Raw genomic sequence first — 113,469 nt, forward strand, 5'->3', positions numbered from 1 at the left:
CTGTTGAGTTTTTCCAGCATTTTCTGTTCTTAATTAGAAGAAATATATAATTTATTGCAAAGCTGCATCACTGCAGTTGGTCAGAGGAATGTGTGGTTAGAGTGGTTGTCATCATTTGCTGGCAACCAAATGAGTCACAGCTGCCTTTTCATGGTTATATGCTCGAGAGGAAAAGTAAAGTATTTATGGCTGGAATTTTACCGCCCTGCCTGCCATAGGAATTGGAGCGGGCGAGGGGCAGACTATAGGAAGGTCTGTTGACTTCAGGCAGGATTTTAGGACTAGCAGGGCCATAAAACCCCACCCTATGTCTTTCACAACCTCAGGACATGTGAACATACATTTGAAGTTTTGGCTGTAGGAAACACAGCAGCCAATTTACACACAGCAAATCTCAACAGTGAATGAGTTACATGAATTGCTCTTTTTTTTAGTAATGTTAACTGAACAATACATATTGTCGAGGACATCAAGGACAACTCCTTTGCTTTGAATAATGCTGTGGGATCTTTTACATCCACCTGAGGAGACAGAAATGGAGCAGCTAGCAAGATTTATTTTCTCACCTTAAGTACGGCATCACCTACAAGCCAGTAATCCCTCAGCACCACAATGAAAGGTTAGCCCACATCATGTGCTCAGGTTTCTATTTTAGTAATTATCCATGCACATGTTGCATAATTGTAAGGCATTAATGTAATAGTTTCCAGAAATAATCAACTGAAACCACTTCACAACTGCGACATAAGCAGTCGTTTAGCCTGAGAATTTTCTTCCAAAAGGCCTGTCATTCTATCAAAATATAAGCACCTGTGGTGCAGAACAAGCAGATTACATCCCAAATATTGTGTTAACAATGTGTTATTTCAATCACGCAGTGATAATTGCAGTAGCAAAAGGAATAGTGTTCAAGTTCGGTCAGTACTGGGCACGATATTAGGCAGTCTTTCAGAATGTTAGCACTATTCTCCACACATTGTCAGTACTGCTGAGATTTTGCAGCATTTTCTGTTTCTGCTTCAGATTCCTATCAGCAGTCATTTGCTTTTGTAACAAAGATACTGGTTTACCATTTAGTTTTTGGGATCCAGGAAGTTCTTTATTTAGGAAAACATAGCATAACAATCTATATTTCTTTACTTATATTTTAGTTTTTGAAAGCACACAAACACAAGGTGATGATTAAACGTATAGAATGCCATTTACACACACACTCAGGTGAGTGGTTGGGAAATCCATAAACTACCAACTGAATGTCTGTTTCCAAAGTATTACTGAGTGAGAATTTTTCTTCTCACTGTTGAAGACAATGGGGATAATCGTACCATGTTTATTTTGCCCAGAAGTGTAAACTTCCCATCACTGGGAACCATCAGAAAATACGATTTGAATCACATACTTAAGACGGTTCCAACTGTGTTATACAAATAGCTACCCAGAAAACATAAGAATTAAAACCTCTTCTAACTCTAGGTAACCGTTGAAAAAAACCCATACTGAACCCCCCACTCCCCCAACCTCAGGAATGCTCAGAAAGCCCTAACCACCCAGGATACTCCCACAACCCCTCCCCTAGCTAACCACACACTAGCTAACCCCTTGGGATCCCCTGTCACCCTACACCACCTACATTGGACTACCTCTCACCACCCAAGGTCTGACTTCCCCACCCAAGGTGCAAATCTCCACCCACCATTGAGGTCTGACCCCCTTCTTTAGTCTCTGACCTCCTATCCTTCCACACCCCAAATCCTATCCACATACCTTGGAGAGTTACTTTCGCCCTGGCCTGTTAATTTTAACTTTAACTTACCTGGATTACTGCAGCTGTTGCCATATTGGATAATTTCTGTGCAAACACTAATCGGTGAAGTTCCACGAGGAATTCTGCAGCACATCTTTAGGACATCCACTCCAATCCAACGCTGGGGAGCACAGAATTTACAGTCTGATATATTTCTTGATTAGTAAAAAAATTTCATGATCTCAGGATGTTAGACTTCTTCACACCAGCAGAGGTTACAGAAATTGGACAGGATTAAAATTTCCAAGATATTTCTTAACTGGAAGCCAATCGGTGAGCAGGGAGTGATGGGTGAATGGGTCTATGTACAAGTCTGCACATTGCCAGAAGTTTGGACAATCTAGCAGACGATCAAGGGAGAAAAGGCAGGAGTGCACTGAAACAGTCAAGTCTAAAAGGTTAACAATGGCTTTGATGAAGGGTTCAATAGGTGAGCTGAGGGCGGGTGGAGTTATGCCTTGTTAGTTATAGAGATAGTTGGCAATGGCCTTACAGAGAACAACATCTGATTGTAAATACTATGTCGCAAATAGACTGGCTCAGCTTCAGATGGTTCCAGAAGAGGAATGGAGTAGCAAAGACAATGATTTTGGTTTTCTCTTTTTCAGTATTCGGTTGCAGGAATTTTCTGCTGTCATTTCAGAGAAGCAGTTTGTCAATTTAGAAATAACATAGAGGTCAAGACAGGGTGGTGCTGAGGTAGAATTGGTTGTTATCAATGCACACGTGGAGTTAGATAATTGTTTTAGATGATGCAGTGGAGGGACAGAATATAAATGTGATAGGAAGAGACTGTAGACAGATTATGTGGGGACACTAGACATAGTAGTGGGAATATTAAGAGAAACCATTGCAGAGGTTTCTCTGGCTATGATGGATAGATAAAGAATGAAACCAGGTTGAGTACAATTCCACTCAGCTGGAGAGGCTTTGGAGGAGAATTGCGTGGTCAATCATGTCAAAGACCGCCAACAGGTCATGGATGAGGAGAAGTAGTTTATCACAGTTAGTGGCACATTTCCTAAAGAGCAAATTTGTTACTGTGGCTGAAACAAAAACCTGACTGGAGGGATTCAAACAGGGAATTTTAGAACGAACAGAAACAGGTGTAGGAGTTTGTTGAGACATAGGAACAAACACTGGCCAGAACACATTGCAGAACTCAGCTGCTCCTTCAAATTCCACCATGAAAACTTATGTTCACCTGAGAAAACAGTCAGGGTTACAGTTTTGATATCTCATTGAAAGATGGCACCTTTGACTGTGCAGCACTTCTTTAGTGATGCATTGAAGTGCCAACCTAGATTGTGCGCTCAAATTAGTACCATATATGTGATATTCACAATCATTTTCCTCTGTTTCATGCTGGGAGCAATAGTTTGAAGTGTAATACGCTGGTATTTAGGCTACAATCAATGCATGGCCCAGCTAGTTCAGAAAGGCCAGTGACATTCAGTATCTCTGTCCCTTTGTAAACAGCCCTTTTTTTTTAGAAAATTGTGCCTTTGTCTCCATTGTGTTTAGTTTATTCCATGCCTACAAAAGTAGTAGATCAACTTGTTTAAGTTAAACATATCTGCAGTATCAGGTTCAGGTTTTACATTTAATTTTTTAAAAAAGTGAATAAAGGTTCATTCTATCTTTCAAAAGCAAGTTGGTTCAAGGTACTTAGGCAATGAAGTAGTATGATGTAACTATATTATGAGTTTTCTGCAATAATTATTGTGTAAAATAATTAAACATATTGACAGGGACTGTATTACTTAAAGGGATGTATCATCCTTAGAAACAGGATATATAGAAAATGCAGTTTCCATTTGATCCAATTTACCAGTTTATCGGAACTTCTGAAAGCAATCAGCTACTAACTTAAAAGGGCGCAATACCTAGACAAGCATTGTCTGCATTAACTACAGTGTGAATATAAATTACTTCAGTCAAAACAACTTAATCAATCCAAAGCAATCAGTAAAGCACATCAAGAGAAAAGATTGTCAATGGCTTTGCAAATTGGTTAAAATGGGACATTTTACCCATGTCACAGTAATAGCTACATTGGAATCTTGCTCACAACCTTTATCCAAAAGGTCATGGTTACACTGGGGAAGATCCAGAGGAGAACACAAAGGACAATTTCTGGATCATTACCAGGTTATGAAGAGAGATGCACAGAATTATTTTTTATTAAATTTCAACTGCATTGGAAAAAATGTTGGCCAGGAGGGAAAATGATCAAGATCTTGAAAAATCTTGGTTTATATAAATGGATGACGAGTTGTCTCCAGTACAAAAAGCACACCAGGGACTTCTAGAAAAAAACACAATGCTTTATAAATTGATTAGCTCCACATGCTGAATCAATAGTGGTTAACCATAATACCAAAGGAAGTAGGGATTCTAATGACTTATTGGTAATCAATAATAAATGGAACAAAATAGTTCGATGTTAACAGGAACAAGGAAGTGCCAATTAGGAAATAAAACTGTTCAGATGGAATAACAAATTGTAAAGTTAGAATAGTATTCTGAAATCCTTTCTCTGTAAGTGCAAATGATTAGGGAAAACAAGAGTGCTTTAACTTCTTGGAACTTTCTTTTAATTCTCATGATTAAATAAACTGGGGAAAGTATGAGAGACTAGTATAAATTGCGCACAGCTTTTGCGACTAAGTTTTTTTCATTTTGTAACTTCAAAAAAAGTCTGGAAGAAACAATTTTTCAATGTTATCCATTAATCTAAGGACCACAAGTGAATTGCAATATTGATTGCCAATAGATCAGTGATTTCAATGAGTTGATTTACTGGAATTTTACCTTGAAGTTAAAGGAGAAAAAACTTCACTGAGACCATTTGGCCTGAAATACCTATTTTCTTACTTTAATAGAGTATATGAGTGCTTCCTTTTTTAAAAAAAAGGATTTAATGATAGTAAATAACTTTTTATTTTCACAGTTCAGTACAGCTTTCAAAGGAATCAAACATTCAAATCACGTTATATTGCAACACAAATTATAAAAATAAACAGGCAATAAAATGATTTAATATTTTACCTGAAAATTAGATCAATACTCAGTAGTTTCCCTCATGGCCCAGAGCATGCTGTCAAATTATCCTTGCATTCACCCAGACATATTATACATAATAAGTGAAGGGTGATCTGCAATCATAGTGACTAAAAAATACTATTGCATTAAAATACACAGTTACAACACAAAACAAAATTTGACACTTCAAGCTCTGTAAATATTCAAGTCTTTTTACAATGCGTCTTAAGAGGGTTTTGGTTTCTTCACTATTGCCACCACACCACTGGGGACCACAGAGCGAAAGGCTCATGTCAGTCCCTGTCAGGATTTGCATAATCTCCGAATCCTTCTGCAATGCTATTCAAATTTCTGCCACCCAGATTACTGGGGCCTGCATGGAATAGCAGCGAGGGAATGTATAGCACCAAGACGACTACATCACTTCTGGTTAACAGTAAAAGGTACAAAACAAAATCTTGGGCCCTGATAATTCCATGGGTACATCAACAGCCTGCACTGTAGATTTTATAAAAGTTTAAAGTTTATTTATTAATCACAAGTAGGCTTACATTAACACTACAATGAAGTTCCTGTGAAAATCTCCTAGTCACCACACACTGATGTCTATCCGGATATGCTGAGGGAGAATTTAGCACATCCAATGCACCTAACCAGCACGTGAGTTCTCACTGTGATCCAGACAACTGCCAATTCTAAGTGGACAGGAAGTTGAGGCAATAGGGATGGCAGTACAGTAAAGGAGGAAAATCATTGTACAACTATGATCCAAGCCAAATAACAGACTAATGTACGAAATGGCACTAGCAAAGACCTGCGAATATGACCCCTATCGATTCATGTATTGAGGGTGAAAGGAATGAGCTGGAGGGAGAAGGCTGTACAAACATAGAGATGTAGATATGTTGCAGACATTTGGCTGAAGATTCAAATACTGTACAAGGGGGAAAAGTAATCATGTTTAGAATTGCTCGTTACATGGCTAATTTTAATTGGGTCAATATTGAATTCCAAAGGGTACACATTAAACTGCATTGTGAAAAAGGAGTTACCCTTGATTAGGATTACGAATGAAACCCATTTCAGTTTGGATTTTCTTTAGGTCAATGGTTATTTCAACAGGACTTGAACAGATCTGCAGACCATCAATCAATGACTGTGGGGAGAAAGAGAGAAAAACTATTTAAATACTAAATTTCTTATAATGTGCTCCATCACAACCTTTTGAAGCTTGTCGATTAAAACTGACAATGGAGTAACTAACAGAAATAAATTGCTTGTGTGCTCTTTTTCCTTCTTTATTAAATATTTCATAAAGGCTTTATACAGAGTCCAATACATTAAATTCCAGCTAACTTTACAGCATGAAGCAGAAATGTGTATTCAATTGAAATGTAAAATTACAAAAAGGCAAGATTCTTTTCAAGAAAAAAAATCTACTGTTTTGCAAATGATAGCACATCAATAACCCCAATCCCTCTTTTACAAATATTAAATATATACATTATTTTAAAGGCCAGCATTGTCAGCTCATTATTTGTCCAAGGCATAATTAATGCATAGGGCATGCTCTGTACTCAAGTCTGCTGTAGGTAGAGAACTGTTCGCTTCCCAGTCTGCTTCATAGGCATCATGGATCAAATGTTCATCACAGATAAATAAAACATTTCTACACTAAAGTGGATGACACTATAGAGTTAGAATTTTCACTTTTCTGGGTGCTCCTACCCACTTTGTTCAGGGACATCTCCTGATCATTCTTGACATTATTATAATAGTTGATACAGATGCTGCTAAAATGTTAAACCCTTAATTACATTGAGTGCTATAATTTTCCAGCACTTGTGATCTGCTCAAGCTGGTTTGTACTGACCACTCTTTGATGCTGATCATTTGTTCAGTCAGGATTCAGTTATCACAAGATGATCATGCTGAACTAATCCATTCTTCTGTTGATCCCCATGAAAGTTCAACAAAATCAGGAACATTTCTCAAGAGGTGGATTGGTAAAGGACTAAAACTGGGTACATGAAGAGACTCATCAACACTGCTATCAGCAACCATGGATGTAAATCAAGAGTCTCTTGTCTTGCAAGGCACCTTTCAAGTGCAGCCTTGAAATAACTTCCAGTGGGAAGCATGGCTTCCTTCTTTCTGAAATTGACAGAAGTGCCATCATGTTTGCAGATTGACACTATAATGCTTCTAAACAATTACTAGGTACAAAATTAAAATGGAGAACATGTTTCTTTTTAAAAGAACCAGCTCTTCCACAACTCTCCAGTGCTATCACTGAGTTGGTCTTCAATCAAAATGAATGGGGCCATGGGGGATTGCACTACATTTAAATGACTATTTGTCTGATCAGTGTGTGTGCATGCCATTTTACACTAATCATATACTGCTATGTTATTTTGCACTATATAATAGTCACGCAAAATCTCGTCTTAAATGGCAACTTGTTTAAATAACTATATCTCTGATCACCATCCAACTGTCCCTGAAATTAGTGACCATCACGTTCTGCTCAACCTTCCCAAAAGTAAAAAGTTTTAAATTGTTAAAAGTGCACTTGAAACATAAAGTGCGTAATCATTTTCTCAAACTGTGCTGAACTGTATTCAGTTTGACTGCTGCTTTAGCAGACAAACAAACCTCTCATTCATAAATTACATTTCTAAGCATTCAATGGAAATGTCTACTGTTTCACAATCTTGTATTTTACTTGGCTACTCTCCAGAATGCGTGGTTTTCTTCATTGCAAACTTGTAAAACTCCTGTGTTCTCCCAAATTTTACACTTCTTTTGACCCAAGTATGAAGACCTTGCAATGCCTCAACCATGTATTCAGTTCAGCTTGGAAATTAAGGCAGCAAAAAATACTCTGGACTGTTCATCTGTATTATAAGTCTGACCAACAGGCATTACAATTAAATGAAGAAAAATCCATTAAGTCCAAGCTACTTAAAAAGAAAACTATTGCTGAAATCACACAAAGTTTGAATCAGGCAAATCTTGTGCCACGAGTCATCATGTGGCTGGTCTGGGATCTGCAGCATTTTTATTACTTGCCACCCTATCTACACCATGAAGGCCAACGGTTTAAACAGCCAAACTCAAGATAGTGCACCTATTTACAAATTGCAGAGATCAATTTATTCACGGTTGTAAATTCATCTAAGTTTCAGGCACCGGATCAATGACTGACTCTCTTAGATTTTTTAAAAATAATTTTGCAACTGACCTGGGGGTGTGACAAACTGCAACAGATGCAACACAGTTTTCCTTTGCATGCTTAACTTAATAAGATCCTCACGGACTTCAAAATGTTACACACACACACCTTTAAAAGATGACAGCTAAGCCAAGAAATAATGAAGAATTGAGTATTTTATCTTTTTAAAACAGCAGTCTCAATAAGCATGTAACTGGATGTAGTGCAGCATTTTACATCCCAATGCAATGCACCCAGCAACACTGCATGTGGAGCATTTTTCAGTCATGGTTATGTTTTCTAGTTATGCCCTCTCAAACCCAGAGACAGCAGAATTCTCTTTAGGTGCATTCAGTTGGTTTAGTTTGCCAATGCTAATGTCAAAATTGAATCAACTATTTTCTAGTATTGGAAATTTAAAAACAGAACTGCAGATTGTCAGAGCACTTTTATAATGTTAGCTTTATATGATCTTAAAGTTCAATTTACACAGATGTAGTTACATTGCAACTGATCTATGGCACGGACTGTGCGAGAATGCTTGTTACCGGTAATTTTACTCATGATATCAAAAGCAAAAAAAAAGTCCCGCCAAATTGGGCTGTAAGTGAAGCTAGTCACGAAACCCTGTGCAAGTGGCAACCTGGCTGACCTGTCAGGCATTGACCATAATTTTCTGATCGTGCCCTCGGCTGGGATTCTCTGGTCCCATGCAGTGAATGAAGCTTTGGGCTGAGTGCTAAACTCTAAGTTCTCATTAGCAGCAGTGGCGAGGCACGAGATCGGAGAATTCTGGCCATTGTGTCTTTTAAATGAAAAACGAATTGCAAAATTTTTGAGCGTAAAGACAGGTTTTAAATAACATATCGAATAAAAGAGCACACAAAGTAAAACACAACAGTTTGACAATCAGAAAATGGTTGCATATAATTTATTACAGGCTAGTCCATATAATCTCTTAATAGATATAGTCTATGACAAAATAGATTCTGCTCAGAAATAGGGAACTACTGGAAAACAATTGATCCTTTTTTCAGTGTAGAATCCACTCAATCCTCATTTAGTTCATTATATACTTTAATTGCTTCTCTAAGAAGTTTAGTGGATTATTGTACCTCCTGGTTTAGTACTGAACCACCCAAACCAAGGGAGGTTCCAGGTTCAACCCAGGATGACATTAGGTTAGTCAGAATAGCAGATTGGACACAACAAGCAGTAGTCCCCACTGAGCTCTGGAGCAGGGAAAAGAAACTAGCCAGGATTCCCACTCGTTCCCTCCTGCTGGAAGAATCATAATGTGCTCAGGTTTTGGCTTTGTTGTGATGTAACAATGCTTATTTACTGATTTGACTCACACACAAAGACTTGAGGAAGGGACAAAACGAGGGTCTGCATCTGTGGAACCATACTCCAAATGTGAACCAGTGTCCTCGAGAGAAAATTGGGGGGCGGGAGTTGTTGACGGCACATTTAGATACAAGGTCTCACAGTAATAGCGAGGAGCAAAAAAATCTTTCATGGCTATTTTGCAATGCATCCTAAAGGAAATAGTCTATCTTCCAGTAGACAGCAGTTTATACTATATTGGTCCCCTATTCCAGAAGGGTGCTCACTGCAACGAGTACCAACAAAAAGTTTTCTTCTGTGAACGACTGACAGAAACATACTTCTTATTTACAATAACAAATATTTTGTACAAATCTCTTGTAGTTTCTAGAGATTGAGGCAGTAACTTTCCTGCGTTAATGCTAGACACGTCTTGTCATCAGGAGCGATTCTTCAAAATTACTGGTACTGCAAGGAGATGGAAAATAATTTAAGAAAAATATTTTTATTTGTTTGGAAAAGCTTGCATAACACCACATAAATATTATCATCTTAGAGACACTTGTTGACAAGTATCCTATTCCCCAAGGCAAAAATTAACTACCAGTAAAGAACAGTGGCTCCTTACAATTATTAATTAAGAATGAGACAAACAGAATTTAAAATAATCCGTTCTGCATTCTATTAATTTTGATATCCTTGAAAACAAATTGAAATAGATTAATAGATTTAATTAATTCTCTCACATAATTAATTTTATCTTCCCTATTTAACTTTTTCCTCACACTGACTTCCTCAATAGCCAATGGATATATGAATTGTGGACTTAAGTCATTGTTAGATGTTTCTTATTCTTAAGTGTTTTTTTAAAAATAGATACATGTATTGTGATAAAGGGTCACGTCCATATAGTCATTGGAAGAAGCAACAAATGATGCACACTGCACTGAAAGCTGTTTATTACCTTTCTAGCAGAATATTGGGAAATAAATAATATGATCTTTCTTGACATATACATGTCAGAATAATCTGGCTGAAGAGGAATTCCAACTTGAACATAATATAGTCAGTACAGAATTGAAGGGCTTGTACTTACTTTAAAATTATAAGGATACTTACTGATGATGACCAACAAAACAACTACAACGACCACTGATATGATGACTTTCATCTGAAAGGAAAACATTAACACAGTCAAAAAAGTAGTACACTGCAATCTTTCAGAACCATTGCTAAATAATATTAATTTGTAAATACAGATTTTTGTGTAATTTAGGAAATGTGTACTGAACTATGGTCTTAAGTGTATTTTCCATTGTTGCTTCTTCTGAACAAAGTTTTAATGTGTGCTCATAATGTTTTAATTATATTGAGGATTTAAGAAACACTTTTATAAGTAACCCAGTCATGTGAAACTGGGCACCGATGCATTTGGCATGCCTTTGAACAGATACATCTACCTATATACTAGGAGAAGTATCCTTCTAACATAAATAACAACATAAGTAGGTGCCCTTCTTTACTGAGCCCGTTACATCTCTTTTGCATTCCTATTTTGCTACGTTTGTCAATAAAAGAACTACAGTTAAATAGTGTATCTCATCGCCTCAGGATGTCCAAATGTGCTTTAAATCTATCAAGTACTTTTAAAATGTAGCCACCCTTGTAATATACAAAATATGGCAAGAATTTGTGCATAGCAAGCTCCCACAACCACAATTGTGATTGTGAGCTTAGTGAAAAAAGGAGGCATACTTAAACATAAATTTCAGGAAATTGAGAATGGATAAGACTCTTGAGAATTACAAAGATAGCACAGAAGAGTTTAAACAGGGACCAAGAAATGTCCTTGGCAGGCAGGATTAAGGAGAATCCCATGGCTTTTTATGCGTTTAAGGTGGAATCTTAGGAATCTAAGAAAAGGATAAATCCACTCAAGGGCAGTAGAGGGCATTTGTGTGCGGATCCAGATGAAGTGAGTGAGGTCCATAACAAGTACTTTGCATCAGATTCACAAAGGAAAAGGATATGGCGGATAGCAAATGTAGAAAGGAGGATGTTAACATTCTAGGACATATTGAGATAAAAAGGGAGGTGGTATTGGAGGCTTTGAAAAACATTAAGGTGGACAAGTCCCCAGGTCAGATAAAGCCTATTCCAGAATACTCAGAGAAGCGAGGGAAGAGATTGCTGAGACCTTGGCCAAAATCTATCTATCCTCTTCAGCCACAGGCGAGGTACCAGAGGATTGGAAAGTAGCTAACATTTTTCCTCTGATAAAGAAAAGCAGAAGAAACAATCTGGGAAATTACAGGCCTGTGAGCCTTACATCAGTCGTGCAGAAATTATTGGAGAAGATTCTTAGGGACAGGATGTACTCACATTTGGAACAGAATATGCTTATGAGCGATAGGCAGTATGTTTTTGTGAAGGGGAAGGCATGTCTCACAAACTTGATTGAGATCTTTAAGTATCAAAAAAAATTAACCAGGACAGGACAGTGGATGTTGTATACATAGATTTCAGTAAAGCCTTTGATAAACTTCCTCATGGCACTCTGATACAGAAGGTGAAGTCATATGGGATCCGAGGTAAGCTGATAAGATGGATACAAAACTGGTTTGGGCATAGAAAGCAGGGAGTAGCAGTGGAAGGGTATTTTTCTAACTGGAGGTCTGTGACGAGCGGTGTTCTACAAGGACCAGTGCTAGTTTGTAATATGTCTATATATAGGAGGAAAATGCAGGCAGTCTGAATAGTAAATTTGCAGATGATACAAACACTGGGGGAGTAGCAGATACTGAGGAGGACTGTCATATATAAATCGGCTGGCGACCTGGGCCGAAAGATGGCAAATGGAATTTAACCCAGATGAATGTGAGGTGATGCAATTTGGAAGGTCTACTGCAGAAGGAAAGTTTTCAGTAAATGGTAGAGCCCTTAGAAATATTAGCATAGAGAGATCTAGGTGTGCAGATCCACAATTCCCTGAAGATAAAACTCAGCTAGACAAGGTGGTCAAGAAGGCGTAGGGCATGTGGGCCTTCATCAGTTGGAGCGTCGAGTATAGGATTTGCAAAATCATGTTGCAGCTGTAGAAGACTTTGGTTAGGCTGCATTTGGCAAAGTCTGATCGCCACACTGCCGGAAGGATATTAATGCATTGGAAAGAGTTTTAACAGAATGTTACCTGGTTTGGAGGATATGAACTATGAAGAAAGGTTGAACAAACTTGGATCATCGGAGGGTGAGGGGGGACCCAAGTGGATAGTCAGCTTTCCCCCCAGGGTCAAAGGGTCAATTACTTGGGAACATAGGTTGAAAGTGAGAGGGGAAAATTTGAAAGAGATGTAAGGGGTAACATTTTCACACAGAGGGTGGTGAATGCCTAGAACATGCTATCAGAGGTGGTGGTGGAAGCTGTTTCTATAACAACGTTCAAGAGGCATCCGGGATAGACACATGAATAGGCAGGGAATAGAGGGATATGGACTACTTAGATGCAAGAAAGTATTAGATTTGAGAGACATCTGCGTCGGCACAGACTTGGTGGGCCGAAGGCCTATTCCCGTGCTGTACTGTTCTTTATTCAATGTGACAATGGTCGCAATCTATTTTTTTATTGATGTTACTCTTTTTTGAAAAAGTACTTTGGGGTTTTTAACATCAAAACGTAAGGGCTAATGCAGCCTCAGTTTAATGTCTCATCTAAAGGAGAGGAACTCTGACAGTGCTGCACTACCTCGATAATAACCTAGACTGACAATCCAGTGTATGTGTTCATGTTCCTGGTGTGTAATACTGGCTCCACCTGTGTAGCAATGTACGTGCAGGACCTTCAAATTTTAATAAAGACCATACATCTCAAATCAAATAAAATAATTCTTAAAATAATAAACTGAACCAAAAAATTATGCATCTGATATGAAGCTTCGCTGTGAACTCTGGTGTTGCACATACTGGAATGGAGCAATAACGAATCAAGGAATTTCTTAGATAAACCTACACCACAGACATCACTGTTTTTAGATGATAATGAATGAAATCTGTAACTACTTAAATATAAAGTTCACATTTAAATAAAAATCTAATGCATGAAGACAGCACATTCTAAGTGAAAAATTACAAAGCTTTAAATGCAGTTTAATTAAAAGCGAAGTATCTACACAAATCAGAAATATCCTTGCATGAATCTTTAAGAACTCTTTTACCTCCCAAAACACATTTTGTTATTTACACACCCATTCAATTGAGCTCTGTTACATATCCATGGCTGTAATACCATACATAACTCTCAAATAACTAATGTTTCAAAGCACTCCAACACAAACTTCCAAGAAGCGAGGATACCATGATCTTAACTTAAATGAAAGAACAGAAACAAGGGGTTGAATAGTTTGGGGGCACGGACAGCAGATCCCCCAGAAACCACGCTGGTGTGAAGCTAACCGTTTCCACGCTGAGCAACCCTATGATAATAAAGTGCTGCTGGGCTTATTAACCAGGGCTGAACGGGACATCCGACCCTCTTGGCGCAGAAATCCCATCCTGCAGAGCTATCAGCCAGTGCCAATAGTGCCAGGAGAACATCAATAGCAGTTGCCAGGACTGCAACTAAGGAGGGGAGTCTAAAACCTAGGACCCCAGGTATGTCTGGGGTCTTCGTCCAGTAGGATTTAAGAGCATTAGGGAGAGAGGCAGGGGAGGGAGAATAGAGTGGATTTAAGAAAAGGAGTGGGTAGGAACAAGGAGGGTACAACCTAAGCAGGGTCAACCTGCTACCAGCAAAAAGCAGCCTCTGAAAAATGATCTTCCCCCCAACTTTCCTTCCCACCCTTTAATTATTTAAGGTTAAAAATCAGGATTCCTAATTCCACCCTGCTGCCCACTCCAAGCGTATCATGCCATGGGCAGCATATCATTAAGGTCAAAAGCTGGTAACAAGCTGAATTTTCCTTTAATTGTCAGCCTGCTCTATATTATGATGATGAGCTCCAGGGTGGATAGAAAGGTGGTGGGATGGATGTCCACTATTTCATGTGCACCTCCTACCCCACGCAACCACAGAAACACGCCCACCAAGGGCATGTAAAATTCAGCCCGGGGGAAATAGGATAAATTACAACTATTTTAGAACCAAATACAAGTGTCAAAAAGAAGTCACCATTATGAATTTTTAAACAGTTGTTTCAAGACTGTTAAATAAACCCTTTTGTGATCGTCATGATTTATTGATTCTGGTGCAGAATGCTGAACAAAATAATGACAGGTATCTCCCTAAAGGTGAAGGAAGGGTCAGTTAACTACCAGAGAAATGCCATAGGCAATAGTTTTACACATTCCACAAATTTCTGTAATCCAGAGGGTGGGTGAACAACAATTACAAATAGGACAAAAATCTTTTCCATTCAATCATATTCCGAAGTGTGATTTTATATTGGACTATTGAGTTTTTGTGACAAACTATTAGAAATTCCATGTCACAAAGCATAGGCATGATTAGATCACAGGAACTAACAATACCTCTCTCCCTTGGTAGCTAGAAGAAAGATGATCAAAGACTTAGGTGGTCATGCCATAGAATCATAGAACCCTGCAGTGCAGAAAGAGGCCATTCGGCCCATCGAGTCTGTACCAACTACAATCCTCCCTAGGCCCTACCCCCATATCCCTACATATTTTACCCACTAATCCCTCTAACCCACGCATCTCAGGACACTAAGGGGCAATTTTAGCATAGCCAATCAACCTAACCTGCACATCTTTGGACACAGACACAACAAAACCATCCTTCAGAATTTTAGACCACTATTAACTGCAAGAAAAAAGTTGATTCCGTTCAGATTTGGTTTTTGGCTAACTCCAGTTAGTTTGATATGATTGTTACCTGCAAAATAGCTATTGTACCCGGAAATGGACAAAAGGGGATAAAAAGGAATAAAACACATTGGTGGGATCAAACAGAAATATGGAACAAGTTAAAATAAATGGGGTGGGGGGCATAAGAGGGAATGGGAATAGTTAGATAAGACAAACCAAGAGTTAAAATTTTTGTCTCGATTTAACAGGTATGTATCAAGCTGGTCAGACAGTAATAAAACTACTTCTGCCACTTAAGTAGCTTAACATTGTTCTCATGTTAATATTTGTTGTCAGCATATTTGACACCAAGATTGGGGGAACGGCAAATTGTGCGGAGGGTGTGGAGAGTCTGCAGAAGGATCTAGATAGGCTGGGCGAATGGGCCAGGAACTGGCAAATGGAATTTAATGTTGGCAAGTGTGAGGTGGTCCACTTTGGTAGGAAGAACTATTACTTACGGGGCGAAAAACTGCAGCAGGCGACGGTGCAGAGGGACCTCGGGGTCCTTGTGCATGAGTCGCAAAAACCCAGCTTGCAGGTGCAACAGGTGGTCAGGAAGGCGAATGGGATGCTGGCCTTCATAGCGAGGGGGATTGAATATAAAAGTAGGGAGGTCTTGCTGCAGCTGTATAGGGCATTGGTGAGGCCACAACTGGAGTACTGTGCGCATTTTTGGGCGCCGCACCTGCGCAAAGATATTTTGGCCTTGGAGGGAGTGCAGAAGAGGTTTACTAGGCTGATACCGGAGTTGAGGGGGTTGAGCTATGAGGAGAGGCTGAATAAACTGGGCTTGTACTCGTTAGAGTTTAGAAGAATGAGGGGAGATCTCATTGAGACGTATAAGATGATGAATGGGATGGATAGGATAGAGGTGGAAAGACTCTTCCCGCTCAAAAAAGACAGTAGGACTAGGGGGCACAGCCTCAAGATAAAAGGGGGGCGGTTTAGAACGGAGTTGAGGAGGAACTTCTTCACTCAAAGGGTGGTGAATCTCTGGAATTCTCTGCCCGTTGAAGTGGTGGAGGCTGCCTCGCTAAATATTTTTAAGACGCGGGTTGATGGGTTTTTGATAGGAGAGGGGATTAAGGGTTATGGGGAGAGGGCGGGAAAGTGGAACTGAGCAGCGACAGATCAGCCATGATCTTATTGAATGGCGGGGCAGGCTCGAAGGGCTGGATGGCCTACTCCTGCTCCTATTTCTTATGTTCTTATAAGGTAATGGCTCTTAAAATGGCTGACTCAGAAGGATTACATTTTCGATTAATTTTCCAGGATTCCACTTAAAAGGCATTGCATTTTTGTTCAGCAATATTATGCACGCACTTCAAGTATCAACTGATTTTGTATGCTAATTGTGGTTTTGTGCACCACTGTCCACTATTTGATTTGATTTATTGTCACATGTATTAGCATACAGTGAAAAGTATGGTTTCTTGCACGCTTTAAGAGAGCATACCGCTCATAGAGAAGGAAACGATAAAGTGCAGAATGTAATGTTATAGTCATAGCTAGGGTGTAGAAAAAGATCAACTTAATGGAAGGTAGGTCTATTCAAAAGTCTGATGGCAGCAAGGAAGAAGCTGTTCTTGAGTCGGCTGGTACGTGACCTCAGACTCAGAACGAGAAGCAGCACCAAGTTATAAATGGGAAATCTAGGGTTTGAACTACAAAGCTGTATCCACATGGACACTTCTGTTCAGAAGACTGTAGAGAAATGAATGGAAGAAACTATTGTTTTAAAATAAGCTGTACAGTATTTCACTAGAATCACAATGAATAATTTGCATTTATTTATCTCCTTTAGTATAGAAGGACAACACGAGGGAAGGTAGGATACAGTGTGAGAAATCTGTAAAGAAAGTTGAAATATGATTTAGAATTTAACATTTAAGCTCCTGAACCAATGGAAACCAGAGAGGTAAGCAGTGATGAGCAAGCAGGACTTGGTGCAGGATTTAGAATTGAAATAGGTGCAGGGTGAAATTTTGGTTGGATCACAGCAAGGAGATCTGAATAATAGTCGGAAGGATAAGATACTTACTTATTCAGTGGAAAATAATGCAATGAATTGGGCAGCGAACAACAGTCACTCTCATTTTTTGTATGGTTTGCAGCCTGTGCTTCCCTTAAATTCTTTGTGTACCCAAACGTACATGGTTTCTTAAATGCAATGACAGCCTGCACACGAACTTCCAGGTTACAACTTAAAGAGGATATTAATGAGAGGTAAAGAAATCTGGGAATCCAAATACATAAATCATTAAAAGTAGGAAAAGAGGCTGATACGACCATAAAACATACCAAAGCATTGTGGTTTATTTCTATAGGAATAGAATAACAAGACAGGAAAGTCATGTTTAATTTATAAAGAACCATAACAGAGCACTGCTTTTCATGGTTCAAAACAGGTGCTGAAGCACTGGAGACATTACAGAGAAGAGTTACAGTAATTAAGATAGATTATAAGGAAAGATTGAACAGGTTGGAACTATTTTCTCTGGAAAAAAGCCTGAGAAGACATCGGTTACAGGCCTTTAAAAATCATGGCATGGTTCCTTAGGGTGGATTTAGATGAAGCGTTTCCATCTTGGTTGAGTCCAGAACAAGGGAACATAAATAAATGATAGCCACTACCAGATCGTAAAAGGAATTTAGGAGCAATTTGTTCACACAGACTGATGAAAGTGTGGAACTCACTAAGAAGTGGCGTGGTTGAAACAAATTGCATTGATGCATTTAACAGGAAGTTTGATACATGCATGATGGAGAAGGAAATAGAAGGATAAACAGGCTGGGTGACAAATGCTAATTAAAAGGGGAAGAAGCCCATATCAAAAAGTAAAAAAGCTTATATTTGTATAACATCTTCTGTCCAAAGATTGGCCATGCTAAATTGCCCCGCAGTGTCAGGGAGATTAGCAAGATAAATATGTGGAGTTACAGGAATAGGGCCTGAATGGGAATGTTGTTGGTGCAGGCTTGATGGGCCAAATGGCCTCTTTCTGCACAGTAGCAATTCTATGATTTTGTCACCTCAGGACATTCTGAAGTGTTTTATAGCCTATTATGTACTTCCGAAGTGCAGTCATTGTTGTAATGTTGAAAATATGGCAGCCAATTTGTACACAGCAAACTCCCACAAACAGCAACGTGATGATCACCAGACTGTTTTTAGTCATATGGATTAAATAAATAAGTATTGGCCAAGAGACCAGGAATTCCACCCCTGCTCTTTTTCAAAACAGTGCCATGGGATATTTTATGTGTACTTGAGGGCATATGGAAACTGGGCTCTCAGTTCAATGTCCCACCTGAAAGATGGCACTCCCTCAATGCTACACTGAACTTTCAGCCTAGAGTTTCATACTAAAGTCTGTAAAATGGGACATGAAGTTACAAACATTTGACTTAGACGACAGTAATGACAACTTACAGAAAAGTCTAAACATTGATATTGATCTGTTAAGTTGAATGGCCCATTTCTGTAGTGTAGATTTTACACAATTCAACCCATGGAGTTGTTCAGAGTACAACTTTGAGGTAATGGGCAAGAATAGCCACATTCTAAACATACACAATACTTTCACAAGGAGACCTGCATCACACCTAGAGTCTAAACACGATCTGGAAAATAGATTACATTAATATTCCTATCATTTTCTACATCTGAGGGGGAATTATTTGATTCTCACAAAATGTCAAAGATGATGATTCTTTCAGCAGCTATAGAAAGTTGACAATATTACAGTTCCCTTACATTTAATTAACAGAAAATGTTTAGCCCTAATAAGTAACAAAAGGGTACTGCAGTATTTTTACATTTTGCCTTTGTATTACTGTCCTCTGCAAATTAAACACAAAGATCAAATTCTTCTATGGCCACTGATATCGTGTAACCCAGCTGAATATCGGACAGGTCACTGACAACTATTTGATTGTTCCATTTGTTATCTTGCCCACAGTAAAATTATTCTGTTTATTTCTTTCTGAATTAACATCAAACCTTCAAAACTTTACATCATCCTCCAAACAGGCTTAATTGACATATTTTTAGAAGCACATTTTTAAAAAAGTCCAGAAACACCATCATTCACGTGGCATCACAAATGTCAGTCAAAATCTATAAATTCTTCACAGGGTAAACTAGACATATTATTACAGTGACAGCTGTAGATTATAGCCCTTTAGCTATGCTGCTCAAATAATCAATTCTGGGCATTCAAATTTGTTATATGTGCACAATGCAAGTAGGTGTTGTTCTCCACCATCCATACTTAGTTCCAGGGTCTTTAATTAAAGGCTATTTATGATGGGTCAATAAAGATAAAAAACAGCAGGGTTAGTTTTAGGTTATGGGCTGCTTAATAGTCCTCTTCAGAAAGAATACATTTATCAGATTAACTCAGTTCTAAAGCAAACCTCATATATAAACTCTATTTCAGAAAAGTTATTCTGCCACCTGTTTTACCACAAACATTTACCATAATTCAATACTTCATCATCTTATTTCCTGTAAGCATATGTATGTGGCACTACTGAGAAATGCATTTCATGGTAACCTCAGCTCTTACAAACACAACCTGAAAATATATCTCGCTACCGGCTGATGCAAAGACAATTTATTCCAGGAATTTTCACTCAACTTTTTTGTGATGCATTGACGAAGGGGCCATTCTTCATACAAGAGGTCCATCAGCTAATGCTGACAGGCAATGCAACTGCAATGAGTGTCAAACCTATGCTTTAACCTCTCCTAACCCAGCCCAATAGCCAGGAATGCACCATGAGCAAAGGTTACTGGATAGTGATTAGAAATGGGAAACTTTCTGAACTGTATATTCCCCGTCTAACCTGTAACCATCTTTGGTGTGACAAAATAGTATCTACTTATACAAGTTTTTATATCCTCGGGACGCCTCAAAGTACTTTACAGCCAAGTATTTTGAAGTGTAGTTGCTGCTGTAATGTGAGATTCAATTCACAAAAGGCAAACAGCAAAGTGATAACTGAGCAGATACTCTATTTTAGTGACATTGGGGTGGGAAAATGTCCGGCAAACTAGGGAGAATTCCCCTGCTTTGTTCAAAGAACGCTGTAGCATCTTTTACATCCATTTGTGAGGGCAGATGGGCCCTTGTCTTGATGTCTTAACTGAAAAGCTTCACCACAGATAGTGTGGTACGAAGGGAGTGTTGCAATAAATTCTGCCCTAAATTATGAGCTCAGGTTGCAGGAATCCAATTTAAACTTATAACCCACTGATTCAAAGGTGAATGTGCTATCCATTGAGCCAAGATTAAACCACAAAAATGCTTAAAACTGATCACCGTAAAATGGACTTATATTATTTTCATTTCTTGTAAAGGCAAACATGTTGTTACTAAGAAGGTTCCACATCAGAGAAACTTCAATTATTTTTTCCTTATAGGTACAATCTGAATGGTAATTTGATAGTTACATATGCTGGTACTTAGTTATCCTGAGCTGTTTCAACCTGAATCATTATCCGAGAGATATGGACAGGTTGAAACAGCTCGGAATTAATGGCTAAGGAAAAGGACAGAGTGTACTGACAGCATTGTGCCAATAGCAACAGGACTTCATTTTAAATCAAGTCAGCACTGAGGTGGTTTAATTAGTAAAATGACATTACATTCTGCAACATTGTTTTAAATTTAAAGACTGCCTTCTTCAGCTACTGTGGCTGTACTCTTTCACTTAGAATCATATTCATTTAAACATTTATCAACACACTTGGGCATGCAACTACAGGACCCTTGGGTCAATGGGCTCTAATAATTATCGGAAGAGACAAAGTCCTTTCAAGTAAGCCCTGTGGCTCAGGAGTCATTATCCTGGCCTTCTTGACATTTGTACTTAGCAATTATCTCCAACCCAGTCACTTTCAAACATCTGCGCGCTTTCTGCATCACTCACTTTACACTCTTTCCACCACATCTGGCGTCGTAACTGCTTTGCTCTGTTGCTGAAAACCGTGGCATTGTCGGATAAACTTTCTGCAAAAAGAAATGAATCAGGTCCAAAACAAAATGTTGAAACACAGCTTAAAAAAGTGTAAAAGCTTGCAAATCCACCAAATTACTGCATGTCACTATGACACACAGTACTCCAAAAAAGCCCTTGCAGTGAAATTGGAGACTAGGTTGTGCGTGGCTTAGGTACCACTTTGCAGTAAGTTGCAAGTGCCTTTTTCCTGCATTGTTCAAAATTGAAATGCACTTATTTTGAAGTGTAGTGCCGTTAGTTAAAATTATATACAAGGACTAAAGGTGAAAACCATTAGGAAATCACTGTCTGGTATACCAGTTGCAATAGCCAGGTAAGAAGGACCTAGTCTCACCAGATTGATTATTTATCTGAGTTCCTTGATGTCCCCTAAGGCTCCTTCACCTGCAGCTGTCTACAACAGAACCTTGGTTATCCACAGGAATCTGTGTAGAACTTTGGGGCTTCATGTTACAAAAAATGAGTAAAAAGATAACAAATTGTGTGTGTCATGGATAAAACGTATTTTCTCTCTTACGGCCTGTGATCAGTGTGTTTTATATGGAAAGGGGTGTTACCCTTTTTGTTACCCTTATATCCCAAATTGTATAATTCAGCAGTAAGCTTTTGAGAGTTTAAAATGTGGATGTTATTTATTCTCACTAAACATGAATTAATGTTACTTCATTGAAGTGCCCATGTGCACATACACACACACTCTACGAAGACTGGACACAGAGAAAGATAATGCATTTTGACAGGTTACAGTTAATTCAGTTTTATTCATAATTTCAGATATAAGATTTCCAGACTCTTGCGTGACAGGCCAATGGTTGCTTGAATGAATTTGATCATTTAAAATTGAAGCAAGGGTCCTGTGAAGCAAAGGGTTCACCGCGGGTTACAAAGCTTGTGAAACCAAACATCTAGAAGGTTAGTTCTCTGGTGAGCTTTGTAACTGGAATGGGTGAGGACAGCCAGTTTCTTGGAGCTATTTTGAGACCCTCAAACTTGATGCTGAGTTTTCATATGCCTCAGACAATGAAAGATAACCCCAGAGCAGTAACATGGTAGGGAGTAGAGATTTGGATGACATGGGCCTAATAAAATCAGATAAGGACTATGCAATCAAAAAGATTATCAAAACTTATGTTGTAATGTTTCAAAAGGATACACCTACAATAAATCAATAAAAAGCACATTTCTTCCACAATTTCCCCCAAAGTGCTTGTCAACTTTATATATTTTCTTGGTTAGGAGGGTGAGATGATCTGGGCTACGGGTTTCTCCATGATTGCCATTGATACTGGTCTATGTTCAGTTATTTTGGTAGTGAGGTGCCAGACAGCCTATCAGTCTAGTTGACAGCTGCCACAATAAAACAATCAGTTTGACTCAAATCATGGGACAGGCAATGGCCGAGTGGTATTATCACTATTAATCCAGAAACTCAGCTAATGTTCTGGGGACCCAGGTAGGAATCCTGCCACAGCAGATGGTGGAATTTGAATTCAATAAAAAAGTCTGCAATTACAAATCTACTGATGATCATGAAACTATTGTCGATTGTTGGTAAAACCCATCTGGGTCACTAATGCTCTTTAGAGAAGGAAATTTGCTATCCCTGCTGGTCTACATGTGACTCCAGAGTCACAGCAATGTTGACTCTCAACTGCCTCCTGAATAATAGCACCTAGAGATGAGCAATAAATGCTGGCCAGCTAGCAATGTCCATGTCCCACGAATGTATTAAATAAAAAATCTACAATCTTCTAAGCCAAGATTGGATGCTCAGTAGCCTGGAACTTGTGAACCGAAACTTCAGCAGGTCTCATACAGACTTATGGCAGGAGAGGCTCTGGACTGCGATGGAATGGATTTTGCAACCCAAAGCAAATTGGCAAACCTAGAATGGAAACTTATCTATGGTAGTATTGTTGAGGGGCTGTCTGAACATCTCCCTAAGTTAGTATACCAAGATAAATTCTTGCATTAATTAATGTAAGCTCTTTGCACAGTTAATATTTTATCTTCCCTAATGTGCACAAGAAGTAAACATTTCTTTTAAACAAGTGCTTAGGATAACTTCAACAGCTGTGCAGGACTTCGAAATAAATCTTGTGGGTCACTAATGATAAACTATCCCCATACTGCAATTCGTGACTGCTGTGACTAACAACAATGTGAAAATAGGTATGTTCTGAAGCAAATACGTCATTATATTCAACACTTCAGTTCTGGAAAATAGCATTTAGTACCAACTGCTATCACAACTTCAATAGGTTTCTATTCCCAGGCAACACAAGTCAACATTGTCTTGTCCAGAACATAGACCTAAACATTGTTTGTAGCAAAACAGTGCAATATGTTCATAACCTGCAGAGTTTATAGCAATTGTTCTTTTCTCTTCCAAATAAACATGCAATGTTTCTCTGTGTATTTTCTCATTTGCAAAATATTGATTAAATCTTTTCTGAAAATTTAAGATTTTCTCCATTTAGCATGATAGACTAACGATTAATTTTAAAATGACTAAAGGTAAGCATGCAGCAAACTATTCAGCTTTCCTATTTAAAAGGCTTAAAACTTTTAATTCAAATGTTTCGGCTATTGCTTAACATACATAAAAGAAATAATCATTTCAAGTATTGTTTATCACTGATAATCAGAAGCCTCAATTATTTTCCACTCGTTATTACAACAACCTAGTAAAAGCAGCCAACATGGCTTTCAAAGAAGGGAAAGACGAACAAAAACCAGGTTTTCTTTTATTTAAACGTTCATCATAACTTCCTTGGTTTTCGTACTCTATGCCTCTATTTATAAAGCTTATGATCCTGTGTAGCTTTTCACACTTTTTTCTCATTATTTTGCCACTTCTGACAGTAATGGAAATCTGGAACTCTTCTCTCAAAAAAGGCTGTAGGCACTGGGGAATCAACTGAAATTTACAGGACTGAGTTCAACCGATTTTTGTTATTTAAAGGTTTCTCAGATTATGGATTAAAGGCAGTTAAATGGAGTTGAAGTACACATCAGCTATGATTAATTTATATTATGGCATGAGGAAACGAAAGGCCGATTCCTATATGCAATGCATTTTTTTGGGTTTCCATCCCATTATCACCTATCATTTGAATTCCAATCCAGTTTATGGACTCATGTGATGAAAATGTATTTTGTTTATTGGCTGCAAGAACCTGGCCAGTTTCAATTCAGCTGTAGAAGGAAGGGATTTCCCAGCACAAGACTACTCCTAACTTGGTGCAAAGATAACTGGTCCAAGAGGCATCAATAAGGGAAGTTGATCAGTAAGTCATCAATAAATTGAGGGAATTATTTCAAGCGGTCAAGGCCAAGGCACTTTGGCAGAGTTGAGCAGAGCTAACTAAATGATATATTTAAGATATAACAATAAGTCGGTGTAAATAAAGCAAAGGAAATAATCACCAGATTTGTCCTGTAGCTCATCCAGTCGTTCCCCTCGTTCAATCACTCGAGTGATGTTTTCCTGCATCACATCAATAACTTCATCTACTTGATTCTGGACACTGACAAAATAAGAAAAAAAGTTAACTGGCAATTCGACTTAAAAGCTTACTTAAAACCACCCTATTTGTGACCAGAAAATTATTAAAATGTCATGCAAGGACATAACCCTAGATTTCCTGATGCTAAGAATTAGTTACCTACACACCAAAGAACAACAACATTTTAGAAAACAAAATCATTTATAAACTTGCTTTCTGGCCAATGTTTAAATTTATTTTTCACATTATATTATAAGATTAACTTTTATGGAGATGTACAACAGCAGTGTATTGTAAGCCATTATTTTACTACACCATTATTAGCTCGATGACTACTCACTGGCACTGGATTACATCATAAGCTACTCATTACAGCTAATGATTAGTTAAAATGTTTCTAAGCTGAATGTCGTGAACAGACATTTCTTAGGGAGGGGAACAGTGAAGTGACACCAACAAATGAATTATATTATAAGTGAACTTTCGGATTACTTTCAATAATAAAATTGATCACAAGGAACTGATGGCTACAGTGAATCCTCATTGGATAAAAGGAGAAAAATGCAAATGATGAATTGCTGGATCAGGGTGGCTAACTTTATCTTAAAGGCAACAATCCCAGGCAGTATCTTGCTCAATGGGGCTATATTCTAGACCAGACTAGAAATTATTGGAATGGCACATTTCATGACGAGCAGTATGAATTGGCTATTTTCCCCCCTCACTCTTTAGTTCACAGAATATTTTGTATCACAATTTGCTGGAAATGTGAATTGGCACTGGCCCAGAAATAAGAACTCATGCTCAATAGTTTCTCTCTTTAAAAAAACAAAAGGATAAAGAAAAGGAATTAGGGTGAATTTGTGACAGAAATTCAAATAGAGGGAGAGAAAGTGTGGATGTAGAAAGAAAAGAAAAACAGAAAAGTATTTTAAAAAAGACATTATAATCTTCTGTAGTTGTGATTAGAAATTGGTGCATTGGTCCTTGAAAGGATATAAATGAATGGAGCAGTATTAAGCCATGAAGTATTGAACAACATGATTAATAGGATTAGGATGAAGACGAATAAAGACCAGTTCATCTAGTTTACCATCTGAATGTTACAACATTAATCAAGCTGGAGGCTCCCTTGTAGCCCCCATTCTGCAGGTGGAGCTGTCATCTTTTCAAGGTAGCAGGGCCTCAAATTGGGACTGTAGCCTCAGGAACCCACCCGCCATTCAACTCTGGGAATATCCCGCAGACAAGCGACCTGGTTGATTCTGTCTAATGATTGATCATCTGATTGATTGCCATCACTCAATTTATGAATCTCTCTTACCTGATCTAGCTGGACTTGGTAAATAGTGCATTGGATTCAATTCCCAATGTCCCACATCACAACTCACAGTGCTGAATCTAAGGTCTGCAATCTCCATAAAAATCATAAAGACTAGCTATCCAGTGCATATGAAGTGAGTAGCGTTGAGAGCAGAAAGCAACTGTTTCTGATTTTCTAATGTTTTTAAAGTGACTGGCAAAAGAATTGGTGACAATAGGAAAATCTTTTTATACAGCAAATGGTTAGAATCTGAAATTCATTGATTGAATTGTGACTTCCAAAAGGAAACTGGCACATCATCTGAAGAGAAAAACTCTCACAGAGCTCCAGAAAAAAAAAGGAACGGAAGTAGGATCAGGTAAGTTGCTCCTGCAGAGATCTGGAACAAAGATGGGCCAAATGGTCTCCTTCTGTGCTGTAACCATTCTGATTCTCTGCACTCTCCATATTGAACAGCCTCAGAAGAAACACTAAGAGTAGCATGGGCACAGAATACATCCTAGATGAGACTTCAATGTCAGCTCCAAGAGTGAGAAATGTGGGACCTGTACATGCTTGTAGCAAGATTGCACCTAAACAGAACTGGGACTAAAAAAAAATCAAGGGGCAATTTGATAGTACCATTTGAGAGGGTTTAAACCAACTCGGGAGAGGGAGGGAACTGGATGTAATATTAGAAAGGAGAAATAGGTGCACAATTTGAAGAGATGGAAAGCACTAGAGTGAGGAATAGTAAGATATTAGAAAGAGTGCACTGAGTTCTAAAAATAGTGACCATAGTCAAGGTTGGTGAGTTATAAGTCTAGGAGAGAGGAAGTTCTGGTGTGATCACAGACAGAATCTATCTGGTTAGAGTTAAGAAAAAATACAGGTAACACTGCACTACTTGGTTTATTCTATAAGACATCTAGTGGGAAAGATACAGAGCAGCCAATTTTCAGGGGAATTACAGAAAGGTGCAACAACTGTACAGTAATAATCGCAAACTTTGAATATCTTAATAAAGACTGGAATAGCATAAAGGGCGGAGAGGGAGAGGACTTTCTGAAATGTATTCATGAGATTTTTCTTGTTCAGTATGTTTTCAGGAAGGAGGCATTACTGGATCTGGGGAATGAGTTGGTCAAGTAGACCGAGTAGCAGTAGAGGACCAGCAACAGAACTGATTATACTGTCACAAGATTTATATTCATAGGCAAAACACGGAGCAACCCAGAGTAAAATACTTGGAAAGATCAATTTCACTTAAGGCGAGAACAGATTTGTTCTATAAACTGGAATCAAAGATTAGCAAACAAATCTGTAACGCAGCTCTGAACTTCCTTTGGTCCCAATGCAGTCAAGGTTCCTTCCCTCATGGGTAAAATTAGAGAAAACAAATCTAGAGCTCCCTGGATAAGAGGTAGAGAGCAAAATGAAACAGAAAGGGTGCACCTAGGACAGATGACAGGGTGGTGATACAAGAGGGAGCCAGGTTGAATATATAAAGTTCAGAGGGGCAGTGAAAAAAGGAATGAGAGGCAAAGATAAAGTATGAGGAGAAGCTTGCAATTAACATAAAAGGGGATCCAAAAGTCTTACATATGAATAATAAAAGAATTGTAAGAGGGAAGACCAAGAAAAGGGTATGTATGTAGGTGGAAGGCATTGCTGAAGCACTAAGTGAACACTCTGCACTATTTTTATGAAGGAAATGGATGTGCCAAGGTCAGTGAAAGAGGAAACAGTTGAGAGACTGGATGGGCTCAAAGTTATAAAGAGATACTAAAAAGACTGGCTGTATTAAATTGGTAAGTCAACAGGGCCAGATGGGATGCATCCAAGGATCCAGAGGAAAATAAGGGCGGAAATTGTGGAGATATGGGCCATAATCTTCCGATCCTCCTTTGATAAGGAATGGTTACAGCAGATTGGAGAATTTCAAATGTTATATCCTATTCCAAAAAAAGGTGCAAGGATAAACCTAGCCTTGTCAGCCTTTCACAGGCCTGTCAACTTAACCACGGTGATGTGAAAGCTTTTAGAATTAATAAGCCACGACAGAATTAATAGTCACTTGGACAACTGTGGATTAATTTAAGGAAAGCCAACATTATTAAAGGCAAAAAGGTATTTTCTAACTTGCCTAGTTTTTTGATGAGGTAACAGAAAGATCTGATCAAGGTAATGCAAATGATGTTGTATACGTGGACTTGCAAAAGGAATTGGCCAACGGCCACATAACAAGCTGGTCAGCAAAGTTGAAGCCCAGGAAATAAAAGGCACAATGGCAAAATGACAACAGAAAATAACGGAGAATGGTTGTTTTTCAGACTCGAGAATGACATATATTGGGAGTTTCTCCAGGGGTTGGGACAAGGATAATTGTTTTATTTAATCAATATGAATGTCCTAGACTTGAGTCTATAGGGGAAAACTTCAAAGTTTTCAGATGACAAAGTTTGGAAGTATTGGGAGTTATAAAGGAGGGTAATGATAGACTTCAAGAGGATATAGAAAGGCTGGTGGAACGGCCACACAAGGAAGATTAAATTTAATACCGTCACATGTCAAGTAATACATTTTGATAGGAAGAATAAGCGGAGGCAGTATAAAATAAACACTACAATTCTAAAGGAAGCGTAGGAACAGAATGTTCTGGGGGTATACGCATACAAATTGCTGAAAGTGGCACAGCAAGTTGAGAAACGCACACAGAATCCTGGGCTTCATAGAAGCACAGAATGCAATGCAAGGAGGTTACAATCAACCTTCACAAAACTGGTTTCCCACTGTGTCCCATTCTGGACACCACACTTTAAGAAGAACATGAAGGCTCATGAAGGTTTTGGCAAGGTTACAAATTTACAAGAATAGTTCCAGGGATGAGGGACTTCAGTTAGGTAAACAGATTGGAGAAGCTGGGATTGTTCTCTGTGGAGAAAAGAGGCTTGAGGGGAGATTTAATAGATGTGTTCAAAATCAAAAGGAGTCTAGACAAAGTAGATAGAGAGAAACTGCTCCATTGGCAGAAGGGTTAAAAACCCAATGGACATCAATTTAAAGGTAATTGCAACAGATGGAAAACTTTTTTTGATATAGAGAATGGTTAAGAACAGGAATACACTGCCTCCATGTGTGTTGGAGACAGATACAGTTTTGGCTTTAAAAAGAAACACCTCAGGAAAAGAAAAATGCATGCTACAAGGACTGGGGAGTGAGACCATTTGAGCTGCTGTCAGGGGGCCAGCATGAACATGATGAGTCGAATGGCCTCCTTCTGTGCTGTAAGGTTCTATAATTCTGTCATGCTGAAGGTTAGTGTTTCAGAACTAACTAATCTCTCAGCAAAGTATGCATGTACAGATACTACTACACTGGCATCTACCCAACAAGTATAAAATTGCCCAGTTATGTACTGTTGACAAACAGCAGGATAAATCCAACCAAACCATCCCATGACCCTGTTCTCAATCATCAGCAAAGGAATGGAAGGTGCCATTGATAGAATAATCAATTGGCACTTACCATTACTTAGTTGGATTCTACCAGGGCTACTTAGCTTCAGACTTCATCACAGTCTTGGTACAAACATGGGCAAACGGGCTGAATTCCAGAGTTGATGTGAGGTGAGAGTGACTGCCCTTTAGATCAAGACAGCATTTGACCAAGTATGTTTTCGAGATGCCCTGTGCTACGACCAAGTGACAAGAAGTCAAATGGCTTCCCTCTTTGCCTCTCCTCATTTGACTACATTAGGTTTTTTGCTTGAAAAGAATATACCTGCCAAATCACAGAGTACTTAATTGTTTACACACTGTGATTATAAAAGAACCAATAGGACAGGTTTTCTTGAGTTTAAGAAATAGGTTAACTTTATTATACTTAAACTAAAACAAATAAATAATAAAATTTGCACTGATTTCCACGCACACCTTAAGTTCTCTCACACAGATTACAGAATTGGGAAGGATAGGTTGACCAACTTAAGATTCTGTGAAAGCAATAAAAGAGTATACAGTCTATAGTTTGGTAACTTGGCTGGCTTCCAGCTGAATTTGGTGGTCTTGACACTTCTGACTTAAAGATGCAGACAACTAAGCTGGTTGCTCTTTGAGAGATGAGTGCTGGGTTGGAATGTTTTAAGAAATCTCTTCCTGGAGCAGAACATTTCTCAGCATCTAGCCTATTAACCTTCTAAGAATCTTATATGTTTCAATATCACCTCTCTTTTCAAAACTCCAAATATAGACCCAACCTACTTAACCTCAGAAGATAACTTCTTCAACCCAAGAATCAACTTAGTGAATCTTTGCTGAACTGTTTCCAATGCAGTTATTTCCCTCCTTAAAAAGGGAACTAAAAGTTTATGCAGTACTCAACGTTTTGTCTCACTAACACTCTGTACAGTTATAGCAAAACTTCCTTACTTTTATGCTCCAACCCTTTGCAATAAATGCCAAATTTCATTTGCCTATTCAATTATCTGCTACACCTGCATGCTAACCATTAGTGATTCATGTACGAGGCACCCGGATTTCTCAGTATTGCAGCGTTCTGTAGTTTATCTCCATTTAAATAATATTCTATTTTCCTAGTCTTCCTACCAAGTGGATAACCTCACATTTTACTGCATCTAACAAACATTTTCTCACTCACTTAACTTATCCATATCCTTTTCACTTTGTGTCCTCCTTAAACTGGCTTTCCCAGCTATCCTTATATCATCAGCAAATGTGTCTACAATACACTTGTCACTCACTCCTTTCATCCACGTCATTATATTGCAAGTAGTTGAGGCCCAGCACTAATCCATGTTGCACTCCACTAATCAACAGTTTGCCAACCTGAAAATGGTCCATTTATCCCAACTTAATGTATCTTTTTAGTTGGCTAGTCTTCATGACTGAGTACTCCCACCTGGTACTTAGCAGACTACAAGACTAAGTCTGCAACTGAAAATTATCAATTCCTGACTGCCTTTCCATTCTCCGTAAGGAATAAGGGCAAGACAGGAGTGCGATTGAGTATTCTCTACTTGCATGGATGAATGCTGCTCCAACAACACTCAAGAAGCTCGATGCCATTCAGGACAAAAGTCTGAGCATAAAATGGACTATAAGAAAAACAGTTAATGCAAAACAAAGAAATAAAATTCAAAAACATTGCAACCATATGAATGATAAGTCAACGGAACACTGACAGTATAATGAATGTCAGTTTTCGAGATCATTATATGAAGACAGACTATTAAAGAAACAGCCAATCTGATCTCTATCCGTTAAAAACATCCTTGTATTTCAAGGCAATGATTGCCATGTATTTTGATTGCAAGTTCAGGGAGATGAGATTGGTAGTTAATAGGGCATTGGTACAATTGCAAATGTTGGTTTTTGATAACTGAGATCATGAAAAAGGTCAAAGGAGGACAAAGCTGATTCCAAGCTTATGATCACTAACTATGAAGAGTCAGATTTGTTCTTAAATTAAGAAATAATGATATGCATAATCCCAAGGTTTAAAATCTGTAGATATGAGAATCAGAGTGGTTGCAGATGAATTTTGCACGTAATTAACAATGGATCACAGTAGAGTTGACTTAAGCAGTAACTTGTTCACATTTTGAGTTGTTAGTTTATGGAGCAGACTGCCATAAGCACAATGAATGTAGACTCAGTTGAAGCACTCAAAAAAGGAAATGGAAACATTTCAAATTCAGCATGGGGTAGGTGCTTGACGCCAGAGCAAAAGGGAGCTGAAAATGATGAAAGAACAAGGGACCTAAATCAACAGGACCAGTTCAATGGTCTTTTCTCATTCCTACATTCTTATTTTTCCAAGTCAGCTAACATTACATTTGAATCAATGAAGCTTATATAGTGAAAATCTAAATGGTTCTTTAATTGCTGACAATTAAGACTTATCGACTTCCAGTCAATTTAATTTGATTCCCTGCTTCTGCAAGTATGAAAGATGTGTAGTTAAAAATCCACTATTCTACTCAAAGTTCTTCTACAGTTGCTATTTCATTCTCCATTCGCAAGTTTTTAATTTGCTACTGTTATTTCTTAATATTAAATAAATCATTTAGCATCTAGAGACTGAGTGGTGCAGCAAGCTAGAATGATGTTTATTCAACTCTGGCATCTGGATTTGCATCCAGCCAGACTGACGGCTGGAAGCTACCCCACCTCTCTCATAATTAAATTAATTTGGAATGTCTCAAAACAGTCCGAGCACAGGGACAAACCAAGTGCAATTCATCGCTTATCGAAGACTAATGTGTTTTTTGGGGATTCTGTGTTAGATTGTACATGGAGTTTGCTCTAAACCTAAACCATGCTATTTCTGACCAGCAAGTATTTAATATTATGCAAATTAAAAATCTGTTCAGTTCCTCAAGTGCACACTTTAATTTGATAAGCACAAGCACTTCAGAAACAATTGTGGCAAGTACTTACTTTGAGATGTTTTGATGTAGTAAGACAGTTTATAACAAGAGATAATCTTTAACCGAGGACTGTACAATGTAAATAATTAAAACTGTACCTCCAACAAATATTCTGAAGTTATGACCGATTATCTGAGAATCTCTGTCGAAAATGACCCACTAAAGTCCCTAACAAGTCGAGAATAGACAAACACTGAAATTTACTCAACCTTGTGCTAAAGCCATCCCTCTTCCCACAACTGCCTCCACACCTCCATTCATACTTATGAATTTAATCAATTACACTCCCACATTTTTAAACTTGCAACTCGTGCATGAACCACAAAAGGCAGGTAAATACAGGTAAAGCAAGTAATTAGGAAATCTAATAGAATGATAGGTTTATCGTGGAGGAAACGGATTACATAGTAGTGAAGGTATGTTTCAGTTGTACAGAGCATTGGTGAAACCATATTTGAAGTAGTATGCTGTTTTACATATGTAACGATGTAAATACATTAGCAGTTCAGGGAAGATTTACTAGACTAATATCAGGAATGGGCAGGTTATCTTATGAGGATAGACTGGAGAGGTTAGGTTTGTATCCACTAAAGTTTAGAGTAAGAGACAACTTGATCAAAATCTTTAAGATCCTGAGGGGTACTGACATAGTGGACGTGGAGATGTTTCCTCTTGTCAGAGAATGTAGAACTAGGGGTCGCTTTAAAAATTAGGGGTCACTCATTTCATACAAAGATGAGGGGTATTTTTTTCACGCAGGTTGAGTGTCTCTAGAACTCTCTTTCTCAAAAGGAAGTAGAAGCAGAGTCTTCAAATATTTTTGACGCAGAGCTAGGCAAATTCATTAACAAGACAGTGAAAGGTTATCAAGATAGGCAGGAATGTGGCATTGATGTTACAAGCAGATCTGTCACGATCTAACTGAATGACAGAATAGCTCGAGGGGCTGAGCGGCCTGCTCCTGATTCGCATGTTTGTGTATGATGGAACAAGCTGTAACTGGAAATCTGATCTTGTGCATTGCTGTGTTAGGAGGCTGGTGAATGGAACAATAATTCCTACTGTTGAAAACTGAACCCTACCCACAGGAGTATAAAGTAAATTTGTTGGTGCTACAAGTGCTAATTGATGCATCTGACCCAATTCTGATTGTAATGTTGGTCTAGATTTTGCTGCAGAGGAGATCTTGTGACGTGTCTAGTTCATTTGGCTTTTTCCCCTCATCCTTTAGCTTGAAAACTAATTGTGAGCTGAAAGAAGCACAACAAGGGCGATGGGACAGCTGGACCCTAATGAACTATGGAACCATGAGTCTATTTCCTTACCCAATGAGGCTTCATAGAGTGGAATAGGTAATGGAAATGTGACTCTCATTCACTCATGTGAACGAGAGTTACACTGAGGACAGAAAGGCAAATAAAGGAGGGAAAAAGAATGACTGGATTGAGAGGAAAAAAAGGAATATTAATTGGCAATCAGCAGAAATTGGATTCCACTTTCAATTGTTCCCTTTCTCAGATGGACAGGCATTGCTGGCAGTAAGAGATTCCTTATGCTTTTTTTAAATCCATTCATAGCATATGGGCATCACTGGCTGGACCAGCATTTATTGCTCACCTGAGGGCATTTAAGAGTCAACCACATTGTTGTGGAACTGGAGTCATATACAAGCCAGACCAGATGAGGATGACAGATTTCCTTCCCTAAAGGACATCAGTGAACCAGATGGGGTTTTGTGACAGTTGACAATGGTTTCAAGGGGTTATTAGAGTTTTAATTCCAGGCTTTTTTAGTGAATTCAACTTTCACCATCTGCCACGGTGGGATTTGAACCTGGGTCCCCTGAGCATTACCCTGGGTCTCTGGGTTACCAGACCAGTGCCAATACCATTAAACTACTGCCTCCCCAACCAGCACAAACACACTGTCCCATGTTTAATTATCATTTAATGTGCAAATGAAGTAATTTCTTGAAACTTGCAGGGAGCTTGAGGGCAAGCTACCAATACTTAGATATTAACAGTGGAATGACACAAATCGTCCAGCAATTTGTGGAAATTCACAACTCAGCATATTTCTTTCACGCCTGAACGATTAACTCGCTAATAGTGATTATGGTTAAACTGGCAACCATTTTGCCAGTATGCCCGCATTGTAGAGAAAAAGGGTCAAATCAGTGCAATAATGTGTGAAGAACTAAATTGATACTTGTTCTAAATAGTTAATAGGGATGTTAAAAAAAACAATGCTTGCAGACAGCTGGATTTCAAAGGATAGTAAAACAGTCCTCTACCCAGACACAGTTATAAAAAAACCTAGACGATTGAAGGCATGGTGATACAATGCCAAGTGTATTTTCCATATGGTAAAAATTTTGAAACTTTAAGTGATACAAGGGCAAACTTGTGAAAGTCATCCAATAAGCCCAAGATGCAACTGAACAGACTATATTCTTGTGCTCTGATGGAATGTCATCAACCGGAATATTAACTGTTTGTCTCTCCAAAAAAGGTTCCCCAACCAGTTAAGCATTATTAGCGTTTTCTGTTGTCATTTCAGATTTCCAGTATCTGCAGCGTTTTGTTTTCATATTCTTGATATACTTCATCTTCTGGTCCTACTCATTTGAAAATCTGAGAGATGGGTCTTTGTTCATGCTTTGGCTTCTCAAGACTAGAATGCACACTTGGAAAAGCGAACACTTTCCTCCATCAAATATAACATTTTTCAAAAAAAGGCAAATTACATATTTACTTGTTTAGCATTTTAAGAAGTATCTATACAATAGAAAATTAGCACATTATAATTTGACAATAAAAAGTATCAGTGCTGTAGCATTATGCATCTAAACAGCAACAAAATTCCCCCAGCAACTAACAGCCTCATAATCAACCCACTCCCACATAAAAACCAAGGAGTATTTTTTCCTTTATTAACCAGGAAGCAGGGGAGAATGCAGTTATCATTATAACGGATTTCACAAGGCTATAACGAGTCAGCCTGGAATGCAGGATTATAAAAAAAAAGGGACTTTCAGTCCAAGACTTCAAACATATTTTGAAAAGTCACTGTTGCAGTCTTTAGTAAATATTCACTCAATGAGCTTGAAAGGCAAGTTTATTTTAAGTACCCAAAAGTTGCAGCCAAGAGTGAGAACAGATTTTATATGGTTTACGTACAACTATTAAGGCAGTCCCTTGGGATCAAAGATGACTTGCTTCCACTCCAGTTTGATAGGTTCTGAGATGGCTAAGCTCAACATGTAATCTATAGACTCTGCCACTTGCAGGACAGCTGGGAGGATTGAGGACATGAACTGTTGAGAGACTTGTGCTCTTTCTCCAATGCCCCGACTTTGCCTCTGCATGTTCCCAGTAAAGACTTTTGAAGTATTCATTACCCACCCGAATGAATCTTGCCATTTTTGTCAAGTCAGGGACTCTCATGAATCAGCAGATATTTGATTTCTTCAGAGATGTTTTAGTGGCACACGAGAGAGTTTCTGTTGTCCTCCTGGGAGTTTTATGCAGTGACCGAATCCTGAATAGAGCTTTGGGTGTTTTTATCAGGTATATGAATGACATTATAAAAGCAAACTGCAGTGCTCACTGGAGATCTGAAATAAAAACAGGAAGTGGTGGAAAAGCTCAGCAGGACTGGCAGCTTCTGTGGAGAGAGAAACAGTTGATATTTTGTGTAAAACACTTTGCTTTCAAAGAAGTCATATTTAACTGTTTCTCTCTCCACAGATGCTGCCAGACCTGAGTTTCTCCACCACTTTGTTGTTATATACGAATGACATGTTTTGCCCCGAAGTGCTGTTTTTGAATGATTAGTACCTGGTGGACAAGTCAGCTTTGGATTTGTAGGATCTTGCAATGGTAGTGCTGGTGCTTTTGAGATGCCTGCTCTAGGCCATCCATGTCTCCGAAACACATAGACCATTGATGCCTGATAAACCATGACCTTAGAGATCCTGATCTTCAAAGTCTCATTTCCTCACGAGTCAAAGTCTATTGCAGACACAAAGGCAATGATGAATTCTGTCCTCTACTTTTACCTTTGTCAAGAGGAGGCTCCCAAGATGCGGAAAATGGTTTTCATTTTCCAGGGTCCTGCCGTTGATCTTAACAGGTATTATTCTTTGGGAGCCTTGTGGGCAAGGATCTTAGTTTTCCAGATGTTCAGTAAAAGGTTTATTTTATTATATACTTCAGAGGAGTCAAGAATGAGCCAGAGCTTAGTTTGAATCTGCATGCACCCATGTGCCATCTGCATATTGAAGTTCAATGATGAAGTTAAAACTAGTTTGGCTTTGAAGGCAGTGTAGTTTGAACAATTTCCCATGTATCCTGTACATTATCTTCATGCCTGTGGGCATTTTGTTGGAGGTGAGGTGCAGTGTTGCAGTGAGGAAGATGAAGAACAGGGTTGGTGCAATGCCACAGTTTTGATTAATCCCAATTTTCACTGAAATAGGCTCGATGGTTGTCCCATCGGTGACAATCATGGTTTGCACGTCATTGTGGAGTAGGAGGAGAATGATGACAAATTTCTGACGGAGGCTAAATTTGAGAATACTCAAGCTTTTACAATGGGCAGAGTCAAAGGCTTTCATGAAATTGAAAAGGGCCACGTTGTCAATTGATGGTATTCCTTGCAATTTTCCTAAATTGCAATATCAATTTCAAAATGCCAGATACAAAAAAAATTGCTTTTCAGTAAATCAATACACAAGTCATTTTTTTTCCCCTCAATGTCTCTCTTCTCCAGATGACTTAGTGCTTTATTCAACTATAGTTCAAGACACCAACAGCCTCCCCTCAACTGGTCATCTTTTATGTTCGAATCTAAGGAGTGTGTGTTGGTATGTTGTTCAATGAATAGAACATCTGATTCTTGATAAGCAAGAGGCGGGGGTGAAAAATTACTGGCAGTAGGAGGGAATGTGGAGTCGAAAAAAAATCAGGTCAGCCATGATCTTATAGAATGGCACAGCAGGCTCGAGGGAATGAGTAGTCCACTCCTGCTTCTAATTCATATGTTCATATGTATGAACATTTGTTTTCACTCAGTAACTATACAGTGTAAGCATACAATCTAGTAGTGATCCCTCAATATTATCAAGATTAGAAATATCCCCTAGCCAGTCCAGACTGCAGAGTCAAATGGCAACTCTTCATTCAAATGGCTATGTAGAACAACAAAATAAACACAATGAATCATTGGAGGTCACTTGATTTGTACAAGCTGGGGACCATCATGATCCAACTTTTAGAAATCAGCTTTGGCTCAAGGATGCCAGTCTTCTCTTTTAATCCAGAAGATCATTGGTCAAAGACCCACTTCAGAGAAATAATGTAAGCTGACATTTCAAGGCAGTATCTAGGATCTGCACCATCAGATGGAACTGTCTTTCTAATGATGCATTAGACAGATTCTCTCAGTTTGCTCTCTCATGCAAATGAAATGAATGCAAAGATACTATTTGAAGAGTTGAGCAGTTCTACTGTGGTGAACAAAATTTATCCATAATCTATTAAAATAGCTAATTTTGACATTTATCCAATTGCTGTGCATGAAATTTTGCTGTATATAAACTGGCTGCTAAGTTTCTCAACATTACGACAATAATTACAATCCAGAAGTACTTCATTGATTGCGAAGTGCTTGGGGAGGCCCAGAAATGCACTATGTAATGACAAGTTTGTCCTTATGGTTTTTATTCTGATACTGTCCTTAACAGATGTCCACACAGCACACTTTCCAGCTAAGATACTATAATCAAGAATGTTAACTAGAATTACAACATGATATAGAACATAAGGAAGCCACTTGATTCATCATGCCTGCTCCCTGAAAGAACATTCCAATTAGACCATTCCCTGCAAATGTTTTCAAGTGTATATCCAATTCCAGATGACAACAACTCGTTGCATCAAAATAGAATTCTCATCTTCCTCTGGTTCTTTTGATAATTATATCAAATTTAAGTCACCAACTGTCCTGCCAGTAGAAACACTGATCGAATTTTACTTTGTTAACCCAGAAATGCTAAGGCTAGTTATAACACCCTACTGCAACACCAGCTGAGCTTAGCAAAGGCAAGGGATCAAACCTGTGCTCCTTCCAGTATCTCACCACATAATACAAGTACCCACTGAACTATCAAAAGCAAAATTAATTTTGAAATCACAAATGCAAAATAACATTAAAAATAGCTTTTCAATAGATTCTGATAGAAAGAAAATTGTTAGATAGGTAATTTTACATTGGTAAGCATGCAATTTCATTTCTTTTCATCTGACTACTAAGAAAATTTAGAATGACAATTGCAGTAATTCGCATGGATTTGTTTTTCGTGAAATGGAGCCTGAAGATATAGATGTTCAACGATTCAATCTGTTACATGGTGCACAATAACATGACACTGGCAACACAAGTTACAGCCAAGAAAGTATTTGAACACTCCTACATTTGTTGATGTTGACGTTAGATAGTACTGCTATGTACAAAACCACCGATGTTCTTTGTCATAAATGTCATAATTTCGAAACCTAGTGTCCACCATTTAATAATTGCCCTCTAGGCAACTTTCAAATTGGTGGGATAGAGTAGTAAACCTCAAAGCTGGCAAGTCTGTAATGATGTAAACTTGTTTCATTGAGTATCACAAGCCACCGGCAACATTGTGTTCTGTCTGAGAAAGCTCTAAAGCAGTTTGATTTACACGCATCACATTAGATGACTCCCTTGCTTAATCCTCAGAATTAAATTATTTTCTTAAATTAATAAATTATAGAAAATGTATGGGTTGGTTCCACTAATTACCTGGACATTATTTATGACAATGAGATTTTTAAGCTGCCCAATAAAATTTTTTTTTTAAACAATACTTGCATTTAAATGTTGATGGAAGAGCTATCTGTAGATCAATGCAAAAAAGTGTGGAGTAGGAAAATTATCAAGGATTCAAAATTTATCTGGTTTACAAAATCCTCTTCCTTCCTACGTAACCTAGCTGCTCAAATATCAACCAGTACAGAGAGGAGGTACGTGCAAGCAAAAATACAAATTCAGATCAGAGAGAATTTAGGAGGTAAAAACATTGATTAACAGAAAAATGTACAACTTTGCTCGATACAGTGGTAGGATATTATGCATCTTCACATTTTGCTGCAGAAGGGAATTTGGTGACACTTGCCTTTTGTTAGACTTGTCCCTTTCAACCGAAAATAGTTTAGTCCACAAAGTTTCGGAAAGTACAAGCTGATAACAACAGTGAGGGAAACAGAACATTTGGAACTCAAAGGAACAGGGCGAAAATAATGCTATATCCTTAGCCAAGGAGATTTGGGATGGGAAGTAAATAGCAGAAAGTCTGAAAAGGATGAATTAGAGGGGAATTCAATGTCAATAAAATGGAGGAAAGATCGAATGAAAAGACAGAAAGGAAACAGGAATTTTCTATAAATCATTTTTGATTGGTGAGGCCGCAGCTGGAGTAGTGTGTGTGGGCGCCGTACTTATGCAAGGATATTTTGGCCTTGGAGGGAGTACAGAGGAGGTTTACTAGGCTGATGCCGGAGTTGAGGAGGTTGAGCTATGAGGAGAGGCTGAATAAACTAGGCTTGTACTCGTTAGAGTTTAGAAGAATGAGGGGAGATCTCATTGAGACGTATAAGATGATGAATGGGATGGATAGGATAGAGGTGGAAAGACTCTTCCCGCTCAGAAAGGACAGTAGGACTAGGGGGCACAGCCTCAAGATAAAGGGGGGGCGGTTTAGAACGGAGTTGAGGAAGAACTTCTTCACTCAAAGGCTGGTGAATCTCTGGAATTCTCTGCCTGTTGAAGTGGTGGAGGCTACCTTGCTAAATATTTTTAAGACGCGGGTTGATGGGTTTTTGATAAGAGAGGGGATTAAGGGTTATGGGGAGAGGGCAGGAATGTGGAACTGAGCCACGACAGATCAGCCATGATCTTATTGAATGGCGGGGCAGGCTCGAAGGGCCAGATGGCCTACTCCTGCTCCTATTTCTTATGTTCTTATGAAATCAGTACAAAAAGTTTAAACCTGAAGGAATAAGACTCCATACTTGTAACTGATCATTTTTGGTGTCTATGAAGCTGTGTGCAGGAATTAACAATTGTTAAAAGTGTACTTACACATGTAATTGCAAGCCTTAAACTTCTGTGGCAGATTTAGTTCATGTCTATCGTGCAAATCCAGCAAACTCCATGACACTCAATGCATGTCAATGGTGAGACAGACAGCAAAACTGAAATGTTTTGCAAGAGAAAATTTGGTGAGATATGCAAACTGAACAGTATCTTTTAGATATCTGCCCATCTGCCCCACACAAGGTTGCGGCATTATTTACATATAAATGATTCTGAGCACAACTAGTCTCACTATTATCTTGGCAGGAAACTCTGGCCCATTATTTGTTCATTCATTGCAAGCATTGGCCAAAATTTGATATTAAATGACCTCAATGCAATGGTATTTCGAACTAGAGTTGGGATTTATGGATTAGAGAATGGAACATATTATCTACACTCAAAAATGAAAGGATAAGCCAGCAGGGATAGATTTCTAGCTGTTAATGATTATTTCTATATGAATACTTCTACAGCCAAAAATATATATCTGAAATATAGGAACGTGACTTAAAAAGAATGAGGAGGTGGTGTCTGAGTAAGGTCCATGACTTATTGGATACGGACAGCTGCAGTATTGAGAAGGCGAGTTGAAACTTCAGAACAAGTTCAATACTGGATGTGAATTTTTGGTTCATAATCACAGATTGAAAACATTTTATGAAATCTGGAGGCAATCATTTGGGGTTAGATTTTGGCGTTCAGAGATTTTATTTGATGTAGCCATTTACTCATGTTGCAGAATCTCAATCCTACAGTTCTCTCCCCAACTTGAGAACTTAAATAGCTGGATCTATTATAGAATGTGACACTTGATCAGGAGGCTCTGGAAAAAACATATTGTAGTTTAAAAAGTACAGTATTTAAATTAGGATCAAATATAATGCATTGTGATACAGAGACCTGGTTTCTGTTGCTTGTGCAAGTGAGGAAGATTAGAGGGACAATAGACTTCCTATTAAAAACTTAAACACACACTATTTGTAGCGTCAAGTTTAGTACATAAATTCTTATTACATAAGGGCAACCATAATTTCAATCTAGTATTAATCAAACCGTTTCTCCATTTCACTGGAACAATGGCTCATTAAAGCTCATTATTCACTGCATAATTTTAAAATACGAAACAAGAGAAAAAAGTCAATGCATGGCACTTCTTTAATTAGTCAGGATTTATGGTGTGCATTAAAAGGTTTATGAGCGTCCACATTAAATGTTTCCCATATCTGTTTGACTCTAATCTTTCTGCAACATCATTAAAAACTGCTTCTTTCTATGGATCAACCAAAATCTCAACACTCTCCAACATGTTTAGAAAGAAGGAAACATTTTATTTGTGTTCCTTTTCCAAAGATTTCAGCTTTAGACACGTTTAATGGCAGAAAGATTGTAATGCCTGAATTTGTCTTGGAGTATTTATGTATCTCTGAAAATAAGATCCTGACTCGAACCATTTTTCTTCGTCATAAAAAAGACATTGAAAGGTGAATTAAACTGAAATCTTTGGAAAAGGATGAAATCAACACAAATAAAATGTTTTTTTCTTTCTGAACATGTTGGAGAGTGTCGAGATTTCGGTTGATCCACAGAAAGCAGTTTTTAATGATGCTGCAGAAAGATTAGAGTCAAACAGACGTGGGAAATGTAATACTTAATGTGGACGCTCATAAACCTTTAAATGCTCAGGTTATCCAGGATGTTGTTTGGAACTTTCATGAAAGTTGGATTTTACAAGTGAAAATCTTGTATGCAAGTTAAAAGATATCAGAAACTGCAGCACAGATGAGTCTCAACCTCTAGTCTAGTGCACTAATAATCCATAGAATGCAAGTTTAAATCTCAACATGGCAGTGAAAACTGAACTCAGTTTTTTAAATGCTGATATTAACAAGCGTGATTATGAAACTGTTGTGCAATTGTAACCCACCTCAATGACTAATGTCCTTTATGGAAGGAAACCTGTTCTTCCTCCTTGATCCGACCCACGTGTGACTCCACTCCTACACCAACATGGTTTATTACTCTTAAATGCCCTCATTCAGTTGCATCAAACCACTACAAAGATCGCCCCGCCCCCAGATTATCAGGCATAAACAACCAGTGCAACTGACAATGAATGATAAACTCCAGCACTTGAACCTCAAATTGCCCAATGTTCCAGTCTTCTGCTAGAATTTGAGACAAAGCTTTATGCAAATCATTGCCTCTGCACTTTACAACATTAATCTCCTTCTGAGCTACAAAACATCACAACGCAACAATAATTATTTGTATTTCATTGGCATTCATTCCTGTATACTAAGTTTGCTGAACCTGATCAAAATAAAGAATTAGATTGTCCATTTATATGCTGTTTAATATAAATGATGTAATGAAGTAGAGCAAAATATATTTGTAAAACAATCCAGGTATTACATTTAATCATGAAGCTACCATGCTTTTGTACAGATAATTGACTAAATCTCTCTTCAGAAAATGAGTTTTTGTTTCAAGCACAGGCTAGCGCTCCCCATCATCCCAGCCAATCTCCTCTTTCTTCTTAGGCAGTCCCTTAGGATTGAGGATGACATAACTTCCACTCCAGTTTGATGAGTTGTAATTGTTGATGAATCCAATACATGATCTGCAGACTCTGCCACAATTGGAGATGCCGACGTTGGACTGGCGTAAGCACAGCAAGAAGTCTCACAACACCAAGTTAAAGTCCAACAGGTTTATTTGGTAGCACTGCCTTTTCATCAGGTGAGTGAGAGTTGTGTTCAAAAACAGGGCATATATAGACAAACTCAATTTACAATATAATGGTTGGAATGCAAGTCTTTACAGGTAATCAAGTCTTAAAAGGTACAGACAGACAATGTAAGTGGAGAGAAGGTTAAGCACAGGTTAAGGAGATGTGTATTGCTTCCAGCCAGGGCAGTTAGTGAGATTTTGCAAGCCCAGGCAAAGGTCGTGGGGGTTACAGATAGTGTGACATGAACCCAAGAGGTTGGTTGAGGCCGTCCTCATGTGCGCAGAACTTGGCTATCCAAGTCTTGGACAATATCTTGGATAGCCAAGTTCCGCACACATGAGGACGACCTCAACTGGGATCTTGGCTTCCTGTCCACTATCTGTAACCCCCACAACTTGCCTGGGCTTGCAAAATCTCACTAACTGTCCTGGCTGGAGACAATACACACCTCTTTAACCTGTGCTTAACCCTCTTTCCACTCCCACTATCTGTACCTTTAAGACTTGATTACCTGTAAAGACTCGCATTCCAACCATTATCTTATAAATTGAGTTTGTGTCTACATATGCCCTGTTTGTGAACATAACTCACACTTTTCTGATGAAGGGGCTGTGCTCCGAAAGCTTATGGCTTGTGCTACCAAAGAAACCTGTTGGACTATGACCTGGTGTTGTCAGACTTCTTACTGAACTCTGCCACATACAGGACAGGTATTGTCAGAGGCAGGAAGAGTGGGGCACTTGGGCTATCTGTGCACTCACAGTGATGCCTCAGCTTGGCATCTGGGGCTGCCAAAGTCTCCTCAATAAGTTTAGTGCCTTCCAAACAACCTTTTGCCATTTTGGTCAGTCACAAACCAGGGATTTGTATAAGTAGGCATGGATATTTGATCTTTTCATGGATGCTTTAAGAACATCTAAAACATTTCCATTGTACTCCTGAGAGTATCCTATCACAATCAAGCTCAAAACAGAACAATTGCTCTGGGAGCATGGTGTCAGACGTGCAAATGGCAAGTCCCGCCCAGCAGAGCTGGACTGACACCTCTATGTTGAGTGTGTGAGCGTGGGAGAGGACACTGCTGTTGGTCCACCTTTCTTGCCATCATGTATCTTGCAAAGGCACTGCTGGTGTTATATCTTCTGTGCTTTGAGATGTCTGCTGCAAGTTGCTCAAGTCTCCAAAGCACATAAAAGCAAAGTCACCACAGTCCTAGATGACAGCAGGCTATTCTCCCCTTTGAGGGAGAGAGCTGATTGATGGTGATTTAGCTTGAGGATCACTGCACCTCAGATGAGGGGCAAGATTGAGAAGGCGGGAATTCATAACCTCAGCCAGTATGGGAAATGTACCCATGCTGTTGGCGCCACTCCATATCACTAGCCAGCCATCCAGCCAACTGAGCTAACCAATCCCCATATAGGAATGAGGGAATCACAGCTGCTGGGTAACCCATGACCTTAGTCTCAGGTTTCAGATCCTGATTCTCAAACACTTTGCAGCTGGCCAAAGACTGAGCTAGTACATTGAAGGCGAAGGTGAATTCCATTGTCTCTGCCTGCCTTTGTCAAGATGAGGGTCCAAAAATACAAAAAATGTTCTACATTTTCCAGAATCTTGTCATTAATCATGAGTCGACAGGGTGGTAGTGGAGAATGGCAGGTTGCAGTGGGGGCTGTGTAAAAAAAAAAGACATTTGCTTTCTAATATCCTGAGAGTTATGACGACTTGAAATATTAACTCGTTTCTCACTCCACAAGGTGTTGCCAGACCTGCTGAGTTTATCCAGCATTAGTTAGATTAGTTTTCTGGGTGTTTAGTAAAAGGCCGATCTTCTCTGGCACTTCAGAGGTGTCGGTATCACCTGGAACTCAGTTTGAGTGAGTGCATAGTGCTTTCTGCATATCGTAGCTCGGTGACTGAGGTTGGAGTAACTATAGTTTTGAATTGAAGACACTGTGGGCTTAACAGTTTCCTCTCTGTTCTGTAAATTACCCCCCGCCCGCGGGCAATTTGCGAGAAGTGAGGTGCAATACTGCAGCAAACAAAACAGAGAAGAGCGTTGCTGCAATGTCACAACCTTGTGTGACCCCAGTCTTCACTGAAATGGGATCTGTGATGGCTCCATTGATGAGGATCACATCTTGTCTGCCATCATAGGTAGGCAAAAGAAGTGGCGACAAATTTCTGAGGTGTCAAACTTTAGAAGGATATTCCATCAGCCTTTGTGGTTGACAGCATCAAAGACTTCCTTGAGGTTATAAAAAGCTATGCACAAAGGTTGATGCTGTTCCTTGTATAGATTTGATGCGCAAAGATCATGTCCTTAGTGCCACTCGATGGATGAAATTGCAATGCAACTCTGGAAAGGAGCTCTGCAGTCATGGGAGGTGGTGATTAGTTACGATAATTGGACTTTTCACCAGGGAATTGCAGATCCCCAGCATACATTTCTCTTCCCAAACAAAGGATATGAGATTATGCAGCCCTGTCAAGAGTATTTCGCCACCTAGTTACAGAATTTTAGCAGGGATTCCATCTGCCGCAGAGGCCTTGTTATTTTTAAGTGGTCAAATGACGTTTTCAACTTTGCTGAAAAATACCATGCATGTCATTTGTGTTGTGTTGTTGGATCTCCTGTACTTTTCCTTTCCACCATTTGTTCTTTTCATTGTGGGTTTATTGCTGTACCACTGCCTTCAGCTGCCTAAGAACGGTTGCTTTTCACTTGTGCCACAAATTTTTCAGTTGATGAAAGCTTTGCACCAATGTTTATTAGGTCTTTATCTCATTGTGATTTTGGTCAAAGTAGTCACAATGTTTTCTGGGTAGAATACCAAGGACCTCTTCACAATTACTTGCTATGGTGAACTTTAGGGTTGACCAGGCATAATAGGAACACTGTAGCTCCTGGTGGCTGGAGGTTGAGAGAGTGACAGTCAGGCGCTGGCTAAGTGCCCCCTTGGTGGGATCTTTGAGACTGTCGATTGCTAATTTTCTTGTGGCATTGCTGTGTGGAGTCAGATTGATGAATATGCTTTATTGAATAAGGTAGTGATGGGTCCAGCAGTCATCAGAACCTATCATGGCACAGGAGACTCTCTGCGGTCCCAGCGCAAACAATGACACAGTCGAGCAGGTGCCAGTTTTTGGGCCATGGCTGCTGTCACAAGGTCAATATTTATCCCTCAACCAACCAAACTAAAACAGATTATGTCACCATTATCACACCGCTGTTCCAACAAGAAACTACTCTTCAAACATATTTTATTGGCAATAATCCACTGGACATAAAAAGCTCAAGATAAATGAAATGTTTTTCTTTAAAGATTTCAGTTAATAGCAAAGAAGCTTGTGGAGAAGAATCATTTTAAAACCATGGCGTTGAAACAGTTTTAAACTTCCAACAGAATGTTTTAGGAAGGCAAAGCACTGAACAATTTACCATCCCAAATGAAGTCGGGTTAAAAAAATCACCAACCATCTCATTTCTCAGCTTAAAATTTAGTGATAATACTAATATATTTAATTTATGGTAAAATTTTAAAAAGCTTAGATAGCGATTACTATGTGTAGAATTGGATTCTACACCATAGGAGGCAAATAGAAGTTTCAGGGAGCATACACTTTGCTCTCAGTAATGATGATCCATGTGAAGAAAAACTTGAAAAATTAGGCATTTTCATTAGAATACATACCAAAATAAAAGTATTTCAACATCATCATAGGATGGAATAGGGTAGGTAGAGCAAACTGGTTCGGTAATGAAAGGACTAGAATGAAGGATTTGTAGGCCTAAGATTAAATCCAACAGATTTGGATGAGAGAGCATGAGAAACCTCTTTACACAGAAAGAATGTGGAGATGCCTGCATTGGAATGGGGTAGGCACAGTTATGATACATTGGCGAGACCATGCATACATCACAACAACAGATGAGCGGACACCTCTCGTCAATCACCAGACAGGAGTGTTCCCTTCCCATCGGGGAACACTTCAGCAATCAAGAGCATTCAGCCTCTGAGCTTTGGGTAAGCGTTCTCCAAGGCGGCCTTCAAGACACACGACAACGTAGAATTGCTGAGCAAAAACTGATAGCCAAGTCCCGCATGAGAGGATGGCCTTAACCGGGATCTTGGGTCCATGTCGCACTGTAACCCCAATGACTCGCCTGGGCTTGCAAAATCTTACTAACTGTCCCGGCTTGAGACAATTCACACCTCTTTAACCTGTGCTTAACCCCCTCTCCACTCGCATTGTCTACACCTGAAAAGACTTGATTACCTGTTAAGACTCTCATTCCAACCATTATCTTGTAATTGAGTCTGTGTCCATATTTGTCCTGTTTGTGAACCCAACTCTCCACTCACCTGATGAAGGGGCAGTGCTCAGAAAGCTTTACTACCAAATACACCTGGTGGACTTTGAGCTGGTGTTGAGAGACTTCTTACTGTATACACAGAAATAAGAGCAGGAGAACTCACTTCCAGATTTGTGGTGAAAACTGACAACATTCAAGATTAGATTGAGAAGGTGGATGAAAGTAAAGATGGATGAAGGAACATGGGAACAGTGTGGGTAAATATGACTGAAATGATTTGCACAGGTGGTGGTGAACACTGACATGGACTTGTGAGCTGAATGGCCTGTTTCTGTAATGTAACCTCAACGTATTTATATTATGTGGCAGTGTTCCAGCCTAATTAGGCCATTTTCTGAAAGATTTTGTTTTAAAATGAATATAATTTTCAAAATGAATACTGCAACATTTCACCTAAACAAACACTGTGTTAATGTTACGTCAGCAACCATGCTCTGTTTCAGGAGGCTGCAGCACATCAACGTAGAAATTCAAACACTGAAAATTCCTCATACGAAGGATCAGTTATGTTACATCAATCATTCAAACTCAGTCAGATCGTCACAAGCAGATCTTGCAGACATGCAATCAGAAGTAAAAGGTGACTAGCTTAAAATAACGATCTTTACATCGTACAAAATAATCATGTGTGTTTGTGCCAGCACTGTGACTTTTAAGAAGGATAGCAACAGAAAACACAATAGGAAACACACAACTGTCAGCACCAAAATTTCTAACTGGAATCCAATATCTGGTGTAGAAAGAACATTTAGAGAAGTTTGTTCAGAATTTAAACAAAGCAATTTTTTTAAGTTGCTGGGTTGACAAGTTACTAAAAATACCATTCTTGTTTCAATACAGCCATGAATGAAGATATTAAACAAATATAATTATGTCAGAACTTCAGTAGTTATTTACTTCAATGTATTGGTTTTACTTGCCCAACTTTTTCCTGGAACCCTGCAACTTTTTTCTCTTCTGATACTCATGTCAGTAATACACTGTACAATACCAAATAACACACTATAACTCAGAGGTCAGAGTACCACTAATTTGTCAGTAAAAATTCCATTTCATACATTAGTCACTGTTAGACTGATCATTACTTTAATGGTAAGTTTTGGCCAGACTCTATGCTGAGGTCTGCTGATCATACTGCTGTGTTAAAGCTGTGGGGGCGGCACAGTAGCACACTGATTAGCACTGCTGCCTCAACGCCAGGGACCTGAGTTTAATTCCCAGCTTGGGTCACTGTCTGTGTGGAGTTTGCATGTTCTCGTGTCTGTATGGGTTTCCTCCAGGTGCTCCAATTTCCTACTACAGTCTGAAAGATATGCTGGTTAGGTGCATTGACCCCAACAGGCACCTGAATGTGGCGACTAGGGGAATTTCACAGTAACTTCATTGCACTGTTAATGCAAGCCTACTTGTGACTAATAAATAAATAAACTTTAAAACTTTAAAGCTGGTTAAAATCATTTTATGCTTATTGCTATTGCAGATTTAATTCTGTTAACCTGCTTGATTCACCTCTACTCCCGACCTTTGAAAGCAGTGTAAGCTAATTCCTTATATTTTTTGCTGCAGTGCTGTCTTTTTTAATTTTAAATGCAAAGCAAATCCAACCTCAATTTACTACATACAGGGTAAAAATCTTGGGATCAGCTTAGATTTATGACAGGCTATAATGAACAAATGCATTATACAGCTATGACATACAAAAATATTACAGAATTCTGCACTAATAATGTGCAATCTCTATTTTTTTCAATTACTAATCCATTACTAATCCATGATGATTTTTAAAATTGGGTTTCTGAGAATGTTGGGAATATATGTTTGTCCACGCCTTCTTCAGGCTTATGTTAGTCAACTTGAAACACTTAAAAAAATAAATGTAGCAATTTACCAGGGAGATCAGTCACGAAAACTAAAATATTTACTTGTTCCAAAGTTTCAAATGCAAATAAAGCCCAACATCTAATAAAGTTGGTAAAAATTTACATCAGATTTTCTCTTTCTTTCATAAAATATGGCTATATTATGACAACTGCTTATAAAAAAATCTGTGCATTTCAAGATATATATGTATTTTATCAAATTAAATAGCTTACAACTTGCTAGCTTGAGGCAAAGCAAAAACATGAGGAAACAAAAGGAAAAAGTGGTTACAAGGAACAGTTTAACAATTTCCTGAATAAAGCAGCAGGTTATTATAAATGTTAATAGGGAGACAGGTCTGCAATCATTACTTCTCAAGTCATACATTTTGTTGGATATAACTTGCTACACAATTATGGCTGTTCTTAACTAATTATGAAACAGCTACATTATTGGAACTGGGGTAGACAGATAAGACAGATTTACACAGGTCAGTCAATTCAACGTCTGTGTACACCCCCCCCCAACCTGTAAACTGCATATCACTTTCTACATTAAAAGAAAACAAATTGCCTGGCCATGATCACATTAGTGTTTGTGGAACTACACCATGTGAAATGGTTGACACGTTTCCTGTATTACAATCATGATTACATTTCAAAAAGTATTTTGGGTCATGAAAGGTGCTATATAAAGCAATTTCATTCCCCAGCCCAAACTGCAAGATGATGAATAATATCCATTTAACTTACTGTCTCAAAACACAGCGGCAGCCTAACTGAAGACTTTTGCTTGCTTGGGAAGAACTGGAGCCAAATGGATCGCGATTTATAAATGATCTATTTTAGCAGCATTTATTTCATTACAAGGTGCCTAGTTCCAGAATCACTGAGTTTAGGTCAATGGTCTTCCCCTGTCCAAAACATGTGTTTTTAAAGTAAATGAAACTGGTTTGAAAACTGTCTCATTACGTTTAGACTCTTAGAACTATCATTTTCTTTTAACTTGGAATAACAAAATAATTATTTTTACTTCATTTTTTTTACATTGCATTCTTATAACATTCCATTTGTTCTATCTGACAGGCCAGCAATTATGGACACTGCCACAATTACCACCTAGCCTGGATGCCTTACATCCTTCTCATTGTTCATAATTAGAAAAAATACATTTTTTTGCATAACAGCAAGATTACTTCAAGTTACACAAACGAGTAGAATTTTTAAAAAAACATATTGGACACATACTGTTTGATCTTGTCATTCTTTGGTCCAAATTTTGGTGCAGTAGGTCCCCTTCTGTAGGAAAAACAATCAGAAATGCTAAAACAGGATAGGTATACAAATCCATAATTAAACAATCTGAAAAGATTACATATTGGGCAGGTTATCAAACTTTATTCTTCCTATCCCGCCACGATCCATGCTACACAATCTTTCAACACTGATTCCCAGCTGGAAGTTCTTGGATTTCTCATGAACTTCAATGCTTTTTTTAAAATATTGGTTTATGAGATGTAGGCATTGCTGGCTATGCCAACATTTGCTGCCCATCCCTAACTGCCCTTGAGAAAGTAGTAGTGAGCTGCATTTGCAAACTGATGCAGTCCATATGGTGTAGAGATATCCACAGTGCTATTAGAAAATTCCAGGAATTTGACCCAACAACAGTGAAGGAACAGCAATATATTTCCAAATAAGGAATGTGTGGGGCTTAGAGGGAAATTTGCATGTAGTGGTGTTCCAATGCATCTGCTGATCCTTGTCCTTCTAGATAGTAGGGGTCATGGGTTTCAAAGATGCTGTCAAAGCAGCTTTTGTAAGTTGCTGCTATGCATCTTGTAGATGGTATAAGATGACAGCAGTGGTGTGATGAGAGCGAGTATTGTAGTTGTGTTTGGGAGCTAGCCAAGCAGGCTACTTTGTCCTGAATGGTTTTGAGCTTCTTGAGAGTTATTGAAACTGCAGTCATTCAAGCTACATCTATTTGTAGATGGTGGACAGGCTTTGGAGTGTTGAGGAGAGTTGGTTACTCTCTGCAAAGTTCCCAGCTTCTGATCTACTCTCGTAGCCCATATTTTTATGTCTGGCCCAGTTCAGTTTCTGTTCGATGGTAGCCTCCAGGATGTTAATAGTGGGGGATTCAGAAATGGTAATCCCATTGAATAAAAAGGGGAGATGATTGGATTCCTTTATTTTGGAGATGGCCATTGCTTGATACTCGAATCACAAATTGACTTGTCACTTATCAGCCCAAGCCTGGATTGTCCAGGTTGCTGCATATGGGCAGACAATTTCAGTATCTGAGTCGTCATGAATGGTGCTGTACATTGTGCATCACGAACAGTCCCACTTCTGACTTCTTGACAGAGATTGATGAAACAACTAAAGATGTTGGGCCTGAGGAAATTCTCCAGTGAAGTCCTTGGACTAAGCTGTTTGACCTCCAACAACTACAACCATCTTGCTTCACTCTAGGGATGACTCAACCAGTGGCAAGATTTCCCACTGACTTCAGATTCATACTGACTCCTTGGTGCCTCATTTGGTCAAACGCTGCTTGATGTCAAGGGTAGTCATTCTCACCTCATCTTGGGTTCAGCTCTTTTGTCTAGGTTTCAACCAAGGCTGCAATGAGGTCAGAAACAGAGTGGCCCTGGTAGGAAAGTTGGGATGGACTCATCTTTTTGTGGACAGGGCATATTTTCCAAATTGCTGGGAAGATGCCAACATAGTATTTGTACTGGAAAAGCTCAGCTACGGCATAGGTCGTTCTTGAGCACAAGTCTTCAATACTCTTGGTAAAACGTTGTCAGGATCCATAGCCTTTGCAGTATTCAGTGCCTTCAGCCGTTTCTTAATATCATACAGAGTGAATCAAATTGGCTGAAGGTTGGTATCTGTGATACTGGAACCTCCAATTGCCATTTCTGGCTGAAGGTTGTTGCAGATGCTTCAACCTAGTCTTATGCACTGATGTGATGGAATCCCCCATCATTGAGCTTGGAAATGTTAGTAGAGCCTCCTTCTCCAATTAATTGTCTTCTATCATTCATGACTGGATGTAAAAGAACAGCCGAGCTTAGCTCTTACTCGTTGACTGTAGGATTGTATCACTCTGTTTATCGCATGCTGCTTCTGCTACTGGACTGGCAAGTAGTCCTGTGTTGTAGCTCACCAAGTTAATACCTCATATTCAGGTACGCCTGGGAACTTCGTAATGGATGTGGAAAAGGGGGCTGGGTATTATGAAGGACCTACACTCCAGCACAAGTAATTATCATCAGAGATGGAAGAGGGAAAAACAAAGTTTATTTGTCTTCTGCTATATCATGTTGCTCAAAGCCACTTGGTTCAACTTTATAAACCTCCAATACAAATGGAACATTCTTCCCTAAAGCATAAGTAAGTAATTATGGAACTTTTCTGATAAGAAACACCGTGAATAAAATTGATTCTCTGGGCCAGGAGCATTCTTTGCCAAGCTATAAAATATAGTATTCAATTCTGACAGTTTTGGCATACATGAAAAGTTTCAAATATCAAATAATAATCAAATTTATAGCCACAGCCAAACTTGGCTATCATTCAGGACTATCTGAACTTTGTACGTGATCCCAACACTCCATAGCTTGCCTTCAAGCAACCATAAAGGCAGAAGTTTGATAGCACTGTAGCAATATGTGATCTTATATGTTTCCTGCAAAATTCCCCAAGGACAGGTTTTAAACTGAAATACAGCAAATAAATGAACTGCAGAAAGTTAACCAGAATTGCCCTGGGTCACAAAATTCAAGTTTGTACTCCCTCTATTGACATCGAAAATTGGGAGATTCAAAGATACTTCAATCATTTTAATTATGAATTAAGATCACCGGGACAATTATCTCCAAAGTTTAACCTGGAAAATAGTGTAAAGAATCAAACATTGAATTTCAGAGATTCAAGACGGGCCTGAAACCTTATTATGGTAATCTCAGCAGAATGTGCTGCTTTACCAACCCTTGCATGATTACAAAGACGGAGATTAATTGCATCATGGAATGATGCTGAATAGTGAAACAGAAGCATATACTCACAGGAAAAAATCTTCCTCTTCATCAGAATCATCTTCCAACAGGTTCCGCTGCAACACAGGTAAAAGCAAAGGTGATGTTTGTCGTAAAGGTCAGGAGGCTACTTTTGGAAGTTACGCCATTACTTATCATAAGCCATCTGTTAAACTCTACACTAGCTTGAAGACACCTGTTCAGACATGACTGGTTCATTTGCCTTTGTTTTTAAATTTTCATATAATCTCATATACCCACATTCACAGCATTTATGTCATTGATTCAATAACTGACAACAACATTCAGATTACAAAATAAGTTGATTCAAAAAATAAATGGCCCAGTACTTTCTGAAGATGGCTGCCTCAAGCCACGACCTGTTAATCAGGCTTGTCTGTTTCAGTTAAAAATATGGAACTGCACGCTGCTAACAGTGGAGCAAGGGAAACAGAGCATCTGGAATTTGGTGAAGAACAGGGCAAAGGCAGCCTCTTCAACCAAAGGATTGAGAAAGAGAAAAGGGAAGGATGGAGAAGAGGATAAATTAGTGCGTGTTAATTCAATATCAAATAAAATACTGGGAGAGAAAGAAAAGCGGAGGGGGGAAGAAACTGAAAAGGGCAAGACATGAAAAGGGAGAGAGAGGGAGAAAGAGACAAAGGAAGAGAGTAAAGGAGACAAAGGAAATGCAAGGAAGAACGTAATTTGAAAAACCACCAAGAATTCACCACTTGAGAAAACAAGATTCCATAGTTTTAACTGTTTACTTTCTGGGGGAAGAGCAGGTGATTTGTAATCATTGGCAATTACGAGAAAGTTAATAACCTGAAATATCAGCTCTCTCCCAAGATGCTGTCTCATTTACTATTTCCAACATTTGTTTGTATATCAGATTTCCCATATCTGCAGTATTTTGCTTTTGTATTAACAATTATGTTACTGAAATGTTCTCACACTATTATGAATGATGTTGGTGCCAGGTAATAATCATTTACACGATGTGGCACACAGCATCATAAAACACTCCATTCTGGATAGGCATATTAGTCCAAATAAATAAATAAATGCCACTTACTCAAGACTAATAATGTTTCTAAACCCATTCTGATGGAAGGTCATCACACTGAAAAGTTAACTGTTTCCCTCCACAGGTGCTACTTGATCTACCAGGTGTTTTCCAGCACGTTCTGTTTTTATTTCAGATTTTCAGCATCCCCATATTTTCCTTTTAAGAGAGCCACTTTCCACTGCAATACTACAAAATCGCCCCTGCATTTTTGATACCATCCAACTGATTGGAACTGCCGATCTGAACTGAATTGAGTAGTTGCTTCTCAGTGGAAGTTCTGGAGCCTCGCTTGCTGCAGAAACCTCATTGTGCATAGAGGAGACCACATCTACTACAACAGAGCAGATGGAACCAAATCCAGATTCTAGAAGTGAAAGGGCACTGTGCTAATCTACTGCACACCAAATAAGACAAAGAGAAGCAGTTCTAAAACTGTAAATGAGCAAGAAAGCAAAACACGAAATGTGCAAATAACAGATCAAATTTGCAACTGAATGAATAGCTGACTTCCATCAAGTTCCCTAGGGAGCTCTACAGATTTGTTAATTATTTAAAGAAATAATGAGCTGAATTGCTCAAGGACTCAAGAAATCAGGGTTGGTAACTGAGGCAGGAACAAAGTGGCAGCCTGGCAGTAGGCTGTTAATCACTGGGGATAAAAAGCTGCAGCCATGTCAGTCCAAAGATTTGATTTATTGTCACATGGATTAACATACAAAGAAAATATTGTTTCTTGCATGCTATACAAAGCATACCATTCATAAAAAAGGAAATGAGAGAGTGCAAAATGTGTTACAGTTATAGCTAGGGTGTAGAGGAAGATTATCTTAATGCAAGGTAGGTCCATTCAAAAGTCTGACAGCAGCATGGAAGAAGCTGTTCTTGAGTCAGCTGGTATGTGATTTCAGAATTTTGTATCTTTTTCCAAAAGGAAGAAGGTGGAAGAGAGAATGTCTGGGGTACATGGGGGCCTTGATTATGCTGGCTGCTTTGCCAAGGCAGCGGGAAATACAGATAGAGTCAATGGATGAGAGGCTGGTTTGCATGATGAATTAGACTACATTCATGACCTTTTGTAATTCCTTGCAGTCTTGGGCAGAGCCATGCCAAGCTGTGATACAACCAGAAAGAATGCTTTCTATGGTGCATCTGTAAAAGTTGGTGAGAGTCATAGCTGACATGCCAAATTTCCTTAGTTTTCTGAGGAAATGGAGGCATTGATGGGCTTTCTTAACTATAGTGTCAGCATGGGGGTTAGGTTGGCTGACCAAGCTAAATCAACCTTTAGTGTCGGAGGACTAGCTAGGGTAAATGTTAGAAGTTACGGGGATTGGGCCTGGGTGGGTTTGTGGTTGGTGCAGACTCAATGGGCCGAATGGCCTACTTCTGCACTGTAGGATTCTATGCTTCTATATGCTTCCACTCTGATGGCATGAATGATTTTGGACTTCTTAATTTGATTACTTCAACCAAGAGAGCCTCAATGTTTCATTATGGTCCTCTGCCTGCCTCAGCAGCACTTGCCTTTCCCAGCATGACATTGTTGTGGGCCCTCCAATTGGGCCATCAGCCTCGAAAACCCATCCACTGCTCAGGGCAAAGAATGCAGAGGTAGCTAATGGAGAGGCCATCCCCAGGAGGATTGTACGGTGGGCCTGTGGATGATATCAGCAGAATTGGGACCCCCATGTGGATTCAACATTAGGGTCCCAACATCAAGTGGAAAATCCAGCATAATTTTTCTAAAGTTTCATTTAGAATGTTATTTCCCTCATCTGAGTTCCAAACAAGGACATGCCCATATTTTTAACGCAAAGCTTTCAATGCATAGAATTCACAAGTTCAATTACAGCTTGATAAATACTATTAGAAAGTCACTAGGGAGTTAAAGAATAAGGAAAAGTATAATTGAAGCCTAAAAGTGGGGGCTAAGCTAACAGAACAAAAATTATAAAAAGAGAATGACAAGGTGATCTGTCTTTTCGAATGTACTTGTTAACCCAGCCCATTGTTGATCAGCATGATAGCAGACAAAATATGCCTGGAATGTTTGTAGTCTATAATCTAAACTACAGTAAACAGGTATTTAGGTAAAATTAAATAGTCCTGATGTAGAGCTTTATGGGATAAATGTTTGTGTGGGAAATAATTACAAAGCAGTAATTCAATCAAGCATGTCTAATAACATTATAAACCATTACAGCAAAATTAAAATGGTTTGCATTTTTCAGAAATATCAGGGATGATGATTTGCAACTCTTTGATTTTGTTGTCTCTTATTTAGGATTTAACATCATTATACAATAATACAGCAATGTGTAGAAAGCACAGAAGGGTGGGGGGGGTGAAATCACAAGTGATTAATATATAATGTGCTTGAATTCCATGTTAAAGTTGGGCAGCAAAGTGATATATCATGGATACAAGTTCTTTTTTTGGCATCTTACTGCCTTGCTACTCAGTTGTGCTATTATAAAAAGGAAGCAAATCTAGGTCAATCTGTGTAAATCAGTCAACTTTTTCCTTAATGCTCATTTCCAAAAAGATGTATTTGATCGGAGATGACAGGCTCGGTAAAATTCTAAATTTTCTGAAATGTACGGGGACCAATATTAATAGCATATGATTATCCTTTCTATGTGGGAATAAAAAGATCTGCCTTTGCCAAATGCACAGAGCACTGAAGATTTTTGCTATTGCAACTGAGGACACTTGTAAAACCTTGGAAGCGTACATTGCAAAGAATGGATTGTCTGTGATTTTACTGACTGGTCAGCAGGGGGAGTGTTTTCAACAGCTACACAGGAAATTACATAAATTCATCATGTTGTAGACCCTTGCATGATGCAAATATTTAGTCGGATTAACAAAAAACGTACACTTATTTTTCAAAATAACTTTATGCCTACCAGAATATTTTTAAAAAGATCGTCCAGAGTAAAGCAAACATTTATGATAGCTGACCTATTTTGCATCTTTACTGTTAAGGGTATGCTAAGTATGCTGAGGTAAACAGGTTAGGAAGTTTTGGTCCCCATTTTATGTAAAGCTCAGCTAGGGAACGCCAACTGACCTCAGTATCTATCATCAGGCTTGTGGAGAGAAAATTTTACTATCAATCATCTTCCAGTGGCCTCCGTCGAGTGACAGAGTGGCTATTACGGAGGAAACACGGTAGACATTCTGCACTAGCAGTGGCACAAGAACAGCAAGATGCTAAGCAGCAGTGGCAAAGCTATGACGGTAAGTGACGACAACATAGCGCAATAAATCATTGAATCTCAGAATTTCTATTGTACAAGAGGCCATTTGGCTCATCGAGCCTGTACCAACTCTGACAGAGCAGCTTACCCAGCCCCACCCTCCACGATATTCTTGTAACCTTGCATATTTATCCTCTAAACCTCCTAAACTACACATTTTTAGACACTATGGGGCAATTTTGTATTGCCAATGCACCAAATATGCATATCTTTGGGCTGTGGGAGGAAACCGGGGCACCCGGAGGAAGACAATGCTGACATGGGGAGAATGTGCAGACTCCGCAGTGACCCAAATCCAGAATTGAACCCAGATCCCTGGCGCTGTGAGGCAGCAGTGCTAACCACAGTGCCACCATACCACCCTCTTATTTCCATTGTGTCATCATGGAGTCATTAAGCTGTGTGAAGCAACCATCTTCAAGTGGCTAAATACTGGAGAACTACACTGCCATGTTGAAAGTAACAACCCGATTAGTTTTAAAATAGCATACTATCAGGGCAAAAAAGGTCAAAAGCAACGCTCTGAGGAGACAAAGTGGTGTCACCTGAGTATGCTTATTTTACTGGAGGCAAATCCCGTCAGCTACGTCATTCATGAGTTATTTATCTGAAACCATCTAAACAATGATAACTTGTCATTGTTTGTATCTTGGCACATGTAGATAGTGAACTGTGCTGACTTCATGTATTTACTTGTCTCAGATTGGAAAAATGCCCTGCATTTGAAGTTGAAAGAGTTCAATGCATTTAAAATTAATGTTTCTTTGATCAGCAGTTTTCTTTTCTTCATTTGCCGTGAACAAAGCAAGCTTTGTAGTAGGTTGTGTTTATTTGTGCCACAACACTAAAGGGAGCATTTCCTGCACATGTAGTATCAGTGTCTGCTGCTGCATTAAAACAAACAAGTTTGCTTAACACAGACTAACAATACTATTGTAGTCCTTAACCCACTCCAAGTTCTTGTTTCCATTTTACCTATCATTTTATCAACTGTTCCCACTATGAAACGTGCTTTTGGTGTTTCAGTGAACGATGCAGAAATATATTCTGGAAACTTCAGTAAATGAGATTGCCAACTTCCAATCAACTCAGAGTCTTTGGAGAACTGATTGTAATATTTTTCGGTAAAAAAAAAATCAATAAAAAGCATTCATGTATTTAAGACATTGCATTGGCTGGAAAAGCTTTTTGTTTCATTCCTCTCTCCATTCTTCCCACACCCTTTCTTTCCAATTATATCCTGCCCATCCACTCTTACCACCTCAGTATCTTGGGCAGCATGGTGGTAGTGATCAGCACTGCTGCCTCACAGTGCCAGGGTCCTGGGTTCAATTCAGGCTTTGGATCATATTGTGTGTGTGTGTGTGTGTGTGTGTGTGTGTGTGTGTGTGTGTGTGTGTGTGTGTGTGTGTGTGTGGGGGTGGGGGGGTTTGCATGTTCTCACAGTGTATGCGCGAGTTTCCTCTAGGTGCTCTGGTTTCCTCCCACAATCCAAAGATGTGCAGGTTAAATTGATTGGCCATGGCAAATTGCCCCTTAATGTCAGGAGACTACAAGGTAAACACGTAGGGCTACAGGGATAGGGCCTGAGTGGGATTGATGTCAGAGCAGGCTTGATGTGCCAAATGATCATCTTCTGCATGGTAGGGATACTATGATCTCATGTAAGATTCAAAATGTCCCTGAGATCGAGAGTCCAATGATCCTCCAGCTAAGCTACCTGGGCTGAGAAGAGTTCCCTGCACAAAATGGTATTTAAATAAACACATTTAGTTTATTTTCATGGTCTGGTTTATTATGGATTGTGGCAAGTTAATTGATATTGTGTGTGGGGGTTGATTCCTCTGTAGATACAGCCATTGTTTCATTGTCAGAGCACTAGTGCTCATTCAATGGTGATGTAAATAGACAGCTTTACAGAACCATGTAGCAACTCTGACATGGAAAAAAACTCCCCCTGCTACCGCCATTAAAAACAACTGTGCATGTGCCAGTGGCCACAGTGTGGACCAAGTGTGCAACTGTTCCTGCTGCAGCTCTGATTAGCAGCAGAAATCACAATGTTAATAATACAACTCAACAGATCATTCCTCTAAAGAATATATGAAGGGCAATAAAAATTATAAAGATAGATCATCAGCCAAAGGTTTGTAAAGGATTTCAACTGTGTTGATTGTGTATATGTGTTTAGTGCTTTGTAAACTAGCTCAAGACCACTCTGTTTAATTTGTTCTGTTGTCGTTCTATTAATAAATCCACTGATGAATAAACCCATTAATAATTTAAATATATATTATTCACTATCCAATATAGCATGGCGATCTTGTGGTAGCATCCCTACCTCTGGACCAGAAACTCTGCATTTCAAGTCCCAATTCACAACTTTGTGGCCAAGGAAGGTGTGTTTGAAACGTAGCAAAACAGATTGATTATCAGCCTGTAAATCCTTCCAACATGCATGACGGCAGGTGTTAGGAATGGGAGAGGTTCCTGGTCAACCTAGTTAGCATGTTTGCAGATGACACCAAGATTGATGGCATAATGGACAGTGAAGAAGGTTATCTAGGATTGCAATGGGATCTTGACCATTTGGACCATTGGGCTGATAAACGGCAGATGGAGTTTAATTTAGATAAATATGAGGTGTTGCATTTTGGTATATCATACCAGGGCTGGAGTTATTCAGTTAATAGTAGGACATTGGGAAGAGTTATAGAACAAAGAGATCTCGGGGTACAGGTTCATAGCTCGCTGAAAGTGGAGTCACAGGTAGACAGGGTGGTGAGGAAGGCATATGGCATGCTTGGTTTCATTGGTCAGAACACTGAATACAGGAGTTGAGGCATCTTATAGAAGTTGTACAAGACATCATTTACGTTACATCTGGAATACTATGTACAGTTCTGTCACCCTATTAGAGAAAGAATATTGAACTAAAAAGAGTGCAGTAAAGATTTACTAGGATGCTCCCAGGACTTGATGGCTTGAGTTAAAAGGAGAGGTTGGACTGTGACCCTTTCCCTGGAAAAAATAGTCAATATCTTTTCCCAATGGCAAAGGAGTCTAAAACTAGAGGGCATAGATTTAAGGTGAGGGGGTTATGTTACAAAAAGGTCCAGAGGGGCAATTCTTTCACACACAGGGAGCTTTGGAACAAGCTCCCAAAGTTAGTAATAGAGGCAGGTACAATTTTGTCTTTTAAAAAGCATTTAGACAGTTACACGGATAAGACTGGTATACAGGGATATGGACCAAACATGGACAATTGGAACTATCTTAATGGTAAAAACTGGGCAGCATGGGCAAGTTGGGCCAAAGGGCCTGTTTCTATGCTGTAAACTTTTATGATGAAACTGCAGAAGGCAACAGCAAACCACTGCAGTACTCTGCCACGCACAATTATGGACAAATCTAATAAAAGCCCATGATCGCCAATGCCCTCTTAGGGCAGGGTACCTGGAGGAGGAGAACCTAGTGTAGCGGGAATTGCCTAGTAGCAAGAATTTTAAAATGCCTAAAAGATAAAAATCTGCCCAACAGTCAGTGTTTCCTAGGACAAGCAAGCATTGAAAAGTGATCAGGGCGTTCCAAAGGCATGAGAGCGTCAGGTGTGAATTGTTCTAATAGTAGAAACAGATTACTTATACAACTGCTACAGAAGTGTTAAGTTTCCCCAAGCAGAAACAGTTTACCTAAATGACAGGGTGATTCAGGATTATAGAGGTACAAAACTCCAAAAAAGGAAATTAAAGACATGTAGACAAGCCGATTCTTGAGTTTGAAATAACTCAAGGGAATCAGAATAACTACCCCCTAAATCCCACCCAAAAACAAGGCAATCTACACCTACACAGCCAGGAGCCACAGCCATTTCACATCCAAGGGATCATGCAACATAGAAATCATAGAAACCCTACAGTGCAGAAAGAGGCCATTTGACACAATGAGTCTGCACCGACCACAATCCCACCCAGGCTCTACCCCCACATCCCTTCATATTTTATCCGCTAATCCCTCTAACCCACACATCTCAGGACACTAAGGGGCAATCTTAACATGGCCAATCTACCTAACCTGCACATCTTTGGACTATGGGAGGAAACCAGAGCACCTGGAGGAAACCCACGCAGACACGAGGAGAATGTGCAAACTCCACACAGACAGTAACCCGAGCCGGGAACCAAACCCAGGTCTTTGGGACTGTGAAGCAGCAGTGCTAACCACTGTGCTATCGTGCCACCCTACATCTTTCTACTTCTCAGAAATATTATAGTTTTGCAAATCAATTTTAAAGCCAAGATACAGCAAGACACCTTCCTAAAAACAGTTTAAATGTCTTTGCTAGGCAAAGAAATGACATTTCCCAGACTTGATCATCAGTCCTGCACTACGTGATAACTATAAGCTGGAACTGACTTATTTGAATGTTGTTTTGGGAAAGGAAGGCTTACTGAGTTTAGGGATTATAAATATATTACAGAGCAAGGGGTAATTTTTACATAAACAGTGTGTTTAATTATTCATGTACTTAAGCGTGTTAGAATATTGAAGTCCTTTTTGTGTGTATCTTTCTTTTAATAAGTATTATTTTTAAACTGTTATACGATGATTGGACTGGTTCCTCACTGGGGTTTTACGTGACCCCCTTACAAACCAATACATCACCATGAACCGGTGTTTCAAGTTGGGACACCCTCACTGGTAACATCAATGAGCTTTTTGACGCCTACAACACAAAGTGCATAAGATTACATTTCTATCCCAACTGGACTTTTTGTATTAGATGCAAGTAAAAGATATCTGGAATGAACTTGAATCATGACACCAACCATCACATTTCTGCAGCCAGTTTTTTAATTCCTTACTGTTGTTAATAAATGTGGATTTTTTTTTAAATTCTGAAATCTATAAAGATGTTATTGGATGACTATTGTAGCCCAAGGCAGGAACAGACTGAACCTAAACTTTTGCCAATACAGATTACCAACACACATAAATCAGCATTTCAAAATTTACAAGGCAATAAATAGTTTACCATCAAACAACAAGGCCAAAGCATTTTGAGAGATACATCGCTTACCAATTCAACTCAAAAACCATAGTGCCCACTCTTGTTACGCAACAGTCTTCAAATCAAAATTAAAAGTACATTAAATAATTAGCAAACAATGCTGACTCAATCCAGGCTACATCAACCTGGGTACCAATCATCCTCTGCCACCCTGTCCTTACCCAACTCTAACATTCTCCAGCCCCTATATTTCACCCTTTGATTTATTTGGCTCTACCATAGTATTCAGCCCTGTACTCCTTTTCCTCTTAATGGGTTTCAGACAACTTTAGTCCTACTATCCAAATGTCCTTCCCTCAAAACCTTACATCTCACCATCTTCAACATACTTCAGACCCATCTTTTCAATTAAATTTTTGGCCATTTATCTTAATCACGTCCTTCCAGATCAGGACCTATTTGCTTTCGGCCCCTTTGTGAAGTGTACTGTTACATCTCGGTCCCAATGTTTGACTCAGCAATACACCACTGAAAGAAATCAACAAATTTTTGGGTCTATGGTGACAGACAACCTGTCTCTTGAGCTCAGCACACACATTGAAAAAAACTTAACAGTAACTTTGGTTGTCTAACAGGAACTAAAACAAACTAACTGGCAAGTCCAAGATGCTCATCTGCAAGACCTATATCCTCAGCACATTGCTGTATGGCACTAAAGCTTGAACAACTTACAGCTGCCAAGAACAAAGGCTCAACAACTTCCATCTCCAAAATCTACATCATATCATTAGCATTGCATGGAAGGACATAGTCACCAACGAAGCAGTGCTTTCATAGTTGGCACTGTGTAACCAAAGAGGGCTTCGCTGGCTTGGGCATGTGCTCAGGATGGAAGATGGCCACATCCTCAAGGACATGCTATACGGGTAAGCCGCCTATACCAAGAGACCAGCAGGGAACACAATTTAAAGGTAGTCAAAAGAGACACAAAAGCCCTCAACAATAATCACAACAAAATGATGTAAATGATGCAAATCATGAGACAAGCAGTGAGCAGTTCACCATCACTACGACATGTGGCTTTAGAGACTCCAAAGCAGATCATCCCTCAGCATTGGCGAGGGACAAATTCACTTGTGGCAGACTTTGCCTTTCCAGGATTCACTTGTTCAGCAATCAAGAGAAGAGCAGCAGACAACTCATCTGACCTCGAAGTTCTGAGGCTGAATTATCAACTCTTCCAGATGGAAGGATGCCACAAAAAAAACTTTTGTGAAACATTCCTTTACATTAAAAAAAATTCTGTAAATGTAACATTCTGGTGTTGTTGCCTCCTTATGCATCATAGCCTAGCCACCTTGCAGGTTATTCAGAACAGTGAACCTACAGCGAAGCTCATTCCAATTTCAACCAACATCCACACTTCCCAGAAGATAGATGAGAAATACTAACAGTCTCCAAATTATGGGTGCCTCAGGTCAGATTCAGTACCTTTTAAAATACTGACATCACCATGTGGGCTCAAATGAGGAATTAATCATGCCTTTAACAATTAGTTAAGAACATAAGAACATAAGTAGGTGCAGGAGTAGGCCATCTAGCCCTTCGAGCCTGCCCCGCCATTCAGTAAGATCATGGCTGATCTGAAGTGGCTCAGTTCCACTTTCCCGCTTTCTCCCCATAACCCTTAATTCCCTTGCCTACCAAAAACCTATCTACCCGTGTCTTAAATATATTTAGCGAGGTAGCCTCCACCACTTCAACGGGCAGGGAATTCCAGAGATTCACCACCCTTTGAGTGAAGAAGTTCCTCCTCAACTCCGTTCTAAACTGCGCCCCCCCCCCCCCCACCTCCTTTTATCTTGAGGCTGTGCCCTCTAGTCCTGCTGTCCTTTCTGAGCAGGAAGAATCTCTCCACCTCTATCCTATCCAACCCCTTCATTATCTTATACGTCTCCATAAGATTTCCCCTCATCCTTCTAAACTCCAACGAGTACAGACCCAGTCTATTTAGTCTCTCTTCATAGGCCAACCCCCTCATAGAACATAGAACATTACAGCGCAGAACAGGCCCTTCGGCCCACGATGTTGCGCCGACCAGTTTTTTTTAAAAAAAAAACACTGACCCACTAATCTAAACCAATCCCTTTTCGTCCATAAACCTATCCACAGCTCTCTTAAACGCCCCCAAACTAGGCGCATTTACAACCGCAGCAGGCAGGGCATTCCAATCCCTCACCACCCTCTGGGTAAAGAACCTACCCCTGACATCCGTCCTATAACTACCACCCCTTAATTTAAAGCCATGCCCCCTCGTGCTAGCATTCTCCATCCAAGGAAAAAGGCTATCACTATCCACCCTATCTAAACCTCTAATCATCTTATATGTTTCAATAAGATCCCCTCTTAGCCTCCTTCTTTCCAGCGAAAACAACCCCAAATCCCTCAGTCTCTCCTCATAGGACCTCCCCTCCATACCAGGCAACATCCTGGTAAACCTCCTCTGCACCCTCTCCAAAGCCTCCACGTCCTTCCTGTACTGTGGGGACCAGAACTGCACACAGTACTCCAAGTGCGGCCGCACCAGAGTTGTATACAGTTGCAACATGATGCTGCAACTCCTAAATTCAATCCCCCTACCAATAAATGCCAAGACACTGTATGCCTTCTTAACTACCTTATCTACTTGATTCCCAACTTTCAGGGATCTATGTACACATACACCTAGATCCCTCTGCTCCTCCACACTATTCAAAGTCCTCCCATTAGCCCTATACTGAACACATCTGTTACTCCTACCGAAATGAATTACCTCACACTTCTCCGCATTAAACTCCATCCGCCACCTCGCGGCCCAGCTCTGCAACCTGTCTAAGTCACCCTGCAAACTATGACACCCTTCCTCACAATCTACCACACCACCGACTTTGGTGTCATCAGCAAACTTACTAATCCACCCAACTATACCCTCATCCAGATCATTAATAAAAATTACAAACAGCAGTGGCCCCAAAACAGATCCCTGAGGCACACCGCTCGTAACCGAACTCCATGACGAATATTCACCATCAACCACCACCCTCTGTCTCCTATCTGCCAGCCAATTCCTGATCCAAGTACCTAGATTACCCCCAATCTCATACATCTGCATTTTCTGCAGAAGCCCACCATGGTGAACCTTATCAAACGCCTTACTAAAATCCATATATACCACGTCAACTGCCTTACCCCTATCCACCTCTTTGGTCACTTTCTCAAAGAACTCAATAAGGTTAGTAAGGCACGACCTACCTGCTACAAAACCATGCTGACTGTCTCTAATCAATTCATTACTCTCCAAATAACTATAAATCCTATCCCTAATAATTCTTTCTAAAACCTTGCCCACAACAGAAGTAAGACTCACCGGTCTATAATTCCCGGGGAAGTCTCTGTTCCCCTTCTTAAACAATGGGACAACATTCGCTGTCCTCCAATCTTCCGGTACTATACCAGAGACCAACGATGACCTGAAGATCAGAGCCAGAGGCTCTGCAATCACCTCTCTGGCCTCCCAGAGAATCCTAGGGTAAATCCCATCCGGACCAGGGGACTTATCTATTTTCAAGCCCTCTAGAATATCCAGCACATCCCTGGTTTCAACTGCAATACTTTCTATTTTACACCCCTGCACCCCAGTGTCCTCCACAGCGACATTCATGTCCCCCTGCGTGAACACCAAAGAGAAATATTGGTTCAATGCCTCTCCAATCTCTTCCGGATCCACACACAACTTCCCTCTACTGTCTATAACTGAAGGTCAGCATTAGCTCGGGTTTGCTCCGCTATCAGCCTAGTGAACCTCCTCTGCACTCCAAGACCAAAATATCTTTGCGCACATGCAGCGACCAAAACTGCACACAGTACTCCACCTGTGGCCTCACCAGTGCCTTGTACAGTTGCAGCAACACCTCCCTGCTTTTTTATTCTATCCCCCTCGCTATAAAGGCCAGCATCCCATTCGCCTTCTTGATCACCTGCTGCACCTGCAGACTGGGTTTTTGCGACTGGTGCACAAGGACCCCCAGGTCCCTCTGCACCTTTTCGCCCTTTAAATACTAATCCCTCCTATTATTCCTGCCAAAGTGGATAACCTCACACTTGCTAACATTGTACTCCATCTGCCAGGTCCTCGCCCACTCGCTCAGCCTATCTAGATCCCTCTGCAGACTTTCCACACCCTCCGCACAATTTGCTTTTCCACTCATCTTTGTGTCATCAGCAAATTTCGTCACCCTTCACTGAGCCCCCTCCTCCAGATCATCTGTATAAACGGTAAATAGCTGAGGCCCCAGCACTGATCCCTGCGGCACTCCACTAGTTACCAACTGCCAATCAGAATAGCACCCATTGATACCAACTCTCTGCCTCCTATTAGACAACCAATCCTCTATCCACGCTAACACCTTACCCCCAACTCCACGCCCCCTAACCTTTTGAAGCAACCTTTTGTGCGGCACCTTATCAAACGCCTTTTGAAAATCGAGAAACACCACATCCACCAGTTCCCCTGTCTACCGCACTCGTCACATCCTCATAGAATTCCAATAAATTTGTCAAACACGACTTCCCCTTAACGAATCCGTGCTGCGTCTGCTCTATCAAACAATTCTTCTCTAAGTGCCTCACTATTTCTTCTTTGATGACGGATTCAAGCATTTTTCCGACAACAGATGTTAAACTAACCGGCCTATAATTCCCTGCCTTTTGCCTGCTACCTTTTTTAAACAGCGGCATAGTTCATATTGATTGCGCAGAAGCAAAAAGTCAGAAGGGAAAGGGAAGCCTTTGATGAATCAGCTTTGGTGTCCTTATCTGAAGGACGTCCCGTCGATAGTACAGACAAAGTACGAGAAGGTTTAACAAGCTAATTCCTGGGATGGCAGGTCTCTCATACAAGGAGAGACCAAGTCAGTTAGGATTATATTCACTAGCGTTTAGAAAAGTGAAAGAGGATCTCATTAGAAAAACTTATAAATTCTAACAAGATTAGACAGGGTAGATTCAGAAAAAAATGTTTCCAATGGTGGGGGAGTCCAGAACTAGAGGTCATAGTTTGAGGATAAGGGGTAAAACCTTTTAGAACTGAGGTGAGGAGAAATTTCTTCACCCAGAGAGTGGTTAATGTGTGGAATTCACCACCACCGAATGTAACCAGACAGATTAAAACGTTGTCTGATTTCAAGAAGAAATTACATATAGCTCTTGGGGCTAAAGGGATCGAGGGATATGGGGGGGAAGAAAGGGGGATCGGAGTATTGAATTTGACGATCAGCCATGATCAAGATGAATGGTGGAGCAGGCTCAAAGGGTTGAACAGCCTACACCTGCTTCTAGTTTCTATGTTAATACAATGGTATGTTAGCTATTGAAGCCCAACAAAATCACAAATCTGAACCATCATTCAAGTGCAACTGTGCACCATTCAGCTTTTGCAGAAATCAATCTGGACAAAGGTCTCTTCTTGAAATGGAGATTGCAAAGTGCTGAGACTTGCTGGCTCTTCCACAATACAAATACAGGATTCCATATGGTGGTTGGTAGAAAACAATCCCATTCAGAACAATCTCATTCAAAACTCCCTGATAACGTCGTTTTATCTTATATTTTATATATAGCATGAACAGCAAGAAGTTTTACTCACCCTTTCACTTTTTATGGAACCTGTCACATCATCATCATTTAAATGTCGTTTAAATTTAGGCGGCATGATTACTGCCTGATGGAATTTGATCTCTTCCTAATTTTCAACCTAGGATATATGAAAGGGTACATTATTAATGGCATGCATGAGGGAACAGAAGCAAGCTTTCAGTCCTCAGGTCTTCTTCGTCATTCTATTACATTATGACTGACCTGTGCCTCAGTTCTATTTATCCACATTTGCTCCATATCCCTTGACATCCTTACCTTAAAATACCTACATAAAACAGAACACAAGGCAAATTTATGCAATCTGTATTTGTAATGCACTCCATCTAAGGCTAATATAACCTTCTGACATAGGGTGACCAGAATTGAACACAATACTCCAGAACAGATTTGATCAATGATGTGTGCCACAGACTGTCATAGTGGATATTATTATAATATTATTTGCTCTGTTTAATACTGTGAAACAAGCAAACAGGTGCATGAAAGAATTGCAGCTAGTGGCAAAGATTTTGTAATAACTGAAATTGAGACTCAGCTTCGAAACTGTTTTTATGTGCAAGTTCTAAACACTAAATATATGGTTCTAATTTAATATCATCAATGGGAATTCAGCAGAGCAGGAACAATCTTTTACAAGCAAGATTACAACATGGATTTTCCACAATTTACTTGTGCTCTTCATAAGTTGAAAACACCACCATAAAATAGTGAAATCCTGCATCAAAGATTTTGTGTGCATTGGCTCTATAAATGATCAAAAACATGTGGACAGATTAATAGTAATTATGCATTGGAAGAGAATCAGATGTCCTTTTGCTAAATTCATCAGTGTTTACATCATTTGGAAATGTGCACAGTATGTCTGCTAAAATCATTATGCACAAGTACTAAACATTCCAATTTTGTGAAAGTTATAGATGAGAACCAGAAAAGAGCAAACTCAAAATGAATAATTCCATATCACATAACACAAACCTGCTAACCTTTTCCCACCCCATTAGTCTTATGTAGAATTCTGAAGAAACAATGTGGTGGTAAAGAAGGTTTTCTGGTCATCAGAACAAATCTTTTCACAGACTATCTTGCAATTGAAATGTCTGCAAACCAAAACATAGGCTGAATGGCCCTCTCCTATTTCCTGTGTTGATATGTCCCTATCTCGAGGCTAAATGATTACTGAAAAGAAGCTCTAGCTGGAATTTTCCATTTACACTCCCCACAAGAGGGTTTTTCGGCAGTGGATTTTTCAGTCTTCCTGCCAGCAGAATCTTCCAGTCCCACTGAAGGTAACATCCTAGCAGCATGGCCAGCAATCAACTGAAATGGTTGCCGATGTCAACAGGACCAAAGAGTCAGGCCAGCAGTCAATGGTTAGGATGCAGAAGGGGGGCATTCTGCTCATTATATCTGCACCAGTTTTCCAAAATAGCAATATGACTAGTGCCATTCTCTAGCCTTTTGCCCACACATGGTTACTTGAACAGAAACAATTTAATGCTCTCTTGTATGCCTGAATGGAACCTACCTCCACCACACTTCCAGGCAATGCTTTCCAGACCCAAACTGTTTGAAAAGTATTTTCTCAAATCTGCTTCTTTTGCAAATCACTTCGCATCCTGCCCACTTAAATCAATTGCTTCATCCTCCCTAGCTAAGAATGTTGAAATGTACAGGACACAGCAATCCATCTGGTCAGTTCTAAATAACACTTTGATGCTAAAATGAATGTTGACATTGTCATTACAAGTTACTGCATTTGATGAGATATGGTTTTCTCCAAATCCAGACGAATTTGTGATTTAGAACATAGAAAAACTACAGCACAAACAGGCCCTTTAGCCCACAAGTTGTACCTACTAAGCTTACCTATAACCCTCAATTCTATTAAGTCCCATGTATTCATCCAGAAGTCTCTTAAAAGATCCTACTGAATTTGCCTCCACCACCACCGACGGCAGCCGATTCCACTGACCCACTACCCTTTGAGTGAAAAATTTGCCCCTGACATCTCCTCTGTACCTAATCCCCAGCATCTTGAACCTGTGTCCTCGCGTAGCAACCTTTCCAGCCCAGGGCAAAAGCCTTTGAGAATCCACCTGATCAATACCTCTCAACATCTTATACACCTCTATCAGGTCAACTCTCATCCTTCATCTCTCCAAGGAGAAAAGACTGAGCTCCCTCAACCTATCCTCATAAGGCATGCCACCCAATCCAGGCAACATCTTTGTAAATCTCCTCTGCACCCTTTCAATAGCTTCCACATCCCTCCTGTAATAGGCGACCCGAACTGAGCACAGTACTCCAAGAGGGGTCTTGACCAGGGTCTTATAAAGCTGCATTATCTCCCAACTCCTAAACTCAATCCCTTGACTGATGAAGGCCACTACACCATACGCCTTCTTAACCACATCCTCTACCTGCGAGGCCGATTTAAGAGTCCTATGGACCTAGACCCCAAGGTCCTTCTGATCCTTTATGCTGCTAAGAGTCTTATACTTGATAATTATACTCCTTCATCCCATTTGACCTGCCAAAATGGACCACTACACATTTATTCGTGTTGAATTCCATCTGCCACTTCTCCGCCCAGCCTTGCATCCTATGTCACGCTGCAACTTCTGACATCCCTCCAAGCTATCCACAACACCACCAACCTTCATGTCAACAGCAAACTTACCAACCCATCCCTCCACTTCCTCATCCAGATCATTTATGAAAATTATAAACAGCAAGGGTCCCAGAACAGATCCCTGGGGCACTCCACTGGTGACCAAACACCATGCAGAAAAAGACCTATTTACAACCACTCTCTGCCTTGTGCGGGCAAACACAGTAAAAAGTCTGACAACACCAGGTTTTAGTCCAACCGATTTATTTGATAGTAAACTCACTAGCTTTCGAGGGGTTTCCCTCTTCTTCAGGTGAATGGAGAGTTCTGGCCTCAGACAGAACATATAAAGCACAGACAGTTTACAGATTACTGATTAGAATGCAAATCTTTACACCTAACCTGCTGTTCAAGTCCTAAAGTGGCTGACAATGTGTGAGGAAGGAGCACTGATCACAGGTTAAAGAGATGTGTATTGTCTCCAGACAGTACAGTAAGTGAGGTTTTGCAAACCCAGGCAAGTCACGGGGGTTACAGATAGTGCGACATGAACCCAAGATCCCTGTTGAGACCGTCCTCATGTGTGCAGAACTTGGCTATCAGTCTCTGCTCAGCGACCCTGCGCTGGTCGTGTGTCGTGAAGGCCACCTTGGAGAATGCTTATCCGAAGGTCAGAGGCTGAATGCCCGTGACCACTGAAGTGTTCGCCAACAGGAAGAGAACAGTCTTGCCTGGTGATTGTCGAGCGACGTTCATTCATCCGTTGTCGTAGTGTCTGCATGGTCTCCCCAATGTACCATGCTTCGGGACATCCTTTCTTGCAAAGTATCAGGTAGACAATGTTGGCCAAGTTGCAAGAGTATTTACCGTGTACCTGGTGGATGGTATTCTCACGTGTGATGATGATATCCATGTCGATGATCCGGCATGTCTTGCAGAGGTTGCTGTGGCAGGGTTGTGTGGTGTTGTGGTCACTGTTCTCCTGAAGGCTGGGTGGTTTGCTGCGAACAATGGTCTGTTTGAGGCTGCATGGTTGTCTGAAGGCAAAAAGTGGGGGTGTGGGGATGGCCCTGGCGAGATGTTCGTCTTCATCAATGATATGTTGAAGACTCCAGACAAGATGTCGTAGCTTCTCCACTCCGGGGAAGTACTGGACGACGAAGGGTACTCTGTCCACTGTGTCCCGTGTTTGTCTTCTGAGGAGATCGGTGCGGTTTTTCGCTGTGGCACATCAGAACTGTCGATCTATGAGTCGAGTGCCATATCCTGTTCTTATGAGGGCAAGCCAGTTCTGGACCAACAAGGCAACAGCCCCTTGGATCCCATGCCCTCTCACTTTCTCAAGTAGTCTTGCATGGGGGACCTAATCGAACGCCTTGCTGAAGTCCATATAAATCACATCTACCGCTCTTCCTTCATCAATGTATTTAGTCACATTTTCAAAGAACTCAACCAGGCTAGTAAGGCACAATCTGCCTTTGACAAAGCCGTGCTGACTACTACTGAGCATACTAAACTTCTCTAAATGTTTATAAATCCTGTCCCTCAGAATCCTCTCCATCAACTTACCAACCACTGAGGTTAGACTCACCAGTCGATTATTTCCTGGGCTATCCCTATTACCTTTCTTGAATATAGGAGCCACATTTGCAATTCTCCAATCATCAGGAACCTCTCCCGTCTCCACCGAAGACGTAAAGATCATCACCAGACGTTCTGCAATCTCTTCCCTGGCCTCCCACAGTAACCTTTTTGCAATAGAATTGCAGTTTGAGAAGACCGCTATTCCCTATTCCTGAGCCTAGTGGTCCAGGCTACTTAGATGTAACAAACTGATGATTAGATATGCCGCTTGGAATTCAGATGTTTTGAGATAATCAATGTTCAACTCAAATTATCACTGAAGTCAGAACCAGCTGACTAAGGCAATCGGTGACTGCAAAGGTCAGCTTACCACTAATGATTTTGTGCAAACTGAGGTAGTTTCAATTGAGCAGACACTGGCCTTGAACAGAGGAATGTTATAGGTAGAAAACTTGATTTCTGTCAAAGAAATGTGCCATGTGGACAGAAACAATTCACACAATGATGTGAAAGCAAACTACTTACAAAATGAGGCTGTTTTAATCCAAAAGGACTTTTAAAAAAAGCTTTTAGTTCAAAACTTTGTCCATAGAGTGGAATGTAATCAGACATGAAATCAATTAATACATTTAAAAACGTTTCCCTAGGCAGGCATTTGAACTGCAATTTACTTAAAACATTATACATAAACTGAAAACTTGAGGTAGTGCCTCTGACAACCCCTCAAGGCATTCCTAAGCATTCACTGCCATATAAAAGCACTTCGAAATGTAACCGTGTTTTATAGTGTTTTGGACAGGAGACGGTTTAATTTAAACAGCCTCGCCACCTGTTCGTAAACAGGAAAGTGTTTTGATGTTAATTTATTTTATAAGCGGTGGCGTATTTCCCAACACCTCAGTTTCGTCGTTATCCAATTTCTATTAATAACCCCCACAGCAAAACTGCGATCAGATAAACTCCAGGGTAGGGACGTGGGGGTCCCCCTGCCCCCCTGGGGAAGGGGATGTGGGGGTCCCCCTGCCCCCCTGGGGAAGGGGATGTGGGGGTCCCCCTGCCCCCCTGGGGAAGGGGATGTGGGGGTCCCCCTGCCCCCCTGGGGAAGGGGATGTGGGGGTCCCCCTGCCCCCCTGGGGAAGGGGATGTGGGGGTCCCCCTGCCCCCCTGGGGAAGGGGATGTGGGGGTCCCCCTGCCCCCCTGGGGAAGGGGATGTGGGGGTCCCCCTGGGGAGGGAGATGTGGGGGTCTCCCTGCCCCCCTGGGGAAGGGGATGTGGGGGTCCCCCTGCCCCCCCGGGGAAGGGGATGTGGGGGTCTCCCTGCCCCCCTGGGGAAGGGGGATGTGGGGGTCTCCCTGCCCCCCTGGGGAGGGGGATGTGGGGGTCTCCCTGCCCCCCTGGGGAAGGGGGATGTGGGGGTCTCCCTGCCCCCCTGGGGAAGGGGGATGTGGGGGTCTCCCTGCCCCCCTGGGGAAGGGGGATGTGGGGGTTTCTCTCTCTCGGGATGCTCTCTGCATCAACGGCCTCCTCTCCTCCTGCTGCTGTTTACTCGGACTCCCCACCCGGCTCTCCGCCTTACCTCCCACCGCCTCCGTCCCGGCCAAGCCCCGGCAGAGGGGCGGGAGAAGCGGCCGGACTGTGCAGACAGATAACCGCTGCCGCTCCCGCGAAGCCTCCAAACTGGGCCTCAGGCTGCGGGAGGCGAGAGCGGCCTCGGCTCGCGAGAACTGCGCAGGGCCCCGCCCCGTCTCCATGGCAACTGGGGAGAGCGCGGGGGGGAGGGGCAAGGAGAGGTGATGGGGACAGGGAGGGGGAAAGAATTGATGGAGGAGACAATGGGAGGGGGCAAGTGATGGGGGAGATGATGGGAAGGGGGGGAAAGGGAGGTGATGGGAGGGGGTTATGGGAGGGCAAGGTAGAGAGCGGTGATGGGAGGGAGTGGAGAATGGGGTGGGGGTGATTGGGAAGGAGGTGAGGGAAGGTAATGGGAGGGGGGGTCTTAGAAGAGGGGTATTGGGAGGGGCAGAGAGAGATGATGGGAGAGTGGGAGATGGGGTATTGGAAGGGCAAGGTGAGGGGAGGGAGTTGATGGGAAGATGGTGAAGGGGTGATGGGGGGGTGGATAAGGAAAGGAAGGAGGGAGGCAGTGATGGGGAGGGGGAGAGATGAGGGGGAGGGGATGATAATGAATGGGAAGATGACAGGGAATGAGAACGTGTAATCGTGGGGAATCGGATTGGTTGAGGGGAATGGTGTGGAATGAGGGAAGGGCGATGGGGATATGCAGAGGGAGCGAAAGGAGACTCAAAGGGCGGAATGGGGATTTGGGAGAGGATGTGGAAAGGGATTGGTGAGATGAGGATGGGGAGGGCAATCGAGAGAAGAGGGAAATACGAATGGGTGGGAGAGGACAATGGGGTCGGGCTAGAGGACTAGGGGCAAAGAATGGAGAGTGTGAATGGGGCAGTGGGGGAACGAGGGTGCAGGAAAGAGGATGGTGGAAGGGGAACAGGCACTGGGGAGAAGGTTGGAAGGGGGATGGTGGCGGGAGAGGGAGGAATGTGGGAAGAGGTAGGGATAATGGATTGTGATGAGAACTGGGGAAAGGCGTGAAGTGGGAGGAGGGAAACTTGGACAGAGGGAAATGGATAGAGAAGGAAAATGGGGGAAAGATGGAGTGCATTGGGAACGGGAGAGGGGAATGGCGAGGTGGGAGTGGACTTGATGAATGGAGAAGGAGAATGTGGAGAGAGAGAGTTGGGGAAAGACAGATGGAAAGGAGAATGGGAAGAGAGAAGCAGACTGCAGAGAGATGGTAATGTGGAGGTGTGGATGGCAACTTTGAGATGGTGGTCCTCTGAATTGTAGGATTATATGCAGTAACACAGGATATGAAAAAGGGGAGGGAAAATAATGTAAAATGGCAACAAAAATGAAATAAAAATAATCAGCCCGTATTATTTATTTACTTGTTCAATAAATTGAGTTATCGCTGTAATTTTAAATCACAGGCTTTACTGGTATAATTCTGTCACTTCTTGGTGACAGAGAGGAATGTGTGGCAGCTTGTAATCAGGAACACAGAATGATACAGCACAGAGGAAACTTTGCTCATTATCCTAGTCACACTTATCTAGCTACCTGGGCAAGAGTAAACAGTCACAATGGCTTGCCTGTGTGAATCTGAGAATAATAATGTAATTAAAGCACTGAAATGTAGTAAGTGACTCGGAACATGGGGACATGATTAGCTGAATAGCCTTTTGAAGCTGCTCCATGGGGTAGAATTTTACATTGACTGCCCCCCTCCCGCCAACAATAATAAAGGAAGTTAAGGGGATTAAAACCCCAATTGACTATAATTTTACATTGTCCCTGTGATTTTAAACTTGTCGCATGGGTAGCCAGCCCAACCGAATTTGACCTTTTTGCATGCGAGTGCAGAATAAGAGGGCTGCTGCAAACATTGGCTGAGGAGTTAATTGCTTTGGGGATGGATGAGGTGATATTTTGGAATGTTGATAGAATGTTTTCTGTGTTGGGTTCATCCCAGTGTGAAGCTCACAGGATATTTCTGAGCTCTAGCACTTTTTGTTTGGGTCCCTCTGTCAGCTTTTGTGCATGGGTGAGTCCTATTTACCAACCTGCTGAGGAGGAGAAGGAGGAGGGGACAAAAAGTGAGGAGGTATTGTAGTTGCAGGCATCCCTCTTTGGGCAGAGTTGCAAGCACAGAATGATCATGGCCAGCAGAGAAGGCAAGGAGACCACCCTGCAGCAGCCTCGTGGCTGCTAAAACAAGTAGATTGCCAACTTGGCCAAACATCAAGGGATGCTAAATATGGGACACATTGGCCAAGTGAAGCTCTACAAATTGCAAACCCAGAAGCTAGACACAGTGCAAATACAGCTGCCAGGTGCGAATGACATTAGTATAGTGTAAAAGAACACATCTTGTCAACAGTTATCCTGGGCAAACGTATCCCATCAACCAAAGGAGGAATGCATTTTTCAACCAAAAACCAAACAACAAGCACCCAAGTCCTACCACATAAAGAAACAAACATTAGCAAGCCATTCAAATGATTGACAATGTTTCGAACTAATAAGCGTGTCCCCCAATTATCCAGAACTACAGAAAGTTGCAGAAACCATCCAAAAAATTATAAAAACAGCTTACCTGCAGATCGATCTCTTGGATCTTCTGGAAACTAAGACAAAACAACCAGCATAATAAAGGCAAAAACCGACTAACTGTCCAGAGAGAGACAGAAAGAGCAGAATGACCTCACAAACCCGACTGAAGTTACAAGAGACTCTGGGAAGTATTGTAATAACTAAGGAGGTCAGGCAGAATTACAAATCGTATTGTTAGTATTAAAGTCTTATTGTTAGTTCCTTCAAGTTGTGACAGCTTGCATCAGTACCAATTTGTGTCTATAGTGATTTGATTGTTCCAGTGTTGTGGGATACCCGGGTAAATTTATTTATAACCTATTGGTCAAAGTATCAGATAGGGTCCTAAAGGGCTCAGCAACAGCCCCTGCAGAAGACACCACTACCCAGCTGCCAGGGTGTACTGGCAGCAGTCGAACTACCTTGATTTGACAGAGGTCTAGTGCAGTAGGAGGGTCCAGCTTTCAAGAGAAGTTGTGATGAGCATCTCATTTGGCCAGAGGTTGCCTCCAATTGTATGGTTGAAGACCCAATGCTCCTGGCTCTGAAGATCACTGTGCCACCAAACCCTTATGCCTCTGGATCATCCCAGGGTCTGTGTGTAATCTTTGCAAAGTCTCACAGTCAGCTGCACATAGTTGTGTCAGGTTGGTCACTGAAGCTCAGTTCAGGCATTTTAGAACATTCATTCATTCAGGACAGACCAGGACATCCAGGTTGAGTAGGTGAGAGGATTTGCAAGGTACCCCCACAGCCATTGATTGCACCCATGTGGCCATCAAGGTACCAGCTGACCAGCGAGGTGCCTTTGTGAACAGGAAGGAGTTTCATTCAAATTGTTTATAACCACAGGACTCAGATTCTGCAGGTGTGTGCAAGGTGCTTGGGCAGCTCTCAAAACATTCTTTGTCATTCAAAGGTGCCCAGGCTCTTCACCACTCCATCTCACCTTGATGGGTGGTTGATTGGCGACAAGTGTTATCAAAGGTAGCTGACGATGCCTGTTAGGTGCCCAAGGACAGACATTGTGGAAAAATCTACCGCTATGCATCCACAAGGGTGATGGTAGAGAGGACCCTTGGGATGCTGAAGATAAGGTTCAGATACCTCGACCAGTATGGGGGCACCCTGCAGTATCTGCCTGAGTGTCCTCATAGTTGGTGTATGCTGCGCTCTTCACAATTCCATTATCTTCAGGGGGGAGCCTCTTGAGCTGAAGAATGGCGATTCTGCTGTACAACCCTCAGATGTGGACTCTGATGAGGACTCAGGAGCTGATGCCAGGCAGCCAGAGGATGGGGACCACAAGAGTGCAATGAGGAACCCCAGGGGGGCAGGGACACCAGGGATGCCTTGTTTCAATCGTTCTTCAGATAAGCTGGCGTGCCCTGCCTCATGGCATCACCAATGGGCATTACCTCAATCCCAAACACATAAAACTCAGCCATTCATGAGCCCATTCCCTTCCAAATGATCCTGGGTGTTTTTCAGCATGCAATGATGAGGCTGACACCAATGCAGCACACTAGACATTCCTGAATTGAGTGCAGTAAGTTATTTATGGTGAGAAAATCAACATGAAACAAATCAAAGCAAACCCATCCAGATCATGAACATAGTTATTCAAACAAAGAGAAAACAATAGCAATTAGTGTGGGACCCCTGTCTATGACTTTTGTTTGCTGATAATATCTCAATCCAGATCTCCCTCATCACTGACTGTGGCATTTGAGGCAGGTCGATGATCTCAATACCCTCTTGGCGCAGATGACCTTGGCAGTCATCCTCTGGTCAGTGTGACCTGCCCAGGAGGGTTTGCTCAGCAACATTGCAGGGTAACCTGCCGCATATTTGGAGGATGAAACGGTGACTGGCAGAGAAACAGAGAAGCTATTGCCTTCATCCAGAGCTCTGTGAGAAGAGTCTGCAGAGACAACAGCCACTTTGTCTGCCATTTTGAAGTGACTCCTTGCCTTTGTACTCACAGTGAAGGGTGAGCAACCATGAGTGACACAGGTTGCCAACTCCTCCCACACAGGCGTGGACCTCCTGAGGCTTGAATGCAGCCCAATAATGTGTTAGTGTGCTCCTGGGGCTGCCTCTCCTTGAGAATCACCTCTCTCTCAATGGCTGAGACTGTGTGCTTGGAGCTCATGGTCGCCACAGCACCTGGGACTGTGTTGTGTCACTGAGCCACTGGTGCTCCACAGGTATTCCTCCATGCAGATGCCATGGCACAAAAACCCTCGTGGACCTCTGCCGGATTTCCCTGTGAATCCAGTGGATGTCATTTGCTGCCTTATGGACAACTCCAGAGGCTCATTGCCTTCCTTGGGCTCAGCCCAGCCCTTGTCTCCAGCAATGCTCTAAATACTGGCGCATTGGGCACCCCCAGCCTTCATCATCTGCCCCAGTGTGCATGATGTTTCCGGCTGCTGTGGCCTAACAATTCATCTAACACAGTCATAGCCACTGGCATGCCAATATCTGCTCAGTGCTGAGAAATTTGGTGCTATGCATGAGTCTCTTGATATCGTGGGTGTCAAGGGAGGGTTATCAGCCTCTTGGCTGGCTCTGGTGGATGCTTATCCGAGGAACAAAAACAACAGGCAAGATACATGACTCACATCGAACATTAAGTTTGCAGCACATGCTGGCCATCAGGGTTGGCCTAAGTTGCATTGAGGTGTCTCAGTGAGCAGCACATAAGTAAGATCATTCTGATGGATGAAATGCTCGTTCATCACTTTCAGCCTCATTCTTTCATACTCCAGCCCACTGGGCTCTTAAATTCTTCAGAGATATCAGTCTCTCTGTGACCCGATGATCTGCCTCCTCGCTTTCCCTTGAGCTCCAGTCTCCCACTCCCCGCCGTTCATGCCTGGTGTGGATCACCATGTTGCGGCTAGAAGATTAACAATCAGAGTGAATACAGTATAGAGTAGTCACAAAGCGCCTGTAATATATTTTACAAAAGTACTGTTAGTATAGAGACACATATAATCACTGTTAAAGAATTTAAACATGAATTTTTGAAGAGATATTATATAATGTATTAAAACATACACCTTGATTAAAAACACAGTGCTCTAAGGCATGATGGGATGTAGTCAAGTAAAAAGAACCGCATTCTTCAGAACAATACAGCAGCTGCGTGAAGGGAGAAAACAATCTTTTCAGTGTGGACTCCAGACAGTCCTAGAGATCTCAGATAGTTTGAATGAATAGGTCATACATTACACCCGATATGAAAGTCTAGTAATCATCAAGAGGCTGTGGGGAAGCCCTTGAACTCCACGAGCACATGTAGTCCCATGCTGTCAGAGAGTAAATATTATTGGTCAAGGTAAATAATCCATACTAATAATGATTGGCTCATATCTGGCTGGGGTAAGCAGAGGACGGGCAATGGCTTTTGAAAATTGTACAGTTGTAATACTGAGAGTAATGTAATTTTAGAGTGATTTGGAACTGCCTCAAAATCGTTCCCTTGTAAGCAAGGTGAAGGAGGGACTAATGTGGGGGAAGAAGGGATTGGTGGGGGGAGGTGATGGGCTATCCAGACATGAAGGGATAGAAGGAGAAGGCCACCCCACCTCACCAAGAAGGTGGACCAAGGTAACAGCAGAGGTCAGCAACCGTGATCTTATTTGGAGAACCTGGATCCAGTACTGGAAAAGGTTTTGCAATTGGCATGGATGAGTACTGGATGGGCATTGTGCAGAATAGGGCACCGAGAAGAGTGCTCACCCATGGTTGCGAACAAGTGTATAGGTTTCAGGAAGTCTCAGAACACACGTGTGCCAGTGTGTCCCAAGGCTGGAGAGATGAATCAGTAGCCTTTGGTCCATCGAAGATTCAGCTGTCTAAAAGGGTGGTAATGCTCTCAACCCCATAGGAGGTGTTTTGGGTTGAGGAGCAGCATCACATAGCATTGAAGGTGAAGGCTTCAGTACTCTGCACTTACTTACAGAGAAACAAAATCACAACAATTAGGAGCAATCACAGAACATCTAAGGCCACGATGGCTCCCAGGCTTCTTTAGCCTGTCATTACGCCATGGGGGCAATATCCACTAAGGACAGACCTCAGGAGCCATATGGAGATGAAAAATATTAAATTAACAATGTAATATAGCTCTGCTTCATACATATAATACAGAAAAGACGCTTTAATTCATAAAACCCAGTCAAACCCATGGTGGGGAGGGAGAGGGGCAGTTGGGAGGTCATGTGAGAGATTGGAGGGATATTTAGGAGCTGGGCTAGAAAGGGTGTGGGAAATGTAGTCAGGAGATACTGTGGGCAAGTGAGGAGGAGCTGTGAGTATCAGGAGCAGAGTCAAGGATGTGTGGTAGGGCGATAGGCAGGGGGTCCCATAAGGGTGGAGGGAGGAGTTAATACTATAGTTACCCAGGAGTTAGATGTTGTTGTAATTCTTCTAAATTTTTCTGGGTGAGATGGTCAGAACCATCTGGATGAAATTTTATGAGATTGATTCTAAGTGTCAAGATAGTGTGAAAATGGGAGAGTTCCTGATCTATTTTTGGGTGGGTTTTCATGCCTAATCTTATGCACTTAGTCACTGAAAAACTGGTCTAGACTTTTCTAGCTGCTGCAGGCAGTGGGCTGGGTTTAATTCATTAGCCAGCCTGGAGAGGGAGCTATTGTGCATGTCCATACCTCTGATTCTGCACGTGCTCAGTGGCAACTGCAGGGATCTCACAGAGAGAAAGAGAGAGAGAGAGAGAGAGAGAGTGCTGTTCGGCCCAAGCAACAGCAACCCCGCCCCAACCCCGCAATTGCGGGTGCCCATGGCAGATTGCGAGCCGTACAATGCATGGGCATCTAGCCTCTGCTGCCCCTCCTTCCTCCCCCCCAATCGGGCCCAACCTTCATGCTGATCCTTATATGCCCTCCTCCTAGGCCCCACTCCCAAAGCCCCACTCTATAGGTCCTGACCCAAGACCCCGCCTCCATAGGCCCCAACTCCATCATTCCCGTCCTCTGGCAATGTTCTCACTGGGCATTGCCCAGGTGCCAGGGTGGCACTGTCAGGCTGCCACTACACAAGGGCCCCGCCCCTTGCCATCGGCCTCCTCAGGGGGCCTCAATGGTCTCCGGTTCCATCAGCGAGGCCAACAGGACTGTCCCTATCCATGGGGAGCAGGTGTTTTCCTTGCTGGGGAGAACCCCTCTCAGTGAGGCCATAAAGGCAAGTAGACCCGGATGATTGGGTGCTGGGCTCACTAAACACGTGCTAATGAACATTTAAGTATATTTAAATAAATTATTCAGCCTTTCGCCCATTTTCCGGTGAGAGGCTGACCTTGCTGGAAATCTGACTCTCATAAAGACATGGGAGTGGAGAAATCGGGATGAGCCATGATTTTACCAGCTCACCGCACCCAACAGTGGGTGGGGCGAACCAACAAGATTCCACCCAGTGATTTAAATTGAATGGAAAGCTGAACTTCCCAAGAAATTGCTGTGTAACCCTTAGGTGGGGACTTGGGTGGGGGGAGGTGGTCCCACAGTGCATCTTTGGGGTATACCCCAAGTATGACAGCTCATAGATTGGAAGCTATGGGCATTACAATACTGTGCACAGTTCTGGTCTGCCATATAATGAAACGAATATGGAGACACTCTAAAAAGTTCACATGAAGGTTAGCGGAGTTTGTAACTATTAGGAAAGACTGGGGTTCTTTGCTCTAGCAAAGAGAAGCCTGACTGGTGACCTTATCAAAATCCTTGAAACTTCCATAGGCGTAGACAAAATGTTTCCACTAGTAAGGAAGTCCCAAAATATGAGTGATGCAATGTCAGTGCCCATTCAGTGGCTGGGATTTCCAGGTCTGCAATGATGTTTGCTGCTGGCAGGACTGGAAAATCCCACCCAATGTCCTTGGTGAGAGACTTGAGTTGTTTTCAAGGGCTTGGCTTAATTTCCACTTGATCAGCAAGCTGTCTGCAATGTGTTAATGTTCAGAGGCAGCTGGCTGATCTGTGTTGGCAGTAAATGTGATGGTTCCTTCACAGAACAAAAGCTGGAAAGTCCCAGTGAACGAGGAGGGAGACAATAGTGGGGTGGGTGGCAAGGCCATGCCACAGGTAGGTAGATATTTGAAATGCCAGAAGCAACGCTTATGCTCCTCTCAGCTCAACCAGGATTAGCGTCACATCATTTCTAACCACATTTTTAGAAGGCCAGCTGGTCTCCTATTTAAGATAACAGGTTTGGCCACTCAACATGTGGTGACGCATTCGTGGTCCTTGGTCTGCCCATTGGCACCTAAAATTTGCAGTAGGCTTCTAAACTTCTGCAGGACTCAAATTTGCGTGTTATAAATTGGTTCCTGCCTGAAAGAGACAGGTGTTAGTCCCATCGTGGTGAAAACCCTCAAGAATTTGGTAGTGTATTGATCCGGAATTGAATGGTATGGTAACCAACTTTTGTGGTGCTGCCATCCCATCCCCCCTCGATGAAGGCCATGGAATGAATAATCAGGGAAACCATTGAAGTAAAGTTGGTACAAATGGGTGCAAGAGATACTTGGATATGCCTACCATTGAACTATAGAATCCCTACAGTGTAGAAGGAGCCATTGAGCCTGCACCAACTCTCTGAAAGGGCATCAAACTCAGGGCTACCCTCCTCCACTCTCTCCCACCTAAACCACCCCCCACCCCCCCACACCTTGCTCTATCCCTGTAACACCGCACATTTATCATGGCCAATCTATCAAACCTACACAAATCACCTAATCTGTACATCTTCGGATCATGGGAGGAATGATGTGGAGATGCCATGGAGGCCGGGGTAAACACAGTAAAAAGTCTGACAACACCAGGTTTAAGTCCAACCGATTTATTTGATAGTAAACTCACTAGTTCAAATAATCAAATCAATTAATCAAATAATCAAATAAATCGGTTGGACTTAAACCTGGTGGGAGGAAAACAGAGCACCCAGAGTTTCTGGAGTAGGAAGTGTAATAAGATGGTGGGAAAATGAGGCTGAAAATAATTAAGAAGGAGAGAGCCTTCTTTTTGTTCCTACAATTAACTTAAATGTGAATACAATATTAGTGTTTCTGGAAAAGGTTGGTGAAATCAATGCCATCAAAATGATGCACTGCTATTTGATTCATGACTGGAATTAATTTTCCATCTTAAATTGGTTTTCAGTGTCCAATGTGATTGTCTAAACACACAGGCAAAACCTTTCAGGCTAAGTATTGCAAATGGGAAACACGTCAAGAATAGTTCTTATCAACATAAATCATGGCAGAAATCACGGTACTCTGTGCAAGAACCGTTACACTGTCCAATGTCCGAAATGCTTTGCACTCGAGTTACCTTACAAACCTTGTCGCAACTTTGTTGTTTATGTTAGTCATGAGGGGTCTCCAGTGAGTACAAGGGAACAGTAAATGAACTTCTGATGTTTTACACAGAATGCTAGTATATAAAACAGACAGTTTGGCAGCTAAGTTGCTTAATTTCGATAAATTGCATTTGGACAGAAGAACAGGAAAAATATCATTATACTGTAGTCCTTTCTGAGCTTCCTTTTGCAGCGTTTCACTGATCCAGCTGCTTAAGTTTATGTAACAGTATTTTGCAGTTTCATTCTAGAAGTTTCCTTTGTTGACATATTGAAGGATATTTTTCCTTTGTTTTTCTCCATTCCTTGCCTGTTTTCTGCCGAACCTTTCTTCCATTGTAAATGTAGCCGACTTGCCTGGCTACAATTGTACCCACTTAACATAGCTAGTAAATCATCTAAATAGGTTGCTCTTCTATTGCCTGTGCCCACCTGCTGCCATCTATGCCATTATCTTACTTCCCCCACCCCTACTCCCGACCTGGCAAAAATGGTGGGCGCCAGGTTTTTTAAGTCTGAAGTTTATTTATTAGTGTCACAAGTAGGCTTACGTTAACACTGCAGTGAAGTTACTGTGATAATCCCCTGGTCACCACACTTTGGCACTTGTTTGGATACACTGAGGGAGGATTTAGCATAGCCAATGCACCTAACCAGCACATCCTTCGGACTGTGGGATGAAACCAGAGCACTCAGAGGCGACCCACGCAGACATGGAGAGAATGTGCAAACTCCACACTCTCAGCAACACAAACCAGGAGTCGAAACCAGGTCCCTAGTGCTGTGAGAAAACAGTGCTAATCACTATGCCACTGTACTGCCACACCGCTTCCAGAATTGGGGGTTTGGCACCATTTTATCTGAGGTGCTGTCCCTCCAGCTTTGCAAAAGCTGAGACCAATCTCACTAGATAGATTTTATTTTCTCTTTAAAGGTTGATGCCATCACAAGAGCGATTATATTGGAAGAATTACTCAACCCAGTGGCATGAAAGAAATGAGTTGCTACGTATAGTTGAAATGACGTGATTCTAGGAACATCATTTTAATGACTGTAGTGTAGAACCCACAGATACCAATCAATATGAATAGCTGAGTATTCAATTTCTGTCCCTGTGAGTTTAAGGAAGGTGTTTAACCCAGTTAAAATACAATAATTCACATTTGTGTAAAAAAAACTGTGAAGTGCTAATTTTTCATGTGCTAATATCACTGCAGATAATTTCTCAGTTTATAAATATGCTTGTATTAATTCTGCTACCTCATCTTGCCCATCTCCGTAACTATCAAAGCCGATTCCCAAACATACCTTACAAAACTCAAAAATGCCTCAATGTCAATGGGAAGGCAGGAGTAAAGAAAACTATTTATGGGAATTAGACATTCTGGAAAGTTAGAATAAAATTCGAATGAGCAAGAAACCAAGCTGGAAATGTTTGATGTCACAGACAAAGGAGGCTTTTCTTGGTAAAATTGTAATAATCAGTGTAAATCTGCTGCCCATATAATTACAAATCTGGCTTTGAAAGTGTGGCAAAGGAGCATGATGGGGATAAAGTAATGGCAAGGGAATTGATGCAGTGCATAGTAAGGCCTTTTACAGTTGCTTTGATACTGAAAAGAAATAAAGTAGGAATCAGTGAAAATATTTCAATCAGTGATTGACTGATAGAGAGGGTGCGAGTACAGGGATTGTCACCAGCCTGGGAGAAGGCTTCTACTACACTCCAACAAAGATCTCTTTTGGGATTTCTTTCATTTAATCACAGGATCACAAGAATCACAAGAATTGCTACGGTGCAAAAGGAGGCCATTTGGTCCATTGTATCTGCACCAGCTCTCCAAATGAGCATCAAAACTAATGCCATGTCCCTGCTTATCCCCCTACCCCTGTACAGTGTTTCTATTCAAGTTATTGCTAATGCGCTTGAGTGCCTTGATTGAACCTGCCTCCACCACATTTCCAGGCAGTGCATTCCAGACTAGAACCATTCTTTTTGTGTAAACACTTTCTCTTACATCATGGTTGCTTCTTTTGCAAATCACTTTAAATCTGTGCCTTCTTCTTCTCAATCCTATTTTGAGCGGAAACACTTTCTCCATCTACTTTTGATATGGTCCCCCATGCAAGACTTCTTGAGAAGGTGAGCGGGCATGGTATCCAAGGGGCTTTGGCCTTGTGGATCCAGAACTGGCTTGCCTGCAGAAGGCAGAGAGTGGTTGTGGATGGGTCTTTTTCTGCATGGAGGTTGGTCACCAGTGGAGTGCCCCAATATCTGTTCTAGGACCCTTGCTGTTTGCCATTTTCATAAATGACCTGGATGAGGAAGTGGAGGGATGAGTTAGTAAGTTCGTCGACAATACGAAGGTTGGTGGTGTTGTGGATAGTATGGAGGGATGTCAGAAGTTGCAGCGTGACATAGATAGGATGCAAGACAGGGCGGAGAAGTGGCAGACAGACTTCAATGTGGATAAATGTGTAGTGGTCCATTTTGGTTCTCAGCTGCATATTCTATCTGATACCTGCCATAAGCACACATTTTCTTCCTTATCTTAATTTCCACCTCCTTTTTTCATATAGAGAGCTCTAGATTTGTTTGCCCTATCTTTCCCTTTTAAGGGACTATACCTTGGTTGTGTCTGGACCATTTCTGTTTTGAAGATAGTGCATTGTTCAGCTACAGTGTTTCCTGCCAACCTCTCAATCCAGTCTAATTGGCTTAGCTCTGGTTTTGCCCCATTGAAGTTGATGCTCCCTCAGTTAATTAATTTTACTCTGGATTGCATATTTTCCTCTTCTATTATCATTCTAAAGTTTACACTATAATGATCACTGTCTCTTAAATGTTCTCCCACTGACGTTTGATCTAGTTGGTCCATCTCATTTCCAAGAACCAGGTCCAACAGTGCATCCATCCTTTCTTCTTGGACTAGACACATAACGCTGTAGAAAAATTTCCTGAACTCAGTCCAGGAACTTTTGGCCTTCTTTGCCCTTTACACTACCACTGTCCCAGTTTACATTTGGGTAAATAAAGGCTCCCATTAAAATTACACTATAATGTTTGCATTCTCCTACAATTTACCTGCAGATTTTTAGAAATAATCTGGAGAAAGGAGTCACAAGCACAGTGGCTACATTTTCAGATGATACAAAGCTAACAAAGATGGTAGGTTCCAAAACTGAACAAGATAAGCTTAAGGAGGATTTGACTATACTCGGAAGCTATCAAATTCAATGCAGAGGAATGTAAAATGCTTCCCATGGGGTCAAAAATCTTGGTAGGCTTAATTACTTAAGTGGGAAGAAAATAATGTGCATGGAAAAATAAGTGATCTGAAGATCCTGATTGACAATATATAGCAGCTCTCAGAACAATATTTGCTGATAGGGAGTAACGCAGATTGGATTTTGATATGCTGTAAAAGGTTTCTCTATAGAGCTAAGATGGTGAGGTAATGCTGCTACCTTATAAATCATTGGTATAAACTCAGTTGAACGTTGCTGTTTTAGGGGTTTCAAAGACGCTGGTTAATATACACCGTGCTACTTCACTTGGCCAGAACAGCAGAATCAGAGGACATAGTTACAGGCGGATTCAACACTAATCCACGCAAACAATAGTTCAGTGAATGATTGGTCCATCTATCAATCACACAGCTCAGTTAGATGTGGACCCCAATAGTACTTACTCATTCAAATATGAATTAATGTTCTTTCAGAAAAAAACATTTTTGGATATAGAACATGGGTAATCTGAAGTATGACATGTTGTAAGTGTAGCACACAGGGAGAAACAAGTTACTTTGAACTTATGTTCCCAAAGCTTTCCATTGCTGGTGCTTTCTTCAGGTCACTGGTCCATTGTAGAAGAATTGCTAGAGATTGGTTGCCACAATAAATCAATAATTCCATTGATATGAAGTGACTTTCATGGTGGTAGGAGGTGATTTAGATGGGTCTTGTTTTATTTTCTTCACCTCGCAATTTTTACATTCCTACATAACATTCTCTCCCAGTATAAGGACAGGGGTGATTGTGTCATTCAACATGATACAGTTTTCAATAAGTCACCTTTTATAAAAGAAATAGCGATAATGGAAGTCATTCTTTACTGGTTTTATTATGTAAGTTACTAGTGAAGCACTTTGTTGCCTGAGCTTATAGATGTCATAGAAGTTTCCAGCATGGAAAAAGGCCCTTTGGCCCAACTTGGTCATGCCACTCCTTTTTTAACCACTAAGCCAGTCCCAATTGTCTGCATTTGGCCCATTTCCCTCTATACCCATTTTACCAATGTAACTATCTAAGTGCTTCTTAAAAGACAAAATTGTACCTGCCTCTATTACGGCTTCTGGCAGCTTGTTCCAAAAGCTCGCCACCCTCTGTGTGAAAAAATTGCCCCTCTGGACACTTTTGTGTCTCTCCCCACTCACCTTAAACCTATGCCCTCTAGTTTTAGACTCCCTTACCTTTGGGAAAAGATATTGACTATCTAGCTGATCTATGTCCCACATTATTTCATACGCCTCTATAAGATCACCCCAAAGGCTCCCACACTCCAGGGGAAAAAAGTCTCATTCTATCCAGCCTCTCCTTATAACTGAAACCATCAAGCCCCGGTAGCATCCTAGTAAATCTTTTCTGCACTCTTTCTGATTTAATAATATCCTTTTTATAATAGGGTGACCAGAACTGTACACAGTATTCCAAGTTGGCCTGATTAATGTTTTGTATAACTTCAACAAGATGTCCCAACTCCTGTATTTAATATTCTGACCAATGAAACCAAGCATGCCAAATGCCTTCTTGACCACCCTGTCCATTTGTAACTCCACTTTCAAGGAGCTATGAACGTGTACTCCTAGATCTCTTTGTTCTATAACTCTTCCCAATGCTCTACCATTAACTGAGTAAGTCCTGCCCTGGTTCAATCTACCAAAATGCATTACCTCACATTTATCTAAATTAAACTCCATCTACCATTCATTGCCCCACTTGCCCAATTGATCAAGATCCCGTTGCAATCCTAGATAACCATCTTCACTGTCCACTATGCCACCAAACCTTGTGTCAACTGCAAACTTACTTCACCATGCCGCTTATATTCTCATCCAAATCATTAATACAACTAAGAAGTAACAATGGACCAAGCATCGATCCCTGAGACAGCCTCTGATCACAGGCCTCCAGTTTGAAAAACAACACTCTACAACTACCTTTTGTTTTCTGTCATCAAGACAATTTTGTATCCATATGGCTACCTCACCCTGGAGGTTTAACAATACCAAGGTGACCGAGGGTATTGCCATTTTGCCCCTTGAGCAGTGTTGGGGCAGCCCCCTCACCCCTGATTTCCTGTGGGGGAGGGCCTCAATGGCCTCTCTTCACTCCAGCGGGATTGGTCGCCTGTCCTCCATTAGTGGCAAGCAGTTGTAAACCCCATTAGAGTGAATCATTCCTGGCAGGGGCACGGGGAGAGGCTAGCGAGCCCGGAGACTTCATCCCAGGCCCGCTAATCAAATGGAAATCCAGGTTATCATATCGTAATCAGCTCCATGCTGACTTCCGGTGCGGAGTGGATTACTTTGCAAATCTTCAGTTGGGAGACCCAGGGATGTCCGGATGTCCAGCAGGAAGCCTGGGAAATGGCTTCCATTGATGTCCCCTGGCCAAGGAGCACAGCAGGCTGGAGAATCGCTCCCATCAACTTCTTTAAACACTGACTGCAAACTCTCAACCTGCCATAATAGGATGTGAATTTGTGTCCTCAACCATTATTATACCAAGAAAGCATCTATCATTATTGGTAGATTATACCCATAAAATCCCGCATAGCAGCCTATGCATCCCTTTTTAACAGCACAGTGGATGTTCCTAGAATGGACTGCAGTGGTTCAAGAAGCAAATCACCACCACCTTTTCAAGATCAATTCTCAGGGGATGGGCAACAAATGCTGGCCTAGCCAGTGACCACCCCCCACATCCCGTGGAATAATTTTAAAAATGTGAGGGAGGGGGAAGTAAGGTTAGATACTCTAGATTGCTTGAGACATTGAAGGTTAATTAACATTCAGAAGGATTGGAATATGCCATTCTTTTATTAACAGTGGAAGATGACTTTTTGCATTCCTTGATCATACAGTCAGCTTAACTGGATGTGCCACTGACCAACCCTTTGGCAAGAAGAGAGGCTGATGGCTTCAGTGAAGAATTTAAAAGGACAATCAGGAGAGGCTGTCCACTTAAGCTAATAAGGAGAAGACGTATAACTTTAAATGAAACCACCTTCTTGGCCCCATTGTGTTAGTGTATTCATCATTTCTGCCTCTCCCAAGCATTTTACTTCAAAAATCATCTGGTTTCTCAAATCTTTACATAACACCTTTCATGAGCCTTGAATGCCCCTGAAGATGAGTCATACAGACCTGAAACATTAACTCTGTTTCTCTCCCACAGATGTTGCCAGGACTGCTGAGATTTTTTCAACGTTTTATGTTCCCATTGCATGAAGTAATATATGAGAATATATTGCCCAGGACCAACACTTCTATCTACAAGGAATCCAAAGGTTATGGAAGACAGGCAGGAAAGTGTACTTAAGGGCACAGTCAGATCAGTCATGATGTTATTGAATAGTGTAACAAGTTCAAAGGCCACAGAGCCTACTCACGGAATAGAATCCTTACAGTGTAGGAGGCCATTCAGCCCATCAAGTCAGTACCAACTCTCCAACAAAGCATCGTACCCAGAACCTATCTCTGTGATTTTGCATATTTACTCCACTAATCTCTCTAACTTACACATTCTGGGACACTAAGCAGCATAGCCAATCATCCTGCAGAAGCACATAGTTCTCAATACTGTGTGTAGTATAGTATCCAGTTCATTTAACATGGGGAGCTATTGCTCTAGTTTATAGATCAATCTATTGTATGAGTAGCGTTTGAACAGTCCCTAATTTCAAGGAATATGTAATTATGGAAGAGACTAGTGATGCCAAAATCAAAAGAATATCACGTATAGATGTAGAATGAGTAACAGTCATAATGAAGCCATCATTTGAACCCATTTAAAGGCTTGAATCTCAGGGGCTATATTAGACAGTGCTGTAAACCAGATTGGAACTTGTGATGCACAATTACCCAAATGTACAATTATGCTTTCAGTGTTATGAGGGCAGCACACTGCCTTTGTGCTGTCTGCTCATTACCATAGCATCCAATTAACGTTAACTTTGTGCTGCTGTTAGTTGGAGTGTTGAGCTCCAGAATAGCAGTATTAGTATGAAATTCGTATTACACACTGAATGATGGTCATGATCTGCCTACTCTGCATATTTCCAGCAGAAGCTTAATGTCCTTACCCACATGGGGGAGAGTGTTGGCAGGTAAAGGGATGCCTAGTAAGTGGGAGGCCTTCAAAAATGTGTTAAACAGGGAACAGGGTTCAGGCTGAGCATATTCCTTTTAGAATGAAGGGCAAGGTTGGTAGAAGTAGGGAACCCTGGATGACTCGGATATTGAGGCACTGGTCAAGAAGAACAAGGAGGCACAAGACATGTGCAGGCAGCTGGGGTCAAACCTGCAGCCATCCCCCACTTGCCCCCCCGCCCCTCCCCTTCTCCCCCCAACAACAGGCTCTGCCATAATAGGCCGCTCTGCATTTGGGCAGAGGGAGGGGGTTGCAGGGCTTGTCGGCAATTAGGCTGGCCAACAATTGGGAGGCCAGCAGTGCAGGGCTACTGTACATGCGCTGATCTCCGCTCTGACAGATTGGCGCATGTGCAGTGGTCCGCTCAGCACTAGGCTGCTGGCCTCTCGGGCGGAAATAGGTCCTGCTCCCTGATTTTCAGAGGGCAACTGCTGGCACTCTGTGATATGCAGAGTGTGGGAGATTCAATCTGAAAATCACACTAAATAAATTGGTGGGAGTTATTCTCGTTTTCATGCGAATTGGATACTTAGAATTTTTTTGGGAGAATCTCAGCCGAAATCAGCAAAATTAACATTAAAGATCTTTGGGTTGTTACATTAAACCCAATTGATTCACTGATGTCCTATAAGTCAGCTCTACTTGGTCATGCCAGTGTGTGACTCTAATCTCACATCAAGGTGGCTGACTCCTAACTGTGCTCTGAAATGTCCAAGCAAGATACTCAGTTGTATTATTGTCCAATCAGGGCATCTGCGATTGGGCAAAAAATGTCAGCCTTGCATACAACATTCCAATTAAAAGAACATTCCATGTGACCCAAACCTTACTTAATAGTAACTTAGTAACTGTGGTTAGCACTGCTGCCTCACAGCACCAGTGACCCAGGTTCAATTCCACCTTGAGTGACCCTCTGTTTGAAGTTTGCACATTCTCCTTGTGTCTGCGTGGGTTTCTTCCGAGTTGCTTCAGTTTCCTTCCACAGTTCAAAGATGTGCGGGTTAGGCTGAATGTCTATGCTAAATTGCTCCTTAGTATCCGAGAATGTGTAGGTTAGAGGGATTAGTGGGGTAAATATGCGAGGTCATGGGGATAGGGCCTAGTAGAATGCTCTTCTGGAGAGTCAGTACTGACTTGATGGGCTAAATGGCCTCTTACACTATAGGGATTCTATTCTGTGAGTAGTCTCTGTAGTCTCTTGAACTCACTGCACTATTCAATAACATCATGACTGATCTGGCTGTGGCCTTAAATCGACTTTCCTGCCTGCCTTCCATAACCTTTGGATTCCTTGTAGATAAAGGTGTTGGTCCTGGGCAATATATTCTCGTACATTAGCTCAGTGGAATAGGAACATAAAATGTTGGAAAAATCTCGGTAGGCATGGCAGCATCTGTGGGGAGAGAAACAGAGTTAATGTTTCAGGTCTGTATGACTCATCTTCAGGACATTGAAGGCTCATGAAGGTGTTATATAAAGATTTGAAAAACCAGATGATTTTTGAAGTAAAATGTTGTCCCTTGCTACATTTCTGTTATTGCAGTGCAGATGGAATTTCTGAATTAAAATAGTAATTGAGGAGGAAAGAATGACAGAAAGAAATTGGCAGTAGCACAAACAGGAGGCACATACGCAGCCAATTTCATTCATTTATCTTGATTTCAGAGTGAGCCATTTATTTTTTGATCGGAGTTAAGCCAACTTTGGCAGCCGGTGAATTTGCACACATTGGAGAATTTTCTCTCGCAGATGTTAGTCATCAGTTGAATGCTTGAAACTTAACCAGTCCTGCAAACAACTGTGGAAACATTTTCCATTTAAAAAAAAACTGTTGGGGGAAATGGCAAAAATTCCAAAAGAGCTGGGTGCACATATGTGCTCGCACATTCAAAAGGAAGGTTTTGCAAGTCACCTCGACCTGACAAGTTCATATCTTTTATATATTGACATGTAAGCGAGAAAAATGATTCAGTGCTAAAAGCGTTAGCTGAGAAAAATAGGTGGAAGTAGGGATTGAAAATTGTCTTCAATCACTGCAAGGGAATTTTGATCAACAAGCAGTACTATAGCTGAAACTTATACATCTGAAGAATAATGCAAGGAGCCAAGAGCCCCAGGAAAATTTACTGGGCAAAATGAAATAATGATTATTTCATTAACACTATGAGCATCTTTTTAAAATGACAAGGTATGATTGAGGATTTATTTTGGATGTGTTCCAGCTAGCTCCACGATGGACACTTGGGATGTTATGGTGGCATAATGCTTAGCACTGCTGCCTCATAGAGCCGGGGATCCGGGTTCAATTCTCAACTTGGTTCACTGCCTGTGTGGAGTTCGCACATTCTCCTCATGTCTGCATGGGCTTCCTCCGGGTGCTCCGGTTTCCTCCCACCGTCCAAAGACGTGCTGGTTAGATGCATTGGCTATGTTAAATTCTCCCTCTGTGTAGCCGAACAGGCGCTGGAGTGTGGCAGCTAGGAAATTTTCACAGTAACTTCATTGTAGTGTTAATGTAAACCGACTTGTGACTAATAAATAAACTTTAAACTTTGAAACTTGTGATGTTGAATTCTGCCATTGGATATTCCGCATCATAACAGCACTTGAAGTGCCCCTGATGTCATATTGTTTTGAGCACTCAACAGGCTGTAAGGAAAGCAGCAGAGACTTGCAGAGGCTGCAAGAAGAGGATTACAGCATGCAGGTATTCCAGAACAGAACTTCTTACCTGAATCTCACGCGTGTGTGAGGAAGCTACATTTCAACTGGGGGACTGTCGTGACTCAACAGTTGAAGAATTCTGGTCTAATAAAGCAGGAATTACAATCCAACACATGGTCCACATGGCAGTGAACATCAACGGGGTTCTAACATTTTATGCCTCATGACTCCATCAGCAATATCAGTCATTCCACAATCAACACAAGATGACTGATGTGTTGTTTGAGAGGTGACCACAGCTTATTAGCTCTGGGGAGGCAATGGTCTAGTGGTATTATTGTCGACTATTCATTCAGAAACTCAGCAAATATTCTGGGGACCCAGGTTTGAATCCCACCATGGCAGATGGTGGAATTCGATTGTTGTAAAAACCCATCTGGTTCACTGATGTCTTTTAGGGAAGGAAATCTGCCATTCGTACCTGGTTTGGCCTACGTATGACCCCAGAGTCACAGCAATGTGGTCGACTGTCAACTGCCCTCGGGCAAATAGGGATGGGCAATAAATGCTGGCCAACCAGCGATGCCCATGTTCAACGAAAGAATGAAAAAAACTTCCCCTTTACTTTTCTCTGAAAAGCAAGAAGAAATAATTTCAGGATTTGCTCACATTGCTGACTTCCTACTATTGACTGCATGTATAAAGTTCCATGCACTCCCATCACAATCTGTTTTCCAATGGGAAGAGCTTCCACAAGCTCATTGTTCAAACTTTTTGCAACCACAGGCAGCAATTCACACAGGTCCAGGCTCTGTATCTGTAGTACTCACGATGATTTAATATTGCACCAGTCCCCAATACCTACTCCATTCTGTGCAGACCATCAGACAGTAAGCTAGCTGCTCAGAGACAAGAGCTACCTCCTCAACAACTGGCTCCTGACATCTCTCGTAGACCTGTGCACAGCTATGGATAGTGTCAGCCATGCAGCAACATGGATTCTGAGTGAACAAACTAAAATTAAAGTTTATTTAGTAATCAAAAGTAGGTTCACATTAACACTGCAATGAAGCTACTGTGAAAATCCCCTAGTCACCACACTCCGGCACCTGTTTGGGTACACTGAGGGTGAATTTAGCTTGGCCAATCACCTTACCTTGGCCAATCACCTTACCTTGGCCAATCACCTGACTATTTTGGACTGTGGAAGAAACCAAAGTATCCGGAAAAACACTGGAAGAACGTGCAGACTACACACAGACAGTGACCTAAGCAGGAATCAAATCTGGGTCCCTGGCACTGTGAGGCAGCAGTGCAAACGCACTGTGCCACTGTGCCACCCCATTGGTGTCCTGACACAAAGGTTCTGCTAGGATCCTTCACTACAGTCCTGAGTAAGTGTCAAGACTGACTGTTGTTTGTCACCTCTTCCACCATCTTGCACCATAAAGAGGAGTTTCTTTGGAGGAGAATGCAGGAAGTTGAAGGGAGCTGTGAGGAATTCAAAGTTGTGGAGGAAGAGCACGGCATACAAAGCTGTGAGGCAAGGTTAGAAGTGAAGACAGCAAACAATTGAGGAGAGATTCACTTGAACCACCCTTACCCTGCCCAGAATATTAATACTCATCATACCATCAGATCTAGTCCTGACAGCAATCAGCTCAGCACTCCAAACTCATGGGTGTTTCAGTCACAACATGAAGATTATGAAGACCAATCGTTATTCCAAATCAAAGCTTGCACATTGTTACACTAGTCTTGTTTGCAAATAGTTACAAGATTCTTCTTGCCCATTCCCTCTGTGCAAAACCCCTGTGCCTTATGGTGTGCTAAGTTACTTACTTGTGCACTTCTACAAGGTGATTTCCCAATGGTTACAATCCAGGAGATGGTAGGCTGCTGAACCTCAACTGAGGGCATGTGTTGGTCAAGGGGGACAACCTCAAGGCACGCTGTTCATCGCGAAGGCAATTGCAGATGAGGCTACAACTGGGGGAACATGGCCTATCTAGCTGGTGGCAGTAACAAGGGCAGTGGTTGAGAGGCAGGCAGGACTAAAGCATGTTATCATCCTGACAACAGTTGCCTCTCCCATGGAGCCAATGCCACTCTCAGGGGGATAAATAGCAGCACTCCCACAAAATTTGGAAAACTGGTATTTGGGATTTGGAGTGAGAGTAGTTGCATTTACCCAGGAAGGTGTTAGTGGTGATTGAAGGAGCATGTCAAGGGCACATTGAAGGTTGGGAGGGTGATGGTTGCCAACAGCCTGTGTGGCTTTAAAATGAGGTAAGGAAGAGTAAGTCGACTTCACAACAGTACATTTTTAGTAGTGAATTGAAGTGGTCCCATTAAGGCCGCATAAAGACCACATTTTCCTGAGTATAACCAGCATCCAACTTTCTCTTGAACTTAACTGAGGCTTTTGCCTTACATTTCTCAGTGACAGCCCATTCCAAATACTAACCTCTGGATAAAGAACTTCCTGACACCAGCCCAAAATTTATCTTTTACCTGTTTGATCTTGTGTTGTCCTATTTTTTATGCATAGCATATCTTGAAGTAGTACAGTGAATGTACCTTTGCAATGCAATTTAGTATTTTATATAAATCTGTAAAACACTTGCTAGGTTGCTTTCTTTTAAGGCTGTCTAGACTAACATTCTATATTCTTTCCTCTTATCTCGGTTGTCCAACTATAAGGACAGCGCTATCCGATGTTCCTGCAGGGCTGTATACATATAGGGTTAACATGGGATTGAGCACTGTCCACAATGTGATGTAAGAAAGCACATGGCCAATCCAGGGTCAGTGTGATGTTGAACAGAGACATGTATAGACCTAAGCACGGAGGCAGCACTTAGATTGTATCATTTACAATATATGTGCAAATAGTTCTGGTAGTTAATAAAGACTTACAGTTAACCTACAGGAGATTACAGAGACTTCTTTAAGACATGTTGTTCTGTAAACAACACCTTCCCAACATTGTGGCAGCAAGCAGAGATGGAGAGGAAAAAATCACCAAAAAATGGGTCAGAGAAAGGCTCGGAAGCTGAAGGCAGAGATTTTTACTGTAGCAGAAAGCTCCATTGAATCTCCTTTGGAAGTCCAACTTCAGAACACAGAGTCAGCCAAACCTGTGAGGATGAGCTAAATCTTTTAAAATTCCAGACCACAGCAACTCCCTTAAGTAATTTAGTGTCAGAAGTGATACTTAAAAAAAAATAGCTAAAACCAGACCCTGTCCACCACCACCCCTGCCCCCGCAAGTTGGAACTTGAACAGCTGTCTCCAAGCTATCAGAAAAAGAACAAGAAGCTCCAATTTGACCAACTCAACAGTTTATAAAATAAACCATTGAACAAATGAATTGACTACTGATCCAAGTAGTCATTGTTATTTTTTTCTAGGAAAGCAGCATTGCCACTCATGGAAACCACCATAACTAGCAAGCATGGGGAAATGGTTTTGTCTCCAAAAGTGAATGGTGACACCCATCTTGAATTCCAGAGAACTCTGAAAACTCCACATATACATGAAAAACTTTTAACATCGATCACAATTCCACTTTCAAGTCAATTCAGTCTAATCCAAGGCATTTTGGCTTTGGGACTTTGACTTGAATTCCTTGTGTGGAATCTTCTCATGAAACCTCCTTTGGAATTTAGCCTGTTGGTAGGATCACTTAGCTTCCCCAGGCAAGCTTGGGTATTGGTGGGGGCACGACATGAAGACTGATCCATTGCCTGCGGGAGAGAGCAAATTATGCACCACGTCGCAGGAGAGTGTACAATCCACAGACTCAGTGGAGGTCTATCCACACTCAACACAGCAGGAGTGTGCCAAAGAAACTGCTTGGCTTAGGAGCTTTGCATTCATTAAACAAGTAAGTCCAAGGCCCAGACCAATTGTAAAACTGGGGACTTTGGAGACTCTTAAATAGAATAAAACATTGGCTCAGGTTTAAATTTTTTAAAAATCAAACAAACCTGCAAGCAAAAGGAGGACATAACCCAGGAAAAGGCAATCTAGATAGTTAGACAGACAGAACTCTGTGAGCTGCACGGGATAATCTTAAGGGGACGAAATAAGATACGCTGCAGAGTTCAACCCTTAGTCCAGCTAGTTAAGCAACAAAGACAAAGGGTGCAATTTTATGACCTTGTCCTGTCTGACTTTCAGCAAAGTGCGATGGTAGGAGGCAAAAAATCATGTTTGTGCTCGGTTTTTCACCTCTCCCGATCTTGCCGGCACTGTTTTGCCGGCAAAACTGATTTAAATATTAATGACATGCAACGAGTCCTGGACACCATTGTTTGGGCTCAATTATCTGTACCACCTCACTGGCCGAGGTTCTCCCCCACCAGAATCACATATAGTCTCCACCAACCAGGCGTGATGGCCTTGCTGGGAGGATCGGAGGCCATTGAAGGCCTCGGGTGGCCAGGGGCAGGGCTGGGCATTGCCCATGAGGCAGGGCAATGGGAGATCGGGGCACCTGTGCAATGACACCCTTAGAACTCAACAAAACAATCCAAGAGACCCTGCTCATCGTTCACAACCAGGATCGCTCACTACTGGGCTGTAATGCCTGTGTTGAACTGAACCCACAAAGTCAACCAACAAGGGCCTGGCTACAAATATTAAATGAGTTCCCAAAGCTCTTCACAGGACTGGGTCCGAAAAAATGTGTTCATCTTCCCAGTGATCCACTGACCGCATGGTGCTCTGGGATTGTCCCAGTCCCAAAACCCAATAGGTACCTCCGACTTTGTGTTGACCCCATACAGCTCAACCAGACCTTAGTCAGAGAAGTTCATCCCTCATCCTCAGTGGATGAAAGCCTGATTAAACTCTCAAAGAGCATGGTATTTCCAAAGCTGGACCTAAACAGTGGATTCTGGCAACTTCCATTCCATGAGATTCTTGGCACCTTATTATCCCCGCTTCGGCTAATTCTGCTACAGTCGCCACTGTTTGGGCTCATGTCAGCATCAGAAATGTTCCACTGCGTAGTGTCAGCCGTTTTGCAAGGCTTTTAGGAGGGGGTCAGTGGGACAATGTCTTGCTTCATGGTGCAACAGTGGAGGAATGTGGCAAAAGACCCACAGAGGTCTCTGAGTACCTGCAGGAAGCAGGGCTGGAGCTAAATGACAAATACCAGTTTTCCAAAACATCTATTTGATTCCTGGGCCACATTGTCAGGAACAAAGGCGTCAGGACAGACCCACAGAAAACCAGGGAAGTTGCCCATCCCATCCTCAGTCTTTGACCTCCGGCACCTCCTGAGATTGGTGTCCCGTGCAGCTGGCAAAGATTTTACCAAATTTGTCTCAGGTCACAGACATCTTAAGGCTTAAGAAAAACAAGCATGGTCCTGGGGCTCACGCCAACTCAAGGAATCACTGACATCAAAACAACATTTCTCCCCACTGGCATTCTGGCCTACTACAACCTATTGTCCACCACCTACTCAGCTTCATCCACTGGCCTCTAAGCAGTTCTCTTTCAGGAACAACTGGATGGAATTCGCTGACTGGTGTACGACACTTCCATAAATCTGTTAGACATGGAGACGGGATGTGCCAAAATAGAAAAAGAAGTTCTCACAGTCACATGAGCATGTGAGAGGCCATTGACCGAGGCAACATCAGCCTCAAGTTCACAATCAAAATGGACTATAAACCACCAATCTACCTACTGGGCAAGAAGGAGCTAGCAAAATGTCTCCCAGAATCCAGAGATTTCACTTGTGCCTCATGTGGTTGGCCGACAAGATGGTGTACATCCAAGGTAAAAAGCAGACAACAGCAGACTCACTTTGAAGGGCCACAGTGGCTCTCCTGACCAAGCAGGATGTCAACTCTGTTGTAAAACAGTAAGCCCATTCCCAATCAACCGGCTAGTGAAAACAAATAAACTCCAACAGATCCATCAGGAGCAAACACGTGGTGAGGAGTGTGTCTGAATCCTCAGATACTGCCAATAAGGATGACCTCGACAGAGACTGAAAAGAGGTACCACAAAAACTTGGTTCGAGCAGCATAAGCACTTCACAGTTATAGATGACCTTGCGGTATTTGCTTGTTACAGCTTGCCAACACAAAAATCATTTTTATTTTTATTCCTGCCCTGTGAGCCAGATTAAATTTTATGACAATCCAGCAGTTTCACCGTGACTGGAAATAACTTTTCTTTTAAAAAAAATAAGATTTATCTAATTAACCGAATTTAAATTCTTCAGTTGCCATAGTAAGGTTTGAACATATATCTCCAAATCATTTGTCGCAGTCTCTGTTCTAGTAAACAATTAGTAAACTGCCATTCCATGTATCAAGGTTACATGCGTTTACAATGTAGATCAGTTATTTGGTTTGAAAACTCCAGTTTTCAGAAAATGTTTAGAAGGTCATTTTAACCTCACCCACTCTAATTAGGAAGCCAATGAGTTTGGCATGGTGGCACAATGGTTAGCACTGCTGCTTCACCGGTGCCAAGGACCTGAGTTCATTTCCACTCTTGGTGACTGTATGGAGTTTGTAAGTTCTCCCTATGCTGTGTGCATTTTCTCCAGATGCTCCAGTTTCCTCCCACAGTCCAAAGATTAGGTTGGTTGGCCACAGTAAATTGTCCCAAAATATGTAAACTAAAGGGACTAAATACGTGGGGTTACGTGAATAAGACCTGGGTAAGATGCTCCTTCAGAGAGTGAGTGAAACTTAATGGGCTGAATGGCCTGTTTCTGTACTTTGGAATTCTGTGATTCTATGATTGGGTGCAGTGCTGATTTTGCACCTTGTCTGATTCTTTGAAATAAATTCAATGGAGGTAAAATTAGGCGGTTACCACCAGGGTTGCCCCTAATTCCAAAGGGCCAGTTAGTTCAAAATTAAATTGCCCTGTTTTAACAAGCAATTGTCACACCGATCTGTGTGCCTTGCAGCAGTTTTATCGAGTGGAATGTTAGAGGCAGTGGTTGCGGAGGTGAGAGAGGGAAAGGTGGGGGATGTGAAACGGCTGGATGGATAAAAACATTTGAGACATTTTTTTTGGCCAAATGAAAAGCGAATTATCTGGCGTGTTGCAGTAAGAATATACAGACAATTGCACAAATATTGGTAATCATGCCAAGAACTGCGCAAGGACATTGCGTAAATCACTCGAACTTTACGCTGAAGTTCTTTGGATGGGATCCAAAGGATTCTTAATGGCAGTAGAGGAGAAAATGAAAAACAGAAAAACGACGGGTTGTGCATTCCGCTTACAAAAATATTGTGAAAACGCACTCAGAGTATTTTGAATATTCTCGACAAGTTTCCTGAGAACTTTTGTGTAAAACAAAACAGCTGCACCTTGTCTTCAGGTTCTGTTTAAAGTTTTACGGTCTGGCAGTAGAGAGAATAACAGAGGGTTATGGACTGCCTGACTCACACTTCCCACACAGAGCTGCCAACAAATGCCAGGTAACTGTTTACGTGAACCATATGCCTCATGGTGAATTTTACTGTGTTATGGCCCAAGGAAATATTTGACCCTACCTATGTAGCAAATTTGCATGACGGCGCAAATAATGGGCGACAGCTATGTGCCTCAAATACATAGTCTGCATCGAAAGGAAGAAAGGGAAAGAAAGAGAGAGAAGCTTACATTTCTCTCGCAGCCTCCTAGGTCCCAGAATGTCCCAAGATGCTTTTATAGACAATTAGGTACTTTCTGAAGTGCAGTCACAATAATTCAGGAAACTCTGTCAAGTGGACAACAGAACACAATGGAATCTACCACCGAATTCTGGCTCCAAAATGCTAAAAGTGCCATTTCCCCCTGCTGTATACTGATGATAACTTGCAACTCCATTCTCAGGTTGTCATAAACTAATAGGTCAGGTTTTAATGCTGGGCTCCTCATGCCCAGTGGTAAAGATTGCCTCTGCAAAACTATCTGCTTGTGTTGGGCCGCAGGGAGGTGAACAATAGGAGACTGAAAGCAGCTCCAGAATTAACCTTCGGTTGACCCTTCATGAAGATACTACTGCCGGATCCCTTTAACTGAGATTTCACATGTGGCGAAAAGGAAAACATTTGAAATTCCATATTTCAAAGTTCTCAGCATTGACCGAGGAGGGAAGAGGAGGAGGACTGGTGACCATTGTAGTGAGGAATAGGAGTGGTGATCACTGGACTGAGAGTTAGGAGTAGTGACCATTATAGTGAAGCCAGAAGTTTTTAACACTGTAGACAGTCTCCAAACCCTACTATTGATACCCATATCTCTCTGCCTGAAGACCCACCTGCAGCCACTTTATCATCATCACTTGGCAATCCCTCCCTTCCCTCAGGGGGCAATAACTGAATTGTTCCAGCCACCAAACGTCTGCAGGCTCAGGTCATAAAGGGAGATCTTCAGCTAATCTGAAATACAAACGCATTGTTACATATGTCCTGCCATATTGAGGTGCCTCTTTGCTTTCCAGACACTAAAAAAGACTCTGTTCCTCTCCTACTAAACATCTTTAACTAAAACCATCAACTTGGTTTCATGTTAACACTCTTATTTCAGAGCCGGGGGTTGAGAGTTGACGCTGGAAATCTTGATCACATAATCCCCAGGAGCTCTGAAGAGTGCTGTGGAAACTCCTGCAGATCAACTGATAACTTTCAGTTGACGTGTTATGCGGTGACAGATATGAAATGTGCAACCATTGTTTTATAGTATAATATTGCAGGATATGTTTGTTTCCTGTTACCTTTACTTCTGTGGAGATGTTTTTGAGCTTCATCCGGTTTTGAGTAATTCCAGGGCAGTTGCTGGAAATGAGCCTTGCGCGCTTAACCCGGAATATGTCCTTTGTGTGGTGCATGTTCCTTTGGGACTGAAAATATGGATCCTCTTTTAATGGATTATGTGCATTCACATTTCAACTGAAAAATCTTCAAATGTGTGGGATTAGTGCCTTGAAAAACCAAGAACTTAATATTTGGCAGAGATGTTCAAAATGGAAAATTGTTTTAATTGTCTTTCCAATAGTTGTGGCTAATATATCACTGTCTCGCAGAGGTGTAATTTGCTATTCAAGGTGCTGATGGTACTGGGTATCCATTGTAAATATTTAGTGAAGATGCGTCAAGAAAATCTGGGCTAATTCTCGATGATATAAGATCAAATGATGGAAGTGCACTTTGAGTGTTAAATGGGCAGTAAACTGGGCAGGGAAGAAAATTAAACCTTGTGTGCAATTACACAAATTTTCCATTACTGATTTTCCTCTGGTTAGTGGTTGTAAGTTCAATATCAGCATTAAGGTCAAATTTCCAGATTTTATATTTTCACTCATCCGCCACCTTAAGCATTCAACATTTCCATCACTGACGCACAGTGGCAGCAGAGTGTGCCATCGACAAAATGCAATGCACAACTCACCAAAATTCTTTCAACAACACCTTCCAAACCATGACTTCTACCAAGAAGGACAAGGGCAGCAAATGTATGGGAGCACCACCCTCTGCAAGTTTCTTTCCAAGTCACACAGCATCATGACTCGGAACAACATCGCCATCCCTTCACTGGCACTGAGTTGAAGTCGTGGAATCCCTTTGCTAACAACAATGTGCGTGTTCGGCACACGTGGACTGCAGCAGTTCAAGAAGGTGGCTCACCATCACTTTCTCAATTAGGGATAGTTAGGAAATGTTGGCCAAGCCAGTGAAGCCCACATCCTGTGATAGAGTAAATTTAAAAAATCTCAGTGAAGGACTTTGGTCTAGTTTTGCACTGGCCAAGGTTTTGACATCCTCTGTCATTGTGACTGTGTGCATTATCTCTCCTCAGCCTCTTCAATGCCTCAAAAAGTCAACCATATCATCCTCCATCACTTCCCTTTACTCTTCAGCTCTGTGGGACTGGTCAAATATGCTTTCACTCCTACCAGTCCAATCAGAGTAAACACATCTCCACTACTGAATTCTTTAACCAATTTCACAGTTACTCTGTAAGTTCTCCAAGGACTTATCTTTAACCCAGCCTTCCCCTTCTTCACCTAAATGCTGCCTGTCAGCAACTTCATTGGCAGGTAGCATAGTCACCTTCTGTACAGATGCAGGACAGATGCTGATGGTACCCATTCAATTTCTCGACCACTTCCTCATTCTGTGTTGTCAGACTAACCATTTCTTGCATTTATGGTGATGTTCATACACAATGACATCAGGCTCTCTGTTGTTCAGTTGGAAAAATACCCATTCATAATCTCCTCTATTCATATTGTTTCAGCGGCCTGTTTGACATCTCTTGTGATTTTGCATGTGCTTCAAGGGGAGGGATGTACAACAGGCTGCCCGATCAATTGCCAAAGTTAATGTTACACCCAAGTGGTCTCTAAACACAGAGGCTGTTGGAAGCAATGAACAGGAAGAGCATTGAATATAAAAATAAAACACATGGGTACATTAAAAAAATAAATTTATCCCCCAAATGTAGCTGGAAAAATAATGGAGTTTTAATGCTAGCCAGTAAATTCAGCAAAGTCTCCAGAATTTGTGAGTTGATTTACATTGTAGCACCATTTTGCATGCACAATCATCCTTAGACTCCCCATTCTTTTTCAGAACTAGCAATAATTGTCCACTAAACTTGCTGGAGAAAGTTAACTCTGGCGACTAAGAGTATCCATTTAACAGCACGATGAATGCCAATTAACCTCTCTGGCTCAGAAAAGAATCTATTTAGCGGTGGCATCTCTTCAGCGTTATGGTGGTACGGTGGTTAGCACTTCAGCCTCACAGCTCCAGGGGCCTGGGTTCTATTCCTTGGGTGACTGTCTGTGTAGAGTTTGCACTCTGTCTGTGTAGATTTCTCCTCACACTCCAAAGGCTTGCAGGGTTGGTGGATTAGCCATACTAAATTACGCTTAGTGCCCCAAAATGTGTAATTAGATGAAAATTAGCCATAGGAAATGTATGAATTAATGAGGAAAAGGTGGAGAAGTTGGCTTAGATAACATACTCTGTCGGAGAGTCAGTGCAGACTTGATGGGCCAAATGTCCTCTTCTGCAATGTAGGAATTCTCTGATTATTTCCTCCATGTAGTCAATCTCTTTTTATTTCTTTATTTACCTGCTTTGACCCTAACTCATCTTCCTTCTTCATTGCTTTCCTGTTTCTTTCTTCATCTCTGAGTCTTACTGGTTAAGCCAGATAGACTACCACTTGCACCATTCACTGAGGTTTCAGATGCATCAATGTCCTCAGTGAGGTATTGCACACGTATTTTTCAGGTAACGTATATACTGTGAGATGCTCCATTCCAGCAAGAATTGGTTCAGTGGTTTGAGCACTGTTAGGGTACTTTATACATCTGGGCATTTCCCATTGTATACAGGAGGTTAATGCAATGGGGGGGGTAAGGGTGTGCATATTCAGCATTTTCTCCAATTGTGTGAGAATACTTCAATTTTGGGACTATTTCTACTGGAGCAGGGAAGGCTACAGGGAGATTTATTAGAGATTTTAAAAATTATGGGAGGTTTTGGCGGAATGAATGGGGAAAGATTATTTCCACTTTGCAAGTCATGAATTAATAATATAAAAATGGAAGGAGTTAGGAGAAATTTCTTTGCACAGAAAAATGGTGAAGCATGAAATGCTTTATCATAAAGGATGATTCAGGTAGAGAACATGGTGTCTTTTAAGGAAAAAATGGATAAATATTTGAATCAGATGATCTTCGGGGAATAAGATGTGGAGCACTGAGCTATTGGTTAGTGACTGCCCTGGTACAGATGTGGTGGTCATAATGTGGAGATGCTGGTGTTGGACTGGGGTAAACACAGTAAGAAGTCTCACAACACCAGGTTAAAGTCACTCACCTGACGAAGGGGCAAACCCCGAAAGCTAGTGGCATTTACTACCAAATAAACCTGTTGGACTTTAACTTGGTGTTGTGAGACTTCTTACAGATGTGGTGGGCCAGTGGTCTCTTTCTGTGCTGTAAACATTCACCATTCTCAGAAACAATTCCCAAATCACACCTTTAATAGATTTTAAAAATACACATCTGTTGCAAAGAACTAATTTTTTAAAAATGCAATGTGGAAGTACAAAGTGTTATAATTCAGGTCAGAAACTCCAAAATGTTCTACGAAGTCCGCCTGAATCATAAGTTTTGAACCTTGAATTTAGAAAGGATGACCATCAGATATTTCACTTTGGGTATGATTCAAATGACCCACTAGGGAGCTTTTATCAAACAAAGTTTATTTAAGTATAGTTAACATATATAGAAAGAAAATTAGCAATCATTTTTATCAATTAAAAAAAAGCAACTATGATAATAGTACACATCTTAATGAATGTAGGAAACGTTCCAATCAAACAAAACCCATACACAAAATAGTTGCCACAGGTTTAAGATGACAAATGCAAATGCTCACATGATGCTGAAACTAAGTACTTTAGTTTGAGAATTGAGACCCTGACTTCTCGGCCTTGCAACTCCTACCAGCCCTCTGATATGCACCCAGAACAGCTTCCCAGAATACCAGGGCAAGAGAGACTCCAGGCAAGCCAACCACCAATCACAGATTTTTCACTTCAGGAAGGCCAGGAACCTGGCTTCCAGCTAGCCAGCAGGCTCTATAATACCAAGGAGAGAGAGAGAAACACTATTTTCCACCTGATGTCCACTTTCTTCTAAACTAAATCTGAAAAACGAATCCTTAGATTTTTTCTGGGGAAGGGACCACCTGACTTTGACTTGTTAATCAATCTTCTCCCTCACAATGCAAGGTTGTCAAAGATCCCAGAGTAAAAATGAACAAGATCCCATTGAAGCCACTGAAGTAGCAATAAAAGGACTTTTAGCAGATGGCCCAGCAAAACGAGAAAAAAAATGAAAAGGTCTGCTTATAACTGCAGAGAACATGACTTAAAAAAAAATTCTTAAAGGTACACTAACATCACAAAGTTGAGATTAAAATTATAAAGGGTTTTGATAGAGTAAATAGGGAGAAATGGTTCTATTAGTAGGCAGCCCAGCAACCGATTGGGACACTGATTTAAGATCATTGTTAAAAGAACTGAGAAGGTGATAGAGGTTTTTTTTTGTAAACACAGCAAGTGACCATGGTCTGGAATGCATTGCCTGGAAGCAGATTCGATAGTAATTTTCAAAGGGGAATTGGAGAAATATTTGAAAAGGAGAAAATTGCAGGTCTACAGTGAAAGAGCAGGAATGTGGGACTAATTGGATAGCTTTCCAAAGCGCTGGCACAGGGGTAATGTACAACAGCCTCCTACCATGTTGTAAGATTTTATGTTAAGGGGAAAAAAGAGATTAGCTTTAATGGTAGCCTTTATCAGAACTGGGAATGAAAAACAGCTGAATCCCTTTGGGAAAGGTCGCACTCTAAAACATTGACAAAGAGAAATTAATTCCTGTGCATTTCTAGCATCTTATTTTATTCCCCCCAGCATCTTTAATTTTGTGTATTCTATCTAAAGGTCAGAGCCTCACTTAAAAAGGGGTAGCTTGTTGGAGTAATAGGGGAATTTAAACCAGTGCAGCATGGATGGTTAAGTGGTGGGATCCGACATATTGTCAGGCAGAACATAGAGCTCATCTCTGCATTTGATTATGCTACGTTTGATTGAGGGATACATGTTGGCGATGATGTAAAACAAAGTAGTGTTGGAGATAGTGCACCCATTCGCCAGTATGGCTACCACTGCACATTAAGAAAAGAAATCCAAATTGTAAATCAAAAGATGTACCTCCTTTTTAATAGATTACAATGTTGACAATATTTCAAAAGTGCTTACTTGGCTGCAAAAGACATAATATTATTTTCTTTCTTGATACTTATCACAGTGTCCCTTTTCCATCTCTGATTTTCCACACAACTGATTTTTAAAGATTATTCAGGGACAAGTGCCTCCATTTATTCACCTCAATAGATGATTGGAGTGGTTACAGGCAGAGTGATGTATCGCTTCCATGGCCTGATGATCAGTTAGCATCTGCATAAAGGCTGATTAGGTCAAGTCAAATGGGCTTTCTTTTTCGGATACTCGACTGATTAAAGGCTTGCCTAAGAATTAAAAACAAAACATAGTGATAATATTGCTATCAATCACGATGATTAATAACCATCTGGCTGTCTGAACAAACATTCATGAAAATAGATATTAATGGTGCAAGAAAAAAGCTGACCTTTCATAAGTATCCAATAATTAACCTATAGCTCTTCATCATAAAGCAGAACTTTAACTGAGGAAAATGAGCAATTCATTCAATTAGATTTCAGTCATTAAAACAGTTAAAAATTGACAATTTCAGAGAAAATCAGATGGATTTATGATTCAGCAATGTTTCTAATATAATTAAACCTATGCCTTCAATACGTGGAAGATATAGTTATTTAACCCCCCAAAGGGCAACTTTGGCCTAAATACTAACAACTCACAAGACTCGTGCATGTAAAATTATGTCATTTTGGTTTTCTAACTGAACTAAAACAAGTAAGGAACGGCGATGGCCTAGTGATATTATCACTGGCATTTTAATCCAGAAACTTAGCTAATGTTCTGGGGACCTGGGTTCAGATCCTGCTGTGGTAGATTGGTGGAATTTGAGTTCAATAAAAAAAATCTGGAATTAACATTCTACTGATATCCACAAAGCCATTGTGTGTCGTCGGAAAATGCATCTGGTTCACTAATGTCCTTTAGGGAAGGAAATCTGCTGTCCTTATCTGGTCAGGCCTACATGTGACTCCAGAGCCACAGCAATGTGGTTGACTCCAAACTGCCCTCCAAGGGCAACTAAGGATGGGCAATAAATGCTGGCCAGACAGCAATGCCTATGTCTCATGAATGAATAAAAAAAAGTATCAACTACCAGTTACCCATGATAGAATTGCACCACCTATTTACCCTTCCCTCTCATCCAGTGGTGCTTTCAACATTAGTGAAATATATTTTAAAGTCAGCTTGGTGGAAGAAAACAGTCAAAATTAAAGCTTTCCATTTGCTATTAAGTGTATTGGTAATTTTCACAGGGCGCTTTTAATCTATTTGGAATAAAAGTCTGTTTAATTCAGTTTATGAACCTGGTGTTGTCAGACTTTTTACTGTAATTCAGTTTACACATTTTCAATGCTCCCAAATCAAGTTTATTCAAGAATGTCAAGCGCTGCCAGTTAGTCCAAGGTTGGCTATTTTTCAAATCAGGCAGCGGATGTTTAACTATTGCTTGAGCTCACTAATGCATCCCAAGCGAGCCTCTCTGCTGATCTCTTTTAACATCTGAATGCGTTACCCAGACCTGGGATCTCAGGGAATGAAGGGCAGCAAGGTGAAGCTGCAGAGGCACCTGTTAAATCTTTACTGGAAGAGCTATGGGATTATGAAGTAACACAGATGGTCAGACTCAAGCACTGTTATATAATATGAAGCCTTCCCATTGTTACACCAGGTGCATTTGTTGTAAACTTGGGATGCTGCACTAACATGGGAATTTTGTTAAATGCCTTATGTACTATTTCGATAATCCATAGATGATGCCATGGAAACTTTCCACAATAATAGAGGCTGGAATTTTCTTGCCTTGCCTGCCTTGGTTCCGGGACTCTCAGAATTCTCCGTTGGCCTGGGGCAGGATTTTACGAGCCTCACCCGAGCGTAGTTGTAAAATCCCACCCAGTGTTTTTGAAAAACATTTTGGTGATAAAACATGGTTAGGTTAACTTTCTTCTTTCCTGTTTGGTTAAGAAAGTAGAGACACGTTGCCAAAAAAATCCACACAATCAAAATCTGTAAATTGCTAAATTAACTTCTGTTACATTTTGAATCAATTCTTTTGACCTGACAAGGTTTCAGTACAATGGCACTAGTCGCCAAGGTGTGCTCGTGAAAGAATCATAGAAACCCTACAGTACAGAAAGAGGCCATTCGGCCCATCAAGTCTGCACCGAACACAATCTTACCCAGGCCCTATCCCCATATCCCCATGTATTTACCCATTAATCCCTCTAGCCTACGCATCTCAGGACACTAAGGGCAATTTTTAGCATGGTCAATCAACCTAACCCACACATCTTTGGGCTGTGGGAGGAAACCGAGGTACCCAGAGGAAACCCACGCAGACACAAGGAGAACGTGCAAACTCCACACAGACAGTGACCTAAGCCAGGAATCGAACCCAGGTCCCTGGAGCTGTGAAGCAGCAGTGCTAACCGCTGTGCTACCGTGCCACCCTGTGAAAGCTTTGATCATTTACGTTAGCATCAATATTGCACGATCTGCAAACTGATTTAGGGTGAAGTTTAACAAAAGAAACACAAAAAAAGACAAAATAATTAAACGGGATGAGAGTAACTCTTTCATTCAGATACTCCATGGAAAGTGTGCTGCATGGGAGTGCATGGAGTTAACTGAATCGGGAAGGCACCAGGCGTGGTGAATTTGTGGATCTCACTCCCAATCACACAGTGAAGCCTGAATCATTGAATGGTTTCAAGAAGGAGATATATATGTTTCTAATAAAAAAAGGGATGAGGAGATATGGGAACGGATGGGGTGGTGGAATTGAGACCAAGGACAGATCAACCATGATCTGATCATATGGCAGAGCAGGGTCAAAAGGCTGAATTTACCTACTTGTGCTCCTAATTCCATGTTCATTCCAGAGGATGCATGTTTCAGATGGGTAGTGTTTTCCATCATTTAGTTGGCAGGGATGCCAGCTGCATCACTCAGATGGAAGTCTCATTTCTGAGAGCTACCAGCTATCCAATTGGCCGACAGCTCCATAAGCCCAACAATGCTACCGAGATCATAGACACCCCTTAGACAGGTGGGCTGTTCGTTCTAAGTACCCACATGATCAGGACCAGGTAGGTGCAAGGTTTTCTGGCAGCGATGGAAATAGTTGGCTGGTGGATAGGGAAAAGGGGGAGGATGGTTTGGGGATTGTGATGGCAACACCAGGTGGGGCAGGAGAACTTGGTGTTGGGGGAGCAGGCCTGGGGTGAGGGCAGGGGGTACCCAAACTGTATAGACGGCCAGTGATGGAAGTGCTCCCCCATTTTCCTGCCCAATTGGCCACTTAAGGACCTCACTTGGACAAGAGCAGGCCTAGGCCTTAACTGTAAACTCCATCCCTTAAAACTGGGGGAAAAGCTGGGAGTGGAGGGTTAGCGGATGATTGTAAAATTCTGCCCCTCGTCTGAGTCACAACTAAGACAGTACTGGCAATTACACAAATGTCTTTGTTATCCCTGACATTTGGCACAGAGGAGGGAAAAATCTAACTCCACAAACATTTCCACAGTCTCTAATGGAAGCATGACTCTAATCCATTGACTGTAAAGCACTACAGTAAAACATAAAAAGGTGCTCTGTAAATGCAACTTCTTACTCCTTGAAATAGCTGAGATGACTTTTAATAATAAAATACCCTGCTGGTGTTCAGACAATGCCTGGCCATTGGGGCTAGGCACTGGAGGACCCAGCGAGCGTGCCTGCCTTCACTGGAGGGAAAGGGCAAATAAAAAGTCAAACAAATTCCAGAATTATTTTTCCCCCAGAAAATGCTTGAAGGATTGTGAAACATGTTTTGATTTCAACCTTAGAAGAAGTTAAAAAAAATTTACAAGCATGACCGGCTGGGTGGTTGGAAGAGAATGTTGAAAAGAAAATGCCATGATGTAAGTTCCAGTAATAATTACACTTCAGTCTAGGTATCAGCTTATGTCACAATAACGCAAGGTCCACAGCCCCAAACAGGAACAAGCATTCTTTCATAATGAGTGCAATAATATACATTTCAAAAGCTTTTTGAATTTACGAGATCCCATATGTGTTATAAAAGCGTTTTGCCAGCATGCAGGACATCACCACCAGGTGGTAGGTAAGAATTTAGGGCAAACAAACTATTAAATATATTGTTTAAAAGAAAAGGGCTCTTTAATAAAAAGTGGATAAAAGATTGGTTGCATGTTACACAGGAATTAATTATTTGAATGCTTGTTTATGCTCCTGAACTCTAACTACAGCTGCATTGCTTTTAATGCAGCAAAAAGAAATGGGGTAGAAATTTGACAGTGCCATGACTATTTTCAGGCACTAATTAGGCACCTAATATCAATATGACAGGCAGGAATGGACTGCTCATTATCAGCCAGAACCCCCACTGCCCCCACGTATAAGCAAGAAAATAGGTGGTTAAGGCTGAATAGACTTTGAGCCTGACACCGGTTTTAGGCTCCCTGGAAAATGGTGTTGTCCTGAAGAGGTTGAAATGCAGCCTAACCAGCGGCCTTTATAAGAACCTCATTGCAGGTGTGCACCAGGAAACACAAGATTTAAAATACAAAGATTTCCACAGGATTATGGTTCCTCATTAGCAAAGAATCGAATTTGTGGGTTCGATAGGGTCTTTTAAGAGACTTTTGGATGAGTACATGGGACTTAGTAAGATAGAGGGTTATAGGTAAGCCTAGTAGGTAGGGACATGTTTGGTGCAACTTGTGGGCCAAAGGGCCTGTTTGTGCTGTAGTTTTTCTATGTTCTAATCATAACCACCTTGTTTATGAATTAACAATACAGAACCCAAAAAAGTATACTTGCCCATCCACTCTAAGTTGCAAAATGCAGTATGTTGAAATATTCCAAAAATAAGCTCATAACATAATGGAAGACTAATTAGAATGCTGATCTTGAATGACATATGCTTAAGTGCTACCAAGAGGGCAATTTTCATTCGTCCCGAATGGAGCACCTAGGGGAATGTAATGTTAACCATTTGGGGCATCTCAGGAGAAAAGAATCATAGAATCCCTACAGTGCAGGAGG

General features: G+C 41.1%; 1 protein-coding gene across 2 annotated transcripts; it reads right to left on the minus strand.

Moving 5' to 3' along the window:
• Positions 1-4,723: 4,723 nt before the first annotated feature.
• Positions 4,724-74,681, minus strand: vamp4 (vesicle-associated membrane protein 4). Of its 2 annotated transcripts, XM_080195905.1 has the most exons (9): positions 74,540-74,681; positions 68,757-68,864; positions 53,758-53,804; positions 50,927-50,977; positions 24,708-24,808; positions 21,189-21,268; positions 10,509-10,560; positions 9,801-9,857; positions 4,724-6,005 (listed from the first exon to the last, which is right to left on the minus strand). In XM_080195905.1, the coding sequence occupies exons 2-8, from the start codon at positions 68,820-68,822 to the stop codon at positions 9,829-9,831; spliced, it is 426 nt and encodes a 141-aa protein (XP_080052031.1). In that variant the 5' UTR covers positions 68,823-68,864; positions 74,540-74,681; the 3' UTR covers positions 4,724-6,005; positions 9,801-9,828. The 2 variants fall into 2 exon arrangements, with proteins under 2 accessions (XP_080052031.1, XP_080052030.1); XM_080195904.1 differs by lacking the exon at positions 4,724-6,005 and having other exon boundaries at positions 8,981-9,857; positions 74,540-74,680.
• Positions 74,682-113,469: the final 38,788 nt, after the last annotated feature.

Source organism: Carcharhinus amblyrhynchos, chromosome 9, assembly GCF_965287045.1.
Source record: "Carcharhinus amblyrhynchos chromosome 9, sCarAmb.v2.hapA, whole genome shotgun sequence".
Lineage (NCBI taxonomy): Eukaryota > Metazoa > Chordata > Chondrichthyes > Carcharhiniformes > Carcharhinidae > Carcharhinus > Carcharhinus amblyrhynchos.

Excerpts from the sequence above, each read along its gene's own strand:
- vamp4 (XM_080195905.1), bottom strand. The coding sequence starts at position 68,822 with ATGCCGCCTAAATTTAAACGACATTTAAATGATGATGATGTGACAGGT. Across the intron at positions 10,561-21,188 it reads TGTGGTGGAAAGAGTGTAAA|ATGAAAGTCATCATATCAGT; the intron begins GTGAGTGATGCA and ends TTTTCCTTTCAG. Across the intron at positions 9,858-10,508 it reads TGTTTTGTTGGTCATCATCA|TACCAGTAATTTTGAAGAAT; the intron begins GTAAGTATCCTT and ends ATCTCCTTGCAG.